Source organism: Sorghum bicolor, chromosome 7 (assembly GCF_000003195.3).
Source record: "Sorghum bicolor cultivar BTx623 chromosome 7, Sorghum_bicolor_NCBIv3, whole genome shotgun sequence".
Taxonomy (NCBI): Eukaryota; Viridiplantae; Streptophyta; class Magnoliopsida; order Poales; family Poaceae; genus Sorghum; species Sorghum bicolor.
Window position 1 is genome coordinate 60,070,335 of NC_012876.2, and position 126,761 is coordinate 60,197,095.

A 126,761-nucleotide genomic window follows, 5' to 3' on the forward strand; every position below is an offset into this window, starting at 1 on the left:
TTTAGCCAAATAGCGTATAGGCCAATTTGTGGGTGAAGAGCCATCTTGGCACATAAGCCATGATGGGCGTCAATATAGACATGCCTTGAGTTCTTCTTGTATTCCAAAGAATGAGAACAATATATATATTTTTTTTTTAAAAAAAAATGTCGGCTTTCCCATGAGTCACCAAGCTATGGAGCACCTTCCGGCGACGTCATCCAAGGGTGTATTTTGACATAAAAGGTCAACGACACAACTTTCACTTGAGGTTTAGTTTCCTCGTGATATACGTGTTGAGAGATTAGCACTTCATTAGGACCTCTTTAGGTCAGAGAAATTACCTCCGAGCCTCCCTTCAGTCATGTGCCTCACACCTTCTACCATTGTCCAGTAGGGAACATAGGATACAGCTATATTTTTGGAATTGGTTTGGAGGGAAACTGGTTATGGTATTTCTTTTTTTTTTGCCTTTACTTTTGCCGAGGACGATGAATAGCTACCCTCCTCCTTCGTTCACTTGACACCTTGATTTTTTTTATTATTGAGAGCTTCGAGACACTTGACTATGTCTCCTTTTTCTTTCTCTCCTTTTATTTTGCTTCTTGGATTTTGTCTTCAATGAATTCAGAGGGTAGCTCTTCAACTTTATGTAACTAATAATCCTCGCAGGCTTATTTTTTTGGCCCTTGTTATCACCTCTTAGGGTGGCATGTGGCTTCACACTTGATTCAGACTTTTGTCGAGTCAGGTAGCCCTTTCATGCTCTTTTCCCTATAGTCTCCCTAGAGGCTTGGTACTCCCTTTTAACTGGACGTAGGTGAAGGGTGTGGTGAACCCACGACTCTCAGAGTCAGCACGGATCGAAATTCATCTGCCCACTTTTATCCCCTATGGGTGCCAACCATGTGCTTGTGTTGAGGTCCCTTTACCTCGAATTAAGTTGATCGGGGCATTCCCTGCCCAGGGACACGCCTTGAATGACAGCCACCAGAGGACTGAGCTTGACGACATATATGGGTGAAAGCCTTTTGTTGTTGGACATGATGTCCATTCATTTTAAGACACATTTTCTATAACGAGAGAAAACATGTTTATATATATATATATATATATTTTAAAAAAGAGGAAGGATCGTCCGACAATTAGTCACGCGAAATATTTTTTTAAATATCTGCCATTGATAGGCGGCATAGGACGGAGTCCCTGGTCATCTATCAGCTGATATGCACCACCATCATAAACCTGCTCAATGACAAATGGCCCTTCCCACTTCGGCTCGAATTTCCCTTTCGTCCTGTGTGTAACGACAATAGGGCGTCGAAGAACAAGAACAAGTTCACCTTTGCGGAAAACTCGCTGCTTCACCAATTTATCATAGGCCCTCACCATGTTCTGGCGATATAGCTCTAAATTTTGGAGTGCGTTGAGACGACCCTCCTCCAAAGCATCCAGCTCCTGATAGGGAAGCCGAATTTGCTCATCATTTGTAAGTTCATCTTGGACAGCCACCCGTAATGATGGGAGCTGCACTTCAAGTGGTAAGACTGCCTCACTTCCATAAACGAGGGAGTACGGCGTTGCTTGTGTTGGAGTACGAATAGTAACTCGGTATGCCCATAAGGCTTCAAAGAGACGATCATGCCAGTCTCTTTTATACTTCGTCACAGTCTTTTTAAGTATTTTTCCAAGGGTCTTATTGAACGCCTCAGCAAGCCCATTAGCTTGAGGATAATATCCCGTGGAATAATTCCATGTAATATTATACTTCGCAATGAATCTTTGCATCTTAGTGGATGTGAATGCCTTAGCATTGTCGGATGTAATACTTCGTGGAACCCCAAAACGATATATGATATGTCGTTCTAGGAAGTTGATGACGTTGTCCGTCCTTACTTCTCGTAAAGGTATGGCCTCAGCCCACTTGGAAAAGTAGTCAGTTGCAGCAAGAATGTAGTGATGCCCCTTGGATGAGTGAGGCTCAATGGAGCCAATAACATCAATTCCCCACGCGTTGAATGGCCATGAGGGAACGGTAGGGTGAAGCGGAACCGGTGGTTGATGCTTGAAGTCGCCATGAATTTGACAGTTATGACAAGCCTTTGCAGTTCTAAGGCAATCAGCCATGATTTTTGGCCAGTAGTACCCAGCCAACCTGATCCTATGATACATCTTGGCACCCCCTTGATGGCCACCGCATACTCCATGATGCATCTCTTGTAATATTTGATCAGCTTCTTTTCTTGAGACACACCGCAGGAGTATTTCTTGACCAAATGATCGTCGGTACAAGATCCCGGCCTTATAGATATATGATGGTAGGCGTTGTTGTAGGCGGCGCCTTTCCACCGAATCATCTGGCCACGTGCCATGATTAAAATAATCAATGAATGGCTTACGCCAATCATCTTGCTCAACAATCATCGTCGTCACTTGATTGACTTCATATTCTTCAGGAACAAGTTCTAGGACAGCGGGGAGTAGCCATCTCTCTTCTATTTTTATTTCAGCGGGCTCGCCACCTGGGAGCACTAGCGCTGCTGCAAGTTTAGCCAATGCGTCAGCTGAGGCATTTTTGCCTCGTGGAATATGTGAAACTTGAATATTCTGAAATTTCTCCATGAGCTTACGTGCCGCCACATAGTATGGCACCAGCTCAGGTTTGCGTACCTCATAAATATCATTGATTTGGCGGACGACGAGCTGAGAGTCACCGTATGCTTGCAAATTCTGAATATCCATAGAAAGTGCAAGTAAAAGGCCGAAGATCAGGGCCTCATATTCAGCTTCATTATTTGAGCACTCTTCCTTAAGGAGGGAGAATGAGTGGTAGATGGTCTCGCCTTGCGGCGTCTTGAATACGAGTCCGGCCCCGGCTCTTTTGCTAAGCGTGCCGTCAGGATTTGTTTCGGTACGGGATGCACCATCAAAATATAATTCCCACGGTGATTCAATACCGATGGAAAATACCTCTTCATCAGGTAAATCAATCACTAGTGGCGAATCGTCCGGCACAGGGTGGGCTGCAAGAAAATCAGCCAAAGCTTGCCCTTTAACTGCTTTTTGTGGGACATAAGTAATGTCAAATTCCATCATAAATACAGCCCATTTACCAAGACGTCCCATCAGGGCCGGTTGGCTTAGCACGTACCTTATGGGGTCTGCTCTTGCTATGAGCTGAATTTGGTGCGCCAACATGTAGTGTCGCAACTTCTTTAGTGCGAAGACGAGGGCCAAGCACAACTTCTCAATAGGTGAGTAGTTATGTTCGGCACATACCATGGTGCGGCTCAAATAGTAACATGCTACCTCCTTTCCTTCATCATTATGCTGTGCGAGCAGCGCGCCCACCGAAGAGGGCTGCGTAGCAATATAAAGAATTAGTGGGCGTCCTCTCACAGGTGCCGCCAGGACAGGAGGGTTAAGCAAATACCTTTTAAGGCTGTCGAGCGCATTTTGGCACTGCTCGTCCCAATGGAATGGCACACCCTTTCTCATTAGTCTCGAGAACGGCTGAGTGCGTCCTGAGAGATTAGATATGAAGCGTCGAATATATGCTAGGTGACCCTGTAATGATTTAAGGTCACTCAAATTTTGGGGAGGCGGCAAATCAAAAATAGCTTTAATTTTCTTTGGCTCAATTTCAATGCCTCGATGACGAACAATAAAGCCCAAGAACACACCTGATTGTACCGCAAAGGCACATTTAAGCGAGTTCATCTTTAGTTGATACTTCCGTAGCCTATTAAAGACAATACGTAGATCATCTTGATGCTTTTGGCGATCCTTTGTTTTCACGACCAGATCATCAATGTAACATTCAACCGTCTCATGGATGAGGCCATCAAGGACCACAGTCATAGCACGTTGATAAGTCGCGCCCGCATTTTTGAAGCCAAATGTCATGACAGTGTAGTAGAAATTCCCTTTGGGCGTTCGAAAAGCTGTATCGAATGCATCTTGTGGGTCCATCTTAATTTGGTTATAACCCGAAAAACCATCCATGAAGGACAAGGCGCCATAGCCGGTGGTAGCATCTACTACCATCTCTGTGATGGGAATTGGAAAATCATCCTTAGGACAAGCACGGTTTAGATCGCGATAATCGACGCAAATCCGAAGCTGACCATTCTTTTTCTTAACAGGAACAATGCTTGATAGCCAACGAGGATATTGTGCCTCCTTTATAAAGCCCGCAGCGATTAATTTATCAACTTCAGCAACTATGTCATTTTGTAGCTTAGGACAAACTCGACAAGGTTGCTGCTTGACTGGCCGAAACCGAGGATCGATGGCCAGCTTATGAGTGGCGACGTGAGGGTCAAGCCCAGGCATCTCCTTATAGCTCCATGCAAAACAGTCACGGAACTCTGTTAAGAAAATTCGATAACTTTCGCGTTCCTCCATTGTGAGGGTCGCGCTCACAAAAGTGGGACGTGGGTCATCCTCCGTTCCGAGGTTGATCTCAACTAGCTCATCAATAGTCAATTGGACACCGTCTTCGAGTTGTTGAGGAGCAGAAGCAGCGTCAAGAACTTCATCTTGTTCCACGTTCATGTTTTTATAGATTCGATTCAGAAGGTATTGTTCGTCTCTCAACCCTTGATAAGCATTAGCAGCAGCTTGCAAGGATCGTGACTGGTGAAGTATAGGACACGGGTTACAATCCTCATTGTCAGAAGCTGCACCCTCCCTATCATTTGTATTTGCAACGACGGACGTCATGTGACACATCGCTCGCCATGGATCATTATTGTTATCACCCTCGCTTTCAGATGAATCTGAATGAACATAACCCAAGCCATATTTTGGTTGAGTCTGGTTTGTCTTCTTTTCAGCCATCTTAGAAATCTTCTCTATTTCATCCCACCACTCTTCACATATGGCGGGTGGTGGTGGTAACCTACAATTTTGCCGAAGATGAATCCCAGACTTCTCGAGTAAGCGAACCATCCTTGGTTCAGCTCTGGTAGTAGTGGTGGGTTCTCCTGTCTCTAAACAGACTTTTGGAAATTTAATTACAAAATCACAAGGCAACGCTTGTGGTGCTTTGTAGAAGAGCATCGGAGATTTATAGCCTGCTTGTCTAGGAACTAGCCACACATCTAATGGTGTCGTCACAGACGTATACATTGAAGGAGGTTGTTTCATCCCAGCCTTCCTTTGATCCTCAATTTCTGCCACCCTTTTACGCACCATCCCTTCTTGAGAAACTGTAGTTCCTGCCTTTGTAATATCAGTACGTAGCATCAGGGGAGGTGGCATGTTGCCTTTTGACGTGAGAAGCTTAGGAACTCCTCGAGCGCCTGTAGAATTAAGATGAGTCAAGTCATTGGATTTTAATGACTTTATCATTGAAGAGTCTTTTGCTTCAGCCCCCAAAGTCAATTGGGGTCCAGGCACAGACCTTAAGAGTATAGGCGTAGCTGGCGCACCTGAGCTTGGTGTCGACGGAGTATTTTTAATATTGAAGGACGGTGTAACCATGAGAGATTTTCCGTGCCTTTTAACTTGTTCTTTCTTTTGAATTCTTCTTCCAGAATATGGGGTGCTCAAGGCATCCACTTCAGAAGATGTATTCGAGCCAGGTGTAATAATTATGTCAGCAGCTGGTGCAACACGTCCTTGATGCTTACTCAGCTCTCCGCCTGAGAAATAATATTTCGCGTCGGCATGATGCGACTCATGAACGGTATATGGGGACTCATTAGCAGCGATGCGATGCTGCGTTCCTTTATTATCTAGGAATTTTAAGCATTGGTGGAGTGTCGAGGGGACTACTTGGTATTTGTGTATCCACGGTCTACCCAAGAGCGCCGAGTATGATGTATTTGCTTCAATTACAAAGAACCGCACTTTGAAGCTAAAAGTGGACATTTGAATCTTCACGGTGATGGAACCTAGGGCTGAAGTGCCCTGGTTATTAAACCCGCAGATCACCACCTCAGTCGGTTCAAGGTCATCTATTGTAAATCCAGCACGGGTGAGGCTTCGAATCGGCAAAATATTCACCGCGGAACCAGGATCAATGAGCACACGACGCAAATGAGCAGTGCCGATATTTCCTTCGATGTAAAGTGGACGATTGTGATTATCATCCTCCACCAACTTATCTTCCTCTGAAAAGGTGATTTCGTTGACTTCACTTGCATTGCAAAGAAGTCGATGTTTAGCCATAGTAACTTCGTAAACTTCTGGAGCTTCAAGCGCTTTGATGAGGGCCTGGCGTAGCTCTGGAATTAGTAGCAATGCGTCATAGACGCTCAACAATGCTGGGATGCGCTTTAGGTGTGCGACAACATTGTAATCAATTTTGTGAGACTCTCCCCCACTATTGGGTGGAATATCTTGTGCGTTTTCTTGAGCAGCTGCATCCTTTGTACGAGGAGCGTCTTCCTTGGCACCCTTTTTTGGCTGAGGCGTTTGGAGCTCTGGCAAGGCCTTTCCGCTTCGCAAATTCATGTTAACTTCTACATCAGAACACTCTGGTGATACTTCATCCATAAGCATTTGGCGCTCACGAGGTGTAAGCCCATCATCCGCTTCAGAACTAGTCGTATCATTATATTTAAGGACCACAGTACACGTAGCCATATCAGGCCCACGATGCAATATAGTATACTCCTTTTTACCTTGTGGCTCACCATTTGGAGCTTTAGCTTGTTGCTCCCAATTATGAGGCATGAAATGTCCAAGCGTAGGCAACATTCGGCTTCGTCAGGGGAATGATTCATTTCCTTGCGCCTTAGGTACAAATCTAGGCGGCATACGACGACGACTTGGATCGTGCCACCTGTATGAGGGTACATCCATAGAATGCAAAATTCTACGTCCTGAATCACATTGATGCATGCGTCTTGGCGACAACTTGTGATGAGTAATGGTCTGCCAAGCATTGGGGTTCTGCTCAACTGTTTCTTGAGAGAGCTCCAAACTTTTTAATCGGTGCTCAACCTGAGCAAGTGGTACCCAACTATCATCATTTGCTTCAGCAGCGTTCGTCCTTGTGGTTATTATATTTACTGCATGAAAGTCCGGATTGACGGCATCAGGTGGGATTGCCAACCTCTTTTCATCGATGGCTCTTTGTAGCCACTCTTTGAAGGCGACACAATCTTCAATAACGTGCCCGACATACCGATGGTATGGGCAATACAAAGGATTGTCGACCATCTTAACTTGATCCGGTCGCTTAGGATCAGGCAGGGTGAGTTACTCGTGCTCCATAACTTGTTGGAAGAAAACCTTCACCACCTCTCGACGAAATATATATTGCTTCCGAAGGAGCTCTTGAATAGATGGTCGTGTCTTGGCGCCAGTATTATTTCGCATGCCCAATATAGGCACATTCCTTTGATGCTGTGAGGTTTCAACCCTTGCGGTGTTAGCTTCGGCTGGAGCCTTCTGTTTGCCGCCATTATTATTATTATTATTGCCCTTGAAGGTCGAGTTAAACCTCCTGACATTATCGGGAGTGCTAGCATTCTTGTAGAGTTCCATAATCTGAGGTGACTTTTCGAACTCCAATTTTGTCGCAGCCACCGCTGAGCTAAGAGCACTGAATGTTTTGGGCTCACGCCGTGAAACTTCCAGTGACCAGTGTTGTTGCATGCCATAGACACACATTTCAATTGCATCCTCGGGATCCATCTCACGTGCGAGGCGTACATAGCTGTTACGAAAACGGACTATGTAGTCATCAATTTTTTCGTCACGCCTCTGGCGAACTTGTGCTAACTCGATTATTGAAAAATCCTTCTTCATTGATACAAAGTGTGCCTTGAATAGCTCTTTCATGGTTTTCCAGTCAGGTATGGTGCCAACTGGCAAGCGACTATACCAATGAAAGGCTGCGCCCGTTAATGAGCTAGAAAATTGTCGTAACAAGAGAGAAGGGATACGAGCAGTATCGCCACACATTGCCTCAAAGTACGACAAATGTTCTCGTGCGTCTCCCGTTCCGTCAAATTGTCGAAACTTCGGTGGATTCCAGCCAGCTGGGAATTGCACCAAATCATGCCAAGCCTCGTAAGGCTTATCAAGCTCATAATCGGACGATTGCGGTGACTGATCAACATTCACTTGTCTCATCTTTTTATTTATTAGGTCCTCTATGATAGTATGAAAATTCTTCAATGTGTTCGGGGGAGGCGCAGCATTAGCTGTTGCACCCAGTGAGGTGAACTGTAATTGCGGCGGAGGCTTGGGTACCTCATTAGTCTTGGGCACATGACCCGCATCTTCCAGCTCTTCTATTTGTGGGTCAGCTGCGGCCTTCTGTGGAGTTCGAGGTACACCTTGCCCAGAACCTGTTAGGATCTCAACAAGTTGATCGAGTTTTAAGGACAAATTATTTATTTGTTGTTGCTGGTTACGCAGCTTCTCGTCAATCGACCCGTCATGAGCTCCTTGTGCACTTGTTCCCGGCCAAAGGTGCGGGGGCATTCCATATTGTGGATTTTCAGGAAGGGTTTTCTCTTTGTTCTTGGGGTTTGGCTGTTTAGCCTGACTTGTATCGTCCTTCCCATTGGGATCAACTAGATCATCTTGCTTTTGATTTTCGTCCGAGACCATATGAACCGGGACAGTGTTTTGACCTTCGTTTTCACTCTCCTCGTCTGATACTACAGAATGAGCAAGTTCAGAATAGCGAGGGGAGTTAGTGTGTTGTTCTAGAGAAATGCTGGAATCATCATCCAACTCTCCATCTTTGAAGGCTCCATCAACTGGACTCATAGTGCCTTCAATTTCTTGCATAGCGATTCCTTTCAATCGGGTTGAAGCACCCGGGCGCCGTGCTATCCGCTCTAAGGAGGCAGGATTTTGAGGGAGTTGTGATTGTAGGTCATTATAAGCACGTGGAGATAATCCACCCTCAGACTTAGAGCCACCAGAAGTAATCGGGCAGCATGGAGCCGATGACACACCCTCTTGTTCTTGATTACCAGGTCCCTTGGACCGGCGGCGTAATTTCGAAAGCGAACCATTAGAAAAGGTTGCTTTGGGGTTAGGTACGATCTCCTCATCCGAAGGATATGAGAAATCATGGGTAACTTGTGGAGGTACCCATATCAAATCATCTTCATGTTCAGCATGTGTGAACGTAGTGCCACACAAGGCCATCTGAATAGGAGAGGTAGAACCATGCTCCCTATCTTCAACTTGCATTCTTTTAGACTGCTCTCTTGATTGGTGAGCAGTCAACACCGCTTGCTCAATCTCCTTTATCAGAAACGATGGGTGCATATTTTCTTGTTGAATATCTTTATGGGAGTCTTCCATAGTGACATCATTTTGCGTTTTCTCCAAAGACCCTTTAGCGGAGGTTTGGAGCGAAGGGTTTTCTTCTTTGGCCACACTTGGCCTTTCATCCCCTTGTACTAGACGTGGTCTCGGCACGAGATTATCCACGAGATACTTGTATCTCTCATTTTGGAGTAGAGTAGGCGAAAGGCGAAGTGTAATCTTGTCGTAGAAGGGGTGAACTTGCCCTTCGGGGCGGACCCGAACATGCACGCTGCCAAGTACCAGATCTTGTAGCTCTTGGTACATGGCGCGTCGATTCCTCCTGCGGTTTTCGCGTTTGCGTTGATTAGCGGTAGGAGGCCGCGGAGCTTTAGGTGGAATTGCCGGAGTCGGCAAGAGTGACGAGTTCACTTGAGGGCCTGATGAAGACGCCACCTGAGTAGGTGCGACCTTCAAGCGCGGCTCATCCTGCGGCACTTGCCTTGATCGTGTGGGTGGTGCGCTCGCAACATGTTCATGTTGTTGCTCTTTCGCATGATATTGGTCCCTTCTGAAATCTCTTGGTTGCCATTCTTGGCGTGCCCACGAATTCCTGCGAGGAGGCAATGGAGCCTGTCTTGAATGATGAAACGGGCGTGGAGGGAGATCCCTCCGTGGTGCTAGCGTCTTCCGCTCATCTTGGGGGCGATGGCTAGCGACATAGTACCTGCCACCAGCTTGTTGAGAAGACTCCGGAGCGTGACCATAACGACCAGGGCCTTGGTACTTAGACCTGCCACCAGTTCGCGTGAATGGCCTCGATTCTTGAGAGTTACGAACAGGAGAGATAGGCCTCCGATTACCCCCTGCATATGCACTTGGCTGGCGACCCTGGAGCTGCCTTTCCAACTCCTTCATCTGAGCTTGCAGCTGCTGAAATTGCTGCTGGAGCTGATCGGTTGGTGGTGCGTTTGCATAAGGCGCCGGTACTTCATTTGATAGTGCAGCAAATTTATTTTTTTCGGGGCTGGCATCAGCCGTGGTATGGTATGATGCAACCATCATAGGCGGGCGTAGAAGAATATTTTTAGTGCGAGCTGCAATTTCGCACTCAGGAAATTTGGCTACACGTTTTAATGTACGTGTCCAAAATTCATTCATAATAGCTTGCCTGACAAGCTTCTTTAATTCAGTTGGCCTATTGGCCTTTACAGATAGCACATAAGGCTCTCCCACAACGTCGAGGAACTCAGGGACTTGTTGCACTTGCTTAGGCGTTGTGCCCCTTACAACGCGTGCGCTTAATTCGGCATGAAGCTTCTTGACGTGGCTCCGCTTCCTTCGATAGTTGCGGAGAGTATTCTTCTTGTTCCTAGAGCGCGCATTGCACATTGACCAGGACAAGGAATAAGAGGCGTCATTAAGTGCCTCGAGGACTTTGGCCTCTGAGATTGGACAACTCGGCCCCCGTGCATTAGAGAGCGCTTCGGGCTTCCCTAGCAGTTCACGAGCGTCGGCAACGGCAGTTTGTCTTGCCTTTTTGGCTTTAGCAGCCGCATGCTCGCGTGCTTTCTTCGATTCTCCAGCTTGAACTGGTGCAAAATCTTGTGTGAGATGGTAGTACTTCTTCTCTCCGTGGGTGAAGACCGCCACGGGCGCGTGAGTGCCGAAATGAATCAGACACGGAGCAGGAGAGAACTTCATCGCTTCTTCGATGGTGATGGCAGGGAAGGACTCACCTGCGAGAGGGAATCCTTCAATTAGTACACCGTGTAATAAAACTTGTACGGAGGAATATATATTTTTTTAAAGCTTCACATGTATATATAAACACGGCGTGCTTCTCCTCTAGTTTTTTTTTTTAAAACGGCTTTGGCTGTTTGGACCAGCAAGCCATGCTCAATTTCTCCTTGCTTCATGATTTCTAGATAACGTGGATCATGGAACATCTCTTTTTTTTTCTAAAGCTAGCACGAAGTAAACTAGGCACCAATCGGCCCTTTTGTGTATATGTGTACATAAGTCTGTAGCGCATAAACACATCAGACATATATTTTGTTCCGACCAGGAGGCACGTGTGTCTCTCTTTTGTTACTATCTTTTCCTCACATAGCAGCCACGAGACATATCTTCAGAGCAAGCATCGTCCGATCATATACAACAACCACGAACGGGCAATCCTTTTTTTTGACGACCATTGAAGCGCAGCGAAGATGGGAGGAGAATAGAGTCCCACTGGGCGTGCCATTTTGTTCGGTCGAAAACCGGGCGAAGACATAGAAAAATAATGTAATGCAAGGGAGACACATGCACACATATACGAGAACCACATATTTCATTAATTCTTTCTTGAATATACAAAATACATGATCAACGAAAAAAATTGTCTTCTTCCGTCTTCAGCGTCATGCTTGAGGAGAGGTCTGACTTGTAGAGAAAATTGCGTAGTTCGCCGATTCCCGGGGCCTGTTGGGCGCGTCCGGTTAATTACATCCGCAAGATGAGCTTGCAGAAAACCTCCGATTAAGCTGCACTTCATGGTCGTCAACTATCTTGGTCGCCGTCATAGCCATATGCGATATACGGCATAATAATTATGGGTGGCTTTATGTCGCCGAAACTCGGTCACGACATTGCCATCGCCACGTCAGAGTAATAAACAGAATATGTTAATAAAGGGGGTGACTTTCGCCTCGTCGGTGCCCAGTCATGTACGCCGGCCTTCACTAACACGGACATATGTGAGTTGCCTTTGCCTCGTCGGTGCCCAGCAACGATGTTGTCCGATCCCGTCAATTGGAACGTGTAGATGGACTAGTGACCTCGCCTCGTCGGCACTTGGCCAGAGTTCCGTCTAGCCTTGTCGGTACTAGACGCAAATAGTAGAAATCCGCCAAAAAATCAATTAGCGGCAAAGTATTGCTTGAACGATGCTTTCTCATCACGAGATCAAATCGACAGCCTCCCGGTGTTACTTGCGCTAATTCGAGCGTTACACCATATTTGGGCGCAACGACTTTTATATGTAGGAATAAGACCAGGCAAGCGCCTCGTCGATTATTAAATCTCGACCCGCAATTAGGCAATCTTCGTCGTTGTAAGAATAATAGGGAGTAGGCCAAAATGACCTCTCCACCGCTGTAGGAATAATAGAGCTAGAAAAGAAAAAAAAATAGCTCAGAGTAGATACAACTTATGAGCAATTGTTCTTGTTCATCTGAACTTTGTTAGCGCATCGGATTATATGCCAACCATGGAACGTGAGGAACGACATCATGTAAATATGATGTAGCTGCAGTAAACAGCAAATTGTTTGCTCGTTGCCAGTGTTACTTCAACGCAAACTTGCAAGAGCTGGAGCTCCTCGTCGGTGTTGCTTCAACGAAGACTCGCAAGAACAGGACGTTAGCGTGAGCAAGGAAGTTTTTTATGTGTGGATGCTTGGAACGGAGAGCAGAGGCTCGACGGCGTATATGCGTCCATACGAAGATGTGCCACCTTCTCGACACAGCAACTCGAACGTGCGGCGTTACCGTCTCGTGCGTGTTGCCTTTTATCAACACGACGAGCGGGTGTTTCCATCTCATGTGTCCTCTTTTTTATCATCATGACGAGTGAAAATTTCCATCTCGCGCGCTGCCAACGAGCGGGGCGTTACCATCTCATGCGTCTTATCTCTTTTTATATATATGTAGCTTAACTTTGTCATCAACAACTTGATAGACGACCTCGCGCGGCGAGGGTTCTAACATCGCCAAGCTGCCGGCCTTCTCACGATAGTAGATCAAAATAACAAACGACTTTCGCCGTACACTTTCCGCCACCGCCATAGAAATAATAGAGCAGGCCAAAACGACCCCTCCGCCGCCGTCGTAATAACAGAGTAAGCCAAAACGACTCCTCCACCGCCGTCGTGACGAGCTGAAATTTCTGTCTCGCGCGTCCCTTTTTATTGCTTGGTTTCATCATCAACAACTTGACAAACGGCCTCGCGCGGCGAGGGTTCTGATGTCATCAAGTTGCTGGCCTTCTCACGATAGTAGATCAATACCAAATAACTTTTGGCATAATATAATAGTCATGTGAATCTATCATCACATCTAGATTGATTGCTCACCCAGAAACGTGACAACCGGCGTGGACGACATGATCAGAGCTCGAACTCGACGAAGATAACCTCCAAGCGTATCCGGCGAATACGCAGTGGCGTATATGCGTGCAGCGACGGCTGGGATAGAGCAACGAATACGCAGCGGCGTGCAGCGACGGCTTGGGTGGAGCAAGGGCGTGGAATTGATGTATGTGCTATGCCTGTGCGTGATGTCTGCAACCGAGAGCAAGGCTTGGCAGCGTGTATGCGTCCAAAGGGTCCGGGCCCTCCCTGTTGGCTGCGGCTGATTTATATAGGGGGCCTGTAGGAGGCGTTGGCCTCCTGGCCAAGTAATCGTGTTTGTTTGGATTAGATAGATTCTAACCAACCGGCAACGACCGAATCGTATCCACACCGATTAGCTATCATATACACGTATATACACGTACGGAATCCATGCATCTCTAACCAACCGGTCGTGAGTGCCGGCTTATCGTGACCAGGCATATTAACATACGTGCATCTACACGTACGCGATCTGGACTATTGCTCACAAATTATTATATATTATCAAAATAAATTGAAGATGCGTGGCCCACATATCATAAGCTCCTTCATAATTAACAACTACATAAACATGTGCCTGTGATAGTTTAATATGACAATACATATTTCCTCAAGGTTCTTATACGTCATGACATGGAGGACCCATATGTGTGTATATGCATATATTGTTTAGAAAGCCCGCTAGTTAAGAAGCCAACTATATATATATTAGTCGTGCATGCATGCATGGAGCCTTGATACACGTTTAGTACGTTGTAGACCTGATTAAATTAATTCAACTAGCTTGTAAAGTATACGTATTCTTCATCACCTTTATGCATGATATAGTAGGAACCTCTTGCGTATAAACATGGATATAGAGAATATCCACATAGTTATTTTTGGACCAATAATTATTCATGACTAACTTCTACTCCATGGATCGATCCGGAGATTATTGAACGCACGAACTTAATTAGCACCATATAATTTTCAATAAATCATAGCATATGCTTATTCGTTATATGGCTCCAAATATTAGGGCCATACATAAAAAATATTGCACGGGTCACTCCCTACAGGCAGCCCGTGTTACTTGGCACAGGGAATATTATATACCAAAAATTTATCATACAGGGCGATGGGATCACCTATGAGCCTCGGAAAGCCATAAAGTCCCATGTCCTGGCGGATTTTGTGGCAGAGTGGACTGGGACTCAGCTCCCACCACCACCGTCCTGACCTCGAACAGCTCGATGAGCTGGAGGCTAGGCTCGAAGAAGAACGCGCACGCCTCCGCCAACTCCACGAAGCCCTGGTCCGAGACCCATCCGGCCGCGGAGACGGGGGTGAGGCTAGACGCCGCGCCCGTGACGTCAACCGCCGTATTGTCGAGGACCAAGGGGGTGACGCCCCAGTCTTCAGCATGGCCAGCCATAATGTGATAGCCGCTGCACTCCTCCTCAGGGCGATATCACCACTACCTATATCTACTTCTACCAAATCATCGGCCGATGTGAATCTCTGGCCTAATTTTCCATCATCGGCGAACCTATCCATTAAAAACCATCGTCGGAACCGACTGCTTGGATCGGTGGAATCTCGTAATCGGCAACTTTGAGAAAATCCTTCTCCCAAACTTCCCTTGAAATGCACCTAGTCCTCTCATAGGTATCCGCCTCTGCTGATGCAATAACATAAGAAGAATCTTCCGGGACAATCTCAATTTTGTCGCCTACCCACTGAACTAGGCATTGGTGCATTGTAGACGGGATGCAACAATTGGCATGAATCCAATCTCTTCCCAACAATAAGTTATAAGCACCCTTTCCACTGATTACGAAGAAAGTTGTCGGCAAGGTTTTGCTGCCGATGGTCAACTCCACACATATTGCCCCTTTGACTGGAGACACGTTTCCTTCAAAATCCTTGAGCATCATATCGGTCTTGGTCAAGTCCTGATCCCCTTTCCCAAGCTTCCGATATACTGCATATGGCATAATATTGATAGCAGCTCCACCATCAACTAGGATCTTGGTCATTGGCTGCCCATCAACCCTTCCTTTGACGAACAGAGCTTTGAGATGCTGTCTCTCGTCATCGGCAGGTTTCTCAAAGATAGCCGTCATCGGATCCAGAGCCAGCTGAGCTATCTGATCGAAAAATTCCAACTCATCATCACTGGATGGTGCAAGAAACTCCATCGGTAACATAAAGACCATGTTAACCCCTGCCGATGGACCTCCTTTCTTAGGATCTGATTGCTGCTGATCTCTAGACTGTCCAGAATTTTCACCCTTGTTTAGCTCCTCTTGCCTTTCACGCTGCAATCTCCTTTTCTGTGTCTTGGTCAACCCTTCAGGACACCATGGAGGGAGTGGCTTTTGTCTTACTGCCGGGCGTTGGTTCTCCCTTGACTCCATACGATACGTGTTAGCATCCCTGCAAAATATAAACTCATCGGGAACTCGCGCATTAGCCATCTCCTCGAGCTCTTCCTGGTTCCTGGGAAAATATTGGACACGATCACCAAGCCTATCGTGCACGCTAAGCCTGCCCCCCAGCCGATCATGAACCGATGCTCTTCCTCTGATCGGCCCATCAAATCGCCGATTGTCATCATGATAACGTCGATTGGTCCTGTCGTACCGATCATAACCATTGCACTCAGGGCAGTCTCTGACAGTAGGGAGTTTAATATTTTCCTCCCAACAATGGATGAAGAACGGGCAGTTCCAATGATCTCTATGCCGATTCCACTCCTGTCGGCGTCTTTCTTCCTCCCGTCGATAATCTTCTTGCTGGCGCCGATACCGATCTTCCCGTTGCTGCCAGTTCTCTCGAGGTCTTCTATGAGTTATAACGATACCAGACCGGGGGGGCCTACCCGAACTGGTTCCTTCCTGGACTAAGCCCTTACTTTTTGCATCGGCAGTAGTAACTTGATGCTGAGGATCTACCGATGCACTTTTCTCGGCTGTTTCCGATGTTAAGACCTTGGCCTTCCCCTTGGCATCCAACATGTTTGTCGGGAAAGGATGTTGGTCTATCTTCATCGGCTTCTGGGTCTTGGAACTGTCAAACTTAATCCTCCCAGACTGTATTGCCGATTGCAGCTGCTGTCTGAAAACTTTGCATTCATTAGTGTCATGAGAAGTTGCATTGTGCCACTTGCAATATCTCATCCTCTTCAACTCCTCAGCCGATGGGATCACGTGATTAGGAGACAGCTTGATCTGACCTTCCTGGAGTAGAAAATCAAATATCTTATCGGCCTTAGCGGTGTCGAAAGCGAACTTCTCTGGTTCTTTCTGCCCAAAAGGACAAGACATCGGCTTCTTGTTTTTGACCCACTCTGCCAAGCCGATGACTGGTTCCTCATCAGAATCGGAGCTCGTTGCTTCATCAACAAATGATACTTTCTTGTTCCATGCTCTTTTGGGCTCGAAAGGCTTGACGTCTTGATCAGAAATCCTCTGCACTAAATGACTTAAGCTTTCAAACTCCTGAGAAGCATACTTATCCCTGATGTGTGGCAATAAACCTTGGAAAGCCAAATTGGCTAGCTGCCGATCATCTAGAACCAGACTGTAGCATTTATTCTTAACTTCCCGTATCCTCTGCACGAAACCTTCAACTGATTCATCATTGCGCTGTCTCAACTTGACCAAGTCGGTGATCTTCTTCTCATGAACCCCGGAGAAGAAGTATTTGTGGAACTGCTTCTCCAGATCGGCCCAAGTAATCACTGAGTTGGGAGGTAATGATATGAACCAAGTAAAGGCCGATCCAGATAATGATGATGAAAATAGACGAACCCTCAATTCGTCCCTGTTACCAGCTTCTCCGCATTGAATGATGAACCTGTTAACATGCTCCATGGTTGACGTGTCGTCCTGCCCGGAAAATTTGGTAAAATCCGGTACCTTGTACCGATGTGGAAGCGGGATCAAATCATATGCAGGAGGATACGGTGTCCGATAAGAGTAAGTGTTGACTTTGGGTTTTATCCCAAATTGTTCCCTCATTACTTCAGCAATTTTATCGGCCCAATATGCATCGACATAATCTGGTGGGTTTGTCCTTCCTTGAAAGTTCTTGCCACGGCATTGAAAACCGTATTAGACAGTACACCAGCTTGATTGATCAAAGCTCGGTTAATAGCACTGTCAACCATATCTTGAAGCTTGCCAGGATTGGCTTCGAAGGTAACCTGCCGTGGTGCCGGCAATGCATCTTTCTGGATCACCTCGCCGCTCCTGTTTATGCTGAAAGACCTCAGGCATTGCAGCTTGAATTCTTCCATGGCTTGGGCAATAGCTTGCTTCTGCTCATCCTTGAGATTGGCCTCCGTCACGGGGATGACGTTCTCCTGATCGAAGTCAGCGATCGACATGTTGATCTTGATCTTGAATCTAGTCCCACTGGGCGTGCCAAAAGATGTGTTGATGCAAAAATGATCTGCAAACACAAAGGGCTAATACCCAATTCAAACGTTAAGGCGTGCCAGCCGATTTGACCTTACTATCGGCAAAGGTGATAACTCGAATACTTTAGTCCTGACAACAGCGATGCGCCCGGATGTCACGGCTAAGAGGTACTCACGCGGAACTTGAGAACACGCCGAGCTTAAGTCGACGAATTCCTAAGAACTCGTAATAAAAGGGAAAAAGTATGACGAAGTCGTCGAAAAGTAGATGCTGGAATATGAGTAAAAACGTGTGTTTGATTGATTGATAGATGTCCCTTTACAAAACCCTAGGGTCCATATTTATACCCTGCTCAAAGAGCTATAACTAAACACGACCAGAATTCGAATTCCAAATCACACGGAATCCGTATACAAAACGACTTAAACAAATAAGGAAATAACTCAGCTATCCCTCGTGACAAATTGAAACTCTTCCACAACCCGATCAGCAGCTTCCAGACTCCCCCTCTGTATCATCGGCAGACTCTTTTGCCATGGTCATCGGCAGACCTCCTTATCATAGTCATCGGCACAGACACATCATCACCTGTAAACTTAGTCACGTCCAACCTCTCCTTTATCGGCAACCATCCTCATCGGCAATTCATCCTGTAAACCACATACTGTCATCTTATCCTGTCATCCTGGACACGTGCCCAAAAACGGTGTCAACACATGCCCCCCAATTTCGGAGTATGAAATATTAATGCTCCGAAATTTTCTGCAGTAATGATGCCTTTTCCCGCAATCAATGCTTCTAATCTGGTAACCGACAACCTCAATCCGAACAACTCCGATCATATTCTCCTGCAGATTCCTCGAAATCCTCAACTTCCTGAACGGGCACTTCCTTCTCATCCGCACATCGGCAATATTACCGTTACGAAGATCTACCGATGGACTAATCAGGACGTTCGTACAAATGGCTACCTTTACTTTATCCACCCATCGGCAATATGACCGTTACAGTATGCTGCCGATGGACCGACCAGAAGATCCCGCACAGTAAAATATCTCCAGGTAATGACTGTTCCCCGTCAAATCACCTGCACAATCCCTTGATTACCGTGCGAACAGTTACCATATCTACCTGAGCACCCTCAGGTTTCTTGGATGCGGCAAAGAGATAAGTCAGATTTGCCCTTGCCCGTTTTATCCTATAAATAGTCCCTTCTCGGGTACTCCTTCTCCATCACATCATTTCACCATCCCTACTTCCAGCGGCGGCGCCATTCACAACCTTCAAGACCTCCGACAAGCACTCCTCTTCATCAACTCCGGTGCCCTTAAACGTTCTCTTCACGACAAGATGGCCATTGGCTTCGTCGTCCCTGAGGTCAGATCTCCATCTTATCTCCTGTATTCTTCTCGCATTCCTGTTCATCCGCGATTCATCTTACTAAATATCTTCCTTTTCCTTTTTCTTTGTATATTTTTTTTATTCCCCAAAACACTAGGAATTGTCCAACAAAATTGTCATCCCCACCGATCAACCACACCTCCAATGTCTCGGCCCTCTAGGGGATCCAGATCCAACTGACCTTATCAATGCAGAAACCAACAGGATTCCCTTTAGAACCGAAAATTTTTCTTTAGATCTGTGGAAAGACACCTTTCGCTCTTGGCCCAGCCCTACCGTAGGGTGGAAAGACTGTTTCTTGAGAGTCAGCAATTCGAATGAAGTCCAGTGGGGTGAAAGGAAGCTAGCCCAATGCATCAGGCTATCTATTGCCGATATGCACAAGAACGAGTCGCTGTTGATAGCTGCGTCTTATTTTTGGTTGGATACCCTTAATGCCTTCGTCTTTGGCCACGGCCCTGTTTCTCCCACTCTTGCCGATGTAGCTATGCTCACTGGTCTAGACGTCTCTTCTGCCGATAGCACCCACTTCTTTGATACCGCTCCTAGTGCCAAAGTGGAGACTCACGCTATCGGCGGTTGGTCGGGGTACATTCAGAAGTACCGTGGGAAGGGGCCTGTCTCCATAAAGGAACAAACCACCTTTCTGAACATATGGCTGGACAAGTTCATATTCTGTGGTCGATCGGCAGGACCGACTTCTGTCTATCTATCGGCAGCAGAGAGACTGGCTAACGGTGGCCAATTTCCTCTCGGCCGATACTTGCTTGGCGCTGCTTACCATCTTCTCCATCAGGTAGCCCAGAAACTCCTGCTTGGTCAGTCTATCGGCAACTTGGGAGGTCCCTGGTGGTTTATTAACATGTGGCTGAATCTGCACTTGCATAAGCGCTTTGACTTCAACTTGTTCACACAGCATTTCCCAAGAGATATAGTCGAAAATCATGTGTTGGGCGAAGAGGAATCGGCAACACGTGCCCCCCTGAACTTTGGCGAAGCTGCCACAGTTCTACCTGGTTCAGGGAGTAATCCGGATCAAATCGGCCGATTCTTCCAGACTCTGTATGAGGGATTGGCCAGAGATGAACGACCATGGTTGGCTTATGATGACCCAGACAGCATGCTCCCTCTAACCTTCAATCCATTTGATGAAGCTCTTGACAGGGATAATGAGGTGATGATGGCAATTGTGACTCCCAGAGCCATACCAGTGAATTTCTTTGGTAGCACAAAAACCTCTCCCCAAACCTATGAATTTTACAATCCATCGGCCTTAGCCCGTCAGCTAGCTTTCGGCCAGTTGCCGATTGCACTTCCCTATGCCGATGTGATAAAACCCAGAGAACCCATCACCAACTTTCTTGAATGGATTCGAGTAGCCCAACTACCACCAAATGCCGATACAGATGTAGATCTGTCACAATGGGTTCCAGCTGCCTTTATTACTCAGGCATACAGCTATGGTGGGCAGAATGGAAAGAGCACCTATTCCGCAGATCGGCCCTCTCATACCGCGGCATGATCGACCCCGAATACGAAGTCCCCGATGACACTGTAAGTATTTTAAACCGATGTTTCATTTTTCAATACTATTTCCATCGGTAGCTTACCCTTGTATTCTTTTTGCAGGTTGACAACATCCCCCCATCGGTTAGCAGGAGTGGCAAGCCGATTGACTTGTTTCCATCAGGCCCGATCTCCTCAATCGGCCACAATGCTCCCACTCTGGCTTCCGTCGTGCATCGGGGTGTGCGCCTCAGGAAGGTCACCACCAAGAGAGCTCAGACATTACCTACGGTAGCTGCTTCCACTCTGGCGCAGGCTTTCAAGGCAATTTGTCAAATCTTTTTCTTTTACACTGACCATCTTTATATCGGCTACATCTGCGCTTATAAACCCCTTTTCGTTGTTGCAGCAAACCGGTGCATCGGCAAAAGCCAGGCTCCAAAGTGCCGATGCCCCCCAGTCTAGCCAGCCAAAGAGAAAGGGCACCAAAGGTGCTAAGGCTGGAACAAAGCGCCAGAAAGTGGCAAGTCCCCCTCCTCCTCCGGTGTCTCCAATTCCGGTGGAGTCCTCTCCTTCTTCTCCAGGAGTCCAGACACAGCAAGCACCATCTCCCCAACAAATGCAGGAAGCACCACGGATGGAAGAACCCCAGCAGGAAGAACCTCAAACAGAAGGTACATCAGCTGTCGTGGGTGAACAAACAACTGGCCCGGCAGGTCCAATTATATCATCGGCGGTTCCCCCGATTCAGACAACTGTTGTTCCTCCTCTAGGTAACATATTTCAGCAATACTTCCGCCGATAAACTTATTCTCATTTAGTCCCATAACCCTTCCTGTCTTCTCTCAGTTGATATCGTCTCATCGGCAACCTTAGCCGATCAACCTGCATCTCCATCGGCATCTTTCAGACAAAGGCAGGAAATAGCCTTAAAACAAGTAAGCCACCCAACCTTTACCAGCATTATTTGCCGATTCTCCTGAGTATGAACTAACTTTGCTCTCCCTCCCAGGAACAAGATTCTCCCGACAGCCTGTTCTCCTTCGCCATCGATCTCTCTGAAGAAGAAGGCGAAGAGGCAAGCTCTTCTCAGACAGTTGGCATTAGATCGGCAGAGATCAGGGCCAGACTGGAGGAATTGTCAGCTCTCCTTCACCAGGACACAGCGCAGTTGGTTGACGACTCCGACCCTACCAAGACCCTGTTTAGAACTCTCAGAGGCCAAATCCCAGCCGATGTCGAAGAAACCCTTTTCCAAGCTGCTCATTTGGAGAGTCGCCAGCTGCAGTACCAGAGAGCTTCTCGGCGTATTGCCGATAGAGCCGCTCAGACTCAACTCTCCGACGAAATGAGGAAAGAGAAGCTCTTGACCGATGAGAAGCACAAGAACATCGGCATCCTGAGATCTTCAGGAGACGCACTGAAGCAGAAAATATCCGATCTATCGGCAAGAAGAGAATCCTTGTTGGCAGAACTCAAGCAAGTGGAGGACGCTTTATCCCAAGCTCAACAGGAAGAGAGCCAACTGCCAGAGACCATCAAGCTTCTTGAGCACGAGCGAAACGTTCATGGTCGCAAGGCACTTCAACTGAAGAAGAAACTGAAGCCGATAGAGGGTTCTGCCGATGATGACATTAAGGAGATAGAAGCAGCCAACCAAATCCGGCTACGTGCTATATCGGCAATCCAGGCGCTGCTTAACACATAAAGTTTTCATCGGCATTATATCTGTGCTTTCCTGCTTCTTCAGCTTTTAGTCTAGCCGATAGGACTGTTATCGGCATCTTTTGAAACACTAAGCCCCCAAACATTTGAATCCAGCCGATAGGAGTGTTATCGGCATTTAAACTTTTATGCATCGACCCATATGCTGGGGTAGTACTTCTTTAAATATTTGCCATTTAATGCCCTAGGAAATTCAACTCCTTCGAGAGTTTCTAGAATATAGGCATTACCAGGAACCGATCGACTTATCCGATAAGGACCTTCCCAATTAGGAGACCACTTTCCAAACTTCGCACTTTTAGTCCCGACTGGCAAAATTAATTTCCATACCAAATCCCCATCGGCAAACTCCTTAGCCTTTACTTTCTTATCATACCATCTAGCAACTCTCTTCTTATTTTCTTCTATACTCATTAAAGCTTTTAACCGATGCCCTGCTAGATCATCCAACTCATCGGTCATCAAAGTAGCATAATCATCGGTGGTTAACCGATCTTGAAAAGATAATCGCCTGGATCTGGCCTTAATCTCCCAAGGCAACACTGCATCATGTCCATACACCAATTGATAGGGTGACACCTTGGTTGATCCATGACAAGCCATCCGATAAGACCACAGTGCTTCATTTAACAATGTATGCCACCGCTTAGGATTTTCTTCAATCTTTCGTTTAATAAGCTTGATAATCCCTTTGTTAGACGCTTTGGCCTGCCCATTGGCTTGAGCATAATAAGGAGAAGAATTCAACACTTTAATCCCCATACCGATTGCGAATTCATCAAACTCCTCCGATGTGAACATAGTGCCCTGATCGGTAGTAATTGTCTGAGGAATCCCAAATCGGTAAATAATGTGTTCCTTCACAAAATCAATCATATTGGCCGAGGTGACCTTCTTCAAAGGAATAGCTTCAACCCATTTAGTGAAATAATCAGTGGCAACCAAAATAAACTTATGCCCCTTACTAGATGGTGGATAAATCTGGCCGATCAGATCGATAGCCCATCCCCCGAAACGGCCAAGGCTTGATAATAGGATTCATAGCCGATGCGGGCGCTCTTTGAATGTTACCAAACTTTTGACAACCTTGACATCCCTTGAAATACTTAAAGCAATCCTCAAGTATAGTCGGCCAAAAATATCCATTCCTTCTAATCATCCATTTCATCTTGAAAGCCGACTGATGTGCTCCACATACCCCTTCATGGATCTCTCCCATCAAACTCCTAGCTTCATCATTACCCAAACATCGGAGAAGAATTCCATCAATAGTTCGATAATACAATTCATCTTCGAGGAGCACATATTTGGTTGCTTGAAATCGAACTCGTCTTTCAACTTTCTTGGATGGATCCTTTAGATAATCAATAATTTCCTTCCTCCAATCATCGGCACCGATTGCCGATATTGCATTAATCATAGGCTGATATCCCGAGGCATGTTGAGCTAACCGATTGGCCTCTTCATTATGCAATCGAGGGATATGCTCTAATCGGAAATCTTTGAATTCTTTCAACAGTCGCATGCTTTTCTCGAAATGAGTTATGAGAACTTCACTTCGGCATTCATAGCTCCCGGCCAATTGATTTATAACCAACATAGAATCCCCAAAAATTTCAACAGCATCAGCACGAACTTCTCTTAACAACTCTAATCCCTTGATCAGAGCCTGATACTCCGCCTGATTATTTGTCGATGTAGCAGCAATCGGCAAGGAAAATTCATACTTCCTCCCCTTAGGGGAAACCAATACAATACCGATTCCTGCCCCCCGGTCACATGTAGATCCATCAAAGAAAAGTGTCCAGGGCACAATTTCCAAGGCCTCCACTACACCGCAATGCTGAGTCACAAAATCGGCCATAATCTGTCCTTTAACTGCCTTAGCCGATTTGTAACGCAGATCGAATTCCGACAGTGCTAAAATCCATTTACCGATCCTGCCACTCATAATCAGCATAGATAGCATGTATCGGACCACATCATCTTTGCAAACAACAGTGCATTCGGCCGATAATAAATAGTGCCTCAACTTAATACACGAAAAATATAAGCATAAGCATAACTTCTCAATGGCCGAATACCTAGTCTCAGCATCAATTAATCTCCTGCTTAAGTAATAAATTACACGCTCTTTCCCTTCAAATTCTTGAATCAAAGCCGAACCGATAACCGTCCCATCGGTAGACAAATACAATCTGAAGGGCTTTCCCTGCTGAGGTGGAACTAGAACTGGAGGATTCGCTAGATATTTCTTGATTTCATCCAAAGCCAACTGCTGCTCTTTTCCCCAAAAAAACTCTTGATCGGCTTTCAACTTAAGGAGAGGACTGAAAGCACGAATCTTACCAGACAGATTGGATATAAATCTCCTGATAAAATTTACCTTGCCGATCAAGGACTGGAGCTCAGTCTTGTTGGTAGGGGCCACTATTTTATTGATGGCATCAATAGATCTTCAACTAATTTCAATCCCCCTTTGATGTACCATGAAACCAAGAAACTGCCCTGCCGATACACCAAATGCACACTTATTGGGATTCATTTTCAACCCATGCTTCCTTGTGCACTCTAACACCTTTTGTAAGTCGGCAAGATGCTTTGTGAAATCCCCAGACTTAACCACCACATCATCAATATAGATCTCCACCAGCTTGCCGATGAACTCATGAAATATAAAATTCATGGCTCTTTGATAAGTAGCACCAGCATTCTTCAACCCAAAGGTCATGACTATCCATTCAAATAACCCAACATGACCAGGACACCTAAACGCGGTTTTTGGAATATCTTCCTCCGCCATGAATATTTGATTGTATCCTGCATTGCCGTCCATAAAGCTGATGATCCGATGACCAGCCGCGGCGTCAACCAACAGATCGGCAACAGGCATTGGGTATCCATCCATCGGCGTAGCTTTATTGAGATTCCTGAAATCAATGCACACCCGAAGCTTCCCGTTTTTCTTGTAAACCGGAACGACATTGGAAATCCATTCGGCATACCGACACTGCCGAATAAACTTAGCTTCAATAAGCTTAGTGATTTCGGCCTTAATATTAGGTAGAATATTAGGATTACATCGGCGAGCTGGCTGCTGATGTGGCCGAAATCCAGACTTGATGGGTAACCGATGTTCAACAATTGATCGGTCTAAACCAGGCATCTCGGTATAATCCCAAGCAAAGCAATCTTTATATTCCTTTAACAAATTGGTTAATTGCTGCTTACACTCAGGATTTAACTTAGCACTAATAAATGTAGGCCTAGGCTTATCACCACTACCTATATCTACTTCTACCAAATCATCGGCCGATGTGAATCCCTGGCCTAATTTTCCATCATCGGCGAACCTATCCATTAAAAACCATCGTCGGAACCGACTGCTTGGATCGGTGGAATCTCGTAATCGGCAACTTTGAGAAAATCCTTCTCCCAAACTTCCCCTGAAATGCACCTAGTCCTCTCATAGGTATCCGCCTCTGCTGATGCAATAACATAAGAAGAATCTCCCGGGACAATCTCAATTTTGTCGCCTACCCACTGAACTAGGCATTGGTGCATTGTAGACGGGATGCAACAATTGGCATGAATCCAATCTCTTCCCAACAATAAGTTATAAGCACCCTTTCCACTGATTACGAAGAAAGTTGTTGGCAAGGTTTTGCTGCCGATGGTCAACTCCACACATATTGCCCCTTTGACTGGAGACACATTTCCTTCAAAATCCTTGAGCATCATATCGGTCTTGGTCAAGTCCTGATCCCCTTTCCCAAGCTTCCGATATACTGCATATGGCATAATATTGATAGCAGCTCCACCATCAACTAGGATCTTGGTCATTGGCTGCCCATCAACCCTTCCTTTGACGAACAGAGCTTTGAGATGCTGTCTCTCGTCATCGGCAGGTTTCTCAAAGATAGCCGTCATCGGATCCAGAGCCAACTGAGCTATCTGATCGAAAAATTCCAACTCATCATCACTGGATGGTGCAAGAAACTACATCGGTAACATAAAGACCATGTTAACCCCTGCCGATGGACCTCCTTTCTTAGGATCTGATTGCTACTGATCTCTAGACTGTCCAGAATTTTCACCCTTGTTTAGCTCCTCTTGCCTTTCACGCTGCAATCTCCTTTTCTGTGTCTTGGTCAACCCTTCAGGACACCATGGAGGGAGTGGCTTTTGTCTTACTGCCGGGCGTTGGTTCTCCCTTGACTCCATACGATACGTGTTAGCATCCCTGCAAAATATAAACTCATCGGGAACTCGCGCATTAGCCATCTCCTTGAGCTCTTCCTGGTTCCTGGGAAAATATTGGACACGATCACCAAGCCTATCGTGCACGCTAAGCCTGCCCCCCAGCCGATCATGAACCGATGCTCTTCCTCTGATCGGCCCATCAAATCGCCGATTGTCATCATGATAACGTCGATTGGTCCTATCGTACCGATCATAACCATTGCACTCAGGGCAGTCTCTGACAGTAGGGAGTTTAATATTTTCCTCCCAACAATGGATGAAGAACGGGCAGTTCCAATGATCTCTATGCCGATTCCACTCCTGTCGGCGTCTTTCTTCCTCCCGTCGATAATCTTCTTGCTGGCGCCGATACCGATCTTCCCGTTGCTGCCAGTTCTCTCGAGGTCTTCTATGAGTTATAACGATACCAGACCGGGGGGGCCTACCCGAACTGGTTCCTTCCTGGACTAAGCCCTTACTTTTTGCATCGGCAGTAGTAACTTGATGCTGAGGATCTACCGATGCACTTTTCTCGGCTGTTTCCGATGTTAAGACCTTGGCCTTCCCCTTGGCATCCAACATGTTTGTCGGGAAAGGATGTTGGTCTATCTTCATCGGCTTCTGGGTCTTGGAACTGTCAAACTTAATCCTCCCAGACTCTATTGCCGATTGCAGCTGCTGTCTGAAAACTTTGCATTCATTAGTGTCATGAGAAGTTGCATTGTGCCACTTGCAATATCTCATCCTCTTCAACTCCTCAGCCGATGGGATCACGTGATTAGGAGACAGCTTGATCTGACCTTCCTGGAGTAGAAAATCAAATATCTTATCGGCCTTAGCGGTGTCGAAAGCGAACTTCTCTGGTTCTTTCTACCCAAAAGGACAAGACATCGGCTTCTTGTTTTTGACCCACTCTGCCAAGCCGATGACTGGTTCCTCATCAGAATCGGAGCTCGTTGCTTCATCAACAAATGATACTTTCTTGTTCCATGCTCTTTTGGGCTCGAAAGGCTTGACGTCTTGATCAGAAATCCTCTGCACTAAATGACTTAAGCTTTCAAACTCCTGAGAAGCATACTTATCTCTGATGTGTGGCAATAAACCTTGGAAAGCCAAATCGGCTAGCTGCCGATCATCTAGAACCAGACTGTAGCATTTATTCTTAACTTCCCGTATCCTCTGCACGAAACCTTCAACTGATTCATCATTGCGCTGTCTCAACTTGACCAAGTCGGTGATCTTCTTCTCATGAACCCCGGAGAAGAAGTATTTGTGGAATTGCTTCTCCAGATCGGCCCAAGTAATCACTGAGTTGGGAGGTAATGATATGAACCAAGTAAAGGCCGATCCAGATAATGATGATGAAAATAGACGAACCCTCAATTCGTCCCTGTTACCAGCTTCTCCGCATTGAATGATGAACCTGTTAACATGCTCCATGGTTGACATGTCGTCCTGCCCGGAAAATTTGGTAAAATCCGGTACCTTGTACCGATGTGGAAGCGGGATCAAATCATATGCAGGAGGATACGGTGTCCGATAAGAGTAAGTGTTGACTTTGGGTTTTATCCCAAATTGTTCCCTCATTACTTCAGCAATTTTATCGGCCTAATATGCATCGGCATCTTGCCGATGAGGAGGCTGCGGGTCCGGCATCTGATGGCGAACCTCCACGTGTCTGTTCGGGGCATGATCTGCACGGAACATTGGGTTGATCGTCTGCCCTCCAATCTGCGGACCACCAAACTGCTGTCCACCGATTTGTTGTCCCCCGAGTTGCTGTCCGAAATTCATCGGCTGGTTGGGAATCCCCTGACCTTGGAACCCGGGATAGACCTGTCCTTGCTGGAACCCTGTAACCTGATAACTCTGCTGGGGCGATTGTGGAAAGACTTGCTGTCCGAGCCACCCATTATTGGTATTCATCGGCATAGGTGCTGCCGATGATTGGTAATTGGGTACCATCATCGAATTGACATACCCCGACTGGGCCATAGACCTCTGTTGCATCAGCATCGAATCTGCCGATGCATTAGGCATCTGGAACATTGAATCTTGAGGATTCCCAGTGTGAGGCCTTGCAGTAGTAGTTGCCGTATACCGGGGACTCTGGTTCAACGGCGCATTGGGAAGTGCCGATGTCATAGGAGTCTTGCCCCTCATGTCGGTTATCTGCGATGTACCTGACGTCAATTCTGGAGGCATACCATAACCCCACCAGTTAGGAGGAAGAGTCAACCCTGACATTGCCGATGCTAACATATCTGTAGTCAGCTTATTCTGCCCACCTGAAGTCTGCGGGTTAGTTGTCATCGGCACAGATAGTGCACCAGTAGCTCCCGATATACTTGGAGGGACGACAGATTGTGCACTTGCAGTTGTCAAGCAGCCGATGGAGCCGTGACCTCTGGTGCCGTTGGCTGATGATGAGAGGGGCCCACATAATCTGGTGGGATTTGTCCTTCCTTGAAAGTTCTTGCCACGGCATTGAAAACCGTATTAGACAGTACACCAGCTTGATTGATCAAAGCTCGGTTAATAGCACTGTCAACCATATCTTGAAGCTTGCCAGGATTGGCTTCGAAGGTAACCTGTCGTGGTGCCGGCAATGCATCTTTCTGGATCACCTCGCCGCTCCTGTTTATGCTGAAAGACCTCAGGCATTGCAGCTTGAATTCTTCCATGGCTTGGGCAATAGCTTGCTTCTGCTCATCCTTGAGATTGGCCTCCGTCACGGGGATGACGTTCTCCTGATCGAAGTCAGCGATGGACATGTTGATCTTGATCTTGAATCTAGTCCCACTGGGCGTGCCAAAAGATGTGTTGATGCAAAAATGATCTGCAAACACAAAGGGCTAATACCCAATTCAAACGTTAAGGCGTGCCAGCCGATTTGACCTTACTATCGGCAAAGGTGATAACTCGAATACTTTAGTCCTGACAACAGCGATGCGCCCGGATGTCACGGCTAAGAGGTACTCACGCGGAACTTGAGAACACGCCGAGCTTAAGTCGACGAATTCCTAAGAACTCGTAATAAAAGGAAAAAAGTATGACGAAGTCGTCGAAAAGTAGATGCTGGAATATGAGTAAAAACGTGTGTTTGATTGATTGATAGATGTCCCTTTACAAAACCCTAGGGTCCATATTTATACCCTGCTCAAAGAGCTATAACTAAACACGACCAGAATTCGAATTCCAAATCACACGGAATCCGTATACAAAACGACTTAAACAAATAAGGAAATAACTCAGCTATCCCTCGTGACAAATTGAAACTCTTCCACAACCCGATCAGCAGCTTCCAGACTCCCCCTCTGTATCATCGGCAGACTCTTTTGCCATGGTCATCGGCAGACCTCCTTATCATAGTCATCGGCACAGACACATCATCACCTGTAAACTTAGTCACGTCCAACCTCTCCTTTATCGGCAACCATCCTCATCGGCAATTCATCCTGTAAACCACATACTGTCATCTTATCCTGTCATCCTGGACACGTGCCCAAAAACGGCGTCAACAGTAGCGGCATCTCAACAATTGGCACAAGTGGCCAAGGAGTTTTTTACCCGAGCACATAGGTGGCAGTCTAGTCTTCGGATTAAGTGTTATTAGTGTGTCTTTATGTTTTAAGTTCTTTTGTAAGGCTATGTTTATCTTTGCTATACAGAGGCCGCAAATGTTTCAAGGTCTTTGTATCACCTCGATGTAACGATCTTGAAATTAATGAAGCTTTCCTTATCGAAAAAATGACTAGATTTATAGAAAATATTAACAATATTTTTTTATCTCCATTTAGATAGTTCCAAACCGAGTACCTTGTACATCAAGTTGTTAATTGATACTTGTTGTAATTGTTAGAAATATAGGTCTAGTTCGCCATTTTTTAATAAGGAATAACAAGATTATAAACATGATATTGATGTGTGTGAGTGATTGATCCACTAGTAGTACGGACAACATGAAAAAAATGTCGAAACAGCCACAGGATTATTATTGATCATAATCATATGATGGGTTTAAGTAGGACTCCAAGTTCATAGATGCTAAACTGTTAATCATTTGTGCTCTCTAATGTCGGTACTGTACCCGGTTTGAATTAAATTTGATTGGACCATTACCCGTTCGGGACTGCATTAAGTGAATGTACAATTAGCATTATGTGATGCTATAATCAATTGTACTCCTACATGCATGTCAAAAAAAAAACTAAACTAGTATTTTAGGCTGTAAAAATGAGCAAATTATTTTACCTTGTATATATAGATTTTTAAAATACCACCAATCGTCTATATATAAGCCGGCCCGCTCCGATCCCTAGCTAGCCACAGTGATCCTCTTTGCATTGTCAAGAACCTGTTTCATCTTGTTGCTTGTGCCATGCATGTGTGCATGCGACCTGACCTTCTGACGTCTTGTTTGGGCGTTCAATTTGCTGATTTGCTTTCCACTTGTGTGTCCGGGCTTGCTTGCTTGCCCATTGTTGTTTGCTGTTCGTTTCCTGTATGGCTTTGCAAGTTTTTCTTGGCAGTATAGGAGTACATACCACTTTGTAGGTTGTGTCATGTCATGCTTGTGGTTGTGGGTATGTTTGTATGCATATATTTTGGTAAGGCCTTGTTTAGGTCTTCTTTAGTTCTAAAAACTTTTGCAAAATAGAAATAGTAGTATTTTCATTTGTATTTGATAAATATTGTCTGATCATAGACTGACTAGGCTTAAAAGATTCGTCTCGTAAATTACAGATAAATTGTGTAATTAATTATTTTTTTATCTATATTTAATGTTCCATGCATGTGCCACAAGATTCGATGTGATGGAGAATCTGAAAAATTTTGTAAAATATATTGGGAACTAAGGCCATGCATGTGCCACAAGATTTTGAAAAATTTTGTAAAATATTTAATGTTCCATGCATGTGCCACAAGATTCGATGTAATAATTTTTTTTTATTAGTATCGGAATACTCCTTCCGACATCCTATGAAACATTCGATGTGACGTCCACAAAATTTTCGAAGTCCAAAGGCCAATTGAGGTGAAAATTTTTTAGGTACTGTAGTACTTTTGTTTTTATTTGATAATTATTGTTCCCATAATAAACTAATTAGCTCAAAAGATTTGTTTCATAATTTAAAATCAAACTGTGCAATGAATTATGCTTTTTATCTATATTTAATACTCTATGTATGTATCGCACGATTCGATGCGATGAAAAATCTTGAAAAGACTTTAGCTTTTGGAGGAAACTAAACAAGACCTAATTTGCTCTATACTCCTATATAAACAAAGCTTACGCACCGGTGGTCCGTGTTTAATTGGGAGAAAGAATCGAATTATTACCAGAGTACTACTATACCTGATAGGGTGTGGCGCTTAATGAGGTGGCATGTGGGCTAGGGTACACGGAGGAGAGTACCAAGGACCGACGAGCTGTCTGTCCCTGCAAGCCCAGCCAGCTGCTGCTGCTGCGTCCGTCGATATCGCGTGGTGGTCTGGTAGCCATGAAGGCCGCGCGGCATCCCATAAATGTGCGCCTCCTCCTCCCAACCGAACCATCCACCTCCAATTCAATTCCATCATCGCCTCCCTCCCTCCCTCCCTCTGCCGTCGTCATTTTCTCCTTTTCCCCCCCTCTCTGCCGCCGATCTCGTGTCCTGCCGTTGTCCATGCGCTGGCGCTGGCGGTGCTGCTGTGCTTCGTCCCCTCTCTCTCCGGCCGGTCACCGGCAAGCTAGCTAAGAGCCCCCCATTAATGCCCGACCCACCCACCCACCTCCCCCTGCCCTATATCACTGACCCACCTCCCTCCACCTCGCTTCTCACTCACACTCACACTCCACTGGCGCGCCTAGTCTAGCAAGCAGCAGCAGCAGAGATGGGCGTGGAGGAGAACGGCAGCAGCCCCAGCCCCGCCGACGCGGCGGCGGCGGTGACCGTGACCGGAGCGCGCACCGTGGCGCCGGCCAAGAACCGGTGCACGCTGGCCACCTTCGACCTGCCCTACATCACCTTCTACTACAACCAGAAGCTGCTCCTGTACCGCACCACCGCCGCGCCGGACTTCCTCCCGTTCCCGGACGCCGTGGCGCGCATGACGGCCGCGCTCGCCGACGCGCTCCGCGTCTTCTACCCGCTCGCCGGCCGCATCGTCGTCCAGCGGGAGGAGGACGACGACGGCGGCGGCGGCGCGGGCCCGGGCGCGCTCGCCGTGGAGGGCGACGACGGCGCCGAGGTCTTCGAGGCCGAGGCCCTGGGCGTCGCCGTCGACGACCTCGCCGGTGGGGACTGCACCGACGAGGCGGAGAAGGTCATGCAGCAACTCGTGCCCTACACTGGCGTCATGAACCTCGAGGGCCTCCGCCGCCCGCTGCTCGCCGTCCAGGTGAGTGCATGTGCATGCCATCCATTATACGTATTTCCGAGATCTCTCATACGGAATATATTTTGCGTCATTCCGTGCGTGCGTCACATTATATCTGTGAATGTGACGCCTTTTGTTCGTGATCGAAACGTACAAATCTGTTCATTAATTCATGCATGATGTCACGTTAAAACAGCAAACAAGATGAACTTAACAACCGTAGTATGTTTATTAAAAAAAATCTAAATGTGCAGGTCTCCAAATTATCACCAAATGTAAATTTAAAAGCTTATAATCGCACTGGCAAATTCCTTGTGCAAGTACTGAGTATTACTCTTTGACACCAATTGTGTATACATGCATACTTTCACGATTTTGGACAATGTATATACTATCATCTTGCTGGTACAAATATATATAATGAGCCGATCCACATTAATCTTCCACAATAAATGAGTCTTGAATGACAATTGTACTGCTACCTACCCTATGTACTCGGGCACATGCATGGAAGTAGGAGTAATGCATTGCAGCCATTGCTGGTACCGGGTACCAACAGCACCTGCCTGCACACCATTGGCCAAGCATGGGCTGTACTACTGTAAACATGAACCGCCAGCTGAAATTACTGTTTGCTAAAAAACATCGTTGTGCTGTGAAAAAATACTATTGAATAACTAGTAGATTTATAATTTTATTATATGTTAATTGATTGATGGTGACGGTAGCAGTGTAGCATAGTACAAGAATGTTTGGAATTTTATTACTGCTGTGGGAGTGGATTTATTTCTACAGAAAAAAAAGAGAGAGAGAGAGAGAGAAAACAAAATCCCGGGAGTAAAACTGACACAGTGACGCATGCACCTGCATGCATGCAGTTCACGAAGCTCAAGGACGGTCTGGCGGTGGGGTGCGCCTTCAACCACGCGGTGCTAGACGGCACGTCCACGTGGCACTTCATGTCGTCCTGGGCCGAGCTCTGCCGCGGCGCCCCCCTGTCTCTCCAGCCCATCCACGACCGCTCCCTGGCCCGGTCCGTCCGCGTGCGCCTTGACCTGCCGGCGTCCGCGGAGGCCCACGAGAAGACGGACCCGAACGGGCCCAAGAAGCCGCTGGTGGCGCGCGTCTTCTCCTTCCCGGAGCGCACCGTGGCGCGCATCAAGGCCGCCGCCAACGCGGCGCTCCCGCCGGCCGCTGGCGGCAGCGCCAAGCCGTTCTCCACGTTCCAGGCCCTGGGCGCGCACATCTGGCGCGCCGTCTCCCGCGCCCGCGGCCTGGGCCCCGCCGACATCACCGCGTTCGCCGTCTTCGCCGACTGCCGCGCCCGCCTCGACCCGCCGCTGCCGCCGGCCTACTTCGGCAACCTCATCCAGGCGGTGTTCACGGGCGTGCCGGCCGGGATGCTCCTGGGCGGTCCCCCCGAGCTGGCCGCGGGCCTGCTGCAGAAGGCCATCGGCGAGCACGACGCCGCCGCGGTCACCAGGAGGCTGGAGGAGTACGAGGCGGCGCCCAAGCTGTTCCACTACAGCGACGCTGGCCCCAACTGCGTCGCCGTCGGCAGCTCGCCGAGGTTCAAGGTCTACGACGTCGACTTCGGGTTCGGGCGGCCCGAGCGCGTCCGCAGCGGCGGGAACAACAAGTTCGACGGCATGGTGTACCTGTACCCCGGCCGTGGTGGCGACGGCGGCATCGACGTCGAGCTCGCGCTGCAGCCGGAGCCCATGCAGAGGCTGGAGAAGGACGACGACTTCTTCCTCCGCCAGGCAGCAGCCTAGCTGATCACACATTCCAATTCGACTCGTCGATCGTGCGTGATTTGGGATGCTATACGAGGGATTCGTTGCCGGCTGCTGCTGCTGCTGCTCTCTGTCAGTGTTCACCCATCCAGTTCGTTGATCGTGCTTTTTATTTTATTTAGTATTTGTGTTGCTTGCTATATACTGTACTGTTTTACTTAGTTCCTTGATTGTATGATGAGCTAGGCGTACGTGTTGGATTATACTGTATTTGCTGGACTGGAGCTGAATAAGGATGGATCAGACTTTGTTTAGTTTGTGCAAGCTCATGAGCGCGATCGATCGAGCATTGTCAGTGGTTGTTGTAATGCAGTATTGTAATCTTTGTTATTATGTACGTCCACTTGTACCATACCACTGGAATCAATCAATCAATGCAAGAATCTACGTGTACCACCAACGTCTGATGCTTGCACCGCACCTCTACTTAATTATATTTTTATTGTATGTTCTCTACCTTTCTTGTTTGATGTTTGCTATATTGATTTTTTTTTTCTATAAATCTAATTAAACTTGAAATTTTTTAACTTCTCGAGAAAAGTAGTTGGATTTTTTTTTTCATTTTAAATTGTTTGGGGCCATTCAGTACAAGATTGAAAGAAGTGAATGCAAGAGGATAGCATCCTACACTACATCACAAGTGACTTGGTGATGCTATAGTAGAGAGGAGGCTCTCGTGAGGCAAATTTGTCCTAAGTTGAATCCTAGAAACCACATGTGCAGAAAAAATCACATGACTTGTGACTTCACCGGTGTGATTCTCTTAGAATTAAAAACACTTCTGCTATTTTTATGACCGGTTTTCAATTTTTGAAAAAATGTCTTTATTTAGAGGCCGGCCACCTTACTGACTGTAAGCAAAATAGCACGCAACGAAGTCCATTTAGTGATTTCGGTGACTAACTGATGACATGATCAATTAGAGTACTGTTGTGGGATTTATACAAGGTGCTAGTCCTATTGATGCAAGGATGGACTTGGACAAGGCAACAATGTGATCAACACCCTAAGCAAATGACAAGGAGCTACCTTAAAGATCATTGAAAACAAGCAAGAAGTCCAAGATTTAGTGGAAGAAACTCTGAATGAAATGACGTGAAGAACTGAAGTCAAGAGAGCAATAGGGTGCCTCCATGGTAGCAGTCCACGGAGGTCAGTTAGAGTCTTTTTGGACTTAAAACTTTTCCAAAATGCATACTTATCTCCATTGCTTAAACTCACAGTATTTGGACCAGATCAAACATCGATCCAGTTGAGACCATGTTTTACAGTTTGCTTTGGTTCAACCCTTTGAACCGCCATGCTTAAAACCTTAAATAGAACGATATGTATAGCTGAGTGATGACAACCCTTCTTAACAACCATGTGATGGGTTAATGGGTACAAACCCTCGTCTTGCACTTTGGCTGCCCATTTTTTCTTAGATTCTATCCCTACCCACCATTTGGTCCATTCTTTCCCTCTTCGCGCGTCAACACCCCATTTCTTAGTGGCTCATATCTCGTTAGTCTATTGTCTCTCCTCATTTGCTTAAATTATGTGTCTATGTGTCATCTGATGCCAGCACCTGGTTTCTTAGTGGTTCATTGGTTTCGTCACCTATTCTGCTCTTTCTCTTTCCGTGCGTTAATGCCCACATATCTCATTGGTCCCGTCACTTACTCCACGCGTCAACACTTGTTTTCTTAGTGGCCACCTTCTGCACGCCAACGCCTGGTTTCTTAGCGGCTCACCCTCCACGTGTCAATGCCCAATCTCTTAGCGGCTCACCCTCCGCATGTCAACGCTTGATTTCTTAGTGGCTCATTAGTTCCCTTTTTGTGTTAAAAAGCTCTTGCAGATTCAACTAGCTTTGTTCGGTTTGATTGCAGATCCAATCTTTTAAGTGAACCGAACCGACCGGGGTCCTAGTGGCAAAGCCTTTTTTTCTCTCCTCGAGGTCATTCTTCTAACTTATATATCTTTATCTTTGTTTGGACTTTTCCTATAGGCTTAATGCAACTATGCCACTGTACTTTCTTGTTTACTATTTCATTGTTTACCATCTTTGAAAGGATATAATACACTCAGGGAGTGGTTTGAATTGTGATTTTACAAACTCTTTTAAAAATTATTGTTTAGTCGGGTTCACCCATATGTCTAAGTTGACAAAATGTGATTATTGTAGCACACAATTTTTTTTTGCAACTAGTATGACAATTCTTAGAAACTAAACTGTTAAATCTTGAAACAGAGGGTTAGGAAGACTCGATTCTTTCACGAGATATTGAAGTGTCTATTCTTCACTAGCTTCATAGCAGCACCTAGTTTTTTTAATGATTCTATATTATTTTCTAGTTTAAGAAAAAGTGTTATATAGTTTTAATAGAAAAAACATTTCACGTTCATAAAACTGTTCTAAGTTCAAGTGAAATGACTTCCTAGCTTGAGTAGAAAAAAAATCACCTTAATGAAATATTTGTTGTTGTTGTTGTTGTTGTTGTTGTTGTTGTTGTTGTTGTTGTTGTTGTTGTTGTTGTTGTTATTATTATTATTATTATTATTATTATTATTATTATTATTATTAACCAATGTACCACTACAAAATCAAGAAGATACTAGGAAATTATAAAAAGAGAAAAAGAAAGAAAGAAGAAGAAAAAGAATTATCACAAAAGAAATGTGTGAGAAAAGGGCCAGGGTCCAAAGAGATGTTGAAGCTCCCTTTCGGTCCAAAGAGATGAAGCTCCGTGCGGAGGTGCGGGTGCGCTCGCATCGCATCGCATGGGAGCTGATTGGCTGACCTGCACTGGGCTACCCCCCGTCTAGTGCTCCACGGTTCACCCGGCGTGCGCTCTCCCTGTGTCTCTCCCCCCTCTCTGCGCCGCCGCCGCCGCCCTACGCCAGGTGCCGAGCCCTTTGTTGGCCACCGATCCACGCCGCCGCACGCGGCCCGCGCCCGCGCCCGCGCCTGTCACCTCCGCGGCTCCGGCCTCCGTGCCTTGGCCGTCTACCGCCAGGACTGCTGGCCGCCCCTGCCTCTGCCTGCCGCCCTGCCCTGTCCCGGTGTGCGGTGTCCCCTGTGGGCTGCGCCCTGCGCCCTGCCGGACGACCGCCCAGCGGCCAGCGCCCAGACGCGCTCGGAGCCCCCTGTCGTCTGTCGCCCAGAAGCCCTGCGGGACTACCGCCCAGGACTGCTGCCGCCTGCGGCCCAGGGGCACTGCTGCGGCCTGTCCGGGTCCGCCAGGGGCAGGAGCAGGGGAGCCGGGAGTGAAGGTATGTATTCCTTCAATTTTAGTAGTTCAGTACTTCAGTTCTTATTTTGTCTTGATTTCAACTGCTAATTGTACCGTACTATTAATTATATAGTTCAAGAATTTCTCTGGATTTGCAAACTTTGCTTGAGAAGTTTTATTTTCTGTGATATACGTGTGTGTATATATATATGGTCCTATAAGCTGTAGCTTTTGGATTTTGGTCACTAAGATTTGGCCATCAGGATTTGGCCCTAGTCTTGGCCAAATCCTGGCCTGGGTTCGCCACTGCTGATATGTGAAACCTATAGCATCCGGACGCTTACTTAAAGCTACTTTAGCTACTTGTATTCGGATCTAATTTAGTTATACCATCCCCCAAAAAAATTACAAGTGTATACCATCTCAAAAAATTACTTTGATTTTTTAGGCAAAATTATTGGGTGTTCATGTGTACACACATGTCCTTTACTCATTTACTGGGTCCACCCCTGCTTTTATACTCCTAGACTATCCGGTACCACTAGTTTCTGTATTTCCAGAATGCATCTTTACTGTTACGATTTCTGTCTGCAGGCTTGGAGCAAGCCTCTCAACATGTCGTGGGCCGCAATAGAGAATGATCCTGGTAAATTTATTTTCTGTTGCCAAAAGTCTATACATTTGTTTGGTTATACATTGCAAGTTTTTTCTTTTTTAGCACATGTTCCAAGCATGGCACAATGATATGGGTTCATCATTGGCCCTGATTGAGTGATTGCCCTTTTTTAACCAATTGCTTGTATAAGAAAAATCTACTATAAGACTATGTGCATTTTGTATAGAGGATCCATACCGGTCATGTTGATTGATGACTGCCAAATGTCATTTTATTTTCATTGAATGTAGATACTATTGGATTGGACCAACCTGCATTAGCAGTGTTTCATACTGCATTACAAAGATAAGCTTTTTATAACAGTATACATGCGAGTTGCAACCTGCTTTAGTAAGGTTGGAAAATTGAGATGTATATGCCTGCCTGCATACACCTGTTGCACCTAATGAAGAGCAGCCATGTCTTTTAGGACACTGCCTTGAAGTAACACAATGCTAATTCTCAAATTCGAGTTCAAAGAATTTCTGCCTTTTCATTTTGGGTTGCCTCAGAGTAACACAATACTCATTCTCAATTGAGAATTCCATGTATTTTTGCTTTTTTATATTGAGCTGTCACAAGAAGCTCCTGTCTTTGGCTAGTGGCGAAGCTACGTTGTAGCTTATGGGTGCACATGCACCCATAAAAAATTGAAAAATCAATACTAGAATCAAAATTTCACCATGATTTTAGCTTAAATTTTCACACCTGTAAGACAAATGCACCACCCTCTAATATGCTCTAGTTTCGCCACTGTCTTCGGCATTTGCAATGGAGTGGGAGGAAAACAAAATTCTAGATCCTAAACCTCTCTTCCTCCCTATATTATACATATGTGAACTAGCCCACACTGTTAATTTCTTTTCTCACATTGTAACTGATTGGCCTTTTTTTTTCCTGGCAAGGGAAGAAATAACTCATGAGCTTTCATATCTTGTATATTCAGGTGTTTTTACAGAACTGTTGCAGCAGATGCAACTGAAGGGTCTTCAAGTAAGTAATCAGCTATCTTGACTCTGAGTCTTTGTTCTTGATAAAGGTAGATAGTTAGCAAACAGTCACCCCACCTTTTTAATTTATATACAGTAAGATCGGGAGTCTGTTGAATTTGATATATGCTTACATCTTACCGAAGTGAGCATACAATGCACCTTTTCTTGTTAGTGGAACGAATTGTAAGAAATTATCCACACAGGTATTAGAACCAAGAATATCTGGCAATGTTTTGCTTGTTTAATACTTTCATTACTTTGTCACAGGTATTGCCTGATATAACTGTGATGATTGTATGGTAAAACAGCCATAGTGAGTTGTCAATGTCCTTTTAAACATATAAATGGCCATCAGATTAGTTTAGCCTAGCTTTTTAGGCTGCCTGCCCTGAACCATGTAAGTGGCTTTTTACAAAACCACAACAAACATGCTGTAATCTAGGCATACTCAGATAGTGAAATAGTGAAACAGTGACAGGCGTTTCCCCTTCATCTATTGATCCCTGTAGCTTGTTCTTGTACTTTTCAAGCTTTTAGTTGTTTCTAATAATAAAACTACATATAGTATGTGGCAACATAGAACAGAAATTTATTTTTTGCAAAACAAGAGTGAGGCTCTCCTATTTGGCTATTTCTTCTTTTTTGTGAAACTTGACATTTCTTTTACATATTAAAAAATCGTGCAGATATGCTATCTTATATTTTTCATTATCAGGTCGATGAACTCTACTCACTTGACCTGGATGCTCTCAGTGATCTTCAGTATGTTATCCTACATCTAGCATTAATGTGAATGCCATTATTTTTCTGAGTTAACAGAACCTAATTTGTGTTGGCATTTGCCAGGCCAATCTATGGGCTAATAGTGCTATACAAATGGCGACCTCCGGAAAAGGATGAGCGTCCTGTCATCAAGGATGCAATCCCAAACCTTTTCTTTGCCAACCAGGTCAGAAGCATTCAAGTTGGCAAGCAACGACTCCCACCTTTATTCATTTGACTTCATGTTCTTAACTTGCAGATAATTAACAACGCTTGTGCAACCCAAGCTATCCTTTCAGTTCTCTTGAACTCTCCTGGCATCACCCTTAGTGATGAGCTTAAAAAGCTGAAGGAATTTGCAAAGGATTTGCCACCTGAGCTCAAAGGATTGGCTATAGTCAATTGTGCAAGCATTCGCATGCTAAACAACTCGTTTGCAAGGTCAGAGGTCTCTGAGGAGCAGAAACCACATAGCAAGGACGACGATGTATACCATTTCATAAGCTATGTTCCAGTGGATGGCGTCTTGTATGAGCTTGATGGGCTAAAGGAAGGACCAATAAGCCTGGGAAAATGCCCAGGTGGTATTGGTGATGCAGGGTGGCTTAGGCTAGTGCAACCTGTGATTAAAGAGCACATTGACATGTTCTCTCAGAATGAGATAAGATTCAGTGTGATGGCAATCTTAAAGAACCGGAAGGAGATGTTCACAGTGGAGCTCAAAGACCTTCAGAGGAAGAGGGAGAGCCTCTTGCAACAGATGGGTGACCCTTCTGCGATCAGGCACGTGCCATCTGTTGAGCAGTCGCTAGCGGAGGTGGCAGCTCAGATCGAGTCTGTGACAGAGAAGATCATAATGGAGGAAGAGAAGTCGAAGAAGTGGAAGACGGAGAACTTGAGGAGGAAGCATAACTACGTGCCGTTCCTGTTCAATTTCCTCAAGATTCTTGAGGAGAAGCAGCAGTTGAAGCCCCTGATAGAGAAGGCAAAGGCGAAGCAGAAGTCTCACGGCCCAAGTGCTAGGTGAAAAAAGCTGCGATGCACCTACAGTCTCTTTTAGTTGGGGGTTTCTTGTAGAGATTGGGCCTGTGTCCCTTGTTTTCTTGGCCAGTGTTTGAACCTTATGCTTACCCCTAGTTTTAGGTAGCGCACAAATGTCTGCCGTTACATATTCAGGTGAATGAATCTTGGCATGGCGAGTGCCCCGTGGACTGTATGCAGTCATACTGTATGAAACCATGCATGATTTACCCAGTTTTTTTTTTCCTGGCAAACTAATGGTGTCATTTGCTGACACATGTCAAGCCTTGTTTGTTTCTGAAACGTAGAGGATGACGTAATCACGAACATGTCTACTCCTCCGGTTTGCCCTAGATTCCTGCAGCGCATCGTACGATTTGTTTCACACCACCCTGTGCTTTCCTGGAACAATGCAGATCCTTTTTTTTTGTTTTTTTTTTTCTTGACAGCACACGTAGCCCATAAGTCTGTTGTAGAAGCGTCCAACCGCATAACCGGAAGTACCGGTCAATGCTTGAGAGCCTTCCAAAGTTTCCTTTTTGACTAATAATACTATTTATTAAGGGCAATGCAGATCCCATTTAACCGACCTGAGAAAGCATAACCACACGAGTTTTTGTCTTCTCCTGTGCATAACCACACGAGTTTTGTCTTGCTCGTGTTTATCAGTTGAGTACGTACGGCGCTCGCACACAACAAGATAATCAACTGATAAACACGAGCAAGACACATAAATAAATTTGGCCTCTAGTGATGGAAAAATCACATCACACTCCTTGTGTGGTGGACATTAGGACAAATATCCCCAAAAGAAAAATCTTCAACAAACTAGACGTGTCATGAGCGGTTCATGTGTATAGAACAACCTAGGCGATCCCCCACCTAGCACTCAGATCAAGCCAAGAGGTTAGCAGCCAAGGTTCAAAAACTTGAGGGGTCCTCAATTCCTAGCAAGCTCAAATTTCTAATCTCAAAAAAGCATTGATCATGTCAAAACAATCATCTCCTTTTTGAAAATTCTAGAGGAATGCAGGGACCTATCATTATTGGAGTGGACTTTCAAAAAATAAATAAAAATGGAGGTCAAGCTTTTGTCCTTGCTTCACCAACAACGAATTTATTGGAAGTAGCATAGCTCTATCAAGTGGGTGACGCTTGGGGGTGCACCAACACACTTCTATCAAGCCAATGCCACTGTCATTTAGAAGAAACATTATTGTCTCCCTTGTTAACTCATCTAGCACTAAGGTTACTGATCACCACAGGAAAAGCAACCCTTCTCTAAGATGATACCCCTACTGGGATTAATGACTTCAAGCATATTTCTCTTATAAATTGTTCTATGAAGGTTATTGCTAAGATTTTGGCAAATAGGCATCAAAGTCTTATTTAGCAAATTGTCCATGAAAATTAATATGGCTTCGTAAAGACAATGACATTTCAAAATTGTCTAGCTTGGTCTCTAGAACACCTTCACCTTTGTCATCATTCTGGAAGAGAACTTATCATTTTAAAGCTTCATTTTGAAAGTCCTTTGATAAGGTGGAGCATGCAACTGTGTTGTAGATAATTGCAAGCTAAGGATTTCGGCACTAAGTGGCTAAACTGGACTAATTCTAGCACATCCTCAACCCTTCTAAATAGGATACCTGAAAAGACCTTTCATTGTCGCCGAGAAGTTAGGCAAGTGGATCCACTCTATCCTCTCATTTTTGTTTTAGATGTAGATCCCTCATAATCAATTTTCAACAAGGCAACCTTTCATAGTTTGTTGAAGCTGTCAATCTCTCTTTAGTGTACATCTGATTTTCCAATAATCCAATATGTTAATGACACTTTAATTATTATGGAAGCTTGTGGTCTCTAGATTTTTACACTAAAAAACTTTCCCAATTTGTTTGCAGTCTTGGCAAGTTTAAAAATAATTTTCTCTTATTCTATGATGGTACCAATTAATGTCAGTTGGAAGAGATTAACTATTCTAGCTTCCACCTTTGGCTGCTCAGTTGGATCCCTGCCTTTTACTTATCTTGGCTTGCCTTTGGCTTCTCCAAACCAAGGGTAGTGGGCTTCTTGCCTGTGGTCACTCGTCATGAACAAAGATTAGCCTCAATTTCTAGATTTCTAACTTATTGTTTAAGACTATAGTTGACCAATGTAGTATTTTCATCCATGCCTACCTTCTATGTGTGCACTTTCAATTTACATACTATGGTGATTGAGCAAATAGATATACAAGGGACAGACTAATGCCAAAACACCACCCATAGTAGCCTAGACTATAGCGTGTAAGCCACAAGCTAAAGGTGTTTGGGGTGTGTTAAACCTCAAGAGATAGAATGATGCCTTACTTATGAAAAAAACTTCATATTTTTTAGTAAAGTCAATTTGCCCTATGCTTGTCTTAAATGGGGAAGCACTACTTTAATGGCAAGCTACCAAGTCATGTTATGAAAGGTTCCTTTTAGTGGAGGGATGTTCTCATACTTTTGTTAACTTACAAAGGGATTTCTTCAATTACTGTTCTCATACTTCGAATGTTAATTCACACAAACCTCCCTCCTAGCAAATTTTCTCCATACTGTAGCACAATGAGTAAGAGTACGACAGATATTTATGGTCGGTCTCAAAATAAGTTTGAAAGGACGAATGAGCTACTATCTTTGCAGAGGGCATTGTTGAGATAATAATCAATCTCTCTCCATATCTACCATAAAAAATAGACGCCTTTGCTACATATAAGTATTTTTATATTAGATTGATTGATAACAACATACACCTTTCGACCCAGAATGATAAGCATATTTATTTAGAGAAAAGTCAAATTTTAGAAACTTTGACCAACAATTAGTCAAATTCTATATGAGTTTTAGACATAAAATTTGTGCCTACAGATTCGTATTTAAAGTGTCTTTAAAACGGTGTTGATTCTTTTTTTAAAAAGAGTAAAACTCAGCTTTTAAGAAAGCAAGGTAGCTACAAGAGTATCGCCAGGGTGACCGGCTTACAAGACAAAAGCAAGTTCAGGTTCAACTGCAAGAGCTACAATTAAAATTCTTCAATAGTGTTGATTCTTTAGAAAATTACAATATATTACAAGATGAATCAAGAGATGAGATATATTATGTATGTCTTTTTTATTCCAATCAAAATATGCTTTTCATTCTCTAGGAGACAGTGAGTAAAACGTTTGCACGGTTGAGAGGATCAAAACGAGTAAGCAGCCATGTGCGCGTCACTTGTTCACAGATAGATTATGGGCGTGTGTGGCACACCATTGTGACTGTTTACTTAATTTCGATTCCTGAGGTGGATACTAGTTAACCACTGCTAGGGCAAAAAAAGATAAACAGAAGAGCCTCTTGATCGTCCTGGATAACACCTCGTACAACATGTCCTACAATAATGTTTGTGTTTGAAGTTTGAACACAAGTAGCTACTAGCACAGTCCACAGGCTCATGCATGCACATTTCTATATCCTAGTGGTGGCCAGTCCATGACAGCACACAAAAGTGCAGTAATCGATCGGTAGATCAGGAAGGAAGTGGCCATACAGGTCAGTGACCCTGCTTTGACAAACTTAGTCTTGTTTATGTTTATGTAGGAGTATATATATTTTTATTCAGAATAGAGTATGTAGATGCTCTGCACATTGCTTTGCTGAGCTTATGCCTGCTGGGAGAGAAGCAATCAAATGGAGATTTTCTTATATATTCCATCCGAAGCAGGAAGGTCCTTGCCATACCTAATTAAACAAAAATTTGAGCTGCTGGGACATGCATGATTGGACTAAAATACACCAACAAATATATTCTGTTCTTCCATAGTTACATTAGCCTTCTTGGCCCAGAGAGGGAGGGAGATGCTCGGCCTTGTTTAGTTCTAAAAAAATTTGCAAAATAGAAATTATAGCACTTTCATTTGTATTTGACAAATATTGTCCAATCATAAACTAACTAGGCTCAAAAGATTCGTCTTACAAATTACAGACAAACTGTGCAATTAGTTATTATTTTTATATATATTTAATGGTTCATGCATGCGCGCTGTAAGATTCGATGTGACGGAGAATCTTTTTTTTTTTGCAAAATTTTTTGGAACTAAACAAGGCCATACTAGGGTGCATATATATATTTAACACTAGTTAGTGTATAATATTTCTGACATGTACTAGTAAGTCTCATGCACAACAGTGTGTCAGCTTTCGGGCTGGGTGTCATTTGAGGGAGGCTTCAAGTAGGGATGTTGTCAAGTGACGCCGAACCCCAACCCCAACCCCAACCCCAGTTGACCTACTCACAATTCCCCACTTCGATCCATCCCGTCTCCGTCTCCGGCCACGCGAAATGCCCTTCTTATCTCCATTGACCCAGCTAGCTCGATTTCACCCTCTTCTCAAATAGAGCTCCCGCCCGGCCGGCCCCTAGATTTCATATCGCATGCGTAGAAACATCAACCGCGAGCTAATTCAATGAGGCTGAGCTGAGATCGCCGAGAAAGTAGCTGCCATGATCGGGAGAGGGGGGAACCCGTACTACCTACAGAACCAGCAGCAGCAGCTGTTCCACCATGGCCACGCCCTCGATGCCACCATGGACGGTGGCGGCTTCATGGCGGAGCCGCCGACGCCGGCGTCGTCCGGTTGTTCTGCCGCCGACGCGCAGTGCCACGCGCTGCTCTACTACAACCTGTCCGTGCTCAGGGACAAGGTGCAGCAGCTGCAGCCGCTCGTCGGCCTCGCCGTCGCGCACGACGGGCCCGGCCCCGTCGCCGCCGCGCCAGGCGCCGGCGCCGTCATCCAGGAGATCATCGCCGCCGCATCCTCCATGATGTACGCCTTCCAGCAGCTGTGCGGCCACGGCGGCGCGGTGCCTGCGTCTGCGTCCGCTACTGCTGCGCAGGCGCAGCAGGGCGGGACTAGCAGCGGCGTCGTCGTGGCGGACGCTGCGGCTACCTGCGGTGCCGGTGACAACCACCAGCACCAGCAGGCGGCTGTGATCGACCATGTCATGGTCATGCAGCAGCAGTGGCAGCAGGAGCACCGCTACGACGGCGGCTACGGCGGGCGTATCCACCACGACAGCAAGACGACGACACCCGTAGCTGCGGCGGCGGCCATGCCATCGTCATCGCATCCTAGGCCGACGACGGCGGCCGTGATGATGGCCGAGGAGGACGAGGACGTCGGCGTCGGCGTCGCCGGCGGCACGATCATAGAGCTGGAGGCGACGGAGCTGCTGGCCAAGTACACGCACTACTGCCAAGTGTGCGGCAAGGGGTTCAAGCGCGACGCCAACCTTCGCATGCACATGCGCGCGCACGGCGACGAGTACAAGAGCAGCGCGGCGCTGGCGAACCCGGCCAAGGCGGCGGCGGCGGCCGGGGGAGACGCCGCCGCGGCGAGCACCAGCAGCAGCAGGTCGTTGTACTCGTGCCCGCAGGAGGGCTGCCGCTGGAACCGGAAGCACGCCAAGTTCCAGCCGCTCAAGTCGGTGATCTGCGCCAAGAACCACTACAAGCGCAGCCACTGCCCCAAAATGTACGTCTGCAACCGCTGCAACCGCAAGCACTTCTCCGTGCTCTCCGACCTCCGCACCCACGAGAAGCACTGCGGCGACCACCGCTGGCTCTGCTCCTGTGGCACCTCCTTCTCCCGGAAGGACAAGCTCGTCGGACACCTCGCGCTCTTCACCGGACACCAGCCCGCAGTGCCGCTTGACAGGCAGGCCAACGGCGGCAGGAGATCATCGTCGTCGATGTCGACGTCCACGCAGCTCGGTACGTAATGGCATGGCATTTGGGATGGGATCGTCACTTTAATGAGAAGGTGCAATGCACTGCCTATATATCAGGGTAAGATACTAAGATTAGATAGTATTTGTATCAGCAATAATTCAGCGTATATAACATGAGTTTGCTTGCTGTTTTCGTTGTGTTGAAAAAGAGAAGGGCAAAACTGCAATCAAACTGCATACTGTTGCTGACTTGCTGTTCGTGTGTAGATCAAACGACAAATATATAGAGCTGTAATTATGAATTAGTGAGACGTACGGGTGTGTGTTTCAGTTTTAATTTTAGTTTTTTTATAAATCGTGCTACTACTACAATAACATGGCATCAAAAAGCAAATGTAACTAGCCTGATTAACTTTGCAAATTTTAGGGCCTACAACATATTCCAACTAATTAAAGGTTTTTTGTTTTTTGATATCTCCGTGCATGAAAACTCAAAGCATGCATGAGTTCGATTGTTATTTTTCATTATCCTAAAAAAAGAGAAGGCAAACAGCAATCAAGCTCATGCTGTGTGTTGAATTGTATAGATTGACAAACTTTGCTATAATTCTGAAGTATGTGGTGGATGTGTTTTGGTTGGTGTGGAGGTCTCCAAAAAGATGTCAAATGTTAATGCCTTTGTTAGAGCATCTACAAGAGTTTTGCATAATTGACTTAACATTTGTTGTTGTTTGTAAACTCCCAAAACAAAATGCAAAGTCTAAAAATAGGTCATCTCCAAGGGTTTTGCATAATTGACTTGGTATTTACCTAAAGTGGATCCAGATGCGAATTTTTTTTCGTGTGGCGCGTGGTAGCGGTTCCTTCCCGCACGGTTGACTTCTTCGCGCGCCCAGATACCCGTGTCGCCAGTTGTATTGCCGCCAATTCTATCGCCAATCAGGTCGACGCCATTTCCTGCCTTGCTGCTCCCCATAGCTGCTGCCCTAGGAAGGTATCGAGTGCTTCGCTGCTGCTGCATCGAGTGCTTCCTAGTGGACGATGGCGCGTGGGGAGGGAGTTTCTGCGCGATGGAGATGGTTGCGATCGGCAGCGGACGGCGGTGCGTGGAGGGCCGGTGCTCACGATAGAGTCCTTCACGACTTCGATCGGCTGCAGACGGCGGGGCGTGGAGATCGGGGGGGTTCTGTCGCGAACGATGGAGCATATATGGCGCGAAGAAAAGTCTGGATCACGCGGGGGACCGAGAGACGCGGACGATCGGGCTTTCCAAGCCGTCCGCGGCTTGGCAATTATGCCAAGTTTGCTCTCTCATTTGCCAAATTGCCTAAAATGCAAACTCCAAATGTAAAACCATTGGATACCTTTTTTACGATTTTTGATAAATTACAAGAATGCAAACTCCAAATGCAAAACTGTTGAAGATGCTCTTAGTTACTCTAACTTTGCAAACTATATGCCCAAAGACTGAACATCCCACGTGTATATGGTATATATATATATATATACACATAGACTGCATGATTGTGTTCAGCAGGAACGGACTAAGGTCGATCGATATTTTGTTAATCTTAAGTTCTGATTGTTGATGATAAACAATACTATCCAGGCGGGGATCCTCCCCCCCCCCCCCCCCCCATAGTTTGCTCTCTCAAAAAAAAATTAAGTTCTGTTGTGGGAAGAGGGAAATAAATGAGATTCCTTGTAAGTTTGCCAAGTGTCAGTCAGTCACTCAGTTGGGACCAAAAAAGTTGTTGTCCTTCACCTGGCTAGGGTGATTAATGATTATAGGCACCTGCGCTAGGGTCTCGCACCTTGTTGCACATGATTAGAGCACTTCTAATGCAGAAACTATCATAATTTTTATAGACATTAATTATGCTGTCATCTAAGCATTTTGTTGATGTGGCAAGATAGTTATTGAATAGAGAGAGCAAAAAACGTAGAAACTGGGTATAAGTTAGAAACCATGTCTACACGAGATCCAAGACGTAAAGTGTTATGATTGGTTGAGAATTGAGAGAGAATGAATGTGATTGGATAAAAATTATTGTATAGAAACTATCCATTGGAACTATGGTTTCTATATATAGTGTCTATATAAATTAATAGGTATAGAAACTACATATAGTTTTTAGTATTGGGAGTGCCCTTAGTGTGCAAGAGGACGTTTGTTCTTCACTTTAACCCACAATATAGTACATTTTCCTTTTGGAAACATCAGAATGGACCTTAGGCCTTCCCCAATGCTCCACTGTGGATTACTGCCCCAGCCTCCATGTGTGCATTGAGTGTTCAAATCACCGGGAGTAGTAGCCCTGCAGAGCCCTACCTCATATAACATAAACATGACGTAGTTCGGAAAATTTGCGTCGTGGTTAGGCCCTGTTTAGATTGGAGATAAAAATTTTTGGGGTATCATATCGGATGTGTCGTAAAGATGTCGGAAGGGGTTTTTAGAAACTAATAAAAAAACAAATTACATAGCTCATTAGGAAACTACAAGACAAATCTATTAAGCATAATTAATCTATCATTAGCACATGTGAGTTACTGTAGCACTTAAGGCTAATCATGGAGTAACTAGGTTTAAAAGATTCGTCTCACGTTTTTCAATTAAACTGTGTAATTAGTTTATTTTTTTATGTACATTTAATGTTTCATGTATGTGTCCAAAGATTCGATGGGATGGACGAAAAAATTTTGGATGGGGAACTAAACAGGGTAGTAGGGAGCAGTTTGCTTGGGAGTAGATGGAAGGGAAAAAGCTATAGTACCTCAACTTTTGGCTCTGAGAATACACTTTTTTCTTGGTGGTTTCATTTCATCTATGTACACGTGGAATGTAACTTTTTTGTGGGGCTAACTATGGACGAAGCTAGCGGTGGGGCTAGGGGGGCTCTAGCCCCCCCTACAGCGCTGCTGATTCAGTGGCGCTCCTAGTGTTTTTGCTTCTAATTTTAGACACAAATTTATAAGGTAGGGTGGGCTGAGACCTTTATTTTTATATATATTTTATGAATTAATATAAGACTACTTCAAGCTAATGTATTTTTTCTATTGTGAGGGGTTATAGTAAAGTTAAATCGATATAGCAATTTTGTTGAGTCCCTCCTACAATTTTTTCTGGCTTCGTTTCTGCTAACAATTGCATTCACTTGCACTGGGGAAGCCCTTATCACTCATCAGCCAATGCAAGATTCCAGTGATGCCCACTACCTAGGAGCAAAAGGCAAGGGAAGTCGTGCATATATGTTACAACTGATTCTTCTAGTAATATTCATTCATCACCTTGGAGAGAGACAAATTTTAGTTTTGAGTTTTGACACAGATAATCTTATTGTCGTGCATGTTAAACCTCCAAAAGATTTACTAATTTTGCTGTCGGATATATGAGAAACATTTACCAATACATGTAAAAAGGTTCGGTTAGTTAACATTACTCGTGTCTCTTATAGGAACGATGGCAGAATCCAATAATGTCTCTGCGAATCCAAGTTTTCAATAATCAAAATTATAGAATTGCATTCTTCCACGTACATGACTGTGAGAAACAGTGTCAGTTTTTTTTTATCTTTGGTAATATCAGGTTATTAGTTAAAGTCCACAGTTTGCTTATATTCAGAAGAAACAGTGTTGTTTTTCATTTAAATTAAGTAATTGGTAGCTTATTAGTAAGAACATGCATGAAATTACGTGCGATGACATAGGGCCAAAATGGCACCTTTTACCCATGTACTGTAAGGTGGCGGTGACTGATAGAGAAAATCAATAATGCATAATGGGTTCATCCTCTCTCTAACCTCTGATCTTGATCCCACAGCACACCACAACTGTGATATGTTATCCGGACACGATTGTATATAGTATTTGAATGATTTGCTCCAAATTAAATATGTGTTTTTCTCCTTAATTATTGTGCCATGTTAGTCGCAGCTTATATAGCTAGTGAGTACCTACAAAAAAAATATCATCATCTCTATACTGGATTTTTTTTTTCTTAACCAAATTTATTTATGATTCTTGATAACCTGCTTAGTTGGAAAATTTTATGGTCCAAAACGTGTATCTATACCTAATAATAAAAATATAAAATTTCCTCTGTATTTTTCTTTTCGCCTCTTCTTTTCTTCCACCTCTTCCTCCTCCAATCAGGCCCGACTTGGTATGGGTTTCATTGCCAACGGATTAGGAATAGCGAAGAGAACAGAAAGAAATATGAGGTTTCAGATGTAGAAAAAAGTGGGAGAGCCTTAATAATTTTTAAAATATATTAGGGTTCCTAATGCAAAATGTCTAGATCCGAATGGACTTCTCCTGTTGTGCTTCTTTTCTAATCTAGGTTGAATTCTTGCAGTTGGGCTGGCTTCGTTGTGGGTTGGACCAAGCCCATGCAAGCCCTTTTTCTTTTCTTTTCTTTTCTTTTTTTCTTTTTCTATAAAAACATAGATATTGCAAAATTTGCTAAAATTATAGAAAATCATAAAAAATACCAAACCAGTTTTGCAACACAACTAAACACTTTATAATCGGAAACTTCGCATATTAATATGTAATGAAATCTATACAAATGTATTTATGTAATTTCCTAAAAATTCAAGAGACTTCTCAATCACTGGTGGATAGACAAATCCTTGACACATTGACAAAAAAAATTACAGAGGTTGATATGATGCATCAAGAAAGCTACAAAAGATCGATATTGAGTTATAGAAACACATGTGTATTATGAAAAGTTAAAGTTATGATATACTTATAGCTATATAATTATGTGCTTGCAACGAAAGGAAAAATATACTAAGGTGTATTTCAATTTGATACGAGTTTAGTAAGATATTGTTATTTATTGTTAGCATTAACTTATACTATGGATGTCATGGCCATCATAAAATAAATTATAAAAGGACGATAAAACATAAATAGATATGTACCGTTGACGTCATTGTTTTGCATGAATGCTTGATAGTTTTTTCTCCTCTATTGCAACGCACAGGCATATTTGCTAGAAATATAAAACCTAGAGTTCTAGGAGGGTCGACATTAGATTGGCAGTAGTCTATCGACCCACGTGCTGCTTTATGGGCCATTAAAGGTTAATGGAATCAGGTGGTTCCTTAAAAAATCAAGATAGATAACTTCAAATCTTCACTTTCTCTTATTATTTGTTTATATATTCTAACAATATTCTATATTTTTTTATTTTTTTCTGGTTGCAATAAAATTTAAGATACCACACGCTATAAGTTTTCATTTGTGCATTCACCTGCATGTGTGTTAGGTATATATCAATCTGAAACTCTATCTCATATCTATATCTATATCTATATCTATATCTATATCTATATCTATATCTATATCTATATCTATATCTAAGAGGATGTTGGCTCCTCTATTTTTCTCCATCACCCCCTAATTTTGTTGCCCCCTACTCCACTCTCCCTTTTTTTTTCCTCTGTGCATCTCTTCTTCGCTCTATCGCTGCAGCTCTCTCGTTGGCTCTGACACGATGATTGCCACCAACGTAGCTGTGGTGGGCCTCACCGGCTCTGCTCCTCTGATGGCACTCCTCCACACGACGGACCTCCCTCGGCGGCACATCCCCAACGCAAGACTGCCCACGACGCGGCGGTCTTGCTTGCCCGGTGGCACATCCCTAGCATGGGACTTCCTCTGGTGTTGTAGTCGCGCCTAGCCTAGCGCTGCCCCAGTCTTGCCCCTCGTGCGGCAGCCGTGACATGCTCCGTGTGGCTTCGGTGCCTTGCTCTCGGCACGGCTTCGACGAGCCCCAGCTTGGCCCCTTGGCCCTCCCCTCGACGCATGCTACTCCGACGAGCCCACCCTAGTGCTGCCTAGCCTCTCTCCGGTCGTCAATGGGAAGAAGGGGATGATAGAGAATGACATGTGAGAGAGAATGACATGTCGATCCCACATGCCATGCTATGCAAGGATGGATTTGGAGGGGGTTTGTTTTAAGTAGTACTCGTTTGAGCTTATCAGCTGAATCTGTCAGCTATTCAGCAGTGTTTTTCTCTTACAATAAATCAACCAACAATGTCATAGTTTATCAGCCAAATGAATAAGAAATATATATATAGGTATGTAGTTTTTTTAAGGCCAAATATAGGTATGTAGTTATTAGTATAGAAATAGTAGGTAACTACCTACATAGAGAAGTGGGATGTGTGTTTTACACTTTTACTCCGTAGGTAGCATCTCTAGAAGGCTCTTAAGAGCAAGTATTATAGTGGGTTGTAAGCTGGCTAAATGCTGAGGTGGAGGAGAGAAAATATGAGAGAGAGGAGAAGTATGTTGTAAGCTTACATCCAGCTTAGGCACAGAACCAAAAAACTCTGTAAGAGAGATAAGTGGGTCATATATTAATAGTGAATAACTAACTATTGTATAGGTGAGCTAGGAAAAGGCTACAACAAAACTTACAGTGAGCAAGAGGGCTGAATTATTAAACTTTCAACTCCGGCTAGTTGCAAGCACCTTGCCTGGATGTCTGTCCGTACTCGCACGCACGCACACGCATGCGCAGTCCTAGAGAGGCAGCCGTTATATGGGTTGAAACTTTTGATGGGCCGTACAAGAGCCAGGCCGACCTGTTTACTAGCTCCGCGAGCCAGCAACTCAACCAGATGGAGAGAGTTGTTAGTTTCTCAAAAAAAGATGGAGAGAGTTGTTTTAGAAAAAACAAATCTAGAGAGACATAGCAAGCTCGAAAAAAAGGAGAGAGATAGCGTGCACTGTGAAGGAAGTTTTCTTTTTTAAAAAATGTTTTCTTTTACTTATGCCAAGAGAGCAGTAGGTGTTGGTGGGCAGTACACCTATGATCGGCATCGCCTATCAGTCAACTGAAGCTATATATATCAAAGCCATCAGGTGCATCGATCAGCTGAAAGTTTCAGATCAGTTCATGGCCCTGATGTTATTATATGTTATTAGTTCTGAATTTCTGACAAGGAAATCATCAGATCAGATGCGAAACCACGTGCATAGGAGACGTTATAGCACTAGTATAGTACTGTAGTATCATCATCATATCAGCTGTGCCTGACCCAGCAGCCTGCTGGTAGTTTCGCTGCGGCTGTAGGCAATTGACATTCAGACATTCTAGCTAGTTTTGTTGGCAACTGGCATATGTCAACTCTTTATCTAAAACCCCGTCCACACCAAAGAAGGAAAATAAAATAAAGCAAATTTATGCATTGCTTCCTGCTGCTGGAAAGTAGAAACCGTCAGTGGAAGCAGTTGGCATGCATGCCATTGGTAAAGTAAGCGAGATCGATGCATGTAGCGTAGCGGTAGTCGGTCAATGAGCAGGTGCAGGCTCAGGGATGCCGGACAGCAGAAGCTAATTGAGGTGGACATGGACTTGACTTACTTTTGTATATATTCTATTCAAAATTCAATTCTTCTTCTCCTTCCAATCCACCTCGTCCAAACACAAACTTTGGGTTATCTCCTCAGTTTTTGTTAGGCCTTGTTTAGTTCCAAAACATTTTGGGAAATCGACACTGTAGCACTTTCGTTTGTATTTGACAAATATTATCCAATTATGGACTAACTAGGCTCAAAAGATTCGTCTCGTCAATTCCGTCTAAACTGTGTAATTAGTTTTTATTTTCGTTTATATTTAATACTCCATACATGCGTCTAAAGATTCGATGTGACGGGGAATAATAATTTTGCAAATTTTTTTGGAAACTAAACAAGGCCTTAGTACATTCTTCAGAGGGATTCATACGACCTACGCTGGAGGCCGTGGCATTATTCAAAAATTTTCCCGCTCCCAAATATACATACATACTGAAGTTTGGAAGACGTACAGATTATATTAGATAAAAATGAGGAGGAGGAACAATAAATTTTTCTTTATTTAATAAGAAAGCAACACTGCGGATTGCATTATTGGTTGGTATTATACAAATTATATAAGAAAAGGGTTGGTAATATTGCAACTTTTTTATAAAAAAACAGAAATACAACAGTAGCTTCTTAATTGTTGGTCCATGGCTATAGCTAATGGCGACCAATTCATGATTCACACGTACGCATACATACAGATCCACATCTTTTTTGCATTGTATGAAACCCTGAATTTGAAGTGTCAGCGGTCGAGTTTTCCTTTGTCACTGAGGCCTTGTTTAGTTCCGAAAAGTGAAATGTTTTCGGTACTGTAGCACTTTCGTTTGTTTGTGACAAATATTATCCAATTATGGACTAACTAGGATTAAAAGATTCGTCTCGTGATTTACAGCTAAACTGTGTAATTAGTTTTTGTTTTCGTCTATATTTAATGTTTCATGCATGTAACACAAGATTCGATATGACGGGGAATCTTGAAAACTTTTTGGTTTTCTGAGTGAACTAAACAAGGCCTAAGCACAAGCATACGCCTGCACTAGAGATAGGATGTCGCGTTGAAGGAAGCATCGTGGTTTGTTAGCAGATCGACCGCATCACGGATGGGATGATAAGGTTGTGCATGACGACCTGCGTGTTTGACTGTAGGCCATTTGACGACCCACAATATATATATCAGTATTAGCAAATGCTAACTAACTAGTATACGAGTAGTATCTACATTATTGCTAATTATCCACGTACTATCTAGTATGCATTAGTCGTCTGATTCTCAATTCTTTAGCAAACTAGCCAGCTGTAGCGTGATTGAATTCGCAAAGCAAACCAAGACACCAGAAGCTGCGCATGCCTGCCTGCCTGCCTGCATGCATGCATGTGTGCCAGCCGTTGGATCCACATCTTTTTCTTTCTTCAGGGTGTACGTACTGTCTACCATGGGCTATCCATAATAATATACGCATGCACATTGTCACATGTGTGTGTATATATAGGATTGATATCTGTCAGTATCAGTATGTACTCGCACTATCACTAGTATATAAGATTTCTTTTACATGGCGTTGGGGTTTTTTATCAGAAGCGAACACATTTTTTACCTGCCTTTATTGTTCCCAGCCAAGCAAGCCATAGCCAACTCCTAAATAATTTGCCTCGGTTAAATGTTAATAGACATTAAAAAAAATCCGTCTACATTAATCTATATTAACAGAGGTGATCGTATTAAGGTTCCTGGCTCTATAAATCGATTTTTGAAGGCGGGCATAACTATAAGGCCCGCCTCCACAAACCGTCGTTGCTATAAATACAGGAAGTTAGGATTTCTCCTTCACTTACTCTCCCTCTCTCATTCTCTCCCTCCTCAGGAAAAAGGCGGCACATCTCCCCTTCCATTCAGCGTCGCGTCGCGTGCAGCCCCGCTCCCTCTCTAGTCTCTACCGAGCGTCGCGCTCAAGCCAAGGGAGGAAGGCCTCCCCTTCCCGCCAGCAGCCGTCCCTCCCTCTGGTGGCTCTTCCTCCCTCCCTCTGAGATCCGACGGCGCAGGCGATTCACCCTCCCTTAACTTCGAGGTCTAGCGGCGGCAACGGCTCTCCCTCGAGAAGGTCGTGGTATGCCTTCATCCTCTCTCTCTCTCTCTCTCTCTCTCTCTCTCTCTCTCTCTCTCTCTCTCTCTCTCTCCCTCCCTCCCTCCCTTCTCTCAGATCTAGGGCCGCCCTTCACCTCTCCTTCTCTGTCGCAGATTCATGGCGACAACGATGTACGAGTGACTTCTCTAGCGGCGGCCTGCTCCCTCTCCTGGTCTCCCCCATGGCACAATGGCGGCAAATTGGGTCGATGGGCTGGAAAATCCAGGCGCAGGCGACCCAATTTGGCAAGCGGATGGCCGGATCCGACGAGCAATTTCTGGATCCGGCTAGTGGGCACAACAGTGGTATAGATCCGACATGTGAGCGCACCGGTGGTGCTAATCCGACCAGCAGTGCTTGGATGGGCTCAGCGGGCCAGGCTCACTGGGCTTCTTTTTTTTTGTTTTTTCTAATCGATTAACCGAGGTGAGCATTTTGCCCGCCTTCATAGTTTGTGTATTAACGGAGACCTTTCGTTGGAGACAGTTGGGATTGTCCGCCTCCAAAAATCTAAAACGTCCACCTCCATAAAAATCTTTTTAGTAGTGTACTCCCTCTGTCCCTGAAAACTTTAACTCCTAGAATCTATGTCAGTCAAACTTGTTTACCTTTGACCAACTTTATAGAAAAAAACATCAATATTTATGACATAAAATGAGAATCTTATGAAAATATATTCGATGATAAATCTAATGGTATTAATTTGATACCATAAATCTTAGTTTTTTTTTCATAAATTTGGTTAAAGTTTTAAAAGTTTAACTTAGGACAACTCTCTAGAAGTTGAAGCTTTTAGGGACAGAGAGAGAGTATCTATAGCTAGCATGGAGAAGTACGCATGCATGCCAGTATGCCAGATGCCAACTATCGATCAGGTTATAAAATGCATGCGTGTCACGTTAAGGCAGGAAAAAAAAGCATACTTAGCTACGCTGTACCCATTTTGTGCTAAGGATTATTTGTTAGTAATGATATATAGTACAGTAAATGATATGTTCGCGGAGATGACATGACAGGGAAGAATCTCACGATTCAATCCATTTTTTTAACTAAGAAGTGATTCTATATTCTGATTATGCAAAGTAATCTATATCTATATCTATATCTATATCTATATCTATATCTATATCTATATCCATATCTATATCCATATCCATATCTATATCTATATACTTTAATAAAGATAAACTCCACTAGATGTTTTATTTTTTGGTGCAAGATATTTATATCATTTCCCACTAAGTACATCGCTAACTTGCAATCTTTCATACAAGCTATCCATGTCATCCCTTCTTAATTATAAAAATTGTCCATAACGTCTCATTATGTGTAGTACTTTTAATCTTTCAACATATAAGTCATCTACATATGTTATTTATTTCATCATCCTATCCTTCTAAATTGTGATATAATATTCTATAATATTCTATTAGAGCAAGAGGAGCTCTACCAAAAAGACCATAAATAATTTCCCCTGTCTTAAAATAATTGCATATCTCGATTTTTAAAAAATAAATCTTTTTAAGTTTGACTAAATATATAAAATTAATATTGATGATGTATAATGAGCATAATTAGATGAATAGTGGAATGCATTTTTATAGTAAATGTATTAGGAGAGACAAATATTAATAATATTTTTAATTTCTAGATCTAGTCATTTTAGAAAAATATTGACTTCTTCAAGAAATCGAGATATATGAATGTTTTTTGAACAAAGGAAGTATGGTGTATTAGATTTTAAGAATGTTTAGTCAATCTAATCTAAACAGAGATGCATAGAGGCTATTGGCGGGAAAACGATTATAACCTATGTATGAAATCTATTCCCTCTGTCCGAAAATAACCATACTTTTAGTATTCAAACTTTGTTCCACAATAAATACATTTTTAGGTACTGGACCACCTACTTTTAGAACCAAACAACTCTTACTTACGGAACAAGTTTGTGGTGTATGTATATGTCCACTGTTAGTCCATCCTATCTAGTTTTAGGCTTTGTTTAGTTCTCACCCCCAAAAGTTTTCATCCATCACATCGAATCTTTACACACATACATGAGTATTAAATATAGATAAAAAATAAACTAATTACACAGTTTGGTTGGAATCACGAGACGAATCTTTTAAATCTAGTTAGTCCATAATTAGCGTTAGGTGCTACAGCATGTGCTAATGATGTATTATTAATTAGACTTAATAAATTCATCTCGCTGTTTCTAGGCGAGTTATGTAATTAATTTTTTTATTAATATCCAGATACTCCTTTCGACATCCTACAAAGCACTCGATGTGACACCCAAAAAAAATTTCATACTCCAACTAGACAAGGCCTTAGTATAATTCCGCACGATTGAATGGAGGAGCGGCAAAGCGATAGGATATGATCCCCCTCTGAATTGTATGTTGTGCGGTACAATCGCCGTACAGATGCATCGATCACATGAGTTGACTAAGGCCCTGTTTGGTTCCACCAACTAAATTTTAGCTAGCTAAACTTTAGTCACTTTAGTAGCTAAAGTTCCAAACACATTGACTAAAAGAGACTAAAATAGTTTAGTTCCATTAGTCACCCAAGAGTAGCTAAAATAATTTTAGCTAGCTAAAATTTAGTTGGTGGAACCAAACAGGGCCTGAGTTTTTTTCAAATAACTACGAGTTGAGAGGTAAGATGTGTTGTTTGGCATAGCGCTCTAGTCTACATGTGAATTTCTCAGAACCAACTATCTATAGCTCAAGAAATCTTGGGTCTACAGCACGTCCAAAGCAAGCATTTACATGTACTTAGACTTAATATATAGTATTTATAGTTTTTTTGTTTATAACTTAGGCTTCAATATACATACTTAAATAAAACACATTAATTAATTAATTAATTTTATATACACAAACTGCAATCCAGTCTGACCTCATAGCTATAGATTTACTAAACAGGCTCTAATGTGTACTACTTGTCGTAAGATCAGTCTCAATGTAGAGTATCATAATAATCCAGTTATCAAGATTGTCATGCTAGTTTTTTTTGTTGATAATTGTGACAATGCTGCTAGCTCAACAACGCAAATTTGCTGATGTGTCATAGTATCAAATGAGAATGAAACTCCACGTTGAAACTTTTACTAAGGCCTTGTTTAGTTCTACATCAAAAACTTTTCACCCATCACATCAAATCTTTGAACACATGCATAAAAATATTAAATATAGACGAAAATAAAAACTAATTGTATAGTTTGTCTGTAAATCGCGAGATAAATCTTTTAAGTATAATTAGTCTATGATTGGATACTAATTGTAAAATAAAACGAAAATTCTAAAGTAGTCAAATCCAAAAAAAATGAAACTAAACAAGGCCTAAAGACTAGTCTAGGTTGGTAACCAACCCGACACAAATTTGGTAAGGGAAATTAAAGCAGACGCTTAATTAGATCATCAGAATCCTGCGTGGAGTAGACGCAGCTTAACTTAACCACCCCCAGATGACCCACCTCGCCCGCTTAATCACCTCTACTAAAACCCAGGTATGTTTTATCTCTGAAACCCATAACTCTTCTATTTCTCGCACTTCCATTATTAATAAATTCAATGCTTCTAATGCTTTTGTAGTTCCTGCTCTAGGCCGCTCAGGAGGCCTTTGGCTCTTTTGGAACCAGGACGTTAGTGTTAACGTAGTTCAGCACTCCCTTTACTTTATCTTCGCTGTGTGCAATAATAAGTTAGACAATCGACAGTTCGGTCTTGTGTGTGTGTATGGTGATCCCCATCATGACCTCTTAGAACACATCTGGATGCAAGTGTTTAATTTTGTGCAAACCCACCATGACTTGCCTATTTTTTGCATGGGTGACATGAATGAAATTATGCATCCGAATGAAAAACATGGCCCGGGTAGGCCAGACATGCGTCGTATTAGTGTTTTCTGCGATCTTGTTAAGAGATGTGGTTTTATGGATCTTGGTTATAGTGGTTCGGCTTACACATGGACTAATAAAAGATTTACTTCTACTCCTACCTTTCAGAGGTTAGACCGTTGTTTTGCTAATGCTGAATGGTGTATCATTTATCCGCGTACTTCGGTTTTTCACCTTCCCATGTTAAATAGTGACCATTCTCCGATTCTTACTATGCTTCATTCTCACCATGGCACTACCACTAAACCTTTTCGTTTTGAAAATTGGTGCCTCCTAGAGGATGACTATAATTCAACTGCCAAAAATAGTTGGCTAAAATCTGCTAATAGACCCTTTCACCAAAAAACTACCTTCCTAGCCGCTGATCTTAAAAAATGGCGACGCAAAAAACCTAGAATTGATGAGCAATTAAAACGAATTGAAAATTGCATTCTTCAGGAGCAATCCCTTCACCCCTCTATCCAGGATTATACTCTGCAGGATCAATTAGCTCGGCAGCACCAACAATTAATGGAGAAGGATGAGCACTTCCACCTCCAACGTGCTAAAAAGAACTGGGCGCAGCTTGGGGACCGCAACACAAGATATTTTCACCAGGCCATCATAAAAAGAACTCGGAAGAATAGAATAACCTTTTTGCAAAATCCTGATGGTACTGAATCTGTTACTCATGATCAACTAACTCAAACTCTTTCCAATTACTTTTGTGATATTTTTGCTGTCCAAGCTCCTCCTCCTCATCTTCATGCAGATCAATCTGGCAGGGTAGATTCTCCTCGTTCCAACAACCCCAGCACGGCCTATTTTACCCAGCAAACTGATGGAGCCAACGACCCCCACCTCCCTCAAGAAAGTATGAGGTACACTAACTCCACCCCTACAATGCAGGAACTTCATTCGATAATCAAGTCCATGAGAAGCAATGCTTCTCTCGGCCCTGATGGTCTCAATGCCGCGTTCTACAAATCAGCTTGGCCCTGGATTGGTCAAGATGTCTATCAAATGGTATATGATTTCTATTCTCAAGCTTTCATGATCCCAGAAATCAATAAAACCTACATTGTTTTAATTCCAAAAAAGATGCAACCCATTGTTCCTCAGGATTTTAGACCTATAAATCTTTGCAATGTAGCTTATAAACTCATTTCTAAAACATTAGCTGAAATACTTAAACCACATCTCCCTCATAATATAGATGCCTCTCAATCTGTGTTTGTTAAGGATAGACATATATCCACTAATATTATAATTACTCAAGAAATTATTCACTCTTTCTCACTCAGATCATGGACTGACAACGCTTTCCTTCTTAAGATAGATCTGGCTAAAGCTTTTGACAGGATTCGTTGGGACTTCATCGTTCGTGCTCTTCAAAGACTTCATCTCTCTCCTACCTTTATTAATCTTATTTACCAATGCATTTCTACTGCCTCCTTCTCTATTCTTTTAAATGGTGAACCATCTGCATATTTTAAAGCTACCAGAGGAATTCGTCAGGGATGCCCCCTCTCCCCTTATCTCTTCGTGGTTGCCATCAATGAACTCTCTATCTCTCTTCAAGACCAATTATATAATAATCAGCTTGCAGGAATCAAATTGGGTCCAGGTAGTCCTTCTATTCACTCTATGCTTTTTGCGGATGATCTAATCATTTGTGGTAAGGCTACCCTTCAAGAAGCTCAGTCAATTCACAGCACCCTCTACAATTTCTGCCACCAATCAGGTCAGATTCCAAACCTTCAAAAATCCTCTATCTTATTCAGTCGTAATGTTCTTGATAGTATCAAACAAGATATTAAAGGCCTTTTCCCTGTCCCTGACCTCCAGCCTAATATTATCCATTTAGGACATCCCCTCATTTTTAATCACAAAGATAGAAATAAGGCTTATAATTTTATTAAGAACAAATTTTATGCAAAATTCAACACGGTCAAAGGGAACAAACTTAACCATGCGGGCCGTTTAACTTACATTCAATCTGTTCTCTCTTCTATCCCTATTTACTACATGTCCACCATTCTTTTCTCTAAAACTTTTATTGAACAGTTAACAACTATCATCAAAAGATTTTGGTGGGCAGGTATCCAAGAAGAGAACTCTACCAAACCTATTCATTTCAGGTCCTGGAACGACATTTGTCAAAGGAAGGACAATGGCGGTGTAGGAATCAGAGATCTCTACTTGGTCAACAAAAGCCTCATTATGCAGGCTGCTTACAATATTGTCACTAACAAAAACCCTTTCATGACCGCAGTCCTCAAAGCAAAATATTACCCTTTTAATTCTTTCTGGACTGCTACCAACTCTACTACAAAATCTGCTTTCTGGTCCTCTATTTTGCAGGTAAAATAGGATTTGTCCGCCAATGTCTCTCTCCAACTTCATGATGGTAACTCTTCGATCTGGTCTTCCCCATGGTTCCCTTTATGGGATACCATCCATGACCACTTCAAGCTGTCTGTCTCGGTCAATCCCATTCCTGCTCAAGTCAAGGATCTTTGGCACCCCAATACTCATAATTGGAACATTAATATTATAAATAACACTTTTGATTCCCCTGCTGTCCACCTCATTGCAGCGACTCCAACTGTGCCTACTGATTCCCCCGACACTCTTCGTTGGATCCCGGCGAAAGACGGCGTTTGCTCCACTAAGTCGATATACAAACATCTTCATTCTACTAATATTACTAACTTGCCTAATCATGGTCCTCGCTCTATTACTGATGGTTGTAGCAAGTTATTACACAAAATATGGAGGTCCAAATACATCCCCCCGCTTCTCAAAACTTTTGCATGGAGACTCATTAGAAGGGCGCTCGCCACAGCAGATCGAGCGACAAGATACTCCATCAACGGGACTAATACTTGTGACAGATGCAACATGATCGAAACTGACTCTCACCTGTTCTTTCATTGTAATCTCCCTACACAGGTTTGGCTCACATCAAGTCCTGCTCTCAATACAGCCACCCTTCCCTCGAAAGATGATGGAGTACAACATATCCTCCAAACTATTCTCCCAGATAACACAAATGAATTTCTTTTATGTAAAACTCTCACTACTTTGTGGTATATCTGGAAATCTAGAAATGACTACCATTTTAACAGGAAAGAGTGGACCCATGTGCAAATTCACACTGCCATTGCAAGTTATATGGAGCATACTCATCTACATCCATCCCAAACAGCTGCTTCTTTCCAGCAGCCCCCTGGTATGATTTCTTCTGTCATGCAGACTACTCCAATCCCAGCGGAATCGACAAGGCCACATTTTTACGCCAACCCAATGGCACTCCAAGGATCCCGATGCTATGTAGATGTCTCCAGAGTGCCAGATGATCAATCCACAGCTCCGGCCAATGCTGGCATAGGTATTTTTAAATTTTCAGGCACAACCAGCCCAATCTATCTACATCAAGGCCAGGATGCAAAACTGTTACTCTGTTCTTATGGGAGAGGCTGCGGCTCTAGCTCTCGGTGCCAAGCTGATTCAAGCCCTCCAGATCTCTTAATGTTTCTTCCTCTCTGATTCCGAACAGCTGGTTCGGTTTCTTCACAAAGACAGAAGGGACAACCCTCCCCACTGGAGAATGAAACCATATACCCAAACCTTTGATAATGTCGCAGGATTACTTCAAGCTACTCTTTTCAAGATTTCCAGATCATCAAACTCTACAGCGGATACCCTAGCTAAACAAGCGAGAGTTTCCACTCTTGTTTAGCTTGATCACACTTGTACCCGTTTGGCTTGTGGTCCTTTATGTTCTTCTCTTCAGGCTCTACTTTCAGTAGACCTGTTTGATGTACAAACCTTTGCAGCTTCATGCTGCGTTTAATATATTTCGGTCTGTTCTTTGTCAAAAAAAAAAAACTTAACCACCCCCAAACTCTGCGTTGGAGGTAAGGTGACTAAATAGGCCAAATCAGAGTCGGTCAATAGTCCAAGTATTTCCTCCGTTTTGTAACATAGAACATTTCTAGTATTCTAAAATTATCATCAAATATAATTCTAGAGGATATATAAAAATTAATTTTACATTAATATTTTTATTTGTCAATCAATCATCATTAATCACGTTGACGATAGCGTATGATTAGAAAATAAAATGAGGAAATATATGTTTTTTATATTTTCTTTTAATTGATGCAAAAAAATTTAAAATGTACTATATCGAGTACGAATTGGATTTGAGTTGCGCTAAAAGATGCTGACACGAGCAAGAAAGGAACATATGTACTGTGTCTGTGTGTGTGAAATGTGAACGTTCTGACCGATTCCCATTGGTGTAGCTAGCTCTTTGCTTGCAACGACGACGATGTCTTGTTTCTGCGAGCGAGGGCTTACTTGGAAACAATTCCTCTCCCTGCCCTCTATATATGGCACCAGCAGCACGTGACGTGGCGCCGCGCGTGAGGGATTCCGTGGCTCACCGCCGCTAATCTTGGTCCCATCCCATCCCAGTCACGTATCCACTCCTCCAACCGCGCGCGCCGGAACGGAAAGAAAAGTCCACGGTCACCCAATCCGTAGCAGCTGCGAAACTTCTCCGTGGACCCGACCCGACCCGACCCACCAAAACGTCCCAGGCTCGTGGAGCCGTGGAGGCGAGGCACCCAAACCATCGCGTCAGCTCACTCCACGTCTCCGCTCCCCCACCCCGAACTGCACCCTCGTTAGTTAGAGATTTGCAGCCCGCACCAGGCATCATTGGTACGCACGTGCTTGGGCTACTTCCGTCAATAGCAGAGGATGCCACACGGACGGGAGCACGTATATATTCTGTTCATATACATATATACTTATATAGGATCTTGCTACTTGTATACATATGCAGCATTATTATATGCTAGCGCGTGTATTACGTGGCTCTTGCCACCAATTTGCTAAAAGAGTCGTCGGATCTATAGGTGTTCTGTTGTTACATTCAGGAGAAGTACGTGACGAGTTCTTTTCGAAAATAGAAACGCCTTTTGTACTCACTTTAGATATATCAAGAGTAGTACGTTACAGGCTTTACAGCTCTTTGGATAATTTGACTGTCTAGACTTAGAAAACAATGTAATTATAGAATTCGTCCCGGTCAAACATACTCAGTTTGATTAACTTTTATAGCGATGAGTCATGTTAATATTTATATTTCTAAAAAGTTAACTAATCTAATCTAATAATACTTATTTTTTAATCGTAATAATACTTTCTTATAATTTTGATCAAAGTTCAAATTATTTGATTTCTTAAAAAAAAACAAGAATCACATTCTTTTCATGGCGAAGGGAGTATTACTTCGATCTACCCATCACAACCGCCACCCACTTTTGGTTCACCTCAAACGATATGGGTATCAAGCATGATGTTGCTCTTTGCATCATCTATATACGAGAAAAATCCTTGGTATACATCATAAGTAAAATGAGTTAAGGTCTATTGACATCTACAACTTGTTCGTTTGAGTTTATCGGCCCAATCAATCAGTGTTTTTCTCTCACAATAAATTAGCTAACAGTACTTTCTGCCACGACTTATCAGCCAAACAAACAAGGCTAGAAATTTACAACCACATGTTATGTTATAGTAATAAAGTGAATGAAATGGAAAAAAAAAGCTGTATAAATAAAAAGAGGCAATACTAAATACAATAGTCAATGGTAGTCAACCAACCACGTTATAGAACTCTATGTTTCCAACCTATTTTTTTAATGTCAAAACACATTACTACATTTTCACGAGGCAAGATAGCTATCACGGGGATTTAAACTGGCGTGGGTTTTAAAGGGGCCCATAACTAGAAAAACACCCTCCTTGAGGGTTAATTCTACGAAATGTCCACCAAAGCAAAGAGACACCAATGGCCAGGCCAAGCCGCGGGGTCACCCACTGCCACTGGACACTGGGCCAGCTGCGCTGGAAAGAGAAAACAAACAGGATCAGTATTTTAATCCTTGGATTTTGCTCTGTTTACCATGGTATTCCGAAAACGCCCCTGGCCTTTCTTATAGCCCAAGCCACCCCCTTCTTCCTCCTCTCATCTCCCTCGAAACTTTCCCCAATCCTCTCCAATCCAATCCCCTGTCTGTCCCCCTCTCCCAACCCTAGCCCGCGCCGCCGGCCAGTCTGCTCGGGTGGCGCGTACATGACCCACCCTTCCTCGTCGTCGTCCTCCGCTCCCCCGCCCCCGCCGCTGCCGCCGCCCGGGGCGGCGGCGGGGGCGGCCGAGGCCACCTCCCTCGCGCCGGGCTTCCGCTTCCACCCCACCGACGAGGAGCTCGTCTCCTACTACCTCAAGCGCAAGGTCCTCGGCCGCCCGCTCAAGGTCGACGCCATCGCAGAGGTCGACCTCTACAAGGTCGAGCCCTGGGACCTGCCCGCCCGCTCCCGCCTCCGCTCCCGCGACTCCCAGTGGTACTTCTTCAGCCGCCTCGACCGCAAGCACGCCAACCGCGCCCGCACCAACCGCGCCACGTCGAGTGGGTACTGGAAGACCACGGGGAAGGACAGGGAGGTGCGCCATGGGCCCAGGGTCGTCGGGATGAAGAAGACGCTCGTCTTCCATGCCGGACGCGCTCCCAAGGGCGAGCGCACCAACTGGGTCATGCACGAGTACCGCCTCGAGGGCGACGACGCTGCGGGGATACCGCAGGTATTCAATCATTCAATCTATCTATCCCCGTCCCCCTTCTTTGCTTGCGAGTTACTCACACACTTCACAAGTCCGTTTCATCATCATTTATCGAATTGTACTATTGTAGTGTGTTTCATTGTACTATTGTAGTGTGTTTCCTATATATGTTGGTCATAATACTTTTGATTAGTGCAATCTTCTTCTGTTAATAAGAAAACAAAATTGCGTCCCACGTGGTATCTGACTACATGATAGATAGGTTCGGTGGGAAATGAGTTAGATTGATGTTATGACCATACCTGATGATTACTCAATGAAAATGGATCCTTTCCTGATTCCAGTGAAAAATGGACATGTGCTGATTGTAATGCGAATTTGTAACCAAAGGGCTAAGTTTACTTCTTTGGACACCACTGATTGTACTCATACAAATGCACTGTACTTAGTACTGACACTGATTTCTGAACTTGTACGTACAGGACTCATTTGTGGTGTGCCGGATCTTCCAGAAAGCTGGCCCAGGTCCTCAGAATGGGGCACAGTATGGAGCGCCCTTTGTTGAGGAGGAATGGGAGGAGGAAGACGCAGATGTCGGTTTGCTTCCAGTGGAGGGTGATGCTGCTGTTGACCCTGAGGTTCCCCGCGCTCCTGTGGAGATACCTGGTGCCCTGGAGAGAGGCTATCTTCAGATGAGTGATCTCATTCAGGTATAGTTGCAACCAGTCAACTTGTATGGTATTTTTTTTTAAAAAAAACTGCCAGTGTTTCTGTACATAAAATTCAATTTGATGTTCATATTTAGTCGGTAAATAATGTGCAGTTATGGATATTGTTATTTACCTGTCGAATTTTTTTTTTTAAAAAAAAAACTGCCAGTGTTTCTGTACATAAAATTCAATTTGATGTTCATATTTAGTCGGTAAATAATGCGCAGTTATGGATATTGTTATTTACCTGTTGAATGGTTTTTTTGGGGTCCTATAGGTGGGTTAGAATAATTGTTTAAAAGGCACCTTTCCTGTTCTTAAGATGCTGTTAAGTCGGATTTTGGTTGTCTAGTATCTGAATTTTCATCTGTTGTTTGTGCTGTCTGACTAAAGTTTTTTTTTTAATGTAATAGCAAGAGCTCTGCCTTTCAATTAAGAAGAATAGAGTTGGCCTAGTTTACAAGGGAAACCAGCCTGAAATTTCAGATCACAGCTTAAAACACAGAAAAAACCCACAAAACCAGAACACAATAGCCCTGACGACTGACCCACTGCAACCCAATTACACAGAGGTAACACACAAACCAACGGTGCCCACCGCATGTCCTCATTGCCTAGCTGATCACAAGCAGCAAAGAAGAGCTCTGGCTTCCCGCGGTGAACAACAGCCAAAGGCCCTCACATCCTCTGGCCTCTGAAAGTAAAAGGATGTTAAAAATATGCTAGTATAAATGTGATTTTTTTTTCTCTTAGTGCACTTCTCTAGTATAACAGTTGATGGTGATCTGCACATTCTCTCTTAGCGCACTTTTCTAGGATAACAGTTGATGGCATGTAGTCCGTTATAAGATTCATGTTCTGCTCATTGTCGAAAGAGGCCCACAGCTGTGGAATGTACCTTGTCAACAGACCATAACTCTTGTCACATCTTACATCATATTGATTAATCGTGTACCTTGCATTTATCAGGTTTGCTGGATTTCCTTCTGCTTTGGCATCTACCTTGTTATAATGTGTATTGACAAAATTCTATCCCATGCTCTGTAGCAAGGACACTGACTTTTTTGTTGTTGTTTGGCATAAACCTTACTTTTTCTCTCAGGATTAGGTAGCAAGTTGTATGAGATCACGACTACAAGAGTCATGATATCATAGTATTCATGTCTGAACATTAAAAAGGTTTGGGATTCTGTGTTGGCATTTCCATCTTTAACTGTGTGGTGTGAACTCGGACATCATGCTACAGTGCAGATTGTCAAACAGAATAGTTCCTTAAAAATAAGTTTTTTTAAGAAAACATTTCTTGAATGTAAAAATGAGCTTACTATTCATCCATGCAGCGTCTCTCTTTTTTTTCTGTAAAATATGATTTATAGGTGATCTTTTTTTGTTTACTAAATTCATTTTGATACCAGTATCAAATTTACACATCGGTAGATTCATGGCTCTAAATTCTAATTATGTTGTTCTTCCCTTTTTCAGGGTTTGGGTGATCAAAATGGAAATGGTACACCTAGTTTGCCAGTTTCTGATACTTCAAATAATAGCAACCATTCTGAAGATGTAGATGGAAATTCTGGGGACATTTTAAGTGACCCAAACCTTGGCTCTAATTTTCTTCAGTATGAACCTGGGGAGCAAAATAGCTTAATGCTTAATGGAAGTATCATATCAAATGCAAATGCTGGAGATTTTTTTACGAATTCCAGCCCCAGTGATGGGTTCCTAGAGCTGAAGGATTTTGCAGATGCTGCAAATGTGGATTTCCCTCTGGGCAATGGATCAACCATCTGTCCTTCAGATGGTTGGGCATGGAAAACACCCGACTCAGCAGAAGCTGTAAATGGAGCTAACAATGAGATTCCTCCAGTCCCTGATGACCAGACTTTCCAGCCAGATGAGCTGGAACAACTGCTGCAGTCAATACAACAAGATTCCCATTTCGGCTCAAGTATCATTGACCCCCGGCATTCTTCTATGACAAATTCAGTTCTTCCTGAGGATGATTCTTTGATGTTCTATGATGCACCCTTCGATTCCACCATGTGTGATGATGGGTTTGGACAGAATGGAATTCTTGGCTCCGCAGCAACCAATCTATCTGGCATTGGCATGGTGGACGATGGTATGCAATACTTCGATGCAATGGATGAAAATTTATTTAATGATATTCTGGGCTCCATACAGCAGCCAGCTGGTAACAGTTCCCACGCTTTTAATGGCCCAGTCCTTACCCAAGAGGTATGATATCATTTGAAACAAGAGACGTAGTTGCTGTGTTTGTTCGGACCATAGATATGTACTGGTGATCACCCAAAATTTTCTACTTTTACAGGTCAACAATACCATGTATACATATAGTCCAACTCAAAAGGTTTTAGAACCTAATTTTGTAGTTGGTGCCCCGTCATCTGCTAGGTTACCTGAAGCTGGTAGTCAGTTAAATTGTGTTGTTTTACCAGGTAATCTTCTTATGGAAAATTACAATAGGTCGGCTGTATCTTGATCTATGATGGAAAAAGGAGCAATTTCCATTGCACTAGATTCTTTTATGCTAGATGTATTCACTTACCCTCATTGAGCAAGATTGAAGTATTAGACGATTTGTGTTTTTTGAGAGAAATCTAGCTCAATCTTGCTTACTTGGGGCAGGGTTATATACAGCTAGCATGCAATTTCCTGGTCATTAGCTTACACCTGTAAATGGACATTGTTGACAAGTTTTTTGTGTTGTGTTCCACAGATGGTCAGGCTAAGAGTAGTGCTATCGGAAAGGGATTTGTAAAGATTTTGGATTCGATCTCCGCTCCCCCAGCTTTTGCAGGAGAATTCCCAGCTAACCACCGCAAATCCTTGGCTCATATTTCTGGAGCGCGCCCCAACACACTCCATGTTTCTGCTGAAGTGATCCGCATAGGAAGTTTAGCTGTTCCTTCTGGCGCAGACAAGTGGGCTCTGCAAAAGGATCAAGGCATGGAGCTGCTCTTCTCTGCAGATTTTGAGCCTGATACCCGTATACACTGTGGCTGCAACACCATTACCGCGGTGCTGCGTGGTGGCTTCTGCCTTTTCTTCGTTTCGGCAATAATGCTCTTAGTGAGCTACGAGGTGGGCATGTGCATCTATGGCAAGTAGCAGCCTGGTATCGGATTAAGTTAAATTTCAAGACATTTAGGTTAATCCTGTGTTTTGAGGCAGACTCAACTGGGGCCTCATGCGCTTTTAAGTGTATTGCATTGCATGACATGGACCTGTGGGGTGATTAGCACTAGCAGTACCATTTTGCAGCTCGAGAGCTAATGGTGTATGTATGAATTAAGCGCTATTTAGTTATAGTATGCGAATTGCCTCATTGGTGTCTGATGATGCCATTTTCCATGCTTCTGGTTGTAGTGGACAATGTTAGTGCAAAATCCTGTATATATATTTCAGATCCGCCATGGGAATCATGATGCTTTTGCAGTATAGTTGTGTTGGTGTTTTGAGGCCTTGTTTAGTTCACCCAAAAACAAAAAACTATCAAGATTCTTTGTCACATCGAATCTTACGGCACATGCATGAAACATTAAATATAGATGAAAATAAAAACTATTATACATTTTATTTGTAAATCGTAAGATGAATTTTTTTAGTCTAATTAATCTATGATTGGACAATAATTGTCAAATGAGTGCTGCAGTAGACTACCAAAAAATTTTCAGAACTAACAAAGCCTAAGTGTTTGGTGTCAAAATGAATGCTCATCGTGTTGCACGCCACATAGAGCCTGCAAATGTGTCCACCGATGAATGCAAGTTGTGGCTTGTTTTGCTTTTGTTTTCGTCATGAATATAAGTGTTGCTAACTTGCTATTGATACTAGATGACTGCTTGATGCATGGTTAGCAGCTCGGCAATCATATTTGGTTGCTTTATTAGTGTAAAAGGTTTGCATCATATTTTTTTCGAAGGACAGCAAAATGCTTTTGCTGGATTTTCGAAGGGCAGCAAAATGCTTTTGTCGGATTTTTATTAGACGAGGAAAAAGAAACGGTGTTACGAACTTAGGACAACGATCCTAAGGCTTGTTCGGTTGAGCTTTTTTTCCTCAAACACTTGTTTCTAAAACAAGTGAAGTTGTTTTTCTTTTCCTCTCACAAAGACATAAATTAGGATAAAGTTGAAAAAAGTAGCTTATTGCATCTCTCTCCCTCATTTCTCTCTTCTATGCAAGAAGTAGTTGGTGAAGCTATTTTACCAAACATTTTTTTCAAAATAGCTTAGCTTCATCTAGAAAGTTGCTCGAAACTATTTTCTAAAAAAAATGGTTTTACTAATGAAGTTGAGCTGTGCTAAACAGAGCATAAGTCCGACTCTATACAAGAACTCCACAAGACTAGTGAACACTTAACAAAGCCACTAGGGGAACAACAACTCAGAACTCCACCTAGAAAATAAAAGATAGAACACCACCCAGTACAGAGAACAACACTATTGATCTGCTGATTCGCTTCAACATTTGGTCTTGTGGCCACAAAGCTTGCATATGGGGTCGTTTAGACAATTGCGCTTCAAGTTATTAGTCACAAGGATCTTTTATGTAACAAGGTTCATGCAAAAAATCTACATTTTAGTTCAGCCTTGGCTTTCCAGATTGGCATAATCTTGAGCTTGCATAACGTTCCTTTAAATTGGATGTGATGTACACTTTTGGAGGTATATTCACCGTCTTCCATCCAACGCCATATAATGTTGTCTTCTCTATTATCCTCAAGCTCAATTTGTTGAATCAAAGCCCAGATAAGAACATATTCATGAATTTCAACTACGGCCTTGTTTAGATCCAAAAACTTTTTGGATTTTGACACTGTAGCACTTTCGTTTTTATTTGACAAACATTGTCCAATCATGGAGTAACTAGGCTTAAAAGATTCGTCTCGTGATTTACATGTAAACTGTGCAATTAGTTATCTTTTTTTATCTATATTTAATGTTTCATGCATGTGCCACAAGATTCGATGTGATGGAAAATCTTGTAAAATTTTGGGATTTTGGGTGCATCTAAACAAGGCCTACGTCTGTATCGGAGTGATGTGTGAAATCCATTTATTTTCCTGTATTGCCACCTGAACCGTAATATTCTTCCTCTTGGCTTTTCTAAATAATGATGGTGCCAAGTTCTTGAGCGTCTTGCCTTACATCCATGATGACGTCCAGAATTCGGACGTCTTACCATCACCGAGTGTTACCTCTATTGATGCAGCGAAAAGGTCCATATCCCGGGGATCACACGGTAGCTCCAATTTATCCCATGCTCTTTCCTTATTGCGCCAATGAAGGCGCAGGGCGTGACAAAATCTCTCCAACTCAAGAGTCCCCAGTCCTCCTTTGATCTTCGTGATACAGGATGTGGGCCAGTTGACTAACGAATGTCAACCGTATACCCCGTATAATTTTATCTCGCGTTTCACCTCTCCAAAGGAAGCTTCTCCTCACATGATCGATCTTTTTTATGAGCCATTTGAGTTCTGGAAACACAGTCAAATGGTAGATCGGCTAGGATGATAGCACTATTTTACCAAGGTTCCACCCCGGCAATCCTGCACCAATCTTGTCTAGCAAGGGTTGCACATCAATTTTCCTTAGTTTTCTGACATGAAGGGGGAGACCGAGATATTTGCTGGGGAAGTTGCAAATTTTCTGGGAAAATTTTGAAGTAATTGCACGACTGTGCTGTTGTCCAAGCTGATGGGGTAAAAATTTCTGTTTTGAAGATGTTGATTCTGAGATCCAAGCAATCTACGAAAAAATTAAGGATCCTATGCAGATGGTCGATGTCCAGATTACAAGGGGAGGCAAAGAGACCACATCATTGGCATAAAGTGAACACCGAAGGCTTGCCACTCTTGGTAATATTAGGCTCAATATACCTCTGTTTGCAATGGCTTCGATGCTTCACTGCAGTGGGTCGATGGCCAAGATGAAAAGTAGAGGGGAGAGGGGGTCTCCCTGCCTGAGCCCACGTTCATGTCGAATCTCCTTCGTCGGTTGTCCCTTGATCAAGACACTCTTGAGTTGATGTGCCTAATAACACCGCGTTCCAATCTCTCCATTTTGTACTGAACCCCAAGTTCTCAAGTACCTCTAATAGGAAGCTCCAACCAATAGAGTCAAACACCTTCGAGATGTCCAACTTTATAAAAAGAGTTGGCTTCTTATGCAACTCCGCGTAAATGAAGTTATCGTGGATGTATCTCCTCTTAATGAGGGCGTTCTGAGCTGTAGATACTAGGTCATTCATGTGTGGTGCCAACCTGTTGGCCAGTAACTTCGTAATGATTTTTAGTTGATGAGACTTATATTATATATGTATATATAAGTAGTTGCTGCATCTTGCAAGCAGCTGTCTCTCTCAAAGTTTCTGTGTTTTCGCCAGGAACTGTACTAACATAAACAAATGCATTCCACTGCTATTGCTTCTGTAACTAAATTAATTTTCTCCTGGTAGCATGGTATCTTCCGGAAGATCACAAAATGCATCCCCCTGCATTGCACAAACAAAAAAAAAGCTAAGCCAATACTTTCCGGCACTATTTCTCTTTTTACACGCACACATCGTTAAGCTAAAATACGCCACTGTGGCATACCTCTCCAGTAAGATGGGCAACGCATTTCTTCTCAGCAAGCAATTCAGCTTCACTCTGAAAATATTGCAGGGTCAACTGTTAGGGTAAAATCTCTATGCTGCTTATATTCTCAGCATATCAGTGATGGCAGTTCCTATAGCCCCTACCTTTTTAATCCGTTCCCACAGAAAATCGTCCATTGACACATCAGTAGCTAGTTCGTAATCACCATCACCCTGTTGGAAGAATTTTATGATCATCAGAGTGGTAACGAAAATAATGAGGACAGTTTGATTAGTAAGATCGTACCTTCGATCTGCATGGCATGCTGAACACGATATCCTCTGCTATGCCATAAGGATTTCCAGTCGTATAAACCTGTGTTTTTTTATTGCTTCTTCCATTAGAGGAATGCTGAAACAAAGCTGTGACCAATTTCAATTCAAAGGATTCAAAACTTACCCCTGTAGAGAACCACTCGCCTTCTGGGGTAGGAGTTACAAGGGATTTAATAGCATCCACTATCGAAACAGCCGTTGATGCGGCTGAAGATCTGCCCCATTTTTGGATGAGCACACCTCCACGCTGTTTAGATATAGGAATGAAACGAATTATGGTACAACCTTGACTTAATTTCTCGAGTAACAGAAACCTCCAAACGTACTGCAAACAGGGAGAGGCACACACCTTTTGAACTGTCATGGTGAACTCTTCTTCTAACCACTTGGTATCCTGAATGATTTCTTTCACTGGTCTCCCATCAATTTTGGCATTCAAGAAATCAGGAACCTACACAGGGAAGTTAGTGCCAACAATCAGCGAAGAAATGTATCCCAAAAATAGTCTGCTCATCTAGTTTATAATAATCTAATCTTCACCTGAGTTGTCGAATGGTTCCCCCAAATAGTCACGTTTGATACTTTGTCATAAAATACACCTGCTTTGAGTGCTATCTACAAAAGGAGATTGTGTGTGATTGCTTGATCTGTTTTCCTGTTGGGAATGGAAAGACGAGACATAATAAAGGTTCAACGTCAGTCACCTGGCACTTTGCTCTATTTTCGTCCAACCTCGTCAGTGCATGAAAATTTTTTGCTGGTATGTTTGGAGTATTTTTCAAGCAAATCAATGCACTGCATCAAGTGCAACCCAAAACTAAGACAAGTCGATGGCATAAATCGTTAGTAAGCAGCAAAACATATAAATATCCGTACTTAGTGTTACAGGGATTTCCAACAACTAAGACTTTCACGTTCCGCGAGGCCACGGCATTAAGTGCTTTCCCCTGAACACAATTCAAAATTTCAGATCCATAACAAAAATACAGTTACTCTGTTGTTTTTTGCACACTGTGAACAAATTTATACTTGGTTTCTGGTTTATGCGCGCTGTACTGAAATTTATACGAGGCTTCTGGTTTCAGCAGTTTGCAGGTTCTATGCTAAGGAATCCTTCTTAAATTGAGGGTCAAATACTGAAGTTTCAGAAATGCCTATTGGCACCCTTCCTGAGAGGGTTTTTTACAATTTCATGTCATAGTATTTTAGAAGAAACGACGAACAGAGTGGAAAAGAAACCTGGTCAGCAAAGATTTGGCCATTGATATCCAGTAACGCAGCTCGCTCCATGCCGGGACCTCGGGGCTTAGCACCAATAAGAAGGGCCCAATCTACATCTTGAAAGACCTCGTAAGGATCTATACCAATGCTGACTTCCCTCAGCAGTGGATACAGCGAGTCCTCCAGTTCCATAGCTACGCCTGCAGTGCAGTTTTTGAGAGCACATGAGGAACAAGTGATACATATTCACTGTCAAAGTAATACATTGATTGTAGGGGTAGTTTGGAGCTTAAACTATGTACTAGCAAATATGAATTGAATCTTCTTCTCAAATAGTACTAAGGCAGAAAGAAGAAATCTTTCACCTTCTAGAGCTTGAAACGATCTTTCTGAGCCAAGTAACTTAAGTGCTATTGGTTGGTCTTGTCCAAAAACCTCACCGGAGGCGAGCTGAATTTTTTTTGGGTTAAACCGAATTGTCAACAATACAATACTGCCTCTCTGGTAGGTAGAAAATATGCAGAGTCAGTAAAAGATTTGTTACTTTGAACAGCAGGTGATTTGAAATCATCCCAGCCGCGCCTGACACAGCAATGTTCACTAGCTTCTTCCACGACTTGGTCTTGTCTTCCTGTGTCCCAATCCATTCAACGGCGTGGATGACAGGTTGTTAGTACTGTATTATGTGATGATACAAGCAGCATAAAAACCAAATTAAGTCAAGAAATGGCATGCATGTCAATTCAGGAGGCGTTAGACGTCAAACACCATCTTTGCTCACTTGCTGTCTGGCAATGAAAGCGCTTGATCACGCAGCTAGAGGTGCGTGCAGCACAGCGCACAGCTATCAATGACGCTGGCATTCCACCCTGCGCTTTCGTTTGGTGATCTGTACGAAGTTTATATGTGTGCTCGCTATCCAGTACCGTAGCTAGTGGCGAAGCTAGAGCAAACCAGAGAGGCAGCAGAAGAAGCCAAGCCGATGGAGCATTTCAACGAACACGGGGAGGGACTGACTGGGGGATCGGAGGACCATGTGATGTGAGGCTGACGGACTCACCGCCTTGAGGTCGTAGATGTTGCAGAAGACCCCGAAGCACTCGTTCCGCGACGCCGGCGCCTCCGCCGCGACCGCCGTCGCCACGCCGTCCTGCACCTGCCTGCTGGGGTTCTCATCAGACGTACACGGCTAGTCAGCCGATCAAGCTGCTGGCACGCATTCATTCATGTGTCCACACACACACATCGGGGGTTATAGCTAGGCGTGAGCTGAAACACGGTATGTACTACTACTCACTTGGCGGCGTCGACGACGGAGCATCGGACGGTGGCGAGGCGCGGGCGGCGGACCTGGACGGAGCGACGGCGCGCGGCGCCGGCGCCGAGAGGGGCCGGCACAAGGCCCGACCCGGCCGGGGAGTAAGCTGTTGAAAGGCCCATGGAGGAGGAGCTGGAGCTGGAGCAGAGGAGTGGATGGATGCTGGGCGTGCCGGATGGATAGGAGGAGTTGCACTTGCTTGCACTACGCAGCTACGTTAGACGAGTACAGATACGAGTATTCGATACAATACGTATTGGATACGCGGATACGCATTTTCTCAAAAGAAAACCTATTAAAATAGTGTATCCGAGTATCCGTATCTGCGTATCCGACGAGTATCGGATACGGATACGTCACCTTCTTTGGAGTATCCGTGTAACATAGCTACGCAGTAGCGCGCGAAGGAATTGGATTGGATTTACGTATTGGATACGCGGATATGCACTTTCTCAAAAAAAAACCTACTAAAATAGTGTATCCGAGTATCTGTATCCGCGTATCCGACGAGTATCGGATACGGATACGTCACCTTCTTTAGAGTATCCGTGTAACATAGCTACGCAGTAGCGTGCGAAGGAATTGGATTGGATTTGGCGGCAAAGGCAAGGCGGACCGCCCGCCGCGTGACACGTGGCAGGACGGCGGTTGTTGGGCAGCTTGTACGTCCACACGTCTGCTATCCTGGCGGTTCCTCAGTCTGAGGAGAACAGTGACAAGTACAAAGTCATTTTAAAAAGGAGTTTCAGAGAAAAAAAATCATTTTAAAAATAATTGGAGAATAACAGTTTTTACAGGTAGCATTTTTTTTATTTTTAAAAGACTCATTGACAGATTTGGTTCCCAGAGAAAGGCACACCAAAACGAAGGCAACCAAAAAAAAGGTTATATTCTCCCACAACAATCTTCGCTAGGTGTATTGAGTCACAAAGTTGGCATCCTCGTCTTTTCAAAAGAGTGTGATGGTACAACTTCTCATCGTTACCAAGAACCCACGTACTGTTCGTTTAGGCCGCACGTTTAGTTCGTGAAGATAAAATTTTCACGACACTATAGTACTTTCGTTTGTTTGTAGTAATTATTGTCCAATCATAGACTAACTAGTCTCAAAAGATTCGTCTCATCAATTCCGATCAAATTGTGCAATTAGTTTTTTTCGTCTATATTTAATACTCCATATATTTATCTAAAGATTCGATGTGATAAGACATCTTGGAAAATGTTGGGTCCTAGAGTGTAAGTAAACAAGGCCTTAGCAGCAGTGGCGAAATGTAGTCAAAGTGCGAGATCTTTTGTTTGAAGCCATGCAAAATGCAGAGACAGTGCTTAATTCACATTTTTTTACTAACGTGTGAGCCCTGTATGTCGATGAAGTTGCTAGCATTGAAAGTTTCAAACATAATCGGTGTATGGGTCTTGTGGTATATGTTTTAAAAATGATTAGCGAAAGAACTGCCTCATATAGGGCTCACTTGGGATTGCCCACGAGACAACGGTCATGGCTCCACGAGGTAGAGATTCGACGACACTAGTTGATGTTGATTTGTTGTGAGAAAAAAATATTATTCTGTGACTGAAAAAATTCGACTAATTCTGTTAAATAAGTACAGTTAAAAAGGAGAAATGAGGAAAAAGAAATAGAGTTACAATACGATTGTAACAGCACATATAACACGTCGTTACTACAAAATAACACAGTTGTAACTAAATGTGAATAAAAAACAGAGTTGCAGCACTTGCGTATGAGCAGAGACACAACCAAACACAAGATTGTAATATCTACACAAAATCTCGGCAGTAATAAATACTATAAAACAGAGTTGTAATAACTCAATAATGGAAGCGCAACACGGGAGCGAAGCGGTATGGCCCAAAAAAGCAAAACGATCGTAAAGACGGTCCCGGAATCACACAGCGTGTGCACACAACGCTCTGAGCGGGTACAGAATATAAACAATATATATATATAAGTAAAAGTAGTTGCTGCATCTTGCAAGCAGCTGTTTCTCTCGAGTCTCAGCTATAGTATAGACAAATGCATTCCCCTGCTATTGCTTCTCTGTAACTAAACTACACTTCTCCCGGTAGCATGGTATCCTCCGGAACATCACAATATGCATTCCCCTGCATTGCACAAACAGAAAAAGCTAAGCCAATCCTTTCCGGCACGGTTTCTCTCTTTTTAAGCTAAATAAAATACGTCACTGTGACATACCTCTCCAGTAAGATGGGCAACGCATTTCTTCTCAGCAAGCAATTCAGCTTCACTCTGAAAATATTACAGGGCCAACTGTTAGGGTAAAATCTCTATGCTGCTTATATTCTCAGCATATCAGTGATGGCAGTTCCTATAGCCCTTACCTTTTTAATCCGTTCCCAGAGAAAATCGTCCATTGACACATCAGTAGCTAGTTCGTAATCACCATCACCCTGTTGGAAGAATTTTACGATCATTGGAGTGGTACCTTATCTTAGGACAAAAATAATGAGGACAATTTGATTAGTAGATCATACCTTCGATCTGCATGGCATGCTGAACACGATATCCTCTGCTATGCCATAAGGATTTCCAGTCGTATAAACCTGTGTTTTTTTTATTACTTTTTTCCATTAGAGGAATGCCGAAATAAAGCTGTGATCAATTCAAAGGCATCAAAACTTACCCCTGTGGAGAACCAGTCGCCTTCTGGGGTAGGAGTTACCAGGGATTTAATAGCATCCGCTATTGATACAGCGGTTGATGCAGCTGAAGATCTGCCCCATTTTTGGATGAGCGCACCTCCACGCTGTTTAGATATAAGAATGAAACGAATTATGGTACAACCTTGATTTAATTTATCGAGTAACAGACAACTCCAAATGGATTGTCATACCTTTTGAACCGTAATGGTGAACTCTTCTTCTAACCACTTGGTATCCTTAATGACTTCTTTCACTGGTCTTCCATCAATTTTGGCATTCAAGAAATCAGGAACCTACACAGAGAAGTTAGTGCCAACCATCAGCGAAGAAATGTGTCTGCAAAATAGTCTGCTCATTTAATTTATAATCAAAACTTCACCTGAGTTGTCGAATGGTTCCCCCAAATAGTCACGTTTGATACTTTGTCATAAAATACACCTGCTTTGAGTGCTAGCTACAAAAGGAGATTGTGTGTGATTTCTTAATCTGTTTTCCTGTTTGGAATGGAAGGACGAGACATAATAAAGGTTCAACGTCAGTCACCTGGCACTTTGCTCTATTTTCATCCAACCTCGTCAGTGCATGAAAATTTTTTGCTGGTATGTCTGGAGCATTTTTCAAGCAAATTAACGCACTGCATCAAGGGCAAGCCACAACTAAGACATGGTGATGACATAAAATCGTTAATACTTGGTGAAACAATCAAGTGTCCGTACTTAGTGTTACAGGGATTTCCAACAACTAAGACTTTCACGTTCTTCGAGGCCACGGCATTAAGTGCTTTCCCCTGACACAATTTAAAAAAATTCAGATTATAACAAGAATACAGTTACTCTGTCGTTTATTTGTGGGCTTTACTCAAATTTATACTTCGTTTGTGCTTTACTCAAATTTGTACTTGGTTTCTGGTTTTGGCAATTTGCAGGTTCTAATGCTTAGGAATCCTTAAAATTTGAGGTTGAAGTTTCAGAAATGCTTCTTGGCACCTTTCCTGAGAGGACTTCTTACAATTTGGTGACATAGTACTTGAGAAGAAAGGAGGAACAGAGTGCAAAAGAAACCTGATCAGCAAAGATTTGACCATTGATATCCAGTAACGCAGCTCGCTCCATGCCAGGACCTCGGGGCTTAGCACCAATAAGAAGGGCCCAATCTACATCTTCAAAGACCTCATAAGGATCTATACCAATGCTGACTTCCCTCAGCAATGGATATAGCGAGTCCTCCAGTTCCATAGCAACACCTACAGTTGCAGTTTTTGAGAGCACATGAGGAAGAAGTGATAAATATTCACTGTCACAGTAATCCATTGATATCAGAGAGTACAACACTGGAAGCTGTAAGGGCAGCTTGAAACTAAAGCTATACGTATGTACTCCCCCTGTTCCAAATTATATATAAGGCATTTTAGCTTTTGGAACAGAGTGAGTGGAAAATATGAATTGATTCTTCTTCTCAGATAGCAAGGCAGAAAGAAGAAGAGGCAGTCAGTCATTCACCTTCGAGAGCTTGAAACGATCTCTCTGAACCAAGTAACTTCAGTGCTATTGGTTGGTCTTGTCCGAAAACCTCACCAGAGGCAAGCTGAATTTTTTTTGTGTTAATAAAATGAATGGTCAGCATTACAATACTGCAACTCAAGATAGGAAACAAGTAGAGTCAGTAAACGATTTAGTTACTTTGAACAGCAGGTGGTTCGATATCATCCCAGCCGCGCCTGACACAGCAATGTTCACTAGCTTCTTCCACGACTTGGTCTTGTCTTCCTGTGTGTCCCAACTCCCAATCCATTCAATGGCATAGGATGACAGATTGTTAGTACTGTACTACTATATGACGATATATACAAGCAGCAAGTTAATTAGAAACCAAATTAAGTCAAGCAGCAGTGGCGTGCAGTGCAGCGCTCTCCATGACGCTGGCACTCCACCCTGCGCTTTGGTTTGGTGGTCTGTATGATATTTATTTTTATTTATAGAGGCATAACGCAAGCTGTTGATATGAGTGCAAGCTATCCACAGTATCGTAGCATATATCCACACCACACCTCCAACGGTCCACACCATGACACCAACGACGCTGCTAGCTTTTTCTTTTTTTTCTCTTTTGGAGAAAAGCAACGTTGCTAGCTTTAGGTGGAAAAGGGATTCTACTTTGAGTTTGAAGCAAAAGGCAAAAGCCGATGGAGCATTTCAGCGAACACACACGGGGAGGCCGGCCGGGACCGGGGAGGACCACCACCGCCTGAGGCGAAGGGAGGGACTCACCGCCTTGAGGTCGTAGGTGGTGCAGAAGACCCCGAAGCAGTCCTTCCGCGTCGCCGGCGCCTCCGCCGTCGCCACGCCATCCTGCACCTGCCTGCATCAACGTATAGGGGGCTAGTCAGCCTAGTAGTTGATAAATGGCACGCATTCATGTCCACGTCCGGGTAGTATACTACTACTCACTTGGCGGCGTCGACGGAGCATCGGACGGTGGCGAGCAGGGCCCGGCGCGGGCGGTGGAGCTGGGCGGAGCGACGGTGCCCGAGAGGCGCCGGCGCGAGGTGCGATCCGACCGGGGAGTAAGCCGTTGAGAGGCCCATGGTGGAGCTGGAGCACGGATGGATAGGAGTGGAACGGGCTGCAGCCTACAGGGGAGGGAGTGGAGGAGATTATAGCCTCTCTGGTTGTACGCAGGAGCAGGAGCGCGCGTAGGAATTGGATTAGCGGCAGGCAAGGCGAGGCGGACCGCCCGGCGCGGGACACGTCGCGCGACAGCGACTGTTCGGCATCTTGTACGTCCACACGCCTGCTATCCTGGTGGTGGTTAACACTGACAACCAAGTCTTTTTCATTTTCGTTGCTGGAAGCCTGTAAAAGATCGAACTGGAGAATCTCAGTTTTGCTGACAGTATTTTTCTTCTTTTTAAAAAGACTCATTGGTAGATTTGGTTCCCTTTTAAAACAAAGCCACACCGAAACTACGTACTACGTGAGAGACGGCGGGGACATTTTATTACAAAGGCAAAAAAAAAAATAAAGGGTTGTTATTCTCCCACGACCATCATCTTTGCTCAGTGCCTTTCCTGCGGTCCTGCCAGTGCCAGGGCCTGAGTCTTTTCAGAGAGTGTGATGGCACTTCTCATCGTTACACATCGATTGGTTAGCAACGGTGGCAAAATTTTGGCAAAAGTGTGTGCGATCTTTGGTTTTGAAGCCATGCAAAATGTAGAGACAATGTTTGTAAATAATCACATTTACTTTTTGACTAGGCCTTGATTAGTTCCTAAAATTTTTTGGTTTTAAGTAAAGTAGCACTTTCGTTTTTATTTGGTGATTATTGTTCAATTATGAACTAACTATGCTGGTTTTGACTATATTTAATGCTCTATGCATGTGGTATAAGATTCGATGTGACGAGAAATTTTGAAAAGTTTTTGGTTTTGGACCGAACTAAACACCTATTATGTGAGCCCTGAATGTCGACGAAGTTGCTACTATTCAAACATAACAGATATGTGTCTTCATTTACAATAAATTGAAAAGGATACAACCGCTTTGGTCTGTTTGGACCTTATTGTCTAAAAATTTACATTAATTGTAGCTCTTGAGGCTTCACCTAGGAGGTCTAAAATATTATCTAAAGTTTAGACTATCTCATAAAACTTCACACCATAAAAGTGAGCTAACATGATCTAAAGTTTTTAGTTCTTAACTTTAGGCACTAAACTTTTAGACTAGAGAATCCAAATAGACCCTTAGATGCATTAGAAATCTATCTGAATTAAGATTAGAATATGGTCACATGGTATATATCAAAATAACATTTTGTTTGGCTTGGATTATAAAGGCCGCTAAGAGCAGTTTTGACTGTAGCTCCAAAAACAAAGCCTCTACTTTTGATTTGGGTGATCCCACTATATTTTAGGGCTCATTTTTTTTTTGTTTCAACTCCAACAGCATCATCCAAATTTGGGCCTCCAAACCTATTCTGTCTGAGAATGACAGAATGGACCTACTCGTCATTGTCCTTTATAATCTCTTTTTTCTTTCTTTGGACAAGGACACAATTGGAGGATTGAATCGGTGACCGTAGGTTGTCATGCATGTGCAGGGGAAGAGAGAGAGAGAGAGAGAGAGAGAGAGAGAGAGAGAGAGAGAGAGAGAGAGAGAGAGAGAGAGAGAGAGGGAGTGCGCGCTGGGCTAGGACACGCGATATGGAGGATGGGGCCTGTTTGATTGGGCCAACAAAAATGGAGTCTGGAGGAGAAATATGGGTGTCCAACCAAATATGGGGTCATTTAGCTATTGGGACTTAAGTAGGGGTCTGCTGGAGTTGCTCGTTATAGTGGGAACAAATTTATTAAAGAGGAGGAGAGAGACGTTTTGAAGATGGGATCTAAAAAATTAGAAGCCACTGTTACAGAGATTTTTAGTTTTTGGATGGAGATTAAGCAAAGCTTATTTAGTTTTCTTTCCCATATGAACTCTATTGAATTTTTGTTCTCCGTAGCCTCGGTATTATTTGGTTGTATCGGCAACATACATTCATGCGTGAATAATGTAGAGGCCAGATTATTTTCCTTTATCCAAAAATCGTGAAAAAGGTCTTTCTGGTGTAAAAGAAAAAAAAATATGACACTAACCCAAACTGGTGAAACTTTAAACTATATTTTTAGAAACAATTTTTGCTTTTGCATGGTATATTTTTCGATAATAACCTTCGACTCTACTTCGGTTTTCTGCTTTGTTGTGTCACCTGGAATGACATGGCAAGGCTCTACATTTAAAAATCATATCTTATCTATATGACGTCGGATGAAGATGATTTTTTATAAAGCTATAGTTTTTAGAGAAATCTACAACTTTTTGAAATTGCGATTTTTTTCATTTAAGGTTATTATATGATGTTCAAAAAACAATATAAAGCTTCACTAACATATTAATCATATATCGAGGCTTATCAGCTTAGAAAAGATAAATCTACAAACTTTTAGTTTTCTGTTTTTTCATTTAATGTTGTCAAGATGTCACCATAAAAAAATTAAATACTTCTTATATTTTCTTATATGGTTTAAGAAAAGAAGTTTTTCATATAAAATTTATAGATTTCGATGAAACCTATTTGTTTTGAATTTTTTCCATTTAAGGTTGTTAAGATACTCGAAAAAAATAACATAAAGTTTTAGTAACATACGTCAGGACTTGAAACCTTAGAGAAATTATATATTTCTTATATGCTGTCAAAAAGATACTTTTTATATAAAAATTATAACAATAAATGAGATCTACAAGTTTTTAGTTTTTTTCATTTGAGGTCGTTTTTTGTGTAAACTTTCATTTGAAGTCATTAAAATGCTTCAAAAAGTACCATTTCAACAGTATATTAATCACATACCATCGCTTGCCATCAGAAAGATATATTTTTCTTCTATGACGTTGTATAAAGATAATTATTATATAAAAGCTGTAGTTTTTGCTGAGATCTACAACATTCTCAATTTAATTTTTAAAATTTGAGTAAGCATCTTCGCAACCTTATATTAAAAATCTAAAAAATAGGAAGATGTAAATCTCATCCAAAACTATAACTTTACGTGACGCCATATAAGAAAGGTGTGATTTTTCTAATATGGAAAATCCTGATATGTGATCAATGTGCTAGAATTTTATACTTTTTGGAGCATCTTAACGATCTCAAATGAAAAATAAAAATTAGAAAGTTGTAGATCTCCTCGAGTGCTACGATTTTCATGTAAAATATATCATTTTTGACACGTACAAGAAAGGTATAGTTTTTTCTAAAATAGCAAGCCTTAGAGCATCTCCAAGAGATTAGCCAAAAACACTAGTCAAATTTACTGATTTAAGTACTCTCTAAAATAGGTTTGACAAAAAATATTAGAGTATTTCAACAAACTTTGTAAAAGGATGGCTACTGAGGTAGGCTATCCAAAAGTAGCGAGCGAATAAGGTGGGATGGAGAGCTACTAAATTTGAAAAGTCGTTTACAGAGTCTGTTGGAAACGTTTTTTCTTCAACAATAGCTAAATTTACCTTTAGAAAATGATTTAGCTAATCTCTTGGAGATGCTCTTAGGCTCTGGTTGCTTCTCCTTGCTAAATTTTTGCTAGCTAAAATTATTTTATCTACTCTTAAGTGACTAGTGGAGACAGTGTGTTTGGAAGTTTAGCTACTAAAGTGTCTAAAATTTAGTTGGCTAACATTCAGAAGGGGAACCAAATGAGGCCTAATGATACATACTCCCTCCGCTCCAAATTATAAGTCATTCCAAGAATCTTAGAGAGTTAAAGCATTTTCAAGTTTGACCAAAAATATAGAAAGAAATATAAAGATTTATGTCATAAAATAGTTATACTATAAAAATATAACTAACAAAGAATCTAATGATACTTGGTTGGTACAAAAAATATTATTATTTTGTTATATAAATTTGATCAAACTTGAAAAACTTTGACTCTTCAAGATTCTTGGAATGACTTATAATTTGGGACGGAGAGAGTAGTTAATATGTTGCTGAACTTTATATATTAATTAATTTTTAGAGCATCTTAACAACCTCGAATAACCACATTCAAGCTTAGTTATAATCATTGAGAGCTAAATTTCTTTAAATAAAATGTATTTTCATTTGACATCATACAAGAGAGAGATGGTTTTTCTAAGATGATAAACCCTGATTCATGGTTCATGCGTTGCTGAAATATTATTTTTCTAACATCTTGATGATTTCAAAATAAAAAACTAAAAACTACATTTTCTCTTATAAAATGTGTTTTTATTTGGCCACTTATAAGAAAAAAGTGTTTCCATAAGGTAATAAGCCCTAATATGCAATTAATATACTGCTAAAATTTTACTAAATGGAATAATTCAAATACTCCCTCCATCTCAAATTATAAGACGTTTGACTTTTTTACCTCAAATTTGACCACTCGTCTTATTTAAAAAAATTATATAAATATAGTTCAACTTAAGTCATTTTTGAAGAACTTTTATTAATAAACCAAGTCACGACAAAAGAAATGATATTTTTTACAATTTTTTGAATAAGACGAGTGGTTAAATTTGTTGTCAAAAAAGTCAAACGTCTTATAATTTGAAATGGATTGAGTATAAGATAAGATAAGAGTCTTGTCACGTTATTTTGATGGCACGACAAACCAGTATTACCGCGCAACGCGCGAATAAAAAGTTTAAGAATTATAAAAGTAAAAAATAAGTGTGTTATTAGAAAAAAAAGATTAAAAATAAAAAAAATTCCCCACCCTAGACCCAAGCCCAATCGTCTACGGTCCTCGTTCCCGTCTCCCTCGGTTCCGTTCGCCGCCGCCTGGCTCACACCGCCGACAGTGCCTCAGTCCAGAAATCCTCCCTCTTTCCTACAGTAGATCCTATCCTGGTTGCGGCACCTGCCGCCGCCGCTGCATCCGTCAGCTTCACCCCTGCGCGCGCGCTCTATCTCTTGTCTCTGCGACGACTGGGTGGGCTACCGCCGCCGCCGCCGGCGAAGAGCGCCCATCAGGTATTCCCACCCCCCTTCTCTTCCCTCTCTGCTGTGCGAAACCGAGTTCTCAAACTCTAACCTCAAGCTATTTCACTATTCGATGCCTACTAACTTCGAACTTTTTGCAAAAATTATTGGATGTACATGTAACACCCTTGTCCCTTTACCAGATCCGCCCCCCGGGTTCAACCGGTCGAACCCCGATGGCTGACGCCGAGTCCAACCCTGGCGCGGGCGGGAAGCCGCCGCCGTACAAGGACCCCGACAATGGGAGTCAGCGGTTCCTACTCGAGTTGGAGTTCGTGCAGTGCCTCGCCAACCCTACCTACATCCACTGTACTGTACTGTCACCATTCTTTTGTTTCATCTCACCTGCTTAGGTTTAGCAATCTGATGTTGCACGCATCTAAGGAACGTGTTGTTTCTGCTTAATGAATCACGTGTCAAGTTGACACGCTCGCGAAAAAATCTAAGGAACGTGTTGCTGCATCGGTTCGTGACCAATTTTGATAGTGGTTGTACTGCTAGTAACTAGCAATTCATTGCAACTGAAAGATTTCGTAGTAATGTGTTTGTCAGTAAGTTCCTGCTTGAGAAATGAGAAGGGAGCGATGATTGCTTGGAATTTTTATAGCACTAGCCTAAATCCCTTTTCCCTCTATTCAAACTGGTCCTATCTGCATGGGCCTCATGAGCGATTTCTTATCAGTAGGGTATGATTGCTAAGCTAAGGCTATGATATTGTTCGTAGTATTGCTTGAATTTCATCATTTTGTGCGCCTCATAGCTCGTTGTTCTTTACTTGAACTTTCTTGTCCAATGCACATCATGTTTAGTACTGCATGGAAGATTTGAATGTTCTTTCTTTTCCTGAACAGATCTAGCGCAGAATAGATATTTTGAGGATGAGGCATTTATCGGGTACCTCAAGTACCTAAAATACTGGCAGCGACCAGAGTATATCAAACACATAATGTGAGTGATACTATATCCAGTTGTTTTGTCTGCAACTGAGGAAATGGTTTGCTCATTGTTTCTGCTGATGATGCAGGTATCCACACTGCCTTTTCTTTCTTGAGCTCCTCCAAAATGCCAATTTCCGAAATGCAATGGCACATCCAACAAACAAGGTAATCTTTTTGGCCTAGAATCAAACATTCACACTTGAGCACCACTTTTTAGCTTTTGTTTACCATCTTGTAGCGTCATCCCTCCTTTCAAAACCTAGCTGAAGTTGCTCTGTTGGGCCTTATTATTTTGACTTGCTTGCTAGAACCTATCGAAAAATAGAAAATTGCACAAACTTGATATTAGTACTTGTGTAGAACTAGGTAGCACGGATACGGATATATGTATTGGTATCGGAAGGATGTGGCAATTTCCTAAAAAAATCTGATTCATAGATACATTTTACTACTACTACAACAAACAACAAAGCCTTTCAGTCCCAAGCAAGTTGGGGTAGGCTAAAGTTGAAACCCAACAAGAATGAAACATTTTACTATTTTAAAATAAAAGGATAATAACACATATTAAAACTAATAACAAATTAACAATGAAATGTTGCAATCTACTTAACTACTTAAGTTCTTATTACAACACAGCAGGTCTCAAATTCTCAAATATAGTAGTCTCAAATTTAAGAAATTAGTAAAAGGCATTCAGGTTTGCAATTCAGGCTCGCATCAAGTTCCTATTCCTCATTTGTCTCGTTTGTTTCATTCTCATCCACAACATCAAGCTGCAGATCACCCAAACCAAAAGACACAGCTTGCAATTTAGGCTCGTCAAGGGAGAGGTCAGCCACTTCAAGAATGCCAATATGACCAAGCGAATCAAAAGAATCTCCTCCCACATCCCACATCCTTCCTCTCCTGTCTTGTATGCAGCAGTTCTTGACAGATGCACTCAGATTCAAAGACTAAGTCTTCAGCACACTCTGGAGTTAAGTCATTTCTCGACACTATGGATAAAGCTATAGGTGCTCCAATTTCTTTCACAGCAAGAAGATGAGGCTGGTTGGCTAAGCAATTTGGTGGCCAAATTCATCAATAAGGGAATAGATTATCCATGATTTGTCCACCAAGTCATAGGGGAAACAGCACATCTATCATAGATTGAGTCAGGATCATTAAATTCTTCTGAACAACTAGAGAACCTTGAGTACTCTTCTTTTACTTTAGCCAATTCTTCTGGCATGCTAAAGAACAATTCATCCTCATTTTTAATACCCCTTTATCCTTGTGGGGTGGTTCACGGGCATGGCCAACACCTTCTTCAAGCCACCTTTTGCTGTAATATCTGCAACCGACAATTTGGCATTATAATTTTAATGAAATGAATGAAGAAAAATCTAACGAGGCAAGTTCAGTTTTTATTGGTACGTTGGATTAAGGGAATGCGCCAAACAATGAAGTGGATTATCAGCAATGTATTCTTTTGATTTGTACTTACCTTGACAATTATCAGCCCTCAAGAACATAGGTGCCTTCTCAAAAACAGCAACGAGATTGTGACTCCCTTCTCTGCCCATGTGCTGTTCGTGCTCTCCAGTAGAGTCTCTATGTGCCTCCTTTCTTGCTTCAGGAGTCGCTCCCTCCCTAACTCTATTGTACCCAGGAATTATATAATCTTGCATGATGCGGCTGCAAGCAAAGGCAAAGGCTTCTCGAAGATATGGATTGGACCTTTCCACCAGTTCCTTGCACCTTTTAATTTCCTTCCTGATGCCAGTAGACATTTCATATGAAACATTAGGACATTTACCTATTCCCCTTCCTCAGCCATGTATCCATGCAACACAGGTGTAGAGTATGGTTGATATATTTATTTGTGTAGGAACTGGTGAAGGAAAGAGCTTTTGCATGGTTTATAAATGTTCATAATTTTACTTTTCACTGTATTATTTTAATTAATTAAGACTAGTATGAGATTAACACCTACCAACTAATTGTTTGACAGGAGCTTGCTCATAGGCAGCAGTATTTCTTCTGGAAAAACTACAGGAATAACAGACTGAAGCACATCCTACCACGCCCTCCTCCTGAACCAACTCCTGCACCTGCACCTTCACAAGCACCTGCTACATTGCCCCTACCAGCGTCAGTGCCAACACCTGTAGCTCCGCCTGTTCCTGGACCAACGTCGTCTATGCCACCTGTGGTAGCAGGTGGTGCATCTGCAATGTCTCCTATGCAGTTTGTGGGAACTCCAGGCACTAATATGCCGAAGAATGACATGAGAAATGCTATGGGCAACAGGAAAAGGAAGTATGCACCTCCCTTGCAACCATTCAACAATTTGTTCTATGAAGTTATTTGTCCATGCACTATTTTCTTCCCTTGCTATTTTGCTTGTGCTATGAAATCATTGGTGAATTATTATTTTCGAAGGACACGATCCAATTTAGTTTGATTTATAGCCACTTTTCCAATATAGATTACGAAGATCCTCTTCTTCATTACAGGAAAGATGGTTGAGGCTGAACATGTTTTTTTAGGGAAGCTATATCCTCTGCCTCATTCACTGCAGTTGCTGTTCTTCATTGAAGACAGTGGAGAAATACTTTACTTCTCTGATCTTTGGCCCCTTGTTTGAGTAAAATTTATCTGAAATTTCGTCAACAATGCATATCGAGTCAAGCAATATGTTTTTTACTTCAGCTTTGTTATTTGTCCCATTGTGCAAATGAAGACTGTAGTAAATTGAAATGTGGACTTCATGTAGCTGCGAGTGAATCTGCATATTTCTTTTTTTGCTTTAGCCTTCATAGTCAGGGCGGTAAGTGTGATATGAATGTTCCTTAGAACTACCATTTGGCTGATGATGTGTACATCTTCATCGCAGGATGGGCTAGTTGAACATCTTGTGCAACTCATCAACGGACAATGCCGGATTGAAGCGCAGTTGCTGCCTCTGGAGCCTTATTATTTCCTTTTGCTTTAGTCCTGGTTATTTGGCCTTTAGTTGAGGGTTCCCGAGTTTTTAGAATGGAAGCTTCTGACTTAGAGAGAAGTTAGAACTACTGCGTGTTGTATGAGCTTGCACATGTGATTAAGATGTCAGCATTCTCCTGAATGATCATACCATTTACCTTAATGTTTCGGCATATTGGCAGCTGGAAATATGCATTGTTCATAAACTATTACATATGGCCGTTGGCCCCAAATACAAGGTTGACATTTTGGCAATATTCTTGTCATATAAAACCATTGTACATGTTTCTGCATTTTCTATACAAATAACTCAGAATTTTGACTTAAACAAATAACTTAAAAGAATTTTGATGAACCGCTGAACAGGGCTACACACCACCACTCAAACGTACTCCATCTTAAAAGACGTTTTGACACTTTTCTAGGTAGTATTTTAGTATGTATTTGGACATAGTGTAAATTTAAGTGCATAGTAAATGCTACGTAGAAAACGTTTTACAATTGTATAAAAAGTGTTCAATAATCTAAAATGGAGGGAGTACGCCAGGTACAAGAGAAAATATATGGTGAAAACTACCTATTAGGTGGAAACATAAAAACTGGTTAAAAAATATACTTTTATAACTTTTTTTTAAAAAAAAACTGAAACTTGACATTAATGCAGTGCATCTGTATATCTACACATGCAAAATATTGGTTGTAAACTCATTTTGAAAAATTCCATACAGAAATAATAAATTTCACTTGTATGTGCATTCTGGATTTTTGTCTTCTAGTGTAAATACAAATAAATTTTGTTAGTATTTTCAAATGAAGTGTTCAAAAGTAATTTTGCATCTCAACCTTTTGGTGCGAATTCATGCATGGACGTGCATGTCAAGTTTCAGGATTTTTCAGGTTACAAAAAGTGTATTTTTAAAACTAGTTTCCATGCATGTTAGCACACGACCATTTTAAATCATGTATACCTGTCAAATGAAAGCTGTCCTGTGTTGTTCTTCAGATGGATGAATCCTCCGAATGCTCCTCCAGGCCTCTAATGGCATCTCTCAGAATTAGCGCCCTTAACAGCCCGGCAGCTGCAACCTAAAAATGGCCAAATCATGCAGCTGGCATTCTACACTTTATAAGAAACCTCCGTTGCATCGAAGAAATTGTGGCTTTATAACAATAATAATAATTAAAAAAATGTCTGGTTCGTGGATGGCGCCACCGCGTCTCCTGGTGTCGTCGCTGCTGGTCGCCGTGCTCGCGGTGGCGGCCGCCGATGTCGCCAATGCCGGCGGCGCCAAGCCCCTGACGCCCGGCGGGCGCGTGGTGCACCACAACCACGGCAAGTTCACCGCCGGCGAGTGGAAGCGCGCCCACGCGACCTTCTACGGCGGCCGGGACGGGTCCGGCACCACGGCGGGCGCGTGCGGGTACAAGGACACGCGGTCCGAGGGCTACGGCGTGCAGACGGTGGCCGTGAGCTCGGTGCTGTTCGGCAATGGCGCGGCCTGCGGCGGTTGCTACGAGGTGCGGTGCGTGGACAGCCCCGACGGGTGCAAGCCGCCCGGCGCGGCGGCGGCGGCGGCGGCGCTGGTGGTGACGGCGACGAACCTGTGCCCGCCCAACGAGCAGTAGTCGGCGGACAGCGGCGGGTGGTGCAACCCGCCGCGGGAGCACTTCGACCTGTCCATGCCGGCGTTCCTCCAGATCGCGGAGGAGAAGGCCGGCATCGTGCCCGTCTCCTACCGGCGGGTGGCGTGCGCGAGGCAGGGCGGCATCCGGTACGCCATCGCCGGGAACAAGTACTTCAACATGGTGACGGTCACCAACGTGGGCGGCGCCGGCGACGTGGCGGCGGTGTCGGTGAAGGGGAGCAAGCGCGTCAAGTGGACGGAGCTGAAGCGCAACTGGGGGGTAGTGTGGCAGACCGGGGAGGACCTCACCTGCGAGTCGCTGACGTTCAGGGTGATGACCGGCGACCACCGCAAGGCCACGTCGTGGCACGTCCTCCCCGAGGACTGGAAGTTCGGCGTCACGTACCAGGCGTCCAAGAACTTCTAATGAGTAGCCATCACTCTCCCTCTTCTTCAACCTGACAACCGCCTGCATCGCAAGCAGCCATGCAATGCATGCATATATATTTGATTCTTTCGCTGATCATGCCCTCAGATACACGGTGCCGGAGTTTAAATCTTTTTTCTTTGTTGAAAATCAATGTGCAAATTCAAATGAGAATGGTCATTTTAACCAGTCGTGATCAATCTGAACTGCTAATGCATGCACACACCTAAGCTACTACCTCGGCTATGCTGGGCTCTTATTAGCTTTGAACAGCTCCAGACTCCACTGTGCGTCTGGATGACTCCACTGCTCTAACATGTATGGGCACAAGATGTTTGGAGAATTATTCGGGCTCCGTTCGTTTATTTTATAAGCTGTATTTTTTCTGCCAGCCAGCAGTGTTTTTTCTTTCGTAATTGAAAAGTTATAACTGAAAGTATTATTTGCTGATTTATTGTGAGAGAACAACATTGCCGGCTGGTAGAAAAAGTACGGCTCAAAATATTAGTTTTATAAAAGTGAAACAATACATTACAATATTTTCAATCCTATCTGATTACAATCACGGTGCTGATCATTCACAATTATGGTGAGCCAAACCAAAAAAAAGTCTCAAAGGCGTGCTTACCGAATAGTAAACTTAAGCTGGTTTTCCTAGAATTCCTCTTAAACTAACTTTTTATCAAAATAGATTCTATTTTTAAGATCCAAACGACAAATTAGTTAATTATAAGTGGCAGAGCTGAGAGCCTCAGAGTGTATGATTTTACCCATCGCGATTTGAGCCCTAAGGCCAATCTCAGTGGAAGTTTCATCTAAATTTCATTCACATTAAATAGGCTGCCACATAGAAATGTTGAGCCCTAAGGCCAATCTCAGTGAAAGTTTTATCTAAATTTCATTCACATTAAATAGGCTGCCACATAGAAATGACCTGTGGAAAGGACCTGTGGAAAGTCACAAAAGTACATTTTTTAAACTAGTTTTCATGTTTCCATGTAATAAGTCTACGGTATATTTTCCCCACACAACAATGACCTGTGGAAAGGAAAAATGACACGAAGAGCACATGCAGCGAGCCAGCTTAGTCTCAGTGATGCAAGAACAGGCATGTTCAAACGTTTCAGGTACGAAAACAACGTAGCAGTAAATAGTTGATGTTCATAGTGCTTCATAGATCGATTTGGATATGTGACAACACTTATTTCCTCAGCTAAATATTATTTTTTATACAACCGAACTGCAAAGGATATTACGCACCATACCATGCATGGCATGAATCCAAGTAATACAAAAAAAAGGCACTGTCCCAATAACACTATTGAAGACAACAGGCCACCAAGGATGTAACAGCGAAGCTGCAACTGCAACCCGGGCACCCGGCGAGCAACCTACAATGGAGTCAGGCCAACAACACCTGCGCAAGGAACACAGCAATTAGATAAATGGACATGAAACATTGCACAAGAGCAAATAATTCAGCAACACAAACAATGATCACTAGGTGAAGAACATAAAACACTTTGGAGTTCACATGAATACTTCATGTAAAGCAGTTGCGGTGGGCTTATATTTTTATCGTCGTTGAAATCAACTGAATGGACACCGATTACAAGTTTCAATGCCCCTTCTCATTATACTTAAGCGACATCATCATCGTATATCCACGTTCAAGGATTCATAAATATAGCAAAGAGAACATACCACATGCCAGTCTTCCACCAGCATTTCCAGTAGAGAGGCTGAGCTCATGGCCACCTAAACACAAAGAACAAAGTTAAAAGGGTTGCGTACTAACTGAATAGAAAGAAAATGTGGAATGCAAGTAGAACTAGGCACACCTTTCCCCAAATCATCTTCAAGCTCATGAACCACAAATGCTCTCCCAACAACTGAATTTGGGCCACTCAATGGAATCTGAATACCAAGGAATCACAAAAATTACCAAACTGAATCGGACACAACTTATATAGTATAAAAGTATGGTCTTGGTCTACCAAATTTACCTGGGTATCAACAATGGTTGCCTCAGCTACGCCTGTGTCATGACCAATTATACAAACATGCCATAAAACAAGTCACAATCCAGAAGAAGAAATTTGCTAATGAATACCACAAGTGTACTACTGGTTGCTACAGGCCTTACCCTCAGCATTGGCAACAATGTTTCCCAGGTCACCCGCATGACGGACTTCGTCTTCTGGTGCACCGTGTGTCAGATTGTTTGGATTAAAATGTGGTCCTGTAAGATAGAAAACGTTATCTTTTAAGTTAGACTTGGCAACTTGAACAGCTAGATGGCTAAATTTATTATATAACTGAAGATGCATGAAACTATAGCCAGAAGGAAAGGGAATGAATAGCACCAGATCTTAGTGACAAAATTAGTTTTATGGAAATTTAACAGTGATTGCATAAGACAGCCAAAATTCAGTACTCCCTCCATTCCAATTGTTTAGGCTTTTCTTTCTTTTCACGAGCGGGTTGGAGTTTACGCTTTTCTAGATGCATAGTTTTTATTATGTATCTAGACATAACATATATCTAGGTGCATAGCAAAAACCATATATCAAGAAAAACCAAAATGACTTGTAATTTGGAATGGAGGGAGTACCACATTAAGAAAAAAGATATCACAATTGCGGGCACAATTAAGATCAATGGAAAATTACAACCTGTCGATATGCACCCATTGGTAGTATCACCAAACTCGTGCTGCAAAATGAACAATTTTATCATCATCATGTTTACAAATGAAGAAGTTACTGCTGAAAGCTACTGAAGATAACAATACTCACGAGGTGGAAGCCATGAAGTCCAGGAGTAAGTCCAGTGATACGGACGTTCACAGTTGTAGGTCCTGTTATACAAGATCAATATTCAGAGGGGTAAGAGTAGACACAAAACCATTTGCATTTCATAAGAAAAAATACATGTGCGCTAGTGATGATAAGTCATAGTTTGATAAGAAGTCAGTAGGGAACTGCATGGGTCAGGCAGTCAGCAATCAATGAGCTAAGCCTCAACACTCGGCGTGGTTAGCACCCTAACCGAGTAACACTTGAGGAAGCACGTTCACTTGAGTTAGCGAGATTAGAGACTTTTGCTGATGGATTTTAGTCATACGCATCATACATTTGCATCAAAACAGTGGTACGAACGAAAGCTGTCTTCCAATTGTGTTCTGTCAGCAAGCATCACGCTGATTTCGTCAAAGCTGATGCTTGCTGCAGGGCAAATTGACGCAATCGTTGTATCCGATTTACTACTAGTAGAAGCAAGTTCAGACTTTTAGCTAAGCGTGACATGAGCTTGATCAAATTGCTACAACCCAGAGCGAAATGCACCCAATTAACAGGGTGGGGCGGGGGTAAAGTTCCCTGTTTTGGCTGCCCAGCGAGGCACCTGCCGAAGCTAGCCTGTACTCGTATACGGAAGGTGGGCGAGGTGAGAAGATATAACATAACATAGGCAGGGAACGCACCGTCGTCGTCCTGCGTGAGCGTGACGACGCCCTCGACCTCGGACGTGCCCTTGAGGACGGCTACGGCCTTCTTAGACGCGTCGGCGACGACGAGTGCCCTGGCGGCGGCGGCGCCCCCCGGGCCGGCGACGAAGTGGGCCGAGTGGAAAGGGCGTGCGGAGGAATAGGGAGCCGCGAAGAGCGCGGCGGTCGTGGCCGTGGCCGTGGCTGCGAGGAGGAAGGACTGCGCGGCCATGGCAGGCTGGCGGGCGGCGGCGGCCTTTGGGACTTTGGGAGGGTCTTGGGGTGGGGTGGGTGACTGGCGATAAGGTGGGCTCGCGTTTATTATACTCGAGGGGCACCTACGGCTGCCAGGGCGATGAAGAAGATCCCCCCCGTCCCGGTCCGAGAGCGGGAGCAGCCAGATGCGTTCTGATGTGCCGCGTGTGGCTCAGCTCGCGTCACAAGCCACGCGAATGCAAGCGAGGCACGCACGGTGCATCTCGTGCTCCTGCAATCTGTCCATTTTTCGTCTGGCTTTCTGGGTTGTTCGGTGGAACTTGCTCCAGAAACCTCTCCATTGGAACTTGGAACTGAAATAGATTGCATTTTGTGAGCTTCTCTCTTACCTCCTTTGCTGACACTCACGGAGGAGATCTTTTTTTGACAGCAAAAGGTGATCAGGAGATTTAAATTCCGATTTCAAAATTAACTAATTGAAAGGGGTCAAATTCGGCATAAATTGACGACTCCTAGAGAAGACCGGTTCAAGGCGGTTTTGAGAAGTGACTGATGGTTGGTTCCAAAACGACGCTGTATTGACGGTGCCAACTTTAAGACATGCGAACATAAGTCCAATTAGTTTAAACCCAATTAGCCTAAGTGTCAGCTGTCTTTTTAGGTTTTTGACATAGCCCACATGAAATCAGCATGCAATCGCTCATCAGTCATCTCTTCGTGACGGAGTCAAGATGTTCGGACTCTCGATCGTCTTTCACGCCACAATTCAATCGATGCACCTGGTATCGGCACCAACTATCACTCAACGCACCTGGCAAAGTAGAATGAAGATATCCATGAAGAATGGCTGGTTAAGGTGTATCTTAAAAACTAAAAAGTATCTGGGCCATCTTGAGAGAGATTGAGGCAACTGGAAATTGATGGTGTTCCAACAACTTTCAACAAAAATGGGCATTGAAAGAAGAGTTGTTCCAAGGATTTCTTAGTGTAGCAGCTGCAGAAAACACAGTCAAAATTATCCATGTGCCTGTTTGTGCTTTTTCTTAGTAATGTCCCCAGGTGAACACTAAAATATATAACTTACCCAATTTAGATCTAGAAAACTTTAGTTATGCTCTCTACGCTCCTGTTTTTGTCTCTGGCCTTGTTGTTACCCCTTATTAAGTTAGATTGTAGTTAATCTCTGAAAGCCCTAGTTTGGTTTTGGATAATTGATGAAACCCTAGTACTAACCTCTATACTAAGTGTGTGTAGACTTAATGAGGTTGGTACATGCCAAGTGATGGAGTAAGTGATGATCATGGTGATGATGGTGATGACCACAAGATGATCAAGTGCTCAACTTGGAAAAGAAGAAAGAGAAAAATAAAATCCTATGGAGATCAAGGCAAAGGTATTGCTTAGGGTTTTGTTTTTGGTGATCAAGACACCATAGAGGGTGTGACCACATTTAGGATAGATAACCGTACTATAAAGAGGGGAATTCTTTGGCTAAGCGGTTATCAAGTGCCACTAGGTGTTATTGTTCATGTGCATGCATTTAGAACCTAGTGAGCTAACTTAACTCCTTCGAAGAAAATGATTGTGAAATTGCTAACACACGTGCACTTGTTGGTTTACACGTTGTGGTGTTGGCACACTTTGAGAAGGAGGTGGAGTTTGAAGGGTAGAGAGAGGATGGGTTCCTCTCTCCCTCCCGCCGAGCTTGCGAGGCGGGATTCGGCGCTTTTCGAGAAAATGAAGTGCATATTTTCTATTGCGCCGGTGGCAAAATTTGGAGAAGTCACGGGAGTGTTTCTCGCTGAGGAACACTCACCGGACGCTGGCTCAGAGGCACCGGACGCTGTGTCTGAGCGTCCGGTGTGCAGGCTGCCTGGCCCAGTTAGGGTAAGGCACCGGACGATAGGCACCGGACGCTGGCCTGTGCGTCCGGTGGTCCGTGTCCGGTGTGAGGTCCGTTTCGCAGACCTCTCTGGGTGTGAGTCCGGTGAGCACCGGACGGTCCGGTGGCTTAGCGTCCGGTGACCCGCAGGTTTGCGGAACTCTCTGCGCATGAGTCCGGTGTGCACCGGACGCGTCCGGTGCCAACCTGCTCAGCGTTTGGTGCTCTGCAGGTTACCGTTAGACTCTGACACGCGACTGACGTTGGAGCACCGGACGCTGGTGTTGAGCGTCCGGTGCCCCTTTAAGAGCGTCCGGTGACCCCGTGTTTCGCCCAGTGAAAGAGCCAACGGCTCTATTTGCTTGAGGGGGTATAAATACGTGTTTGGCCGGCTTGGGGCTTACTCTCTTGGCATTCTAACAGACATAACATCCTTGTGAGCCTAAGCAAACACCTCCCACTCATCTCCTTCATAGATTAAACATCTTTGTGAGATTGGGAGTGATTCCAAGTGCATTTGCTTGAGTGATTGCATCTAGTGGCACTTGGGGATCGATTTGGCTGCGGTTTTCTTGTTACTCTTGGTGGTTGCCGCTACCTAGACGGCTTGGAGCAGCGGAGGAGGATTGGCACGAGTTGGTGATTGTTCGTGGCCATCTCCCGGTGATTGTGAGGGGTCTTGTACCTTCCCCGGCGGAGAGCCGAAAGATAACTCTAGTGGATTGCTCGTGTCATTGAGTTACCTCACTTGTGGGTGGGTTCTTGTGGTGTCCTAGTGAGGACGAGGTTCGTGCTACACCTCTTAGCCACCGAACCACCAAGTGTTGGTCGACACAACGGGGACGTAGCGTGCCGGCAAGCACGTGAACCTCGGGAGAAAAATCGGTGTCTCAATTGTGTTTGATTGGCATTCTCCCGGTGCTTGATTGTTTATATTGGTGATTGGTTCATCCCCTACACGGCGGTATAAATATCTCATCTTATCTTTATTTACCGCAAACTAGTGTAACTAGTTTAGTTGCTTACTTTGACTTGTGTAGCTTAGTTCTCTAGTGTAACTTGTAGAGACTTAGTTCTTGTGTGCATAGATATCTTAGCAACTAGAATTGTTGGGTAGGTGGCTTGCAAACACCCCTTTAGAGCTAGAGCAAAAAGCTTCGCTTTGTTATTTACTAACCTTTTGCTCTAGTGAGTTTGTAGAATTTTTAAATAGGCTATTCACCCCCCCTCTAGCCATATTAGGACCTTTCAATCTCGTATATTTCCATGTGGATACGATACTTGGAATACTTTTAAGTGAAAGCTCTTTGCCACAAAGCATGGCGAGAATGGGATCGAGGGAGTAGTAGTGAGCATCTGCTGCTTACGACACCATCCCGACAGATTAACCGAGCAGAGCGGACAAGCTAGACTCAGGGGCAAGATGGGCCAAGGTACGACGTACGACCCAATTGTTAAATAATATAAAATAATTAATTTTTTTAATTGGTTTGAGATTCATGCTATTTTTAGAAAAGGTACCGCAGTAGTTCCCTTTTCTATTTACTCGTGCGTTGCTACGGGAGCAAATAGATGTTTGTAGAAAATGAGCATTTTGTTATATTTATTTGTGTTTTATCCTTTTTATTAAATTTGATAATTTTTAAGCTTTTAAAACTGACTTTGAAGGAGACTGTCCATATATAGTTTATATACATGCTCTTAGACTTTTTAGGATTTTTATTTCACGCGCAATGGCACCTTATACTCTCTAGTTGAAATGAGCCTAATAAATTTTTGAATTATAATTTCTAGATTTGATTTTGATTTTGATTTTATATAGATTGTATAAGTTTCTGTCAATTTGTGCATTGTTCGTGAAAAGATAAGAAGCTAACAATACATTTTTTATTGGTAAGCCGAAGTCTATGTAAATATTGAGATTGATTTTTATTGTGCGTTGCAAAAAAGCATCAAATGGCCATAGAAAGTTATGACATAATGTTACATTCTATTTATAGTTATGTTTTTTATAAAATTTAAAGTCCATAATTTATTTTATTGATAACCATGACATCTATAGTATTAGATAGTTAATATTTAAAATAATATGTAGCTTGGAGACATATTTATTTAATAATAAAAATAGAAATTAGTCAAACCTTCTCTTACTTTAATATTATCTCTTAATATACCTTAGTATTATATTAAAACATGAGAAGTTTGTTGGTAGCTTTATTTATTTATTTAGATTAGGATTTCTATGAAATAAGATATATCAGTTAAATGTATGTAGATTATAAACACATAGGTTAAATGTATGTAGATTATAAATACATGGACTTATAAAGTGTTCATATGACATAACAACATACCATGCAATGCAAAGGTAATGGAAGCGTCCTCAAGTATAAATTTAGTTAAATTAGTAAATCACTGAGATATACAGGAATTGTGCTAAAACTTTTACCACAAATCAAGCATCACATTAAATAGGCTATTATAAAATTTTCATAATAATTGGAGCAAGATAACTATAATTTTAGTTTTACACTAAAAAGCATAGGCAAACATCTACCAACAAAAAAATATACTAAAACTTGTGATATTTTTTGTTTACTATATGGATCTAAATATGTGGAGCTGAACAAAATTTTGTAATTTTTAGATTTTTCTATGAATTACTATATATTTATTAATTTTTATAGGAGATTTTGTATTAGGAACCCTAAAAAAACTTTTATTTTTTTTCTCTTCCAGTAGTATATGTACGGGCCGACTGTGGATGCGGTCGGTTAGATTGGCTGATAAATTTGCACTTAGGCCTCTGTACTTTTTTTATTTTTAACATATAAGGAGATTTTATATTAGGAAGTAGGAACCCTAGAAAAGCTTCTATTCTTTTTTTCCTCCTCTACAACGTACCAGCGCCGATTCTAGAGAAGCGGACATGGCGGACAGGCAGGCAGAAAAAGTATCGGCAGACTGAAATTTTTCTCGATCTTTATTCTTCTTCGTGTGCTGGCTGGTCCAAGATGAAATGAAAAAAGAAATTGTATTTTTATCACCCATTGTCAGCCTCATGATGTCCCCTCTATGATTCAGCTCGACTAGCGTTTCCTCGAAAAATAATAGAAAAAATAAAAAAATCTGTTGTAGCCCAAATGAATGGTTTCCTCAGCTTTGGGCTCAGCTCGTCGCCCTCGCCTTAAACCTTGCGACATAGCTCGGCCCACTGAAGCAGAGTTGGCAAAGGCCGTGACGCTCAACATACTACTAGCATATACTTTGCGTGTGCTACCGTGCTGTACTGCTGTTACTAGTTTTACCAGATGCACCCAACGAGTGCAACAAGAAGCATCCAGTACGCCGGCTGCTGAGAACAGGTGGTCTCAAAGCAATGCAACAGCCAAAACTCGTCATGGAAAGGGGACAGAGCTATACTAGCTGCTACTAGCATCTTCCGCGGCAGCTAGTCGACATACAACTGCTAGCTCCCATGTGCAAATTGAGCTACCTGGCCGGCTGTATTCGATTCCCTTCTGGAAAGGAAGAAAGAGGCAGTAAAATTATTGCTAACTAGACAACTAGTGAATCTTGTGTGGTGGATGCACTAGCTACTTAACGATCATCTCATGGCTAACGCCGAGACATGCATGCATACAAACAATCGTGAAGATTTCCTGCATATATATTTATATATATACTCGTGATTCGGTAGTTCTGAATCAGGATTCAGAACAGTCATCGGTGATCGGGCGTGTGTCATGTTGTTCACATTTCCCCCTCTAGATAGTAGAGACAGTTTACAAGCATGCATTGAAGAGTTGAGAATACCAATATAATTCTTCTTGTTCTTTTAATTTGTTTGTTTATGCTTACCACCATGCGCAACCAGAGTTGACTTGTGCTGATAACATTGTACTGTTAATAGTGTTTTATGATTATTATATATATGGTCATTAGTTGGTACTACTCCTATATGCATGCATGGCAGCGCTTAGATACTTAAAAACATGTTCTGATGAGCCACAACAAGACGTGCTGAACCAATGCAAATAATTCTGTTTCAGGCAAATGGAGAGAAGAAAAAAAAATTAATACTGATCTGGTGTCAATGATATGCAGTCGGTCCCAATGCAAGCAGAGGCAGGACAGGTTCCTCCTTGCCCCCATGTGAGTGTGACTAAGTGATTCATATGCGTAGTATTCAGTAGTTCCATCAGCTGACCTGACGATGTATTGTACTAGTATGTACCACAAAATAATTGAAGTCCTATTGGATTCTTGATAAACAAGACCAAACACACTCAGGAAAAAGAAGCAAGACATGGATGGCTGTACTACCACTACTACCATCACCAAGTGTAATAATCAAGTTAGTTTTTTGGCTTTTTGCCGTGATTACTAGACAGGTGATGACAGGATACGCCTGCCCTGCTGATTGCCGAACCCAGAAGTAAGTGACTACAGCATGTGAACAAGTAGTATCCGATCCTGTTTGCTGCTGGATGTGTCGCCTTGCATTGATTCCTTGTTTTGTTTGCAGAAGCAGCAACACGCCCACGAAAGCAATTGCATGTCCTTTCCTGTTTGCAGATATATGGCGTCGGTGGATGAATAAATTGCATGATGCATGCCGGCTCTTCTTCTAAAAAATACTACATTTTCTTTCTTTCTTTCTTTCTTTCTTTCTTTAAAAAAAAACAGAATAATCCTGGCCCCTACAAACCTTTCACGGCCAAATATATACACCAAATTTAGGACAATCATTACACTGATCTTCTTTGGCAATTCTTGCACAACACCATCTTTAATTTTCATTCTTGCATTTCAAAAATCTTGCAGTTGCAGAACAGGTACAAACAGAAGGGGGTCGGCCCGGCAGGGAAGAAGCGCATGTACATGTGCAGGAAATTAGGTGCAAGAGAGCTTTCGTACGTGCCTCTCTTGGATCTAAACCACAACACACTCGACTAATCATTTCTTGATATTCCGGGTTGTTTGTCTCATTAGTCATATACTACAGGCATACGTATATATATGCATGCACACCTTCACCTGTTGTCTCCGTCACATACTCACATGGGCAAAGCAAGTACTGAGTGCTCACCCTTAACTTGCTTTCATTAATTAATACTAGAGTTTGAGTCCAAATCATTGCAACACTAATGTAGCAGTAGTGGTGGCTAGAGTTTTAAATTAAAGGGGGTGCTTCTTAATCACATGTCAAAAGGGCAGGGTTTGGGATGCAAAGCTCAAATTAAAGACAACTAGTCTTCCCAGCGGCCAGTACTGTGTAAAGAGAGAGGCCCCTGCCCCTGCTGCTGCCTACTGGTGTTAGTGTTAGGCACCGCATGAAGCAAAAGGTGAAAGGAAAAAAGAAATAAAGACAAGAGATATGCTGGAACTGGATTTTTTTTAACAGTAGCCTGTTCGCTGCACAATGGCCTGCTTTGGCCATCCCATCGCCCCCATGTGGCAGTGGCGCCATGAACAGCTACTCTGCTTTGCCTAGTCTTCAGTTAGGAGGAGTACTTATGTTTTGCTTAGCAACAGAACAAGAACCCTCGATTTACTGTACTTACTACTCCCTATAGAGTTGAAGTTTTAAGGTGTTATTGGACAATAAACCAAATAGACCAACCTATAGAAAAGTTCAGTCTCGGCTGCTAACAATTTGTTTTTGCTAACCAAGGACTGGATTTCAGGTGCACATGGATCGGACATGGGCAGGCACAGGCACAGGCAGAGGCACAGCACATGAGACTATGAGAGGGAGCGAGACCCCAGAAACTGATGAATGAAGGATGGTGCCCACGGCCACGGCTAGGCGATCGAGTCGAGTCCATCATTAGTGTCAGTGACCCCATTTCACTAGTAGCATTTGGGCCTTGTTTAGTTCCGAAAAAATTTAGGATTTCGCTACTGTACTACTTTCGTTTTTATTTGACAAATATTGTCCAATTATAAACTAATTAGGATCAAAAGATTTATCTCGATATTTACAGACAAACTGTGTAATTAATTTTTATTTTCGTCTATATTTAATGCTTTATGCATGTGCCACAAGATTCGATGTGACGTGAAATTTTGAAAATTTTTTGGATTTCGAGGTGAACTACACAAGGCCTTGGTTGGACGGTTTAAAATTAGCCCCACACCACGCCACAAACACGAACACAAGCAAAAAGGTGACACTAGGACGTATGTGTACGTAGTAGCACGTAGCAATACAACTGCTGATAACAGTGGCAGGAGCAGTATGAAGGTAGCTTCAGCCTCAAATTCCACTCATCACTCTCCTGCTCCTTCAGCTTGGTGGTGGTGTACTGGTGTGGTGTCGTTGAGAGAATTGAGATCCAGGCCCTCCCCATCTCCCCGGACTCCGGGAGCTCATCGTCATCGAGGCAGAGAAGAGAGAACCCAAGCATCCAAAAAGCCATCTTAATCCAAAAGCAAAAGGGAAAGCAACGCAGCACGACGCCAGTCAGCTGAATCGCTTCGCTTGTCACTCCACTCGCAATTCGTGTCATCAATCCATCGTCTTCCTCCTCCTCACTCTCACGCATGCAGCCGGAGCACGCTTTTCACCCCGGCCGTCTTCGCCAACACGACTCCAGTCCAGTCACGCTCCGTCCACCTTTCTCCGGCATCTCCCTGGTCGTCCGTCCGGAGCAATCGGGCCGGGGACGCCTCGCTGGAGGGACGTGCGAGTTGGTGGTGGCTACGAGGACACGACACGAGAGGGCGGCCTGGGAAAGCGTCGAGCCGCGGGAGCCCCCCCTCGTCAGCAACAGTGCCGGCTCATGTTACAGTCCCATCGCGTCGTGCACCAACATGCCGCTGCCGCCGCCGCTCGGCTGCTCCATTATTTCCGCCATCATCATCTCCTTCCTAATCACTCGTCTCGTCTCATCAGCTGCTGACCTCTCCTACCCTCGTTCCCAGCAGGCAGCTTTGCTCTTGTGTTCGCATTGCCTTGCCTTGCACCCCTCCCCTGCCGCAGTGCGGCTCCCTCCTCCCCCCTCCGTCCGGGGAGCTCTCCCGCCCGCTCCATTTAATTACTGACTGATTTCCTTCTCCTTCCGACCTTCCCCCCCCCCCCCCCCATTCGCTTTCTTGTTTCTTCTTCCATTCTTCCATCCCATCCGTACCAGCCCAGCCGCCGGTGCCCAGGGTTCCGGTTCCATGCCCAGCGCCGTGTGATCTGATCCGCGGCGCGCCCATTCGCGAATGGCTCCTCCAGCCGGGGCAGGGGCGGAGGGGAGGCCGGCGCGGCGGCGCGGAAACGGCACAGGCACCGGCACGGGCACGGGCACCAGCCCTGGACGCAACAAGGTGTGGGTCGAGCCGCCGGGCAAGAGCCACCACCACCACCAGACTCCGGCGCGGTCGCCGCCCCCGGCCCCGGCCCCATCCCCGACAGCGGCGGCGGCCAAGAGGGTGGCCGTGGTGTACTACCTCTGCCGCAACCGCCACCTGGAGCACCCGCACTTCATCGAGGTGCCGCTCGCCGCCCCGGAGGAAGGTCTCTACCTGCGAGGTCAGTCAGTCACTCATCCCTCCCTCAATAAAGGCGCGCGGCGCCGCGCCGCCTTCCGCTTCCGGCTCGGTCCAAATTCGCCATAAACTCGCTCGCCGTGCGTACCAACAACGAGTTAGCTGATGATGCGATTCGCGTTAATGGGCGTTGCCCGCTGCAGATGTGGTTAACCGCCTCAACGTCCTGCGGGGGAAGGGCATGGCCTCCATGTATTCATGGTCCTGCAAGAGGTACACTCCTGCCGCACTTCGCAATCCAGTTCCAACCTTTAGTTTGCTTTGTCTGATCCCTCCGGCCTGCTGATGTATTCTACTCTATCGCGTTGCCAGGAGCTACAAGAACGGCTTCGTGTGGCACGACCTGTCCGACGACGATCTGGTGCTCCCCGCGCAGGGCAACGAGTACATCCTCAAGGGCTCCGAGCTCCTTGACCGCTCGCCGCCGCCAGGTTTCTCGACGATTGATTCTCTCTGTGACAGTGTGTGTGGCCTGTGAATGTATTGTTTTCATCAGATCTTGGTCCAATTCGTGCTTGTGCTTTTCTTGTTTCAGATCGGCTGGAGAATGGCGCTAGCAACCCAAAGGTGGAGGGCCTGAAGCACTGCAAGGAAGAGTCCCCACAGTCGCGGGGCTCGCAAGAAGGATGCTCCTCGTCGTCGTCGCCCTCCGCCACTGGCAAGGAGATCTCACCTCCGCCTGTCACTCCACGGCCACAGCAGCAGGCGCAGTCAGCAGCACTGCCGTCATCGTCGGCTTCCACCAACCACGAGGATGACCTCAGCCGGACCGCGCATTCAGGCTCGTCCGGCAACCAGTCCCCTGAACCTGCAGGGAGAAACGCTCCACTGTCAGAGGCAAGCTCCCCAGGACCTTCGGAGTACAGAGTCTGCCGACCCATCGGGGCTCAGGATGCCGCCACACAAACAGATGTTAGCGAGAGGGATGTTGCTGCTGAACACCATTCTCGCGTGGCGGGAGTGTCCATGGATACGTCGTCGGATGCTGAGATTCAGGAATTTCATCAGAGGAGCTCGATGCTGTCGCCAAAGGTACCTGAGATCGTTCAGGAGTCGCCGGCTGTGTGTTCCTCTGATGCTTCGCCTGGTGGCAGAGTTGAGACCCTGGAGTCCCTGATAAGAGCAGAAGCCAGTAGGAGGAGTAGCTTTAGGACGCTAGAGGCGGAACACATGCTTGGCCCGATGGGTGTGAAACTGAAGCCGGCGAATTTGCTGATGCAGATCATCACTTGTGGGTCTATATCTGTGAAAGAACACCGAGGCTTTGGGTTCATCCCAACGTACAGGCCTCGGTTTACACAGGTTGAGTTCCCTTCTCCAGTGTTCTCCACTCCTGTGGCGTTGCGACACCTTGACAAAATCCCTTGTAATACAAGAACAGTTGGGATGAGAGCTCCAGAGTCCGAATGTTTCAGCGGCAGCTTGGTTGAGACCAAGAAGCAGGATGAGCCAGGGAGAGGAATCAGCTCACTCAAACGGTCATCGTCTTATGATGAGGACAGGTACAGTATACAATACTAGCACAGATCATTCTCAGCTACTAATCTTGGACTATGGTGCCAGTAAGAATGATGCGTGATTTTATCATGATAGTGTAGCGGCCCCTAGGGGGGTTCCCACACCGTTAATTTCTTAATCCCTGGTGAGGATGCTGGCTAGATTCCTTAGCATGTAATCATGTATGCCTGGATGGTTTGAACCGGTCTGCAGGAAACATGCTTGTTCACCCCTAGCGTAGCCTATCATGCCTCATTATCTTCTGATCAGTAGTTACTGTATTTTTTTTCATTTCATATCTGAAGTCATATTCGTTAGTCACACTCAATGTTGGGTGCTAACTAGTTGCATTAATATTGGGTGCTAAAAACTCAAGTCAATTTCTTATGTCTTCATTCTATGTTATGATAGTATCCTAGACTAGAGATATAGAAGAAGATCAGAGACTCCAACAATAAGATGCTTGAATAAAAATGGTGTAATTACTTTGCGTTGTTACTTTAGATGTCAAACTGAACATGGTATCTGCAATGTGTTACTAAATTCTGTCCAAGCTAGAAATTTGCAGACTATCACTTTATTCTTCAGTATTGTTTTTATGTTGCTCAAGCAATTCTATGTGGGTCTCGCAAAAAAAAAAGGCTAGGACTTGGTTGGTACCGCTGGGTGTATTGAATTTTGACCAGTGCTTCCTTTGAACATTTTTCAGAGTTTATAGAGCAGCACATTCCAAAAGTGATACAGAAAGCTCTTGTGAGTCGGGTAGTTTCAGGTGTCTTCCACAGACTATCAGAATCATATCATGTAAGCAGTCGAGGAATGGAACAATACTCTCCCCTGTCTCTGATGTGAGAAACAGCTCTAGTCAACAAGAATATAGTACTAGATCCTCGCCACTGGGTTCATCAAAGAGTGCAAGCAATAGGATGACTGATCCATCACTGGGTAAACTATCTTCTGCGAGGGTAGAGTCATTCCACGAGGACAAGGACGTGATCAAGATCGAAGAAAGTTGAGTTGCCTCTCACTGTTCTCATATGTCCATCTACTGGTTTTGTTTGTGGATACTGACAAAATAAACTGTTTTAAAACTGCAGGCTTCCTTCCGGAGCTCGGGTTATAATCCAGTCTGCGCCTTTGTGTGAAGAAAGTGATGACAGCAATGAATCACTGTAAGGGCTGTGTTACATATGTTTTTCTTTTTATTTCATTTTACTGAGAGCGACATTTGTTGGAATTTGGTGCGCGTGTGTGGCATAGCTTTTGGAGTAGGTTCAAAGGTATTGATTTTGTAAACTGTGTGAATGTGATAGTCAACATTTTCTCACACCTTGAAGAAGAGAATAGTTTATCTTGCTTTTGTATCTTAGTGCAGTCAGTTTACTGGCTTTATTTCTTCATCGAGTAAATAAGCATGGCTTGTTTACCAACCTGATATATTAATTTGCTGTTTTTCAAATATCAAGCACCGGAATGCAACCCAACCATAAAGCAAACTGAAAATGTGACTATGCTAGGCGGTGGCCGGACCATGCCACAATAAATACATCACTGAATATCTGGATCGATTCTTCTTGTAAGGTTGTAACATGGCCAAATGTCTATGCTTTCACGAGAGCTTGGTGAAACCTTGATAGTACTGCATACAGTATCACATTATTCCTGGACCACTTGAGAGGGCCTGTGATTGGGCAGGACATACAGATGCGGATCTGAGTGAAAAGTGGGAAATGCCTTTGCTTTTGTTCTTATGTGGGACACTTTTGGCCTGCTGTTCGTTGTAGACCTCGCTGCATTGAGCTGGAGTGAATCCCTAAAGGCAAATCATAATGCTGCTGCTGAACTCTAGTCATTTTATTACTTGTCGTAATGCTGGATGGTGGCATGGTGTGGGTACTTGAGCTTTTCAGTCACGGATAGGTGGTTGTTACTGACTGTCCTCTTTGTGGGGTTCTGGAGGGGACTCACAGTAGACTGGATGGTAGTATTACTTGTACCCCCCTTTGAACTGATTGGTCACTCATCTCAGTGGATTTTTGCTTCCTTTGTGATGGATCGAATTCGAATGGCCCAGGTTATTATGTGAGGGAGGGTGTATGCATCTGTGGGCAATGGATCTGATCTGATAATGCTGCTATGCCATGGAGAGCCACGTGCCCTCCGGCAACGCCAGATGTACATGTACTTGTGGAACTGTGAAGCAGTAACACAAGCTGTCTTTGGCTCTGAACTGTTTTCAACCTCAGTGGCATGTTTCTGAACGTGAAATGATAGTTTCTGGCGCCACACGTAGGCGACCTTGTGCTTGTTTAATTTCCCTGTCTTTTGATTCAGAGTATGTATGTATGTGTTGATTACCGTTTGATTGAGGCATCAGCACCGAGCTGGGGTATGTGTTGTTCTGCTAGGGGAAGTAAGGCGTGGCATCCTTGTCTGTGTTGAGCTGTTATGTGCTTGCTTCCAGTTGTATATCACAGCGAGTTGCACAACTGGCACAGTGAGGTCTTGAGTGAGAACTGAAGAATCAGTTGAGCATTTTCTTGGTCTTCGATTTGGTTCTGCTGATGCATGTTGTGATATGGCAGCAATGCAATGCAATGCAATGCTAGAGATATTTTCAATGTTGCAGGAGGAGTAAAGAGGCTACAGAGGCACAGACAGACAAACGAAGAGGACGAGGTTGGATTGGAACATGCAGATGCAGTTCATACAAGGACTGTGGTTCTGGATCCTGCGCTCCTGCCACTGGCGTGGGCCACGGGTGGTTAATATTTTTCTCTTCGAAAAATCAAATCAGCATCGAAATTCAGCGAGCCGAACAGCATGCATGTAAGACCGATAGTGGGTATGGGCTGTTTTTCAGTTTCGCCGGCGGATCACAGTTGGGGCCTCGAAATAATTCAGCCCACTAGTAGCCCATTGTAACAAGAAGCCTGAAATCCTCCCTCCCTCTCGGGACCGACCCTTCCACCCCATACCCGACGGCCGCCGGCTCGGGCAGTCCCCGGTCGGGCGCACGGCGCAGAGACGCCTCGAGCGGTCGAGCACTCGACCTCTTTCTTCCTCTCGGTGTGGATCCCTGCTCACCTCACGGTGCTCCGTGCTCGAGGCTCGACCCCACCCAGGCACCCACCCACGCCCGCCTCGGCGCCTTGCCGCCTTGGCCGCCGCCCGTAAGGCAGCACCGCAGAGGCTGGCTGCCGGCAGCCAGCGCCGCTCACCCAGCGCGCGCACGCGTGCGGCGTGCACAGCAGGGGCCGCGAGCCGCTCGTCGGCGCACCCAGCCGGGCGTGGAGCCGCGGAGGCGAGGGCAGCAGGTACGACGGCGCACGGCGGCCAGCAGGTACGGTGGTACCACGGTGCCGCATCCCTTCCCTGTATCTCGAATTTCATGCATCGTCTAAGTGTCAGTGTGCGTGTTTGTCTTTGTCTTTTTTTTTTTATTGTTGTTGTTGCATTTGTCAGGATTCCTGACTCAGGAAGTGAGCAATGTCGACTCCTGGTGGTTCTAGTGGATCTCAAGCTGCTGCTGCTGCTTCTGTGTGTTCTCGTCCTCAAACTTGTGCACGTGTTGGTGCCAGTTCAGTGACACCACCATCCGATTCAGAAGCACCGCCATCCGACTCTGTAGGTAATACTGATGCGTTAGAGGTAGAAGATGATGTTCCTGTTGGTAGTAAGAGGAAGTTAAGGTCTGAAGTTTGGGAAGAGTTTGATTTGATTAATGTGAATGGGATTTGGAAAGCAGAACGCCATTGGTGTGAAAAACATTTAGATGGGGTAACAAGAAATGGGACAACTCACTTGAAGAATCACCTTGCAGTATGTCAGGATAGAGCTACTAGAAAAGATTTAGAACAGTCCACTCTTAAGTTGTCAGCAAACCCACAAGATGGCACAATCACATTAAAGAATTGCGTATTTGATCAAGATGCTGCTAGGAAAGAACTTGCCCTAATGATTGTTGTCCATGAGTATCCTCTTTCCATGGTGGACCATGTTGGATTTCGCAGGTTTTGTGCTGCATTGCAGCCAGCATTCGAGGTAATGTCTAGAGACACAATTAGGAAGATTATCTTGGATATGTATCGAGTGCAGAAACAATCTATGGTGAATTATATCAAGAAATTGAGTTCTCGTGTTGCTGTTACTACGGAATTGTGGACAGCAAACCACCAGAGGAAAGGTTACATGGCAGTTACAGCTCATTTTCTAGATGATGATTGGAAGCTAAAAAGTTTTCTTATTAGGTAACAATAAATCACAACATGTCTATAAGTTTATTTTGTGTTCTTGTATTATGCATTCTGTACTATTACTTATGATATTTTATTGTTGTAGGTTTATTTATGTTCCAGCACCACATACAACAGAGGTTATGACTGATGTTCTTCATGAAGTTCTCCTAGATTGGCATATTGAGAGGAATCTGTCCGCTATAACTCTTAACAACTGTAGTGTCAATGACAAACTCATGAAGGATATGATTGGCACCGACGGTGATGACCTTGCAAAGAGCAAGGCTGCTATCGAAGGCAAGTTTGCTAGAGAAGGGATGCACTGTGCTGCACATATTTTAAATCTGATTGTGAAAGATGCAATGAGTGTCATGGAGAAGGAAATTGAGAGTGTGCGTGATAGTGTTGCATACTGGTCGGCCACTCCTGAAAGACACGAGGAGTTTGAGAAGATGGCAGCACAGATGAAAGGAAAATATGAAAAAAGAATTGCTCTTGATTGTAAAACTAGATGGAACTCTACTTATATTATGCTTAGCACTGCACTAATATACCAAGATGTTTTTGAGCACCTTGCTTCTAGTGCTCCATCTGTTCCAGCTGAAGATGATTGGAAGTTTGCTAGAGAGCTTTGTGATAGGTTAAAGGTGTTCTATGATGTAACTAAACTACTGTCAGGCACTAAATTTGTCACAGCCAATCTTTTCTTCCCCAAAATCTGCAACATTCTTTTGGTTATTAGGAAGTGGCAAAGCAGTGATATTCCTAAGGTAGAAGAAATGTCTATTAAAATGAAAGAGAAATTCAACAAGTATGGGTCAGATGTGCATCGTTTGATGGCTATTGCTGCTGTCCTAGATCCTAGGTATAAATTACAACTGTTGAATGCTCTTTTCCTCAAAATTCATGGGTTAGAAAGTGTAGCTATGGAAGCTGTCAACAAAGTGAAAGACTTGTTATACAATCTGGTTTTGGAATACCAAGATTCTATGGAGGATGTTGCCACAAAAGATGGTGCTCAAACTAGACCAAGTGCTCCTACTACGGATGATGAAGATTGGACTGACACTTTTGATGATTACATGTCCAAACAGCCAGCCGTGACCTCCACTTATTTGCGAAGAGAGTTAGATTTGTACTTGGAAGAGCCACTGCTGCCTAGGACACAAGAGTTGGATATCATTCAGTGGTGGCAACATGCAGGGCTCAAATACCCAACGTTACGAAAAATTGCACGTGATGTCCTTGCGATTCCTGTGACAATGGTGACATCCGAATCAGTCTTTAGTACCAATGGGAGAATAATTAGTCCACATCGTAGTAGGCTTGCACCATCAATGATAGAAGCACTTATGTGTATGCAAGCATGGTCTCATGCCGACATGTTAGGTAAGTGTAATTTATGTGCTCTTCATTTCGTATAAGTTATAATAATACTAATTTGTGTATATTATATCAATGCAGGGTCTCAGTCCACTTTTATTGGTGCTTTGATGACTTGTCTTGATGAAAAAGATGAAGAAATGGTATTGCTGTTGTTTGCTTTTGTATTCAACTTGTGAATTTACAATGCATTCATCATTCAAGTAATAAGCTATTCTTTCTATTTTTATTTCACAGGATGAAGATGATTCCAGCATATTTGATGAATGATGAACTCACAAGCGAAGATGAATGCTTCATGCCTCCAATTGCCTACCTATTTGATCCAGAAAACTCCTCTCTGTAATAATGTTCTGTTATTTGTTTGGAGGATTATGGATGCTGACTTGCGCTGTTTTGAACTTGTATTGAACTTGGAGTGCTTTTACCTGTGTGGTGTTGCTCTTATTTGTAAAATCTCAACTCTATGTATGACTGTATTGTGCATTCTGGAATCTGGACTAATCCTGCATGTTCTCATGTTCTGGTTCTGCATGGACTGGTCTGGACATATTCTCATGTTCTGTTGCTGCTAGTACTTGTACTTTCATGGTCTATAATTTTATATCTTGTTGGAATAGTTTATCTATTTCGTGTTCTGTTGCAAAGCTATTGTTCGTTTGGCTGATAAGCTATAGCAGAAAGTACTGTTGACTGATTTATTGTGAGAGAAAAACACTGCTGAATGACTGATTTTCATGTACTGTTACAATCTTTGCTGTTTTTTTGAAAAAAATTCAGGTTTCGGATGATCCATCGGATTTTGGGTATTTGCTGGGTTTGATTTTGGGGATGCATTTCCACCAGAATTGTTGTTCGGGGGTGGATTTGGGTTTGAAGTTCAGGTTTCGGTTTTAAGGTACGGAGACTTCACCCGATCTCAATCTATCTGTCCGGTTGCCATCCTTAAACACGGTCCAAACAGGGGTGTCTGTTTTTTTTTTGCAAGAATAGGATGAACCATTTCTCTATTAGGCCGGATGATGACTGATGAGAGTGGATGAGATGAGATAGTTGGCTAGTTATATCCACTATTTAAGCATAACAATTGTTGAAGAATGAAGTGACACTTAGCATCTCCAACGGTTTTGCAAATGGGCTTTGCATTCTTGTTTTTGCAAAAAAGTCTTTAAAACTTCTATTCAACGATTTAATAAATGGCCTTTGTATTTTGGTTAACTTGGCAAATTTCTGGCCAGGTTTGACATATATGCCAACCGTGTATTGCGCTTGGCATTGCATAGCCCCGTGCGTGGTTCCTCTGCTGCCATCGTTTTCTTTCGGCAGATCTTTCGAATTCTGCACATCTCTAGGCATCAACGCCGGCTGTGGGGGAGGCGATCTTCATCAATTCGGTTGTGGGGGAGGTACATACGTCATGGCCATGGATTCATCCTTTCAGTATGTGCATCGGGTTTCCATGGTGCCTAGGGTTTGTGTGTTGGTGCCGGCTGTTGCTTGGACCTTAGAGTCGACTACGCAAAGAAATTTTTCGCCTGAAAAAATAACCGTTGGGTCCACACTTTGGGTTTTGCCAAATCAATTTTGCCAAACCATTGGAGGTAACTTTTTTTTCTCCTCTCTATATTGATTTGAGACTTGGCAAACTCCATGTTTTGTCAAAGATAAAATGCAAAACCGTTGAAGATGCTCTTAAATAGATTAAGACTACATGGAGGCGGGCCGACCTGTATAGGTATAGGCATCGTTGTATTCCAACTTGCAACCGAATCATGGCCTATTCCAAACATTTGTGTTCAAAAAACAATCCTGGCCCGTTTTTCACTTGGGCCCAGCCCTGCTTCATCTTCAGATGGCCATTGGGCAAGGCTCAAGGAGCCGCCTCCTGCCCTTGTATCTTCGACGCTCATGCCATTATTTCTATGCTGGATGCTGCATCCATCCCTTGCTAATGGATTTTGTGAGAGGTGTGAAGCCAACTTACTCCTACTAATTTTGCATCCAGCAAGGATATATCCTGAATGGGAACAAGCTTGATGCAAGGGGAGGGGGAGGGGGGGGGGGTGCGCTTCTGGGCACTCCTCCTGAGGATTGGAGCTTTGATTCATTGATCTCATTATCGATGATCGCGTAGAGAAAAATCAGACATACATGAAGAATCAAGGATTGGAGATGATGAATCCTCATCCTATATTATACCCAATGATGCAATTGTCAGTGTTCTTTCATTTTTTTAGATACGTTTTGGGCTGATTTTGAACATTAGATCTTGCGGCATATCCAATATTTTGAGGGTTGATACTTGGAATCAGCATAAGGACTATAATTTAGCTTCAGTGTCCAACAGGGCTATGTTCTGCATCGAGTAAAGGCACATGGAGAAGATGGTGAAAGAATTTGGATAAAATATTATCTTTTTTATTTTGGATTTTTTTCTTGTGCAGTTTGGGAATATATTGTTCTGAGTTTTGATATAGTTCTCCTTCCCTTCGGGGAAAAAATGTGCACATATTTTAATATACAAATTTTGTTATCTTTGAGCAACACATTGTTTGATCATATGAAAAGTTTATACAACAAAAGTAGTTATCTTGATGTTGTATCTAGAAATACTTTTAAATAATGAAACTTTATTGCCATAAACTATATATTATGAGAGAGAAACTAGGGGTTAAACCGTTGAAGTGTGATATTGAAGACCACATCAAGTTGAATATGCTTTTTATTTATTTATTTTGGGGGGTGGGGGTGGGGGGAGTGTGCCGGGAGAGGGGAGGAGGGAAATAATATAATCCGACAATGAAGAAGGCTGTTCCGTCACTGAATCTGAACTGTGTTGGAAGCCACACTGGAGAACTATTTGCAGCGTGGAACGCTTTGTGGACAGCAGAGTAGCTAGAAGCTAGTAGTACTCTGTATAGTAGTAGTTGTATACTAATGTACTATCTTGTTGAATCCTATTCTGTTTTTCAGTTTCATTATTTTAGGGGTAATAAAGTAGTCATGCTTGCAGCATTAAGTTTTCTTCATCAGAGGCTAACATCAACACACATGCCTCCTCTTTGAACACACCAATCAATTAATATTGACGTACACACTGACGAGATGATCATGCATATACGCATGCTCGTTCCAAACAATCCTAGCTAGCTACGTACGTACGAATTAAAAAAGCAGGTCGTGATCAAAGTCGTAATGACCTGCCGTCGTCTGCTCGCTCACCACACACACACACAATAGTACTAATGCATATACGTAGGTAGCAGCATACATACATACATACATGCCTGAAATCAACAAGGAAAACCTCAAAAGAAGACTAACTGACAATAATACTGGATCGGATCTTATGGCTGCTCCAATCCATGATGAGTTCGTGCAGAGCCGCAGCATGGCAGCCTCATGAATCGTACGCATGCAGCCTCTGATCTCTCCATGCTGCACCACAAATTTAGGATTCATCCATCTCGATAGGTCAGACGTTGTCGGTGGAGGTGGAGGACGGCAGCAGCAGAGGCTGCGTGACGGCCGCCGACGCCGCCGCCTTGCTCCGGATGCCACCACCACCGCCGCCGCCGGCCGCAAGGAGCCCCTCGCGGTCGCCGGCGCCGGAGACGACGAGGGCGGCGGCGGCGTCCCTGGCGATGCGCGCCCTCTCCTCGCTCTTGCCCCAGAGCACGAGGTAGAGGCCGGCGATGATGAGCACGGCGCCGATGATGCCGCCCAGGTAGAACTTCTCGCCCAGGGTGAGCGACGCCATGATTGCCACCACCAGCGTCTGCACCGGCTGGTACACCGCCACGAACACCGGACCACCGCGGTCGATGCACCAGATCTGCACCGCGAACGCCACCCCCGACGCGATGAACCCCTGCATGCATGCACCCTCTGGATGGTTAGGACTTTATTTGGGGCCAATTAAGAACAACAATATATAGTCCAAAAGGTTGTTTATTTGCTTCAGGGGATCGGATCTGATGATGATCGATAAACAAACAACTAGTTAATTAACCCAGCTAGCCAGCAGCTTTTCAGTTGATAATAATGTATACAGAATATGAATGAAAAAGGCGTCATTTGTACAGCTAGCTAGCTATTAGCTTTTTGGTTGTTGCGTGCACCACTTTAGTATACTTTGTGCCTCAGAAATGCACTACTACTCTGTCTATGTCTCCATCACATGACAGGTGCCTGACGTGGCAAAAATCTCGATCTCATTCTCTTGCTACATGTTTATGTACTTGTGCTGGATAATTGAGTAGTACTACGTACTCCGTATGTACTCAATCCATTTCAAATTGTAAGTAATTTGAGTTTTTTAATATCAAGTTTGACCACTCGTCTTATTCAAAGTTTTGTACAAAATATCACTTTTTTTTGTATTGGTTTATTAATAAAAGTTCTTCAAAAATGACTTAAATTTGACTATATTTGCACAAATTTTTTAAATAAGACGAGTTGTCAAACTTAAAGTAAAAAAAGTTAAACGACTTATAATTTGAGATGGAGGGAGTACTATATATATATATGCTACTATAGCCTGCTTGTTTTGAGCATTTTGCAATTTTTTTTTCTTACAATAAATTAGGAACAATACTTTTAGTCATGATTTTTTTCTGCCGAGAGAACAGACTTGACGTATTTATACTCACGGCGTATAGGATTGTGAAGAGCTCGGATCCGGAGTGGAATTTCCAGGCGTCGGCGTCCCTCTCCATGAAGGCGGCGATGACGAGGAACTGGATGACGCCGAAGAAGCAGGTGTAGGAGGTGACGGAGAGCCGCGCCGGGTACTTCTTCAGCACGGGGGCCTGGAGCACCAGCCAGCCGGACCACGACAGGCAGTGCCCGATCAGGTACACGCAACCCAGCGTCCAGTTCTTCTCGCCGGCGGCCACGGCCACGGCCACCTGCTGCAGCTGGAGCTTGTCGCCGCCGCCGCCGCCGCCGCTGGGGCCGAAGATGGTGGGGCCCTTGTAGAGCGTGATGACGGACGCACCCGCCACGCACGCCAGCGTCCCGGCCACCTTGGCCACGCCGTCGCGCCGGTCCAGCCGGACCTTCTCGATCCGCAGCGCCGCCGCCATGGCGAAGGTGATTGCCGGCACCGAGTTCTGGATCGCCGACGCGAACGTCGGCGACGTGTTGTCCAGCCCCAGCAGGTAGAACCCTTGGTTCGCCGTGATGCTGATGATGATGATGATGACATCAACCATGCATGCGTATGCGTGCATATATAATTACTACTAGGATTTTTACTGTATCAGTCATGATCATGATGCAAGCAGGATATATTTTTACCCGCAGAGCGCGAGGAGGAAGAACTGGATGACGAAGTTGAGGGTCAGCTGCGGCCTGTCCTTCCTGCAGCAGGCAGTTCATAGACAACAACATCATCATCATCATCATCAGCGAGCACGTACAGCAGGCAGGCATTATTCCAGCAAGCAGTGCAAGCAGTGTGGCCGGGCGGCGTACTTCTCGAGAAAGTAGGCGAAGGGGACGAGGAGGCAGAGCGCGATGATGTTGCGGTAGACGGGGAAGACGAGCTTGCTGATGCCCATGTTGAGCGCCAGCCGCGACACCACGTGGAACCCCGCGTAGCCGAACTGCAGCGCCAGCATCGCCACGTGCAGCTGCGCCTTCTCCGGCATGCCGCACACCCGCCGCCCCTCCCCGGCGTCCGCCATTGTTGCTGCGTGCGCTCTACTTCGCGCGACGACGCCCGGTTGGCGGTTATTACTTGGCCGAGCTAGATAGATAGCTAGATAGATAGCTAGCTAGCAAGGCCGATTAACAAAGAAGAGTCAGACAGAGGAAATGAACTATATTCAGGCAAGATCGAGCACCAAGAGTGAATGGGGAGTGAGTGAGCTCGGAGGGGGTCGCTATATAAAGAGCAGGCGGAGTGCCAGTGGCAGTGGCAGTGACGAGAGGAGTAGGCGAGTAGCGAACGAGGGTAAAGTTTATTTTGCTCTCAAAGGATATGTGTCTTCACTCATTCACCTATTAGATTCACGTTAAGAAATGTGTAAATATAAATATCAATAATGTGAAACTGCATTAAAATGTGTTTACACATTTTTAATGTGAATCCAAAAGATATAGGAGAGTGAGGAAAAAAACCGCCTTCTTCGCGACCGAGAGAATGTCCGAGGCCGAGTGAGTGATGTTGTACTGTGTGGGCTACATACACTACTGCTGCATGTAGGCCCCACGGGTGGAGTGAGAGCGACAAAAGCTAGAGAGAATTGAGAGGGATGTGGCACTCTCCAACTCTCACTGTTCTTCTCCTTGTCGTATGTCCACTTCCTCTTTCGACTGCCGGGCAACAAGCTATGTCCTTTTTTTTTCATTATACATGATACAAGCCTGCTGCTACCTAGGACTAGGAGTATGTCCATTGCAAAGTGCAGTCACGGTACATGGCAAGCACTCAAGTTGTTCACCATTACCTTATTTCCTAGGGCGTCCCCACTGGAGTTTGGGAAGTGACTCATCATCCTACGTGGAGCTTTGGATGAGTCAATTTCATCGTTGGGGATTACCGACTTGTTAAGAAGAGAGAGAAGTCGATGCAAGATCTTGCATCGGTGCGGCTTGAGGATGCGCCGCTGGAGAAGATGGCCGCGCCCCAGCACACTTGTCGGTGGAGATGGATGTTTGAGATCTTATTGAGAACTACAACTTTAGTGTAGACCTTGTCAAATCCTAGGTTGTTTGAATATTTCAAATTTTAAAATTCAAAGAATTAAAATGATTTTTGGGACTCTAAACCTTTTCAAATAAGAAAAATTATCAACTAAAGTTATAGATCACATCGAGCAATACATTTTTGCATAAATATTGTCATTATCTGAGTTTATATTATTTTTAATTTTTTTTTGGTATAACAATTTCTAGAGGTGGGACTCCTGAGCGTGTTGCCTCTGTTAATCGATTTCTAGAGATGAACTCTTAGAATGCTGTTAATATTCATTTTCCGAGGCGGTAGGAGAGGTCGCCTTTGAATACCCATATCAGTAAACAGAGGCGGGTAATTCCCTAGGCTAATTTTCCTATGGATTGTCTGACCTTTTTTGGATAATGGAAAGAAGTGTCCGTTTTTTTTTGATAGGGCGACAAGAGTTTTGCCGGACATTTTATTAGATGAAGAAAGAAAAAGATGAACAAAGAATTACAACAACAGTCCCTTGGTTTAGCTGGCAAAAAGGAATACCACCAACAAAGCCTAGAGCTAACACAGGATGTGAGTACTGAGTAACCAGCATAACTAGGGCGACCTCAGCATAACTACAAGGTAAACAACAACCAGAAGAGTTACAGACCACCAAACGGTAGCCTAGCTCATAAGGTGCCGAGACAACCAAAACAAGACCAGGGTACCTTATGAAGGTGTGCTGACGCCAACTGATCATCCTCATTAAAGAGGAATCAAACCAACTGATTACAACCGAACAGCTTAAGACGACCAAATAAATGTATGACAAAATAAACTCAAAATCAAATTCTAAATATTGAAGGCCACCCGAAGGATACAAAGAGGTTTAACACAACAACCTCCAATTATCACCCCCCCTTGGTTGTGAATGACGGCGGATAAACGACAAAGAACATAAGATCAATCACAACGGAGACAAAAGATTTAACGTGGAAAACCCCTCCAATGCAAAGGGGAAAAACCACGGGCGTCAGCCAGCAAACACTCCTCACTATTATTAAAAGTCGAGTTACAACGTCGTGCAGCGGCTTACAAGCCTCTGCTTCGCTCCGTCAAAAGTCGGCCTTTATTTGGAACATATTCACCCCGCACCCTCCCCCCCCACCCCACACACACACCTAAATGAGCACTTGGTGATCTTGATGAGCTTCATTCGTTGGCTATCCCTCTGCATACAGAGCTTCCATATCAAATCCCCACAAAATCCTAAACCCTAACCCTACTACACCCTGCTGGAAATTAAAGGCGATGCCACTATCAGAGAAGAGATGCCTCATAGAAGGATGTAGGGAATTCGGTGGATTTCATGCATGCCCTAAATCTTTAGTGAGATAAATAGCATAATTCTATATAATTTGCAATCTGAGGAAATGTATACTGTGCACCATGCATGCATACGCAAGCGGACATACAGTCCCTACCTAGATAGTGTTATCTATCAAAGTGTGGTATTTGGACGCTAGTATGTGTGAAGTGACATATTAGAATGTTGATTATTGTCGATTGCGCGGTTTCGGTAGTGTGGCGTCGCTTTTTGCAAAGGGGGGGGGGGGAATGACGGGACAGCGGCAGCAGCAGCAAAGCCTCCAGTGGACTGGTTTGTTTGATGGCATCTCCATGGATGGATCCACCGTTTGGCGCCACTCCACTAGTACCGACCGATCGATCCGGACCGAATTGATAGAAAGAAAACGATCAGTGAAGAAAAGCAGTCGCCGAATAATGGAAAAGTGTTAACTAGACCATCGCTAGCTCTAATTATTTATATCTCTAGCATAGCCTGAGTGCATTATTAGTTCCACGTTGGTTTAATTTCTTTTGCTTTTTTAATTTGCTAGCTAGGTTCTTATTAGTAATTTAGTGATTTCTCTAGGATACATGCTCACACAACCGTGGTCACCACCACGTGCACGTTCTCGTCGACGGTGTTCATGGTTCAACTCTTGTGGGAGCCAATATTTCAGGTTTTAATGACTTTATAATTTTAGTGATAGGTGACGTTCTCGTCGATAGTGAGATGACTATGATGACTTCGTCAATCCTCATTTCAAAGATTTGCCGGTCTAATTTTCGAGAAGGTGCTCAAAGGGGTAGCTAGCTTTACATGCATACATTTATAGGATGAGTGTGTGTTGCGAGCGTACATGTTGTACTGTGTATTTTTTTTAAAAAAAGAGACTGCCTGCTACCTGAGAGTTATTTTTTAAAAAAACCCTTAAACCTATGGATTGCATGCATTCATGGTTTTATCTCCTGTTTGAATAAAATTATTAGTGATTTGCAATGCAATGATCAAGCTAGACGACTGACGCTTGATGTGCTGTTCCAATCAATGAATAAGTGGAAACTCAATTTTAATTATTTCCGAGTGCCTGACAATTCATCGTTACAAATAATAGAGATCTGAAAAATGATAGTGCCAACTCTGATGTATGGTGTTATGAATAGCTGTTAACTATAGCTAGAGTTTGCTCAACAAAGTGTATATACTTTGTGTATTACAAATCTGCAGTTCTGGATTATAGCACTAGAGAATTTGTTAGCACCATGAAACTGAATAGGATACAGTACCTCGCTTTATTGCAGACCAAAATTAATAATTTAATCTTCTGGTGCGTATATATATAGGCACTTCTGCATCAATTATACTACTAGTAGCATATCCCAAAGGATATAAGGAAGTCACTGAATTGATTAATACCCTATGCTGAAAACAAGGCGAAGAAATTTAAAACAACAACTGAACTATAAACTACTAAAAGCAAACCAAAATGTGCATCTCCACAACATGGATCTGAAAAGCAGGGGAAAAGAAATAAAAATAAATGAATATGATGCAAAAGCGTGGATGGAGAAAATAAAATAAAGTTGCAGATCAAAGAGGAGCAAGAGGCCGGCGCCGGAGAAAGCCTTGGACCACACAGCGCACACAGCAGATCGAGAGCATGCACACATGTCAAAGCTACTAGTGATCTATCGTCGATCAAGCAGGCTGGCCACACCACACACAGTAGTGTATGTCCTTTCAGAAAACATCACCAAACAATGCAACAATGCCCTTTGTTTATATGTCCGCTATACGATCGATCGAGTCACACGCAGCACCACCATTTGCAAGCTAAATAAGAAGTCATCTGCAAGTCCCACATCGAATCATGACAGAACAGCAGGTAGCTTTAGTTTGCACCCACACGGCCGTATATTCCATCGATTAGGGTTCGGCCTGCTGGCCAGGTGCTGCCTGCCTGCTTGTTGAGATGTATCAGGAATCATGGCTGGCTTTTCCTGCTTTCCAGGGACATGCTGCTCGCCGCAGCCGCGACATACCATCCTTTCTCTCCCTTTTTTCAAGTATTTTTCCTTCTTCCCATGGAGTAGTGAAAGCCCACCAAGCTGCAAGACGTACCCACTCACACACGAGTGGCCGCGGGTGGGGCGGGTCATCAAGTTCATTCAAGTATAAATCTCCGTCTGTATTTCATTTCCATGAGGGTATAATGGTCATTTTGGCATCCAATTTTGGGCACCAAAATTTTCTCCCACCACTAATCTCTATCAGAAAATATATCTATCCAATCCAATAATATTTTTATGTTATTAAAGTATGTTCTAACATAAATCTACACAGAAAATTTCCATGTTTTTGAATTGAATTTTAAAAGTCTTACTATTTTAACTAGAAGCTCCAATAAAGTCGTCTTCTCTTGTTAATTAATTCTCACAAGATATTGTAAATAAAAAGTCAAATCCAAGAGGTAACATCTTACCATCAATTCAGTACTCTAATAATCATCATTCACCTTACACCATTAGATCTATTATCATGTTTTCTAAAATGTTACCTACATTTATCATTACGAAATAACATAAAGTAACCTAATAAATCTACATCTAAATTATGCACATATTTCGTTATGAAAGATAATATAAAGTAACTCGCTAAATTTGCATCTAAATTACTCATCATTATAATAGATACTACACATAAATCCGTCTAGTGTGATTATTAAAAATAAGCTAAAAACATGTATCAAATTTAGTACTGAATTACCAACATATACTATTATGAAAAATATAAAAATAAAGTAGTCTATATATGTTTCTGAATACCACTTTTGTGACTAATAATGTATACAAAAAATTAGTTTAGAGTAAACATATATGCTATGTGACACAATGTAGACAAGTATACTTGTGATAAATATATATTTATACATTTTGCCAATCATGACAATTCATTTAAATTATCCATGTAAATAAATTATGTAAATTTTTAGCTAGATAAATTTATGAAATTTGACTAAAACATATGGCATATCTTTTAATTATAAGCACTCTATCTTTATAAAAATAGTAATAAACACATAATTATTTGATAGAGGAAATGCAACATCTAGAACACCAAAATGACGGTTTATGCCATTGTATTATCTAAGAGTGCGATCTAGAATGTCAAATCCTTTTTTTAATAAAATACAAAATGAAAGTCTTAACATGTGTATAATTTTTTTTGAAACTAATAAGATCAAAATTTGAAAGACGAAATCTAGACTTATGGAATCATGACATATGGGCTACAAAAAGACATGATATAACTTAGGATAAAAGTTTCAATTAAATCCTATCGTCATTGTCGGATAGAGAGCACATGGTGACTATATGAGTATTGTGCTAGAAAATGAATACAGGAGAGGGAGGGCAAATAGGTAAGCAAAATTTTGATTAGAAGTAGGTACTAAATTTATACATGGACTTCTAATACTCATGTCTCATAAGATTCTAGCCTACACAGGAGTATATGTTGATGGACTAGTTATTCATAATCAAAGTTAAAAAAAAAGCTTTGGTTGCATGCATGTTGTCCAAAATCTCAAGTATTTACACCCCAAAGGAAGCAGTACTAGTGCATTGCTACTACACATCCACACATGTCGTCATCTATAGATAGTACAGTTGACATGTACTTCAATGAGGCCTTGTTCAGTTTTCAAAATTTTGGGGTTTTTGGCACTGTAGCATTTTTATTTTTATTTGACAAATATTATCCAATCATAAACTAACTAAGCTTAAAAGATTCATCTCATGATTTACAGGCAAACTGTGCAGTTAGTTTTTATTTTTATCTATATTTAATGCTCCATGCATCTGCCGCAAGATTTGATGTGATAGAGAATCTTGAAATTTTTTAGAAACTAATTAAACAAGGCCTGAATCAGTTATAGCAATGTAGCATATATTCACCAAGCTTGGTATAGTCTAGAATGCATGGCCTGGTCATAAAGTTTGCTTGAGCATTGGATCAATGCAATACTATTTAGTAGCTACTTCCCTCTAGCAAAAAAAATAGCTTGGTATAGTCTAGAGTGCATGGTGTGATGATAAAGCTGGCTTGAGCATTGGATCAATGCAATACTATTTATTAGCTACTTCCCTCTATCCAAAATATAATGATTTTAGGTGTTTAATATTTATCCCAAATTCACAAGGGTTAATTAGGATCCGGTCATTTGGCCAAAAAATCAATTCAATTAAGAGTTGGTTGTACTTTTAAAGATACATGATAAACTTTCCCCTTTGCTATTTAGTTTGTCTTAAATTTCCTCGAAGTCCTTATATTTACATTTTCTTCGAAAGCCAAGAAATTGCACAAGTAATGAAAGGGATGGAAAGGCTCCAATTCATCATGATACCTCTAGTAGTCCTCATTGGAGCAACTATGCAAGAGCATAGCTTCCTCTTGACCCATGTAAGGACCATGTGCTCTATAGTGGTAATCCGTTCTCCATGCCAGATCAACGGATTACTAACCAATTACAACTCTTCTTGGACCTTCAATAAAGAACCTCCAAGGAAGATTACTAAATCATCACCAAGCTCTACATAGGTAATGTCTACCACCAAATGTAATAAGCAAAGAGTTTCACTTGGCCTGTCTAAGCCATATGAGGTGCGGGGTGAACACTTGCTCTAAGCACTAATGATGCCCATTATACTCGTCATCAGAACTTCCAGTCACTCCTATGATCAACATATTGATCATGACCTGAGCCAATGAGATGATTATGGTGACAAGTGACCTCAAATGAATTAACTAAATGAGGCGGAGTGGTATATATTGAGCAACAACTCAAAACTAGCAGCTAGAACAAGTTGAACATAAATACACACAATAAGTCGTGCACTTATGATGAGCAGGGGCTCAAGTGTGTGTTCTCAGGGGATGT

At 43.5% G+C, this 126,761-nt stretch overlaps 11 protein-coding genes across 14 annotated transcripts; 7 read left to right on the forward strand and 4 right to left on the reverse strand.

The window, feature by feature from the left end:
- LOC8057553 (BAHD acyltransferase DCR) lies at positions 32,248-35,202 on the forward strand. The gene is made up of 2 exons (XM_002444527.2): positions 32,248-33,027; positions 33,885-35,202. The coding sequence occupies exons 1-2, from the start codon at positions 32,521-32,523 to the stop codon at positions 34,779-34,781; spliced, it is 1,404 nt and encodes a 467-aa protein (XP_002444572.1). The 5' UTR covers positions 32,248-32,520; the 3' UTR covers positions 34,782-35,202.
- Positions 37,512-41,730, forward strand: LOC8057798 (ubiquitin carboxyl-terminal hydrolase 2). The gene is made up of 6 exons (XM_002444528.2): positions 37,512-38,057; positions 38,612-38,663; positions 39,619-39,665; positions 40,380-40,426; positions 40,511-40,613; positions 40,686-41,730. The coding sequence occupies exons 2-6, from the start codon at positions 38,633-38,635 to the stop codon at positions 41,451-41,453; spliced, it is 996 nt and encodes a 331-aa protein (XP_002444573.1). The 5' UTR covers positions 37,512-38,057; positions 38,612-38,632; the 3' UTR covers positions 41,454-41,730.
- LOC8057799 (zinc finger protein STOP1 homolog) lies at positions 45,729-48,714 on the forward strand. The gene has a single exon (XM_021464685.1). The coding sequence runs from the start codon at positions 45,956-45,958 to the stop codon at positions 47,231-47,233; it is 1,278 nt and encodes a 425-aa protein (XP_021320360.1). The 5' UTR covers positions 45,729-45,955; the 3' UTR covers positions 47,234-48,714.
- LOC8057801 (NAC domain-containing protein 53) lies at positions 66,597-71,379 on the forward strand. The gene is made up of 5 exons (XM_002444531.2): positions 66,597-67,223; positions 67,685-67,912; positions 69,395-70,153; positions 70,248-70,374; positions 70,656-71,379. Exons 1-5 carry the CDS (start codon positions 66,717-66,719, stop codon positions 71,045-71,047), a joined length of 2,013 nt encoding a protein of 670 aa, XP_002444576.1. The 5' UTR covers positions 66,597-66,716; the 3' UTR covers positions 71,048-71,379.
- On the reverse strand, positions 74,193-77,603 carry LOC110436993 (malate dehydrogenase [NADP] 2, chloroplastic). Of its 2 annotated transcripts, none has more exons than XM_021464916.1 (14): positions 77,373-77,603; positions 77,136-77,235; positions 76,620-76,706; positions 76,441-76,525; positions 76,094-76,275; positions 75,731-75,801; positions 75,559-75,649; positions 75,395-75,469; positions 75,204-75,305; positions 74,979-75,101; positions 74,826-74,894; positions 74,684-74,752; positions 74,538-74,591; positions 74,193-74,434 (listed from the first exon to the last, which is right to left on the reverse strand). In XM_021464916.1, the coding sequence occupies exons 1-14, from the start codon at positions 77,513-77,515 to the stop codon at positions 74,381-74,383; spliced, it is 1,305 nt and encodes a 434-aa protein (XP_021320591.1). In that variant the 5' UTR covers positions 77,516-77,603; the 3' UTR covers positions 74,193-74,380. The 2 variants fall into 2 exon arrangements, with proteins under 2 accessions (XP_021320591.1, XP_021320590.1); XM_021464915.1 differs by having other exon boundaries at positions 77,136-77,238.
- Positions 79,174-82,764, reverse strand: LOC8057802 (malate dehydrogenase [NADP] 1, chloroplastic). Its single transcript, XM_002445625.2, has 14 exons — positions 82,523-82,764; positions 82,343-82,433; positions 81,755-81,841; positions 81,575-81,659; positions 81,137-81,318; positions 80,792-80,862; positions 80,619-80,709; positions 80,455-80,529; positions 80,267-80,368; positions 80,057-80,179; positions 79,908-79,976; positions 79,755-79,823; positions 79,609-79,662; positions 79,174-79,517 (listed from the first exon to the last, which is right to left on the reverse strand). Exons 1-14 carry the CDS (start codon positions 82,657-82,659, stop codon positions 79,464-79,466), a joined length of 1,290 nt encoding a protein of 429 aa, XP_002445670.1. The 5' UTR covers positions 82,660-82,764; the 3' UTR covers positions 79,174-79,463.
- Positions 87,335-91,774, forward strand: LOC8056933 (mediator of RNA polymerase II transcription subunit 31). 2 transcript variants are annotated; one of them, XM_021465873.1, is made up of 6 exons: positions 87,335-87,602; positions 87,755-87,920; positions 88,463-88,559; positions 88,636-88,714; positions 90,546-90,853; positions 91,051-91,424. In XM_021465873.1, the coding sequence occupies exons 2-6, from the start codon at positions 87,788-87,790 to the stop codon at positions 91,061-91,063; spliced, it is 630 nt and encodes a 209-aa protein (XP_021321548.1). In that variant the 5' UTR covers positions 87,335-87,602; positions 87,755-87,787; the 3' UTR covers positions 91,064-91,424. The 2 variants fall into 2 exon arrangements, with proteins under 2 accessions (XP_021321548.1, XP_002444577.1); XM_002444532.2 differs by lacking the exon at positions 91,051-91,424 and adding an exon at positions 91,431-91,774 and having other exon boundaries at positions 87,338-87,602.
- On the forward strand, positions 92,696-94,007 carry LOC8057803 (expansin-A32). Its single transcript, XM_021465843.1, is given in 1 exon segment — positions 92,696-94,007. A coding segment is annotated over 1 exon segment (864 nt). The 5' UTR covers positions 92,696-92,707; the 3' UTR covers positions 93,572-94,007.
- Positions 94,669-97,475, reverse strand: LOC8057804 (superoxide dismutase [Cu-Zn], chloroplastic). 2 transcript variants are annotated; one of them, XM_002445626.2, is made up of 8 exons: positions 97,056-97,475; positions 96,370-96,431; positions 96,247-96,286; positions 95,718-95,813; positions 95,578-95,609; positions 95,413-95,488; positions 95,276-95,329; positions 94,669-94,988 (listed from the first exon to the last, which is right to left on the reverse strand). In XM_002445626.2, exons 1-8 carry the CDS (start codon positions 97,288-97,290, stop codon positions 94,963-94,965), a joined length of 621 nt encoding a protein of 206 aa, XP_002445671.1. In that variant the 5' UTR covers positions 97,291-97,475; the 3' UTR covers positions 94,669-94,962. The 2 variants fall into 2 exon arrangements, 1 of the variants encoding a protein (XP_002445671.1); XR_002455488.1 differs by having other exon boundaries at positions 95,276-95,488; positions 97,056-97,406.
- LOC8056934 lies at positions 106,238-109,559 on the forward strand. Its single transcript, XM_021465023.1, has 6 exons — positions 106,238-106,681; positions 106,842-106,911; positions 107,011-107,129; positions 107,234-108,200; positions 108,905-109,207; positions 109,293-109,559. The coding sequence occupies exons 1-6, from the start codon at positions 106,372-106,374 to the stop codon at positions 109,369-109,371; spliced, it is 1,848 nt and encodes a 615-aa protein (XP_021320698.1). The 5' UTR covers positions 106,238-106,371; the 3' UTR covers positions 109,372-109,559.
- LOC8057807 (protein WALLS ARE THIN 1) lies at positions 116,869-119,692 on the reverse strand. The gene is made up of 4 exons (XM_002445627.2): positions 119,295-119,692; positions 119,118-119,180; positions 118,469-119,003; positions 116,869-117,687 (listed from the first exon to the last, which is right to left on the reverse strand). The coding sequence occupies exons 1-4, from the start codon at positions 119,504-119,506 to the stop codon at positions 117,292-117,294; spliced, it is 1,206 nt and encodes a 401-aa protein (XP_002445672.1). The 5' UTR covers positions 119,507-119,692; the 3' UTR covers positions 116,869-117,291.

Coding starts and splice junctions, on each gene's coding strand:
- LOC8057553 (XM_002444527.2), top strand. CDS start 32,521: ATGGGCGTGGAGGAGAACGGCAGCAGCCCCAGCCCCGCCGACGCGGCG. Junction 33,028..33,884: donor GCCCGCTGCTCGCCGTCCAG/GTGAGTGCATGT, acceptor GCATGCATGCAG/TTCACGAAGCTCAAGGACGG.
- LOC8057798 (XM_002444528.2), top strand. CDS start 38,633: ATGTCGTGGGCCGCAATAGAGAATGATCCTG. Junction 40,427..40,510: donor GATGCTCTCAGTGATCTTCA/GTATGTTATCCT, acceptor GGCATTTGCCAG/GCCAATCTATGGGCTAATAG. Junction 40,614..40,685: donor ACCTTTTCTTTGCCAACCAG/GTCAGAAGCATT, acceptor CTTAACTTGCAG/ATAATTAACAACGCTTGTGC.
- LOC8057799 (XM_021464685.1), top strand. CDS start 45,956: ATGATCGGGAGAGGGGGGAACCCGTACTACCTACAGAACCAGCAGCAG.
- LOC8057801 (XM_002444531.2), top strand. CDS start 66,717: ATGACCCACCCTTCCTCGTCGTCGTCCTCCGCTCCCCCGCCCCCGCCG. Junction 67,913..69,394: donor AGATGAGTGATCTCATTCAG/GTATAGTTGCAA, acceptor TCCCTTTTTCAG/GGTTTGGGTGATCAAAATGG. Junction 70,154..70,247: donor GCCCAGTCCTTACCCAAGAG/GTATGATATCAT, acceptor CTACTTTTACAG/GTCAACAATACCATGTATAC.
- LOC110436993 (XM_021464915.1), bottom strand. CDS start 77,515: ATGGGCCTTTCAACAGCTTACTCCCCGGCCGGGTCGGGCCTTGTGCCG. Junction 74,895..74,978: donor GCGAGTGGTTCTCTACAGGG/GTAAGTTTTGAA, acceptor AAAAAAACACAG/GTTTATACGACTGGAAATCC. Junction 74,435..74,537: donor TTGCCCATCTTACTGGAGAG/GTATGCCACAGT, acceptor TGTGCAATGCAG/GGGGATGCATTTTGTGATCT.
- LOC8057802 (XM_002445625.2), bottom strand. CDS start 82,659: ATGGGCCTCTCAACGGCTTACTCCCCGGTCGGATCGCACCTCGCGCCG. Junction 81,842..82,342: donor CCACCTACGACCTCAAGGCG/GTGAGTCCCTCC, acceptor TGGGACACACAG/GAAGACAAGACCAAGTCGTG. Junction 80,710..80,791: donor GGAAATCCCTGTAACACTAA/GTACGGACACTT, acceptor CCCTTGATGCAG/TGCGTTAATTTGCTTGAAAA.
- LOC8056933 (XM_021465873.1), top strand. CDS start 87,788: ATGGCTGACGCCGAGTCCAACCCTGGCGCGGGCGGGAAGCCGCCGCCG. Junction 87,921..88,462: donor CAACCCTACCTACATCCACT/GTACTGTACTGT, acceptor TTTCCTGAACAG/ATCTAGCGCAGAATAGATAT. Junction 88,560..88,635: donor GAGTATATCAAACACATAAT/GTGAGTGATACT, acceptor CTGATGATGCAG/GTATCCACACTGCCTTTTCT.
- LOC8057804 (XM_002445626.2), bottom strand. CDS start 97,290: ATGGCCGCGCAGTCCTTCCTCCTCGCAGCCACGGCCACGGCCACGACC. Junction 95,489..95,577: donor CAACCATTGTTGATACCCAG/GTAAATTTGGTA, acceptor CTTGGTATTCAG/ATTCCATTGAGTGGCCCAAA. Junction 95,330..95,412: donor TGAAGATGATTTGGGGAAAG/GTGTGCCTAGTT, acceptor CTTTGTGTTTAG/GTGGCCATGAGCTCAGCCTC.
- LOC8056934 (XM_021465023.1), top strand. CDS start 106,372: ATGGCTCCTCCAGCCGGGGCAGGGGCGGAGGGGAGGCCGGCGCGGCGG. Junction 107,130..107,233: donor TGACCGCTCGCCGCCGCCAG/GTTTCTCGACGA, acceptor TTCTTGTTTCAG/ATCGGCTGGAGAATGGCGCT. Junction 108,201..108,904: donor TCGTCTTATGATGAGGACAG/GTACAGTATACA, acceptor AACATTTTTCAG/AGTTTATAGAGCAGCACATT.
- LOC8057807 (XM_002445627.2), bottom strand. CDS start 119,506: ATGGCGGACGCCGGGGAGGGGCGGCGGGTGTGCGGCATGCCGGAGAAG. Junction 119,004..119,117: donor TTCCTCCTCGCGCTCTGCGG/GTAAAAATATAT, acceptor CATCATCATCAG/CATCACGGCGAACCAAGGGT. Junction 117,688..118,468: donor TCTTCACAATCCTATACGCC/GTGAGTATAAAT, acceptor GCATGCATGCAG/GGGTTCATCGCGTCGGGGGT.